The following is a 111,150-nucleotide window of genomic DNA, read 5'->3' on the forward strand; positions in this document are numbered from 1 at the left end:
TGGATAGGTCATGTTTTTTCTTTAAAAATTTGATTTTTTTTTTAACATTTTACCCTTGTTCTTACTGATCCATCAATACGGGATCGGCCAAGATACATTATCGGTCTCCACCAATACTGATATGAATCGGCCGGTTTGGCTGATGCGATACCGATTCCTCAAACCATGACCTGGCCAAGTTTGAGCTTCATAAGTCTGTGTGGTCATTTGTTTCTTGAAAGGGGACTATAATTTAATATGATACTTAAATTTGCTAATAAATAGAAATGGATCCAAATTCTCTAGGTTGCACATAGAACATTGTCGGCACAGAATGGTATATCAGAAAGGAGCTGAAATTTTGTAATTCCCTAGGTTCCTTATCAAAACATTGAAAAATTCAATGGAAAAGTCAAATTTATCGAAAAGAAATGATGGTTAAAAATACAAGGGAAAAATTTCAATACCTAGTTTACAATAGTGAGAATCGCTACATCACCCTACCATATAGCAGAACCAATTACACAACGGTGGGCAGTTAACATTGAAGAATGTTTCTTTGAAGATAGTTGCAGCTCCTCTCCAGTCTCCGAGAGGTCCAGTGAGAGAAAATGGTGAGGGGAGTTGGGAGCCTACAGTCCTTCAGTAGGCCCAACACCCCACAGACCCTTCTCCTTTGTTTTCTCACTGGATTACACCTAGTCATTGGAGGAGATCTTTTCTGGTATGTCACTAGGAGTACGCTGCTAGAAGAAGGGGGCAAAAACACTTTAAGCAAGTAGTGTCGCTGGTGGGAAAACAAATCCTCTCCGACCATCCATTCAATGGTTAGAAGGACTTGGACACCCATTCTCAAGTGTTGGCAGTTGTTGGGATGCATGTCTAAGCCCTCTCAGCCGTTGGATGAGTGGTTGGAGAAGAATTGAATGTCCAAGTAGTTGGAGAGGATCCGGATCCATCCATGGTGCTGCTAGAGTTTTATCACGATGCCTGAGAGCAGTTTCCCACCAATAGGCGTAGTGGAAAAAGGTTAATATATATAAGGGCATTTAATGTGAAGAAAGAATATAATATCCATGGCATGGAATGTGAAAGGGCCAAGGATGGAATCTGCACACTCGCATCCTTGTGGGTATCTCTTTTCCCATATGTGCATGTGATGTACTTGTCTTATCCTCTCTTTTATTTTTTCTCCATGCGAATTCTGATCTGAGTCTAACAACAACAATAACAGGCCCATGATCATCGAGGGAAAAAAAAAAAGCCCATAACGACTCAAAATTCCAAACTCTAGCCGCCCAATCAATGGTTCAATAAATGTGCCGTGCAAATAAATAAAAAAAAGTCTGAAATTTTTTTGTGGACAAGATCTCATTGCCAGTTTAGCATAATTCTCATGGTATTGACTGAGCGAGCAACTTAAAAGAGAAAACTAATAAGCATACATGGGAGAGTAGTGAGGTTATTTCATGAAGGGAAAAAGTTTTCATACACGGTCGTGTCAATCGTGTATGTGAGAGGATGTAAGTTTCAAGGCATTAATTAATGGGTGGGGATTTATGACTTTTCCAACTCTTTGTGAGAGACCCTCTCACATACACGGCTTACACAGCCGTGTATGGAAACTTTCCCCTTTCAAGAAAGAAGAAAAAGATAGAGATAAAGATTACACTAGTGGTTTTTTTTTTTGCAGAAACGCCAAATTTTTACTCCGCTCCTACTTATCTTGGTTTTTTTATTTTTTATTTTTTTATTTTTTTATTTTTTTATGATCTTTCTTTTGGGCTAATTTTTCTCACTAACACTACCCAGACTAATTCAAACTTCCTTACTCAAATTTTTTTTCCCTACTCCCCCAAAACAAACTTTTACCTCTCTTTTGCTTCTGTTAAGTTAAAATTCTTAAACTACCATTTGATACTCTCCTACAGACCCTTTGCAGTAAATAAACTGGTTAGAATGAATTCTTCTCAATGGCACTTATTAAGAAGTTGGAACAAGCGTACATAAGATAAGTATAACAGAGTTTTTTTAAAGAAAATTTCTATTTTTTTATTTATTTATTTATTTTTTTTTAAAGAAGACATCAAAGAGCATATTCCAACATGCACCCCTCACGGCCTCACATAATGAGATGTGGAACCCATACTAACTCTCTCCTATACTGACTCATGTGAGCGCCATGTAAATGATACCATCATTCTCTACATTATCATTGATGTGGTGTGCAGATTCCTCCCCACACTCTGCTTGTGAGAACCCTCTCCCCATTTTTTTATAATTATCTTTCTCGTCATTGAATTTTAGAAGCTTCTGCTGAGCTATGGTTTCACAATTCTACTTCTTTCCATAAGTAGAGAGAGAGAGAGAGAGAGAGAGAGAGAGAGAGGATTGGGTTTCAAGTTTTGGCTATATTTGTTTGGAAAGGAAAAGACAATTTTCCTTGGCCATGGTGAATGAGAATCCAGTCACCACATGGCTTCAGATGCATGTAGGAGGGTAGCAGGAGGATATTTTAGGAAAGACACTAAAACCCTACAAGTATCACCTTGTCCTTGAACCGATAACCCATATTTCGGCTATTCTAGCCTCCTCCGTCCATCGGGACCAACAAGGGGTAGTACAGGGATATTTTGATATTCACCTATTGTCCATCGACTGAGCCTTTCGGCCTGATCTTAAGCCTGACTCACCCTCCGTGGACAAACCTTGCGGAAGAACCCTTAGGTTTTTGAGGCATTGGATTCTCACCAATGTTTGCGTTACTCAAGCCAGCATTCTCACTTCCGTTTCGTCCACACCTCCTCGGATGGGTGCTTCCCTCTAAGGCGGAACGCTCCCCTACCGATGTAGTTTTGCATCCTACAGCTTCGGCAGATCACTTAGCCACGTTCATCTTCGGCACAAGAGTCCTTGATCAGTGAGCTATTATGCACTCTTTCAAGGGTAGCGCGGCCCGCACCGAAATAGTGCTTTACCCCTACATGTCCAGAGAACAAGCTAGCTCTGGGTTCGAGTGGCATTTCACCCCTAACCACAACTCCTCTGCAGATTCTTCAACATCAATCGATTCAGACCTCCAAGTAATTTCACCCAAGCTTCATCCTGGTCATGGATATATCACCCAGGTTCGGGTCCATAAACAGTGACAATTGCCCTATGAAGACTCGCTTTCGCTACGGCTCCGGTGGGTTCGCTTAACCAAGCCACTGACTATGAGTCGCAGACTCATTCTTCAACAGGCACACGGTCAGAGCCCTAGTCTCCTCCCACTACTTAGGAACTTACGGTTTCATGTTCTATTTCACTCCCCGACGGGTGTTCTTTTCACCCTTCCCTCACAGTTTGAAAGGATATTTTAGGGAAGACACTAAAACCCTATAGGGTTTGTGAACCCTGGGATGGTGTGGTGAAGGAAAACTTTCTCTGGAGAAAATGGAAAAAAGAAATATTTTGCGTGAAAAGTAAATTTCTTAGTGTTTGTTCAATAAGAGAAAAAAAAAATTCTCGTCTTCACTTATAAAATTGATTTGAAATTATAGTTAATAAATTCAAATTCTGGAATAATTTGTACAAAAAAAATTGGCTTAATTAAATTTGTGAATCTAAAAGAAAAGACTAAAACTTGGCTAGAAAAGCAAAATATGGTTGAAAATAAAAGAAATCCTATTAAATTTATATAAAAAGATTAAAAACGATTAGATTTCGAGGATTTAGGACAAAAAAAAATCACTCTTTTGTTAAAATATCGATTAGGTTTAGTTAGACTGCAATTCTTATTCATTTTCTAAAGTATAGGGTGGTGTTTTCCTTGAGTTTGATTTTTTTTTTTTTTAAATTGATTTAAATTCTTTCTGAATTCTTGGTAAAGTATTTCTCCAAATTTTTAACTATGGGACTATCAAAATATTTTCTTACAAATATCATTACTTATTTATTGCAATAAAATTTATATTTTTAAAATTTCTTTCAATAATATATACCAGGCAAATACTTATGAAAAAAAATAATTATATTTTTAGAAATTCTTCTTTCTTATACAACTTTTTTCAGGAATTATTTAAAAAAAGAAAAAAAAGAAATTAGAGTAGTCGAGTAGATAATTTTGTCTTAGGCATATTGACTATGGTTTAACCGTTTTAGTGCACAGTATTGGATCGGGTATCAATCACCTGCAAAACTGATACGATACAAATATCCGAATAGATCGATCATATTGAACAAATTTACTTTTGAATTTCCTTTAAAAATGGGTTTTTTTTAACCATTTTACCCCTTATCTATACCACGTCACAGATACAATATCGGCACAGTATCTGGATCGGCTATCGATACCGATACCTCAAACTAGGGGTGTCAATGGGCTGGTTCGGGCCGGTTTCGATTTGGGCTTTTCGGTTTCGGTGTGACTTTTATAGAAACCGAAACCAAACCATTAAGAAATGTTCGGTTTCGGTGCGGTTTGGTTTTGTGTCGGTTTCGATTTATGATAACGGGTTGATATCGGTTTGGATTCGGTTTGGTACCGGTTTTATACAACTAGTAAGGTCCGGTTAGTGCTAATTTTTCTTCTCTTTCTCTTTTAAGTACATAAAATATTTCAAATACCATTCATCTTTGTATCCTATGTCCTATGGCCTATGGATACAATTGGTTGGATAATCACTAACAAAGGATATGAGATAAAGTGAGAAACTATCACAACACATTTAGGGGGCAATGGGGCATTAGGCATTTACTGATTTACTCATTTATCGGGTTAGGTCGGTTCGGTTTGGGTTCGGGCTAACGGTGCACCGTCGGGCTAGCTCAAACCAAACCAAACCGTTTGTCTCTCTGGATCCACAAATCGAATCCGAACCATTAAGAGTTCGGTCCGATGGGGTCCGGGCTGGTTCGGGCTGGTTCGAGTCGGTTTCATCGATTCGGGTTGGGTATTGACACCCCTACCTCAAACCTTGATATTGACAAAGAAATGATGAGGATAAGTCCACATAAATCCAAAAAGTTTGGAGAGGAAACCATCTCTATTCTCTAGTTCCAGAGTTCAATTCTTCACATGAAATGAGAGTGTTGAAGACTTTTCAGAATGGACAGAGAACGAATGGATAAGAAGAGAGAAGAAGATAAAAAAAATACCCTAAGTCCTTCAAGAAAAGGAGAGGAGCATATGCAATCTTTCCAGAGGAGGAAGTGACCTTGGCTTTGGGTCATTTCATTTCTTGTCACAGGAAAATCTGGAGAGAGTGGCTATGAATTGCAGTAAAAGAAGCAATAAAAAGGTTAATGATGCTTCTTCTCCTTTCAATCCCCATTCTCGTGGACAATACTGTAATTCCAAAGCAAGTTCAACGTGAAGAGCTTATGAATTCGTTAAATCCAGACCAACCATTACTAGTTTACTATTACTACTGGGTGACCCTTCTATAGGAAAGTGAAAAGGAGAGCGACAGACAGAGAGAGAGAGAGAGAGAGAGAGAGAGATGAGACCTCTGTGGGTGGAATTGTGACAAGCAAGTGCTCCCAATTATAAATGACTTCTGGTATCGAAAGTTACATTTTTAGTAGATTATCATGAGATACACAAGAGACGGGGAGAGAAAGGGAGAGAATAAGAAAAACAAACTCAGGACCAATCCTCTCCAAAAGGAGGGCGAAAGTCCTCTGTAAAGCACCAGAGGAAAGCCAAAGCATCAAGAAGAAAGAAGGGAAAGCAAAGAAAGAAATAAAAGATAAAAATAGTCATGTTCTCTGATAGCTGATATCTGAACCAATTCCTTTTCATCGACCAAAAACATCCACAGATGGACAGAGAGAAAGAAAGATAGTCAAAGAAGGAAGGGTACCCATTTGCCCATTCATGAATCTCTTTTGCATCTGGGTTTCCATCATCTTTTTCTCAGTAATTTCTCACTAGAAACCTGAAGAAAATCAATTGGGTATTGTTGACTTTCTCTAATGGACACCCCTCCAGCTGAAGAGCTGTTGAAGAAGATCCAAGAACTCGAAGCCGGCCATGCCCACCTCAAACAAGAGATGTCGAAGCTATTGCTCAGCAGTGGTGGCACCGGTACCGGCCCTGATGGTAAATCGGTGCACCGGCACCAGCGCTCGCATTCGGTATCGCCGGAGAGATCGAGAATGGGCGCTCTGAGGAGGAAAAATGGTGGTGGGCTGGAAGGACCCGCCGCCTCCTTGAGGAAGAGGTCATCGTCTTTCAGACATTCGTCTCCGTTGCAAAGGGAGAGCAGCAGCCGTGATTCGCCCAGTCCCAGACCAGCTGATCCTGCAGCCGTTAACTTAACGGATAAGCAGTACCTTAATATTTTGCACTCTCTGGGTCAGTCAGTTCACATATTTGACCTCAATGGCCGCATAATTTACTGGTGAGCTTTCTTCTCTCCTAATTCCGGTCTCTTTTTAGTTGTTACACCTTCCGTTACCTTTTTTTTGTGCTCTGCCCATATGCAAATATGCAAAGCTCTCTGAAATCTATCGGTGAAATGGTGGGCTTGGATTTTATTTCCTCTCTCTGCATGTCTGTGTTTGCTTCGTTTTCTGGGTTGTTGGTGGTTTTTGTAACAATTATAGTGGAATTTTAGATTAATGAGTGTATTTGGATTGAGTTTGATAATCTCCTGCGAGTATATCAATAGAAAGGCACCTTTCAAATTTCAGGCATTTCTGCTTAAATCCGTGGACTGATGATGCTCTCACTTCTTAATCTAGTATGAAGGTTCTTTCATTTTTATCTTTGACCATTTGGTAATGTTCCATGAAGCAGGAATCGAACGGCTGAACATCTTTATGGTTATTCTGCTTCAGAAGCCCTTGGTCAGGATGCTATTGAGCTCCTTACGGATGCCCGAGACTCTGAAGTAGCCAGTAATATAGTACACCGTATAACCATGGGGGAGAGTTGGACTGGCCAGTTCCCTCTGAAAAATAAATTAGGAGAGCGTTTTCTAGCCATTGTGACCAACACTCCACTTTATGACGATGATGGTACTTTGGTAGGAGTTATTTGTGTGTCAAATGATTCACGGCCCTTTCAAGAAATGCGGCAACCGTCCTCTATTATGAAGCAATTGGAAGCTGATTCTGGGTTTTCTTGGTCAAGAAGTAGTCCTACAACTACAAAACAAACTCTAGATTACCAGCAACCTCTGCAAGTTGCAATTGCTTCAAAAATATCAAATCTAGTGAGTTCTCCCCCCACCCCCCACCCCCCACCCCCGCTCTCACATTTTCCTTTCTTCCTAAAGGACTTCTAAATCTACTCTCCTAAGGTGCTTAATGCACCAAGAGCAAGATAATGGTTGTTTGTCATGTGATTATTTTTAGTGTAGCTTCTCTTGATTGTTAGAACTACTAAAACAGGCTTCTAAAGTGACCAACAAAGTCAAGTCAAGAATTCGGACTGGTGAGAACAGTATGGAGCGTGAAAGTGGGAGTGGAGATAGCCAGTATTCCGATCATGGTTTATCAGATACAGTTCTCTCTGACCATAGAGAGGATGCTACTTCCAGTGGAGCTAGCACACCTAGAGGAGATATACTTCCATCTCCCTTTGGTGTGTTTTCACAGGTTGCTGTGGATGAAAAATCCCCTGGAAGATCCTCGAGAGATTCTGGTGAGGGTGCGGGGAAGTCTGGGATCCAGAATATCATAACTGCAAAGGCAGAAGCATGGATTGGTAAAAAGGGGATATCTTGGCCTTGGAAGGGGAATGAGCAGGATGGACCGGAGGCGAGGACTACACGTATTGTCTGGCCCTGGGTGAATTATGATCAAGAAAATGACTTGGGCCATCCAAAGAAAACTGATTCAGGTGCAAAGCCAGAAAGCCCAGTTGGTGAAAATCACCGGCCCAATAATGAGGCTTCCGGGTCCTGGTCCTCCGCATTTAATGTTAACAGCACAAGTAGCGTGAGTAGCTGTGGAAGTACCAGCAGTAGTGCTGTTCATAAATTGGATATGGATGCCGATTGCTTCGATTATGAAATCTTGTGGGAGGACTTAACAATTGGAGAACTGGTTGGGCAAGGTAATCATTTTTTTTTTTGGTTTTTGTGAATTATATTTTTCTTTAACTTTTGGCAAAGCCATTACAACTTTACATTCCACTCAGACTGAGCTAGTTATAGATTTATAAGCTTTCTTCTGTTCGTCTTGGAATTTAATTTTGTACCTCTATTTTCACTTAACAACAGAATCCATTATTATCTCATGTTTTTCTATTATGCTTTCATCCATATAAAATTTCAGATAATGTTAGTGTTCTAGATCCAAGACAGTAGTATTCAATCATGTATTAGATTTTCCACTCCACAATCCATACTAGCTTGGTAAATATAGTTGAGGTAAAAGAATTCAAGGGCCTGATGAGTTATGAAAAATTTTGCCATATGGAATAATTGCTTTGGGGAGGGTGGGGGGAGCCATATACAAGTCTTTCCGTTTAATTCTGTCACTGTGATAGTTCCTTTTTTCCACCTAATATATCTACTGGTCTTGTTCCTAATTTGGCAATCTTGTGATGCTTCTCCATGCTTAGATGTTCTTTTGACATGAAATTTTTTGGCTTTTTATATTCTCACAGGTTCTTGTGGAACTGTATACCATGGCCTTTGGTATGGCTCGGTATGTTTTCTCCCCCTTTCTTTTCCCTTTTTAACCTCATTAATAGGATAGAAGCAACATGCTCTCTCCTTTAGCCCAGACTTAGATTTTTTGGAGGAGGTGATATCCAGTTTTGCCTTACTAGATCTGGCATCTTTCATGTTAATTTATAGTGCATGACATGCCCAGAACATTTCCAAAGTGCTAGTTGTGATGAATTAAGAAATTTGGAATTGTCTTCTTATATTACATTGTTTTGTAGGTTGGGATAATTTTATGTTTAAATCAATATCATATTCTAAATTAATGGCCAAATTAAGTGCAAAAAATTGTGGCTGATCTCACCATCTTTTTTTTTTTTGGTTTCCACCTTTTTGTTCTCAGGATGTCGCAGTCAAGGTGTTCTCCAAGGAAGAATATTCAGATGAAGTAATATTTTCCTTCAGACAAGAGGTTGTTTTGCTAGTTAAACTTGCCATTAATCATTCATATATTTTCTTTCAATTTTTATTCTACTGAAGCTGGTTTAGACCTCCATGCACTTTTTAGATGAATGTCTGATGCACTTGGAACCTAAATCTCATTCAATAAGAAAGTTCTTTCTTTCTTTGATTTTTCGTTTGATTGTTGAAAATGTTATATTCTTAAAAATGAGCATCCTTTTTTCATTAGTGAAAAATAGAAGGCATTCAGAATATCAGATCATGTTTATAGATGAATATACTAATCTGTATATAAAAACTATAATATTGATAATGTAGTCCTAGATAGACAAGGGGTCTACTAGGAGCCATGTAAAACTGGATCTGCTAAGCTACTGGTTTGGAGAGGCTGATTTGGGGAAATTTGTCAAGACTAGGGTTAGGATTGGGGAATTTGGGGTTGATTTTTATGTAGTAAAGCAGAGCAGGTGTAGGGGAGGCTAATAAACCAGATTTGGAATGATTTGGATAAGAAATTAAAAATCAGAAAATTAGTGTTTCAGATTTTAGGTTTTGAGGAAGAACATGAAGATTTTAGGGCTTTTAATGGAGGGTTTGATGCAAGGTTTGGATCGAATTTCCCAAAGGCTGAGAACAGCACTCGGCCAAGGTTGGGTGATGTTTGGGTGGTTGGAAATGGCTGAGTGGAAATCTAGGGTTTTGGGGTTGGAGAAGGTGGTGATTTTGGGGAAGGAGAAGGTGGTGATTTTTGGGGAAGGAAATGGGACAGAACTTAGGATCGAGTGGAAGGGTTGATATGAAGGAGCTGTGGCTGAGAGATGAAATGATTCTGATGGCTGGAAGTGATGGACAGAAGTTAAATCTTAAGAAAAAAATTGCAGAAAAACTGTAAACACTTACTGATTTGCAAAGAGTGCAAGACAGCAGCTTGAAGATGAGCTTGAACAAGACCTCCCAATCTGAACAGATGCAAAGAGTCAATCGGAGTCCACCGATTCCTTCACCTTGAGATCCACAAGGCTTTCTTGAAGTAACTCTCAAGGAACACTCACAAAGGGAGCATGGCAGCAGCCACAACAGCAAAAGCTGATTCAGTTTTTTAACAAATCAAAAGTGGGCAGCCTCCCCTAATTCTCTTAGCTATTAATAAGATGGCCATAGGCCCAAACCCTAATACAAGCTAAGTAGATCCTTAAGGACCAATAGCAATACAAGATCTTCTAAGGACCAATAAAAATAGAAAACATAACTTAAACTAAACCAAAGGTTGAACCAGTTTGGTTCAACTTAAAACATAAAAAAAAACATTTAGCTAAAAAACTATGGAAAACAGAAAATAAACTAAGATTAAAAATAACTAAGGCCTAATCTTAGGGCTGTTTTATATTTGCGGATGCTTGGATCTGCATCAATTGATCATGGATCCTTCCATTTGTTCTCAATTATCCCTAACTTGGCAGACGGAATACTTACTCAGGTTCCCCATTCACCATAGAATCTGGCTCCCATCAATGACCAACTTTTAAATGGACCCTCTGCTGTAGGGTAACGTAGACCAAATTAAACCCAGATTCATATTTTTGTTTCTCTTTGCAAGGTTTCTGAATACCTCTTAAGTGGTAATTATGTATCAACCATCCCATTTAGATAATTAGATACAAATGAAGTTTTAGTTTTTGCTACCTTCGTCCATCTCTGTTTGACTTGAGCTTACTACCCCGATTACTGTAAATGCATAGGGATCTGGAGAGATAGAGTGGAAGTCATCTCGCCACAGACACTGTAAAGGCTCTGTCCACTGGCCATGGTATTTCTGCCATGTGGCTGTAAAGCTGGCACTGGAGCTTTGTGGTTCCATTGCTCACATCAGCCTCTATGTCATATACCAAGTTCAGCAAAGTGCATATAAATGTGCAGAGAAATAAAGCTTCAGTTGAAGGTTGAAAAGTCAATCTTTTCTTGGAAAACATTTGGAACATTGAAACTAAGTGAAAAATGCCAATACATGGGGGTTGAAATATTGGTTTGGCTCTGAAAATTGATATATAGGCTAAGCTAGACCATAAGCTATCTTATCCGACAGTCAGAGTGGCCAAATAGCAGCAGTCCACAAGGCAGGAAAACCATGGCCCGTGGATTTATCAAAAAAAAAAAAAAAAGAAGAGAAAAAACAAATTCCATGGAAAGAGACTGTATACGAGGGTCATGGAGTGATTTTTTTTCCTTGATTAAATGAGATGTAATTGCTAGAAGACCTAATTATTAATTTTCTGCAATTATATTAAAACCTGGCAAAAGATAATTTAAAACTGATCCATTTTTTTAAAAGTAAAATGCTACTAAATATTAAGAAAATATATTGCACTAAGATTCTTTAACGAAACCTTCATAAGGGTCTTTATTGAAGTTGAAAACATGAATTTATTTGTTCAATTTGTGCCACATTATCAATTTTGTTGTGATTGTTGGAATATCTTCTCCCATCTGGCAATATGAAATTCTTCATAAAATGCATTATGATTCTGTTAGGTGATGAGATCATAATGTTGGCATATTAAGGGCACTATGGTTTCTTGCATGCATTTGTTTGTTTTTCCTCCTTGTTTAATGGTGTCTGTGAATGAATAGTTTCTTGAGGATATTGAACTATATTTCCATTAAGGTTTACTGGCCCTGATTGAAATTATGTTATCTTCATTGAAAGTATTCATGTGGTCTTCTTTTCTTTTGATCTTATTATAAAATGTGGGCTTGAGAATTTGTTCTGAAGATTAATTTTCATCAATGAAGGTATCACTTATGAAGAGGCTCCGACATCCAAATGTACTACTCTTTATGGGTGCAGTTACTTCACCTCAACGTCTTTGCATAGTTACCGAGTTTCTCCCACGGTACATTCTCCTCTCCCTTCGAAAATTTAGATAGGGAGCAATCTGATCCATGATTCCTATGTTACGCTTGTGTTACATAACTCTTCTAAAATTATCATTTCAGTGTATTTTAGATCCTCTTTAACTTATTGTACATTATGGCTTACGTATTGTAATTTTAATGCAGTGGAAGTTTGTTTCGGTTGCTTCAGAGGAACACAACTAAACTGAACTGGAGACGGCGTGTTCACATGGCATTGGATATTGTGAGTATTATTGTCTACGATTTGCATAAATAATAATTTCACCGAGATGAAAGGGTAATAGTATGCATGTTTTAACAATACTTCAATTATGGTATGTTAGGACTGCACTTGTGAGATCTTATGCTAGTTGTATATGTTTTATTTATTCATTGTCTGTAATTCTTCTATCATCCATCTTTATTTATATAGGATAAAAGGTAGTACAATGTTCATGTGGCTAGGCTGGGGCAGTGGTAGCCTCGACAATGTGCCCAATATGACACAGGATAGCCCCTTGGATCAGCTGAATGTCAAATTTGTGGTCCAGTCAGTTGTTTAACTGCTTTTACCTTTACTTTTCAACCGTTTTTTGAAGCATTATTTGGCCACATGGAAAATTCTGTTGGGTCTGAAATTTGACTCATGGATCGAGAAGATTTAGACCTACCTGTGCTCAAAATTTTGGTGCTAGGCTTGCTTCCAAAAGGCAGTTCTAAGCTGCACAATGGTCAAGGCAGAACATTTTGGTGCTACATGCTAGGCATGTGTTTATGGCTTTATGTATCTATTTTTGTTTCCTACATTATTAATTTTTTTTTGGTAATGTCCTACATTTATTACTGATTCATCTTATATTAATGTTCTACAAATATGATTAAATCATACTGTACCATACCTGAAATTTTATGTCCAATGTACAAGTATTTGACTCTAATACACACCACACACAAGAAATGGTAGGAAACATTCTTCTCATCAGTTGCATTTACGCGATCATGTTTTTGTTCTTTTAGATTTCAGAATAACCTTCTGCAATTTTATGGTTATAATAAATAGGTCAGAAAATGGTCTCCCATAATGCATGATCCTCATCCATTAGATTTCTTTAGTACAAGAGTGGCACTTACAAGATTAATTATAGTTGCTGCTACCCCATAAATCTTTCTATGGTGCCATGAAGATTTGGTTGTAGATTGTTCTTGGTACTGATTAGTCTATAAAATTTTTTCAAGGGCCTTAATTCTCTTTTCACTTGAATTTCTGTCTTACACTCTTGATAATGCCTGATTTCTCGACTAATCTGTTTTACAGGCACGAGGCATGAATTATCTGCATCACTGCAACCCACCTATCGTCCATCGAGATTTGAAGTCGTCAAATCTTCTAGTTGATAGGAATTGGACAGTGAAGGTAATATTTTATTTCCATAATAATGTTGTCCATTAATGACTTTTTCTTCTCTTTAGCCTCTATTTTCTCTTTAAGATCGTCCAATCTCAACCATCCCACCCCCTCCCTTCTCTTTCCTGGCAATGGGAAATTTAATTTAGTCAAGAGATATAAATCAACATTTCTGTCCTCTTGCTATTAGGTTGGTGACTTTGGTCTCTCACGTCTTAAACGTGAAGCTTACCTGACAACTAAGACTGGGAAAGGAACGGTATATAACATCAAACTGTTGGCGCTCATCTTTCATAGTTCTTTCCTTTTCATGGTCAAAATATTCTGAAGTGGGGCTTTATAACCAGAAGTTCTTATCCAACTATCTATTTTTTTGTTTTTGTAGCCACAATGGATGGCCCCAGAGGTTCTTCGTAATGAGCCTTCAGATGAGAAGTAGGTCCAAATCTTTATGTAACTTTGTTACTGGTATTTGATTCTTTTGGTTTGGGATTTCATTCTCAGATTTCTAAACTCAAAGATAACTCATTTTTTCCACATGAAATCTTTAAGGTCTGACGTGTACAGCTTTGGGGTGATATTATGGGAGCTGGTCACTGAGAAGATCCCCTGGGATAATCTCAACTCAATGCAGGTATTCTTATTATGTATTCGTACCAGCATAACTTCATTTTTGTTGACATGTTTTTTACTATCCCATCTGAATACTTGTTTGGATGGAAAGCAAAGAAAAGAAATATCCTTTTAGACCATCGCATGCTTTAGCATAGAATATGTTCTCTAATATTTCTCGTCTTATTTCTGCAGGTAATTGGAGCTGTCGGGTTCATGAATCAACGGCTAGAGATCCCTAAAGACTTGGATCCACAGTGGACATCTATAATCGAGAACTGCTGGCATAGGTGCATGTCTTATCCTGCTTTTTAACAAGTCTTTTGTTCTAAATATTTTATTTATAGTATTTTCTCCATACCAACCAGGACTGAACTCAGGTTATGAATGCTCATCGGTCATCCCAGGCTTTATTGTCCTCTGTAAAGCAGATGTTTAACTTCCCCCAGTCACACACACAATGCAGGGTATCAAAATTTATGATGCCTTCCATACTTGAGGTTTAGGTAGTTATGACTTGTGAGGAATTAAATCGGGTTTGGGGACTGGATTGAACACCACTGATTCTGAATCTGGGCTCTGATCCTGAGACAGATCAGCCAATCTAGCGTGATCCTGGCCGATATTCCGCATAACTGATCCCGAGACATCTCGGCCAATATGCCTGAGATCTGGATATTTAAAACCGTGGGTAGTTCTGTGTCTACTCAGTAGTTGGGATGTTCAGATCTAAGTTGTGTGTGTAATGAGAAACCTACATTTAATTATTTACAGTAGTGGCAGCGTTATTGTTCTTTACTATGTATTTTGGTATGAAGTATGTATTACATTCACTAATATCCCAATTTCAAGCTAGGTCTATGCGTGTTGACTTTCAATTGTACAAAACAGTGATCCACAGTGTCGACCCACATTCCAGGAGCTGCTGGAAAGGCTTAAAGGTCTGCAGAGACAGTATTCCATTCAATCCCAGGTGAATCGTGCAACCCCTGGAGATGCCACCACATAAAAAGTGCTATAAATTTGAAAGCCCCAGCGATTGGAAGGCTGCATTATCACAAGTTAATGAGTTATGGTACATCATCCATGCTTTTGCTTTTGTTTTCGGCATCTCCAGCAGAAGCGTCGGTTGTAAGTATAAATCCATCATTGGTTATGGATTGCTTCCACAACTTCAAGAACAGTCAAGGTGTCTTGCAGGTAAGCCCCTGCGGCTGAAAGTGTATATTCTGTTTTTCAACCCCTAGGTGGTTGGTTTGAGCCTGGTTAACCATCAACCCTGGAAAAAGTAACGAAGGGAGGGGAGAATATGGTTGGAAGATGTGTGTAGATCATTGGATGAGCAGGCATAGCTTTGATGGCAGCGATTACTGTTGATTTGAAAAATCATGCCAACAGGCGGAGAGGCAAGTGTTCATAATCCAATTCATGTTGTTTTGTTTCTGATTGTTAACCATTTGTAATTCGTCTGGAAATTGTTGAACATACCATTTATAATGTTGCTTCCAGGTTCTCTCCAACTTTTTTTGGGTGTGTGTGGAAGTGGAATCATTTCTATGCATTGGCAAGTGTATAAATATGGTGAAGAATATAATCCATTGATCTAACTGGTCCTGAGGACCCCTCCAACCCCTTGGGTCGCCTAGATACCCTAATAACTATGAAATTATCCCAAGTATTTGAAATGGTTAGCCTTGCAGGCAGCCACTACATCTTGTGCCCTAGGATGTTTGTCCTGCCCGGCTGATTGGGATCTAACTTGACAAGAATCAGCCTGCATGAGTCGATAGGCAACTTGTGCAAAATCACAGGAAGCAGTCCAGGTTTCTAACCAGTGGATGAAATCCACACAAGAGCTTGAAATGTTAGCTAATTGTTTGAATGATAGAAAGACATACCAGTGTAACACTGTTCCATAATCACATAATGACATTAGAAGCTTTCAAACCTTTAATTTCCTCGAGATAGCCAACAAAACTATGTTACAGTTATTTGGGCCACAGTTAATTTTACGGTCTCTGATGTCTTGCTGGGTATTGTTCATCTTAAAAGTATGGGAGACGATGGAGCAAAAAAGTTAAAACTTACAATGTCAAATATGTGATTAAAATCTATCTTCTGGGTAAGGCAAATGTGAAAAACGGCCGCCCAACTTTGAAGGATCAAGCAGGGTTTCTTCAATGATTCTAATTAATTCAACTTAAACTGTCTGCAAAATTGCCGTCAGCCAACATCTACAGCCATTGTGAGCACAATTAACAGTAGCAAATGACCGACTATGTTGGCTACAATTCATAATCCATACCACTCAGCATTGGGGGGTTGGGGGGGGGGCACGCTGCTTCACAGGTATATCTGTCTGCTAGCTTCTTAGTGAAGAAGGTAACGGATGGCAGCAACAGCATCACCTTTGTGCTCTCGTAATGTTCTCTCAGCTACCTTCTTGTCCAACTATTCCAATGAAGGAAGAAGATGAGCATCTGATCACTAGTCAATAGGGATAATCACATGTTAGGATAAAGAGGAGGAAAGAGATCTAACCTCTAGCTCATTCGCAATAATGTCTACATCTGCAGCATTGATCTTAACAGCAGCCAATTCCTTCTCCCTGTGAGGAATCAGTAGAAGTATGGCTTTTTTGGTGAAAAGCAAAACTTCACTAAAACTACTGGAAAAGAAATTTAGCTGCATTGTCTGTGGTGCATGCATTCAACTTCTTATTCCTAGCTTTAATGGCTTAATTGCGGGCTATACTAATTACTGATCTATCCATTTTTTTAATACGCATAAAGTTAATATCTTTAAAAGTGGAATGCAAATCAAAGAGTGTGGCAAAAAGCTCCCATGGCCTAGGGTTGTCCTCTGGTTCTGTTAGCCATCTCACCATTTCTGCAGAATTGGTCCAAATCTCTAAGTTCTCAACCAAATGATAAGTTGTTAAAGGTATAGAAACAGTCCCAACCCCGACCTACAAGAAAGGGGGATTTTTTTTAAAATCTCTAAGTGGTTACTTGCACAACACTCGTCCTACAGTAGCTTGAGCAAAAAATAATTCATTCATCAAAGTCACTGAAGTTCACTTTTTGAGATTTGGCAAAATAAAGATTGTCTCTGATTATGTCAAACAAGAAGAATGTACAAAACATAAATCATTATCCAAAATTAAAATTAAAAAATGAAAAACCATTATCCCGCCCCCCCCCCCCCCAAAAAAAATGTAAGAAAAGGATTCTATTGATAAAACTATTGATGAATCAATGAACATACTAATCCATTCTTGATGACAAGTAAAGGTAAATTATATCCTTTTTTAGGTATCTAACACACTAAGAGCCCCTCCCTCCCTCCTGGGGGTTTCAGGCATTTACTGACCTCCCATGTCAAGCATATTTCGGTAAACGCTATGAAGAGCTAATACATTTATTAAAATACCATACAATAAACCACCATGTATTTCTGGTGACAGATACACTAAACAAATCTGTTAAATACACACTTAATTCAACAATACTTTGCAATATCAAATGTAATTCAAGAAATTGAAAGTTCATGTTACAGAGGGATAAATAGTTTTTTGAAGATCACATCTCCTCCACTATGGATAAGGTTGCTCATCTGACCTGGGGAAGGGTGGCACTAGCAATCATGTCCAGCAAGTCTTAGTCAACTGAATCATCCATTTCTAAGGGGCTTTGATTTGACTTTGGTGGTCATTTCCTCCTCTAAAATAAAGTTTTATCAATTTCAAATAATTTTGATCAAATGTATTTAGTCTATTGACTTTTGTCATAGAAATTAAAATTAGAAGGAACTCTGTAGAATTTTCTCATAAGAATCTATGAGTAGTGCCATCAACCACTCCTCTTATAAAAGTAAAGGGAAGTTTTTTCATTTAATTCGTTAGATTCTTTGTTTAGAAGAAGTCTTCCCATGTGCCTCCGACCATCGTTAGATACTAAGTATGTTCTTTGAAAAGCTTGAATGAAAAAGCATTTCTTGAGGGAATGTAATAAGTATTTTCTTCGAAAAGCTTGAATGAAAAAGCATTTCTTCAAGGGAATTAAAGCTGCATTCATGCATAACCTCTGCACCTTCTTCTTTGAATTCCTCTTCAATCTACCTCACCCACCACAATAATTGAAACTAAGACTAGGTATGGCCCACCCCATGAAGTAATTCAGGCCTGAATTTCACTACCCGTGAGATCAGGCCTTTGTCTGAAACCTATCCAACAAGTTAGCCAATCCTGCGGCTGCAGTGTAAGGAGATATTCCCAGGTGAGCACCAGAAATGCTTAAGCACACATGTAACTTCATAGAGACCCACCCTCTTTTGAAGGTCAAACAACAATTCGACAGTGATACATCAGCCTCAACTAAGAATAGGATACTAATAATCCTCTTCATAAATAGATGCCCTTGAAATTCCCTGGCTTAGGTAACCCATCGACTAAGGAATCTAATGAATAAACATCATTGGAATGCTATGTTCAAGAAGGATCTGATGTCACGAATATCTCTACTTCTACTTGGGAAAAAATGAGACAAATTTTGGATTTTGCCCTTAGCCCTAAAATAAAAGAACCAGGATTAAACAGTATCCTAAACTCAATGAATCAAACAATCCGAAGCGCACCACATGAGACATTGTATTCCACAAATGCAAGCAGATCCCATGGATAGGGAAACCCACATAAACCCTTCAAGAAGTCCAACAGATATACACGAAGGAAGTAGAGCTAAAATTTGGGGAAACAGAACCAGAAACCAGAATAGAGCTTGATAGGGAGAAACCTGAGATCTCTAAAACGAGGGTTCAGTAGGAGATGATATTCTGATTGAATGAAGGTTCAGGGGGATGAATCATAGGAAGTGATGGTTGAGCATCCAACCTTCTTGATCCCTGAAATTGGCACCTGAATTGGACCAAACCAAATATTTGTCAGGCTATTGTTCTCTTATTCTCTTGAATTCATAGAGTAAGACATCGATTTCTCAATAAGATAAAAAAGAAACCAACTCTGGACCGGTGCAATAGGCCTGGGATAGAAGATGGTAGATGGGGAACAAAATATTTAGATGAAACAGAGGTGGATTGAGGGAGATATGAGATGAAGTGGACTGAAACTGGATTGTAAAACAGGGAATCACACAAGAATAAATTATGTTCAGTCCTCATCGAGTTGGGCTGCCTCCTTTGCCAGCATCAACCACCCACTAAATCAATACCATGTGAAGATTCTTTACAACAACCTAAGTGAAAGAGATTAATAAATACTTAATCAATACACACAAAGGTAATGGAATACAACAGCCAAGAAAGCTGGCATACCACATGAAAACTGAATTCCATAGAAAAGCCTATACTCTAGAAGCACAAAATTGATCCTAACAAACCCAAACAGTGATCACTGGACAATAGCTTCCTAGTGGAACATTAATGCCATCCTAATGAGTTGTCTTGAACAAAACCCTATGAATTGAGAGATGTCCTCTGTAAAGATCAATTTTGTAATCCTATATATCCCTGGAGTTGGATATTCTGACTATCGCAGCTCAAATCATAAATTCTAAGAACTGCTAATCAACAACTCATCTATCTGTACAAATGTTAAGAATCATAACTCAAGGTAGCTTCTTTAAATCATAGAACATTCAAACATAAGAACTGCTAACCAATAATATAACAACTGGAAATACATTTTCAGTAGTCATTTAATATTAAATAAACATGTCGGCATCTTTCTAGTATGACCTAAGAATACAAACCTCATTCTCATTGCGTTCCAATCAGCTTCAGCAGATGCAGCAATCGATGCCATAGCCTGGACATTGCCATAAATAGAGAAAATTGCAATTCCAATTAGTATGGAGGTTAAAATGAATTCTTTAACAGTTACAGGACCACCACATGATTCATCCAAACTCATTAATAATCAAGCGTGGGAATCACAAAAATTTTCATGACAACCTTCACAAGAGAATAGAAAATTGGAAATTTTGTAGAACTTATAAGGTACTCACGGAATAATTCAGTAGCATGAAATAAAAAACCCGTTTCGAGTTTCAACAGGCATCACTAAAAGAGAATACCAAATATTGAAATAAAATTGATATTTAGGACTATAATCAGAAAGAGCCAGAGCTCATACCAACTAGAAAAAAGCCCGATAAGATTAATACTTTTTTATGATAAAACCCATCAAGAACATGGATACAGATGGAAACCTAGAACTCCAAAACCAATATTGGGAAAAATTACAAACAAAACGGAATACCATAGTTGTGGGCTCGGTTCAAAAACTATTGAACAAGATCTTCCACATGTACAGAATACCAGCATTTTATATATCTTTCTTTCATTGTACTCAGTCTTTATTTGTTAGATTCTTTCATTCCTGTAAATATTAATTTCCTTGTAATAAGATTCTGATTTGCTTTCTTTACAGAGAAAATCTCCTTCTTCTTTTGTATATAACACCTTCATTAGCAATGAAGTAATTATTCAACTCCGATCACAAAGCCGCATTTCTAACATGGTATCAGAGCAATAGAGATCCCCTTCCTTCTGATTTTCTCTCTTTACTGAGAAATCTTCTCATTCTCTTTTGTATATAACACCTTCATTAGCAATGAAATACTTATTCCGGTCACAAAGCAGCATTTCTTACCCCAAAAAAAAAAAAAAAAACAATGTTACCTTAGTAACCTACTCCGGTTATTATTATTATTATTATTTTGAATCAGTGAAAGAAATTGAGGCTATAGATATGAAGAAATTAACATGGGTTTTGCTTGGATTAAGGACCCGAGTTCTGTGATTGGAGTCTTGTGTTTGTTCTAGTCGTTCAACATGCAAAATTAACAATAGGGAAAGGGAAACGGGTTTGGAGATAGAACCTCTTGGACTCTAGTAGAGTCGAGTTGACGATCTTCAACACGGTCGGTGAGTTTGTCGAGGGTTTGCTCTGTTGCTGCATATCCTTTGAATCAACCACTCTCTCGATCCCTTCGTCCCCAGGCTCCATTTTTGTTGGTGGAACTAGTGACAACCCATCTCTTCTCAGTTCTTACTTCTTAGTCGTCAGGTCTCTCCACCGAGAAGTGTTGAAGAACAGAGGCCAAACTACCAGAGGGAGGGGTAACAGCGTATCGCACCCACAGTGAATTTAGTTCGTCTCCAGGGAGTCCTGCACGGGGGTTTTAGAAGTCGAAAGAGAGAATTTCTCTCGGTTCCTAAACTTTCTTGGAATGCATTCCAAGAAACGTAATCTTAGGCTGTGTTTGGTATGCATTCTTGGAATGCATTCTAGGTCGATTTCACGATCTAGGACAATAAAAACAACTATTATTATCGAGAATGCAAAATCGACCCAGAATATGTTCCAAGAATATATACCAAACACAACTTTAATTTCAAAAAGTTCATCGTACATTCCAAACGCTTTCATAGTATAATTGTATAGTTCATTCTCTTTAACAGTTAAACCACGATTTAGAGATAAGATCTTCAAGGAATGGGTTTTTGTTTTGGGTCCATGAACCCCGAATCCCCCCCACCCTCGGTGTGAGGGAGGAAGGGGAGAATTTATTTATACTTAACATGTTGTACTCATGGAAGGAGATAGACACATCCCTTGAATCCATGGATCAATAGTTGTACATGTTACCGACTGTGCCCACTTTGCCAAGGAGTCAACGAAGCTATAAATCTCCCCTTGGAATATAAGAAAACATACATGTATCAAACAAAGAAGCCAAATGTTGGATATCTTCCAAGATGCTTCGAAGCTTTCAATGGCGAAGATGTGATCTCATTTGTTAGATAAGTGATTACACCTTTATGATCCGATTCCACCATTATCTTCCTGTAATCTTCAGAGATTTCTTCCAAAAGTGCAGCCCAAATGTTGGTTGAGGAGATGAGATGACACATACATTATATAAATAGTAAGTCTAGATGATTAAGATTATGGGTGGAAGACTAAGGCTGTGTTTGGTATGATTTTTTGTAATGCATTATCGACCTATACTGCATTCTAAGAATGCATACCTAACTGTGTTTTCTGTGGTTCTTGTGATGAATCGATTTGGCATCTATTCCTATCATGTGATTGAACTAAGTGTATCTGGGCATTTGGCCCTCTCGGATTGAGAACCGAGCATCTATCTAGCCCTTCATTGGCACATATGTGTGCTTCTCTCCTTGCTCACAAAGCTTTGATAAATAATCTTTAACTTGGTTTTTTTTTTAGTTTTTATTATTACTTACTATTTCATTTGGTCCATAAGGAACAAAGTTGTTAAGGGATTGGCCAAGGCCAATCCCATGCTGGTTTTAAGAGATGTTACTCGATGGCTTGATGATTTACGTATTCAACCCCCATCCCTTTCTATACATACATCTTCACCCTGCTTCCTTCCTTTTTCTTTTGTGGCTTGTTTAAGCTTACTCATAGCTACCGCGTGTTAGTGAGTACTGCACGGACACCCAATTGAGTAGGTCCATAACAGTCGGAATCATTCAACATGCAAAATTAACAACACAGAAAGGGAAAAGGGGGTGGACATAGATTCTCTTGGACCCCAGTAGAGTCGAGTTGACAATCCTCAATACGGTCGATGAGTTTATTGAGAGCTTTGCTCTGTTGTCACATATCCTTTGAAACAACAGCTCTCTCGATCCTTTCATCCCCAAGCTCCATTGTTGTTGGTGGAACTATATTCTATCGACAGTTGACAGCCCCTCTCTTCTCAGTTCTTACTTTTTAGTCACCGAGAAATGTTGAACAAAGGCCAAAATGCAGAGGGAGGGGTAAAGGCATATCATACCCGCACGGGGTAAGGTTGCTCCATTGTGACTTAGTGGTCGCAGTTTATGAGTCGGAAAACAACCTCTTTGTAAGGGGGATTAAGACTGTCTATATTATGACCATCCTTAGACCTGCAGTGACGGGAGCCTCATGCACTAGGTATGCTCTTTTTTCACTATCCAAGAGTCCAATCATGTGATCACCTCACCTTGAACCATGGGTGGCAAAAAACTTTCTCCAATTATATATGTATATAGAAGTGAAAATGGAAAATGTTTTTTTATTTTTTGGTGGATGTTCCAAGCTTAATTTGAGCAATATGCATGGAGGGATAGATAGTGCCAAATAGTGGTCCCTCTTATATCATCACAATAAAACTATGTTACTTTAGTGAAACATGGAGAAAGGTAGATAATGTGGACTCTGGTTTTATGTCTGAAATTAACACAAGCAAGGCTGACTTTCAAATTCCATCTGTAGAAGCAACTTCTAAAGCCTATAAGCTATTACCAATTTATGCATGAATGTACTTATGCTGCTGATGTATATATACCAACATACATGTGATGTATATTACTTTAGTGATACATGGAGAAAGGTCCAAATCCCTCCATGGACAAGAAGTCAAAGGTGGTTGGTTACCAGTACTCTTCAGATTTGAATTTCATTGCTTCTTTCTTTTTTATTGAAACATACCTCTCTCTCCCTCTCTCTGTATGTGAAAGAAGATAAAATTAAATGTTAAAGAATCTTATGTTTTCTTCTTGTCAAATGTAAGTCAGAGCTTCATATATAGCAAAATTTGAGGGGAGAGAACATTAAATTTCAAACCCTAAGGGAGAAATAAATTTAATGCATAGTGTTATGGCAGTAGCAGGGTTCAGAAACCTGGAATTGGCTCCCTAGACTGTAAACATAGTTTGGTTTCTGTAATTTGTTTTTCCAGTTTAATTTAGCTATGATGGTGAAGCATTGAATGTTAATTACCTTACATATGTTGCCTATTGTAATTTTAGTTAAACTGGTTTTTGTTTTGCTTCTTTGATGAATCTGTTGGCATTTCGATCTTCAGCTATCTTAATGACTCTGTATCTTGTAGCACTGTTGCACCATATGGTGATTTCTTTCTATTTCTATTCTCTTTCCCTTTGACTCATTTATTTTTATTTCCAATAGGAGAAAAATGGAAAATAATGGCTCCTGCTCTTTCTGGTTCACAATAAATAAATAAGCCATACTTAATAAGCTTGTTTTGGGGGTTAAATCAGTGGCTTATTACAGAAGTGTTATGATAGTTGGGACTTCCTAGCTTGATAAATAGAAGCAGTTTGGAGTGGAAGAAGACTCAAAAATCCAAACTTCTGAGAAAATGGATATTAGAAACTCATTTGTGGTTTTCCTCTCCATTTTTAGCTTCCTGGGTATTAATGGGAGTGAACTCTCATATCACTTCTATGAAAAATCATGCCCACAAGTTGAGTCCATTGTGAGGACAGCACTTGCACCAATCTTTCTTACAGATCCAACTTCACCTGCTGCTTTGTTAAGGTTAATGTTCCATGACTGCCAAGTTCAGGTCTGTCTCTCTTTCTCTTCATCTAACTAAGCTGTTATATTCTCTCACTAATTCTTAATCTCTTCAGGGTTGTGATGCTTCCATCCTTCTTGATGAATCTAGTAATGGAGAAATGGTACCAGAGATGGCTTCTAGTAAGAATTTCGGAATTCGAAACAGAGAGTCGATTGGGGTAGTAAAATCAATGGTAGAAGCAGAATGTCCTGGGCAAGTTTCCTGTGCAGACATTCTTGTATTGGCAGCTCGAGAGGCTGTATCTGTTTCTGGAGGCCCACAAATAAGAGTTCCTTTGGGTAGAAGAGACTCCATTACTATGAGCTATAAACTTGCAGAAGCCTCTCTTCCCTCACCAAACACTAGAGTGGATGCCATGCTTCATCTTTTCACCATTAAAGGGATGAACCTCGAAGAATCTGTTGCCATTTTGGGTAATCATAGTACTCAATATGGACCTGGCTCTCCTATAGCCGTGGCGGGAGCTAGAGGATCCAACCCAGCAAAAACATGGGTGTTGGACCCTCCCCTGTTTTTGTTGGGCTGGATCATCCAGCTCCAGCCACGGCTAGAGGAAATATCTATAAGTCTCCACATTGGGTTATTCACATCTGATGTGAGATAATTGCTTTCCCGTGTACCTATAAGTACTTGCACTGCACATAACCTTGAGTTTCGATTTTGCAGGTGCACATACACTGGGGATTACTCATTGTTTGAGCATTCTTAACCGATTGAAGAGCCATGAAAGCAGCAACAAAGGAGAAATGTCATCTGACTTCGAAAAGCTCTTGAAATTAAGTTGCAAAAATGGACTTGGAGGATCTTTAAGCAATAACTCTACTTTTGTAGGAAACGATCTTACTGTCTTTGTCTTTGATAACCAGTATTACAGAGATGCAATAGCAGGCCGAGGTGTACTACAGATTGATGCTGATATGTCCATGGACCCTCAAACAGCTCCGATCATGGCTAGATTTGCCATTGATGAGGATGGTTTCTTCCAGACTTTTACATCTGCTTTTATGAAACTCTCCTCTTCAGGTGTTCTAACAGGAAACGAAGGTGTAATACGCAAGAGGTGCAATGAAGTTGTTTAAGATGAAGGCCTTTTAGAGTTATCATTTAGAAATCCTCTATTCAATGTAGTCTTACGGCTTCCATTTCGAGGGACATGACTGTTGGTCCTTTAGCTGTACATTGGCCTGATCAAGTTGGCTACTTGCAGCCTCAACCGGCTTAATTGGATTGGAAAAAATTTTCAAATGTTCCTGCCGTCCTCAATTCCAGGAACCCACTTGGAATAATCCCCTTCCTTTGGGTTCACAAGTAAGGGAAATTTTTTAGATCTACGATATAAAAAGAATTAATTATAAAACAAATAGGCTTGACTTTGTTATATTTATTTTGTCTTTTCGTGGTTTAAAAATGCCGAATCTCGTCTCAATCATCATTTGTCAGGACTCTTCGGAGTAAGTTCCTTGGCTTGGACAGGGCATTTAGTTAGGGGTGTAAATGAATAGCTGAAATCCGTTTCCGTATCCGTGTCCGTATCCGTTTAGTACTATCCAAATCCGTCCGAAAGCTAAACGGATGCGGATACGGATAGGCTATATCTATCTGAAAAGCTATATTTACATGTAAACAGATAAAATATCCGATCCGTATCCGTGTCCGTATCCGTTTAGCACTATCCGAATCCGTCCGATAGCTAATCGGATGCGGATACGGATATAGCACTATCCGAGCCGAATCCGATCCGTTTACAGCCCTACATTTAGTTCATGTCGTTATGCAAGTTCTTCCCTTCTGAATCAGATAGATTCATATCTGAAAGAGGTTGACAATTCTTTCAAAATTGACTATTTGCCCCTTTGTTAGGGGTGTTCCAGAAATGTCTACGATCGAGAGTTTAACCACCAGTTCGGGATGGATTAGTGTGGTTCCTCTACGCCTAGGACACCAGAATATTGAACCATGAACGAAGAAAGGCATGAGAAAAAAACATATTGGCTAGTGACTGTGAGGATCTTTGTTACTTTTGTTACTTTGTACAATAAAAATCTTATGCACTCTTTATCTTTCTACTTGCACAGGGTATTCTTCCTATAGTTTAGGAAAACTCTTCCAGTAAATTGGTTTATTCGAAAAAAGCTTTGTTCTTTGGAAGATCTATCTCGTATCTGGTACTGCATGGTTTCAGTATGCAAAAACTTTGAATCATTCTCTAAATTCACTTGTTGATAAATTTTTTTATTTTTTTTTTCTTATCACGTAGATTTAAGAAATTGTCCATCACAAATATCCCCTTATGTTTTAGTAATTTTCAAAATACTCTGGGGGATTTCAAATCAATGCATGCGATTGAGGTAACAAGAATATTCCTACAAGCATCAGCATTTTGTCTAGATTGGACTTCCACATCCTAGTCCACCAAACCCTGATACCTAGCTATCTAGCTAGCTGTATCAACTTTTCTTTGTTTTTTTCAATGAAAGCTAGGTGTATCAACTTAGCCCACAATGTGAATGTTAGATTTTGAAAATCTCCTCTCATTTTGAAGGCAAGGATTAGGTTTCCCATCACCTGTGGAGTGGAGTAGAGAAATCTCTTCCACACCGATGATGATGTAACCAAGTGTTTGGACGTACTCTTGGTTCATCACTACAGTCCTACCCTCTATTGATATCGAAAAGGACATACTTAGCACATTAAGCTCCCGTCACTATAGGGTTTGTAGAGGGTCATAATGTACGTAACCTTACTCCGATTGATATTGACAATCAAAATTATCCTTACCTAATTCAATTCAATGTAACAATTAGGCTCTATGTGGAGATTAGCTTGACCTACACCCACGAAATGGAGGAACTCGGTTTAACCTAAAGCTTGGAAAAGAAAGCATGGAAAAGTATCTAAAACATTTTGATCATAGTTTTAGTGCACAGTAACGAATCGGGTATTGGCAAGGATCAGCTCATGTAGGACAGTTTTGCCTTTGATTTTCCTTGAAAATTGGTTTTTTTTTTTTTAACAAGTTTAACCCTAGTCTGTACTGTATGACCGATACGGTATCAATGTCTATGTCCACCAATACCGATACCGATCGTCCGATACAAATGATACAAATACGGCCAATCCGTGTTCGATACCTAAAACCATGATTTTGATACTTTGAAACATCAAAAAGAATTTTCACACGGCCACCTAGGAAGGCCTCTCTATGTGACTTACTTTATTCATGCCACATGAAACAATGAGGTGGAAATTCTAACCATTGGATAGATGGGGCATGGTCTGAAGTGCCCATATGTCAATTTTCTAGGCCAAATCCAATGAACTCCATGTAATCGTCATTTTTCTCTATAAGTTTAACCATCCATTTGTTTTCATCTACTTCTCAATAGACTTATTTTCTTTAGGATTTTCAAAACTTTTATTGTTCAAACAAATCCGCCAAAGAATGGGAGTGAGTAGATGAGTTGAGTATTTCCTTGCTTGGCGTAGGAAGAATAGCATGAATAGTTAGAGATCTCTCGATTTGTTAATGCCTTGCTTGTTTGATTCTTATCCCATAACGTGGTTCGATTTTGTGACCTACGTCCACGGTGAGAATGATAATTTCACTAGTTTGTAAGGCTATGGTTCTCTTCCTTTAAAGGAGAGAGAGAGAGAGAGAGAGAGAGAGGGAATAATGGTTACAAAGGAGAGAAGGAAAATAATCTACAACTCATCTTATTCTTCTTTCCTAGCTAGCTCATCTTGTCCATTTGCTTGGTTGGACCATTTGAATTCTTTCTTTCTTCATATTGGCGATTTCCTTTTTGGCAGATTCGTTTGAATCATTTCCTCTTATATGAAGTAATAATTTCATGGTTACTTCTGATATAATTTCTTAGATCTTACCTTTAATGGAGATGGAACTTGAAAATAGAAAACAAAAATTTCCTATAATTAAATGTGACTATCTTCTACCATTTCATTCCAATCATTCATGTAAAGATGACCTTGTTTTATGTTTCCGCAAAAGTTTTCCTTCACCTATAGAGAAAGAAGACTCCTCCATTGGTGAATTGACTCCAATTGAACTCTTCGATCATCATTACACTCCCACACTCTATCGACAAAGTTGAGACTGCCCTTCTCCGCCCTTTGCAATCTAGAAAACTCGGTCCTTACGTTTCTACGATTTTTTTATTCTTCTCGTCTTCTTCTCTATGATCTACCTCTTTTCCTCTCCAAATTCCCAACCCCATAAGCATGTCATGGACAATAACACTTTAATTAATGAAGAGAAACATAGGTGTCTGGACTCTGGGGTGCTAGCACTTGGTATAATCATTCTCATGTCGATTATCTTGTAAATTTAGACTATGTCGATTATCCAATGGGAGATCTTCTGGATATGATAGATATCAAATTTGGTGGTTTATTTCAATCATATGATGTTATTGACAATTTTAATGATTGTAAAATTAAAGATTCAAAATATTATTTTATTTTACAAATAAAACTGGTTAGTCTTCCCAATCTGTTATGTATGTCCTTGAAATGATAGGTTTGAAACTTGTTACCTATATGTATTAATTCATACCATAAAAAAAAAAAAGAAAACCCAAACAAGTAGATTCATATCTTGTAGAATCTATTTTTTTGGTAAGTCATTTCTCCATATAAAAATGAAACTTTTTCTATCAAAAAATGATTTTTTACTAAAAACAACCCGGATACTAATGGTCTGGATAAAATTTGGCTGCTGCTCGAGTTGTAGCCATGTTCCTACTGCTCCAATCATATACACCAACTTGGAATCCCTTAAAGGGTATTTTGGAAAATACTAAAACTTAAGGGAGCATTTGTGAACCCAAGGTGGAAGAGAATTATTCCAAGTTGGAGTCTGCGACCAGGGGTAGCAGGGCCCTAGTTATATCGATATCTGTAGGATTTGGATCCTTTGCGGCCTGGGGTTGAGCGGCCATCGTGCTATGGTCAACTCATAGGTCATCACATGGAGTTGATGCAAATCCAATGGTTGATAGATAGCGACCTAGTATTTTTTTAATTTTGAGTGATAATTTTAAATTTTAAAACCAGCTCGTCTCCCAACCATTGGATTTACATCAAATCCACGTGCCGGCTTGTGCATAACACGATGGCCACTCAACCCCAGGCCGCAGAAGATCCAAATTCATTTCTGTATCTATATCAACGTTGGTTTCGTCATCGGGCCGGTATCGGTTGGACACGTGTCAAAATAATGCAATGTAACGCAAAGAAGTAACGTCTCTTTTGACCTAAAGCAGTCTGAAGTAACTGAACTCTAAAACCGAACTTCGCAGTCCCCGCGTAAGCTCCAGAGTTGGAAGTTACAACTGAGGAAGCAAAGGTGTCCTTTCTTCTTACCTCTTTTTGATGCTTCTGAGCTGTTCCATCCTCGCTCACTTCAACTTAGAAACTCTACTTTTCCGCTCTAGGGTTTCTCTGTTAGGGTTTGATTCCTTATCTGCTCTTATCATCATCTTGGTTCAGAACTCGGTCTCCGAAGCTTTATAGATACAGTAAGAGAACGATTTGGTAATAATCCAGATTTTCTCACCACCACATGGATTCGAGAGAGCCTTCCCAGTCGTCTGGTACTCGTCCAATGAATCCTCACAACACAAACCCTAGTTTCAGGGGTGGTTTCTCCGGTGGAGGCTACCCTCATCATCCCCACCAACCTAATTATCGTCCCCCGAATTATCCACCTGCCTGGTCCATGGGCTGGGGTGGTAGCGGCGGCGGTGGCTTTGGTTTGATGCCTCTCGCTGGGCAGAAACGTGGGTTTCGTTCTACTGGTACGCAAGAATTCTGAAGCTATATATGCTTTATTTGGTGTTTTGTATTAGCATTCTAGTTTATTTTTCTCTTTGGTGGTCTTCACAGTTGAAGTTTTGTTAATCTAGATTGAACTAACTTGTTATCTTTCAGTTCCAGCTAGTCTTCTTCTATTTCTGAGAAAATTTGATGACCAAATTCGATGCCCAAATAGATAATAGTTCTGTGTCAACCAAAGATACCAACATATAAATGAACAATGAGACATTAGTTCCTTGTTTAGATTTTTACCCTTTAAAAGAAAGTAACTCCATCCATCGATCTAATCATGAAGGTTGGTTTCAGATCCCTCTAATATAATGTGAACGATTGATTCTTTGACATTACTGCATTGAGAGCAGTGGAGATCAACCTCAATATATCGACAACAGAGATTCTCCGCTATGACAAGACCCGTCGCAGCACATTTACGTCATACAGTTTCAGCCCTAACTTACCATATTGTGGGCTATGCAAGCCAGGGGATCTTTGCCCAATAGAAAAATTGCTTCATTCAATTTGAGAAGGGAGAGGGCGGGAAGAAAAGAATAAACGGTAGAAAAAGATGAATAAAAAAGGCCGATTAGTGCACAAGGCTCCCACGTTTAGCAGGGCCTGGAGAAGGTCAAATGCATAAGAACAAATAGATGGATCAGATGGTAAAATGGACCTTGGTTGGTCCAAGAAGTCCTGGGTCTGAATCTTGTTACCAATGGGTATTGACTCATACCATTTAAAAGAAAAAAAGTTTCCAAACAAATAGATTCAAATCTCGTAGATTCAAGTAATTTTTCCATGCAAAAATGGAATTTTTTTTTCTCTCAAAAAAACAAAAAAAAAAAAGGATTTTTTACCAACCCGGATTCTGTTGGTCCCATATCGATATCTGTATCTGTATCTGTATCAGCATTGGTATCGGCATCGGCGTCGGTATCGAACACGTGTCAAAAATAACACAAAGTAACGCCTCTTTGGACCTAAGCAGTCTGAAGTAACTGAACTCTGGAAACGAACTTCGCAAACCCGCGTAAGCTCCACAGTTGAAGTTCCAACTGAGGAGCGAAGGTGTCCTTGGCTTCCTACCTCTTTTTGGTGCTTCTTCAATTTTCCTTCCTCGCGCCCTTCTACTGGGAAACTCTACTTTTCCGTTTCTAGGGTTTGTTTCCTTATCTGCTCTATCATCTTGGTTCGGAACTCAGTCTCCAAAGCTTTATAGACAGAGGAGAACGATTTGGTAATAACTAATAACCCAGTTTCTCACCATCACTGGCATTTGAGAATGCCTTCTCGGTCGTCTGGTAATCCTATGAATTCTCACCACAGAAACCCCAGTTACAGGGGTGGTTTCTCTGGGGGAGGCCACCCTCATCATCCCCACCAGTCTTACAACGGTCCCCCGAATTATCCACCTAGCGGTGGCGGATTCCGGTCCATTGGCGGCGGCGTGGGCGGCTTTGGTTCGATGTCTCACGCTGGGCAGAAACGTGGGTTTCATTCTACTGGTCGAGGAGGCTCTCCAGGTAGGTATTCGCGTTCTCTCTCTCTCTCTCTTTTAGGGGGGGGGGGGGGGTTGTTCTTATCTTGCTCTTTGTAGGGGTTAGTATGGAAAATTGAGTTCATTTTCTCTTTGATAGTCTTCACAGTGGAAGTTTTATTAATCTGGATTGAACTAACTTGTTATCTTCCAGTTCCAGATAGTCTTCTTACATTTCTGGTTGGATGGGTTTGTTGGGTTTGAGTAAATCTTTGTTACTGTTTTAATTGTATTATTAACGTCTCTAATCCCCACCCCTCTCTCTCTCTCTCTCTCAAACATTTGTTATGTTTGACTATTGTTTTACCTCCCCCCCACCGGTTTATTTGACGTCCTTTGGCAGTGGGCACCTCCAGGGCCTAAACTTCCAAGTGTGCTTGCTGGAATAAAATCAATAGATCAACTAACTGTAATTACATTTCTACATTGTCATAATTTCTTGGGTTTCTTGATGCTAGAGGACCATGCTGACCTGTAATAATTTCAGATACAATGCTTTTGTCTCGTTCTTCCCCCCCTCCCTCTTTTCCAATATTATTCTTTCAGCACAGGTGCACCCAAATTTTCAGTCTTCACAATTATGATTTAGTCGGGAGAAATGCTTGTTTCAATTTTATCGGTCGGAAGTTTTCTTGCTCTTTCATTAACTTGGCTACTTTTATACATTGAATTCTGGAAAGTTTCACAAGCGTTTCACCCCTTGCTTTCCACAAAGTATTATTGTTTCTTCCAGCAGTCTGTCACTGTTATCAAATCTGATGACTATACTGCATGACCTGGTTGCCGTAAATTAAATGTGATCAAACTTGGTATGTTGCATTGGGGTATAGAACATCTTGTACAAACTTCTTTACAAGCTAATAGCATAATATACTATTAGGTTCTAACTGCTCAGCTCCGTACTCTGGAATTAGAGTTAATTAAAGTTGCATTGCGCATTGCTCCCACAATCAAGATTATTATCATGATTTCACCTCTAAAATGTCCATAATACATCCCTCTTGTAGGGTTGTAGTAAAATAACTTTCTAACAGCATCCCTTCCCTTCAAGATTGTAAAAGGCTACAGAAAAACCATGAGGACCTTGGTCTTTATCTCTTAATGTCTTGGAACCTTCCTTCTTAGTTTCCTCCTCTTGAAAATCTCTCTAGCCAATCACTCATCTCTTTAAATTTCAGTCCTTCCGAACTGGCTTGACTGGGAAAGAAAGTGTTTTTTGTATAGCCTCTACCTAGCTCCTGATTGTATGAGCATTACTCCTCTGTATCTTCTAGTGTTGAGTCTTTTTTTTTTTTTTAAAGGAAGATATCTAATATGTACCAGAAAAAATGTATCCTATCTAATTGAGTCTTTTTAGCAGCTAGCCAGGTCACTCTAGATTTCTGCTTCCATCTAATTTCCTTTATAAATAACAACCATCTTCGACTCATGTTTGCCTGTTTCTCTGCATCTCTTTTTCTCCTGTTAAGGTCATCTAATTCATCTTTATGATCCCAATGAGCATTGCTGGTGGTGAGAGGATTAACCTTCATCGGATTCACATTCTAAGATTTGTTCATTGCAATCATTAGAAACAATTTTAAGTTAATTTGCTTCTCTGCTAGATGGGTAGATCTATTCTCTTTAGCCAAGAGTTCCATTAACCTGCAACTATATAACCAAAACATGAATGCAATTGCAACATATTTTCGCAACGAAAGAGGTTTGGACCTTTAGACATGCTTTTGCAGTAGAAACGTGCTCAGAACTTGTTTAGGAGTGCAGTCAATGTTTAATCTTTGAAAGTATAGAAACCAGAAAAATGACCAGTAACTGCAATGGAAGGATAATGTGATCCATACAGTGTTCGTCTCCTGGCATAGTTTTCTTGCATCTAAGATGGCCATCTGAAAAATTATTTACTTGGATCTGATCCTCTCTTGGCTGTAGTTCTTGAACATAATGCAAAATAAGGTTTACAGATTTTTATAGAACTCACATGAAGTGAGGATTGTATGGCCGGTCGCATATCTGCCACGTGGCAGATTGTTGCCTCTAAAATTCATGCTGTCCAGTAAGTTTCAGCCCTTATGCATTTTTCAATATGAAGGTTGAAAAAGTCATCACTTTACCCAATATTTTGCAACTGTTGAAAATACAAAATTTAAACCTTAAAACAGTGTGCCATCTCTTTGAGTTGGACCCCAAATATTGACGGCTAAGAAATCCATGGGGTCCACAAACTATCTAACAGTTGGGGTTAGCAAGTTAAGACCCCACATGGCTCAAAAAGAGGCGACTCAAGGCAAGCCTTCCTTGGTGATCGTGAAGGAAAACTGTCCACTATCGTTGTATCATCCTGAATCTGTTAACCACTTGTTCTTATGAAGCATTCTTCTTGGTTGTATTTGTTGCGTTCTCATGTTCCTTGCTTCCCTCCTCTTTTCTAGGATTGCTGATGTCAATGTTTTCGCAGATAATACTGATGCTGGTGGTTATGCTAAACTTTATGTTGGAGCTGTTCCAAGGACAGCTACTGAAGAAGATGTGAGTGCTTCCTTCATTAAGTCATCAGCATGCCTGAAGTTGTTAATTTTGTTCCAATCGTATACTTTTGCATAAATCTTCCATATTACCATCCCTTTGTTTAACCCTTAATAACAAGTTCATTGTAAATCTTTTTTTCCCTTAAAAATTTTAAAATTTATATTTTATTTTCTGTGTTTTTTGGTGACTGCTAGTCCTATAATCTGTGACATACTCCTTCAATTTGTTTCCATTTTAGTAACTCTGGAGTCTATTTTGCTGATCCTTGAACTGAGATTTTGAGCATCTCTTTTCATGCATGCCCTTTAAGATGGAAGTTCATCTTGAATCAACTTCTCATTAAAGACTTCAGTATTTGCCTTGCCCCTATTCCCCCCCCCCCCCCAAAAAAAAAAAAGAAAGAAAAGAAAGAAGAAGAAGGTATTTTAAGATTGAATTATTTTGCGATCTTCTCCAGCATTGTCTTCTCGATATAGATATGATATTATTTTTAGCTTCTGGAGTGAGAGGTCTTCCATACCATCCTTGATGTTAGATTGCTCTCAAATCTCACATTCAGTTTCTGAGGTTACTTTTTCTTGTGATTGCTCTCATCACTGTCAATGTTGTTGATATCATCTGTGCGTCAGTGTTATAAACTATCTCCTTTTTTCCAATTGATTGTTTATTTTACTCCAGATTCGCCCCCTATTTGAGAAGTATGGGAATGTCATTGAGGTTGCTTTGATCAAGGACAGGAGAACGGGACAACAACATGGTATGTGAAATCCTATTTTCTTCGATTTTGACTTTGATTTATATCTGTATCTCTTTTCAGGTCCTCTGAGGGGCTGACGGGAGAACCAGTGAGCTCAGTTCTTCTCAGTTAGTTTTTGTAACCATTTGCAGGGTGTTGTTTTGGTTGCCAACTTCTGTTTTTGTCCTTTCTGTGAATCCAGAAGAAGGCAAGCCTATGAAAACCTACTAAAAACTGGTTAGGTACAGCAGTTCGAAACTTGGAAGGCAAATAGATCCTGATCTTGTAGCTCACTGCAGTGGTTACACTCATCAGCATTGACCTGGCAAGTCAGTTGCAGTGGGGAGTCTATTGCCATAACTGTAGAATTTGATGCCAAGATGTTTGAGCCATGTGTAATTGTTGTACATTAAATGACATAGCACTAGATTGATGTTTACTTTTTAAGCAGCAAGTTAATGACCTTAGTGGAGAACTGTTGCAGTTTCTTGTTACCTTGGTAACTGGGGAGAATTTGTATAGAAGTCACATCCTTTCCCATACAAATCTCTAATTACAGAGTACATATACTGTTATTACAGTGTCTGCATAGTAGTAGTACTTATAGGAAAGAAAAACATGGTATAGTTAAATTAATTTACATGTTACATTTTTTTCTTCTGGTTATCCCCCCTCTCAGTTGCTGGTGGTTGTTATTACTTATTACCGTCCAATGTTTGTAGATTCAATTCGTTATCGCTAGTTTGATTGCGTATTGTGCTAGGCGCTCACAATTTTTTGGCTTCGCAGAGTGCGCATCTGCACTTCTGTTTTCTTCGCTTCAGCCAAATATTATGATTTGCTCAGTTTTCTATTTATATGACTTCTCTTCTTTCTGGATTATGAGAATATTATACATTCAAATTTGTCAGTCAAAATACATATTAAATTTAGCTAAAGGTGGAAGTTTGGTGCTCGAAGGAAAGATTGAAGTTGTGAAAACCAATTTGGATACACACTAATATGGAGATCTTGTGCTTCTTCGTTGGTTATATGGGTTACTGATATGCTTTCTTTTGACTGTATGGGGGTGATGAAAGATTTTCTTTTACTTTTGTGATGCAGATTCTGATGTTTTCGCATGCCTCCTAGGCTTGTTCACTTTTTTTTTCCATTTATTGTCTTGTTTTTGGTGGGCAAATGGGCATGAGCTGTTTTATTTAGTTTTCTCCTTAAGTTGCTGATTGTGGGGCCCGAGAAAGCTGGGCTTTATGACAGGCATATAAAATCTAGAAATGTGGGGGCAACTTGTGGTGGAATGAACTTTCTAATTTATCTGCTACTTATTTACGAATAAATAAATGCAGTGGTTGGTACTTTATGCTAACCAACCCATGGTTGTCTTGTTAAAGATCCTATCTAATTGGTGGTTTGTCCTAGATGAACTATAATCCTTTCAATTGACTCCTTCCAAATGGTAGTTGGTCCTAGAGGTGGTTCAATAATTGACATGTAATGCCCGCTCCCTTAATTTCATCTTTTTAATGTTTGGATGGTTGCATAATTCAAGTGCATGAGATGTGTCGGTCAGGGATCATTGGCTTCTTTAGTTAATTATTCATATAACTTAATAATAGATATATTGGTGCTTCAATATTACCTCTTTAGCACACCTTTGTTGGTAAAATCACTATACCAATGTTGGTGTTATCTCTCAAGTTAAATGGATATTTTTCCTGTATTTGAGGCCATCCATTGGCAATTGTGACCTGACACCCATGTGTTTGTGCAAAGGTTATGGTGAGTGTGGGCCTGGTCTTGATTTATGTACTCACATTACCTTTTTAAGAGCCATGAATGTGGTTGAGAATGGACAATTTTTTTTCTTTCTTTGTTCTATCATAGTTGTCACTGCGTCTAGACGATCCTAGGCGTTGGAAGGGAAAAAATCAAGGTGACACCAAGAAGGTGTCAAGGCGTTTCCTAGTGTCACCTAGGCGACGCCTTTACAACTATGCGTTCACATTTTTACTATTGAAGTCTCAACTTTGGTCCCTGTCTGCATTTGATTGTCACGGAGCATTACAAATGTGCTTTTCAATTCTATCCGTCATCTTCCTTGATAGCTACATGAGCATATTACTGGTTTATAGCTTATCAGTGTATTTGATTGGTAATGAAATGGAATGTGACCAATTCAGGTTACACTTTATCTTTATTATCAGTGGTAATTTTCTGTCTTTAATCTAGGCAGTCTGTTATAATTGAGCAGCCAAGAATTAACATGGTCCAACTTCCAAGTTCCAACTCAATTTCTTAGTCTATGTGGATGCGATGGAGGCTTTTTTTTTTATTTTTTTATTTTTTTTTTAAGGGGGGGGGTTTAATATGGATGCAATAAAGATTTTAAAATATGTTATTGGTTTTGTGGTTTTGTTAATGTATTAATTATCTTTCCTCATCTTTCTGATAATCTTTCATTTTCTTTTAAGCATGATCTTTGCTGCTCCAGTTAGGATCTTCTTCCTCTCTTTTCCTAATGCATTATGATTAGAGCAGTCCTGTTTATGAAAATGTATGGTTTCTCTGGCAGTTTCAAAGTTTAGAAGCCTTCATGTCTGGGAAATGTATAGTTGTGTTATCCCATTAAGATACAGTATGCTCTTTTCTTCATTTACTTTGCCTTCTCCCCCTTCTATCAAGCAACTCGTGTTTGGGTTTCTCCTCGCAAACATTTACTGTGTCTTGGTGTTGATTTTGAGTTGGAGGGTTTTCTTTTGTTTTATAAGAATCGGTCTCTTATACTTTAATTAGCTATAGTGATATGCTATACCTAATTAGTTATCCTTTGTGCCTTTAATGCCTTCTCTAATAGTATATTATTTATTTTCTTGGTGATCAATCTATATTCATTTGACGATTTCTGTTTTTTCTTTTGGCAATTTGTACATCCTTGCACCTAAAATTTACATACTGTATAGACTTGTATAAGTAGCTGACAATATGCATAGTTGATTGATAGTAACAGTAACCTAATGGAATCAGGTTTTGAAATCTTTTCTTCTACAGGATGTTGTTTCATAAAATATGCAACTTCAGAGGAAGCTGACAGGGCCATTAGAGCTTTGCACAATCAATATACTCTGCCTGGGGTATGTTATAGTGTTGCTATGGGTTCCTGTTAGTCACTAAACCGCCATGCTATTGTTTGACTAATTCATGTTTGTATGTTCTAGGGAATTGGTCCAATTCAAGTTAAATATGCTGATGGTGAACGGGAACGTCTTGGTAATTGTCCTGCACCTTCGAAAGTGTTTTAATATTACCTACAAATATGTGCTATACCTTACCGATTATCTCATTTAATGTGTTTCTTATCCAGCTTACTGCCATACTTATTGCATGTTTTTGCACGTCTGCATCATGAAATGCCCATAAAACTATGTTTTGAAATTTCTGGTTGTTCTGTTGTTTGAGTGTATGCAACCTACAGAAAATTTGGTGTGGTTGTCAATAATTTGCAGGGGCAGACACAGGACTTCTCTCTTGTGGGATCCACTTAAACTATTAACGCGTATGTACAATTTTAATGGATAAACTGGTGAATTATTTGGGGGGGGGGGGGGGGAGGTCATATATGTATATAATCCTAAATGGAATGTAATGATGTAAGGATCCATATGTAAACATAGTCTCTATTGACATACGCTCGAATGACCCCTTCTCATAATGAGAGTGTATATAACCCTATTCTGGTCTGGTTCGGTATGGAATAAACTTATAATCATGAAATCGACTTGATTATCAGATTATAAGTTCATAACCCCAGCCCATTCCCATTTTGGGCGGAACAAATCTACTAATTCTTTGATTCCAGTTAGTAAGAGGTATCTTGAACATAGTTATTAAGGCGGCAAGATGTTGGAGAGGGTCTAAAAGCAAGGCGGCCGAAGGTGCCCGTGGCGACCAAGGAGCCTGGACGCCTAGGCGACACCTTGATAACTATGATCTTGAACTAAGAATAGACCCTATAAGCTAAAAAAGGGTATCTTGAGCAATTGCTATAATTGGTTTCGTCGATATTCCTGATATAGTAGATGCTATCACACATACAATCATATTCAATTCGATGGAATTGCTTGATCTTAAAGGAGATTTCTATAATTTTGCACGTGAGGGGTTATTTCTTGGTTTCGTCCAGTCATTAATAACTTGATTATTTTTTGATAATAGAAAATAGAAAGAACGTCGTAAGGAGTTCTATTGAAACCAAGAAATATAGGCCTGCTTGCCATCCACACCAGAATAGATGGAGTTTTCCGAAAAAACCTGCTAGTGGAGGAAGACCTACTAGGGATAAGAGACATAGGACTGAAGAGAGAGCCAAAAAATGGATCTTTCATGTATAATCCTGCATAATCTCGAATCTTATCAGTTCCTATATGTAGACCAAATGATACAATGCGAGCAAAAGATCCTAGATTCATGGAGATATAGAACAACATATAAATTATCATGCTTGCATATCTATCATTTGAGTCTCCAACAATTATTCCAATAATTACATATCCAATTTGACCTATGGACGAATATGCAAGCATACGTTTCATGCTTGTTTGAGTAATAGCAATGAGATTCCCCAATATCATTCTAAGAATAGCTAGGATTTCCAGAAGAAGATGCCATTCGTTTGATGAGAAATAAAAAGTGTTGAAATAGGCTACTTACCCGATTGGGGTAATTAGTCCTAGTTATAGTATGTTTTGTCCTTCTTTTATTTTCTCTTTTTTTTTTCTGTTTATTCCCTCATCCGATCTCTATTTTTGGTATTCCTAGTTGGATTAGGAATTCCTAATAGGATTAGGCTGAGGTGGCATTCCTATTCCTACTTTGATTAGTTGTAATTCAGTTTATTATAAATAAAGGGCCTGGATGATCGATTTTGATCATTCAAGCATTCATTCTCAAGGCTGTTTACATGGTATCAGAGCCTCCTCTGATCTAAAGAGCAGCCCCTCGATTTTTTTAGGTTCTCTCTCTCTCTAAACTCTCTCGGCCTCTGGTTTTCTGCATCTCCACCACTCTTGGACTCTCTATCTCACTCAGGGCAGCAACTTTGAGGTGATCCAATGAAGGTTTAGCTGCTGCCCTTAATGACACCTCACTGAAGACTATACAACCTTGGGTGTGATCAGATCTGCCGCAGGTTTCCTCCAACAGATCGAGCTGCTTCTTCTCAAGCTGGATTTCTGTGTTTCTTTGGAGATTGATCCCCGTCTCTGTTGATCTACACCTCCTTTACTTTCAGATTGCAGCTTTGAATCCCACTACATCAGATTCAAACCTGCAATTGATTTGCATTCAGCTTTTCCTAAATTTTTCCAAATTTAGGGTTTCTTTTTCCATCATCAGAAGGTTCTGAATTTTTGAAGACATATTCCCTTCCACCTGTAGAGATTTCGATCCTAGTTTGAGCTATTTTTGACGGCTAAATTTGTGGGAGTCCTAAAACCCGTATCTTCTACACTTACATGATGTCTGACATCACTTCAGCTGACTCTGATGGATCTTCTCGAACATAGTATCTTCCTTTTGCTTCTCCCACCAAACTAGATGGGACAAATTATTTAATGCGGTCCAGATCCACTTACCTTACGATTGCTGGCCGTGGCTACACAGGACACCTTACAGGCACTACTCCTATCCCTACTGAAGAGGGAGCTGCCCAGACTAAATGGTTATCTATTGACTCCATGGTCATGTCATATCTTATTCATTCTATGCATCCTTCAATTGCACTGGGCTACCTTCTCCTAGACACTACTGCCCAGATATGGAAGGTTGCCAGAGACACCTATTCACAGGACTATCCAAGGATGAACTTCAGGCTTTCCGTCGTATGTTGCAGGCTTCCGCTGCTTCTACTACATCAACACCTGCCAGTTCTTCCACTCCTCACTGTTCACATTTAGCCCACTCAGGTATTTCTTTTGCTGGTCACTGTGCATCGGTAGTCTCCTCTCCCTGCCACTCTCAAGATATTGCGAAGTGACAATGGTAAAGAATACATGGATGGTCAGTTCCAACAATACCTTGCTACCCATGGTATACTCCATCAAACCAGTTGTGTTGATACCCCAGCCCAAAATGGTGTGGCTGAAAGGAAAAACTGCCACCTCCTTGAGGTGACTCGGGCCCTTATGTTTGTCCATTCTGTCCCTTCCCAATATTGGGGAGATGTTGTCCTGACTGCTGCCTACCTCATCAATAGGCTCCCTACCCGAGTCCTTGACTCTGCCACCCCTGCTTCTTTACTGCAGGGTTCTTCCTCCTTTGTCGTCCCACCTAAAGTTTTTGTTTGTGTCTGTTATGTTCGTGATACCCGATCTCCGGGTAAGCTCGAGCCCCGTGGGGTCCGTTGTATTTTTTTGGGACACTCTCCCTCCCAAAAAGGATATAAGTGTTACCATCCTCCTACACGTCGGATCTTCACCAGTATGGATGTTGTCTTTCATGAAACTCTCTCCTATTATCAATCCACACCTCTTCATGGGGAGACTTTCAGTGAAGATGTGATGGTTGACCTTCCCGTACAAACCCAAAAACCCGGGTCCAACCACCTGTTTATCCCACCCGTCAACCGACTTTTGCTTCCACCCCTCTTCCCTTTGATGGTCCCCCACAGGATTTTCCCCAGGGGGAGAACTTAGGAGATGCTGAAAATGCTGAAAATCCTATTGGTGACAATTCCCTTTTGGGGGAGATGACTCTAGTCCAACAAACCATTAGGGAATTTCAGCAGAAAATTAATGACTCTAATCTCAAAACCTATCACATGGGACATTCCAAATATAAGCAGTTCCCATCCACTGTAGCACCAGCACCACCACAGTTGTCGGCCCTGGAACCAGATCAATCTCCAGGTAACATATCTTCTCCTTCTTCTCCTGATTTACCTATTGCTCACCGTAAAGGTATTCGGACTTGTACCCGGCACCCCATTTCTCATGTTTATGACTCCCTTTCTCCATCATTTCGTACCTTTGTCTCTTCTCTTTCTTCTGTTCATATTCCCCAAAATTGGCAGGAAGCTTTTACAGATGGAAAGTGGAAAGCAACAATGATGGAAGAAATGTAAGCCTTAAAAAAGAATGATACATGGGAACTTGTGGTTCTTCCTCTAGGAAAGAAACTAGTTGGATGTAAGTGGGTGTTTGTGGTGAAATAGAAGGTAGATGACATTGTGGATCGATACAAAGCACGTTTGGTTGCAAAGGGATTTACTCAGACCTATGGGATCGATTATCAAGAAACTTTTGCACCAGTTGCGAAATTAAACACCGTCAGAGTGCTACTTTCTTGTGCAGTGAATCTAGGCTGGGAGTTACAACAATTAGATGTGAAGAATGCCTTCCTCCATGGAGAACTTGGCGAGGAAGTGTATATGGACATTCCACCTGGTTTCTCTCGTGATAAAACCAGCGGGAAAGTTTATAAATTGACACGTGCTTTATATGGGCTGAAACAGTCCCCCCGTGCTTGGTTCGGACGATTTCACAAGGCAATGGTCTCTGCGGGTTATAAGCAGAGCAATGCTGATCATACCTTATTTATCAAGAAAAATGGTGAAAAGGTAATCCTCTTAATAGTTTATGTGGATGATGTTGTGGTGACTGGGAATGACAATCATGAAATCAACCAGTTGAAGACTTACTTTGGGCAAGAATTTGAAATAAAGGATCTGGGAAAACTAAAGTACTTTCTAGGGATAGAAGTTGCTCGGTCTTCTAAAGGCATCTGTCTTTCTCAATGGAAGTACATCCTAGATTTATTGATAGAGACTGGGATGCTAGGGTGTCATCCTTCTGATACACCTATGGATGCTACTACCAGACTAAAAGAAAAGGAGGGAACTCCTGTCGACAGAGGGCGTTATCAAAGATTACTTGGTAAGCTCATTTATCTGTCTCATACAAGACCTGACATAGCAGTATCTGTGAGTATGGTCAGTCAGTTCATGCATGATCCGCATTCCTCTCACATGGATGCTGTTATCCGGATCCTTTGGTATCTAAAGTCCGCACCGGGAAAAGGTATTCTTTTGTCTCCGAATGGTCATCTTCGTGTTGAAACATATACTGATGCAGTTGGGCTGGTTCCTCTGACAGAAAGTCCATTTCTGGCTATTGCTCATTTGTTGGTGGCAACCTTGTTACGTGGCGTAGTAAAAAGCAGAAGGTAGTGTCAAGGTCTAGTGCTGAAGCTGAGTTTCGTGCTATGAAACATGGTATTTGTGAAATGTTATGGCTCAAAGGTTTATTGCAACATATTGGTACTCCTGTTCATCTTCCCATGATGTTATATTGCGACAACAAGGCTGCTATTAGCATTGCTCACAACCCTGTTCAGCATGATCGTACCAAGCATGTGGAGGTTGACAGGCATTTTATTAAAGAAAAGTTGGAAGGCAGGCTGGTGTGTGTTCCTTTTGTACAATCTGCTGACCAGCTTGCTGATGTGTTCACTAAAGGTTTAAGTGGAACGGTTTTTCATCCTATTCTGGTCAAGTTGGGCATGGTTGATATTTATGCTCCAACTTGAGGGGGAGTGTTGAAATAGGCTACTTACCCGATTGGGGTAATTAGTCCTAGTTATAGTATGTTTTGTCCTTCTTTTATTTTCTGTTTATTCCCTCAGCTGATCTCTATTTTTGGTATTCCTAGTTGGATTAGGAATTCCTAATAGGATTAGGCTGAGGTGGCATTCCTATTCCTACTTTGATTAGTTGTAATTCAGTTTATTATAAATAAAGGGCCTGGATGATCGATTTTGATCATTCAAGCATTCATTCTCAAGGCTGTTTACAAAAAGGAATATAAAAAATTCAAGTGAATGAAGTTGAAGCAGCTACTTTCGAAGTAACAGAAAGAAAAGCAACGACTAGAGTGGGAGAGTCAGAGTTGACAAGAGGATTCCTCACTTCTTTCTCTCATTCTAAACCTTGCGTGAGACTTTCATTTGACACGGCTCCTAAGTGATAAAAGAAAAAAGACGAGTTCTTCTTTCTTTTTTGATTATTTTCCTCGTGTATGTAAAAGACCAAATCCATTCAATTTCTAATACTAGTCCTTAACTTTTCGAGGAATCCTACATCAGTGGTTGTGAGTAACTGATTTTTTTCAATCTTTTCGACTTTGGTTCTGTAGAAGCAAGTCAGAAAGATTGAGAAATAGAACTATCTAATTTTATTCATTCTCAACAGCCATGAGATGATCTTCTCAGGGTGATCCTTTTGTTGATGGATGCTCCTATTACAGTTATAGTCTCTGAAGGATGAGAACCAACTGTGTAACATCTACATTGAAAATTCAAGTATTGTATATGTCATTAGTCCGATCCTTTGTAGGAACTACCTGTAATAACAAACTCACAAAATGGGCTTGTTTATCATAAAGAGATTTGTTGTTTCTGACCTTGCTTCACCGTAATTGTTATTTGAACAAAAAAATCAGAATATACTTGTGGTAAAAGTTATATCTTGGTCTGAGTGGGGATAACATTTCTATTCTACATGTCCATGAAGTTTTGAAAAATCCAAACATCTCAAAGATAGATATAGAGGTAGGAATTTCTCGAACGAACCGCACTCCTTCGTATACATCAGGAGTCCATTGATGAGAAGGGTCTGTGGAAAGCTTGGACCCAATTCTTACAGTGATGAATATAAGCACAATTGAAATTCCTGGGGAGTTATACAATTGTGTATTGATAAGACCATTTACTATTTTCTAAAGCTTGATCTCTCCTCCGGATGAACCATATAGCCAAGAGAAACCATAAACCAGAATAGAAGAGCTTGCCTCACCCATGAGTAAATATTTTGTAGTAGCCTCATTAGACCATACATCACTCTTGGTATATCCAGATAATAGGTAGGAACATAAACTGAAACATTATGGAGCTACAAAGATAGTTATTAAATTGTTAGCACCTCATAACAACATTCCTTCTTGAGTAGCTGTTAATACGAATAACAAAAACTTTGTTTTAGCCATTTCTGTACATTCAATGTACTCTATGAATAGAGGAATTGATAGAGTTGAACGTAGTAAAATAAGAAATTGAAATTGTTTGTTTGGAAATATCTTGAAAAGCCAATCATAGGTTCTTCTTTCCATCGGAACCATGGAACGAGGTCTCATGGAGATCTCCGAGATATTTTGCCGTGATCTCCAAGATATCTTGGTTTTTTGAAGGTCCGAGACGAGACATAGGACGAGTTAAGGAAACAACATCGACTCGAGATCTCGTTATCATCTCAGTATCTCAGTGAGATCTTGGTTTTATCTCGGTATTTTACATTAATTGTATGCTTTCTACTACTAAATTATGTGTAGAATAGGGCCTATTAGTATGTCGTAGCCGACCAACCTAGGGTCCGAAGTCAAACTCCTATTTGGAATTTGATATTTCAAAATTTGATAGTGCCATTGTGTTTAAATGGCCCAAAATAAGCTGTATACCAAGTTTAATGACCTAATTAGGTAAAAAACCCACTGAAACCTGGTTTCGAGTTTAAAAAACAAAAAAGCACCAACTCGCCGAGATCTTGGCCTAACCCAGTTTTCTTCCTAATCGAAACCAGGTCCGAAACCGAGACCTTGAACCATGATCAGAACAAGAGGGCCATGTTATACTCATTACTAAACTTGTTGGAGAGACGAAATATAACCAAGGTATATCTTTTTGATCAGAGGTGGAATAGATCATCTGAGGAAGAAGTATACCAAAAATTAGGATGCATTATGGGAAAATGAAACTTCCATGGAAGAGAAGCAAATGAAACATTTTCATAAAAATTCTCGTAGAATCGAGAATGAAGTTTTCACTCTGTACATGCTAGATCATGAATTAGTAAATACATCCAATCTCCAAAGAAGTCTCAATTGTTTCGAACTTTCTATTTTTGGAATGGGATATTTATGGAATCTCCATGAATAGGATCAAACCTTATTCCCTGATATTTACATGAGATTCCTCTTTCTTATTCTTAAGCAAGCCCCCAAGAGGGCTTAGTTGATCCTTGATTTATGTTTCATCTTTCATTTCCTTTCGTTTGTTTCGAGAAAGATATCGATCAATTCTGATTCTTTCTTTTTCTATTGATTCGTTTCCAATTGAGATGTATGGATCCATGGATCTATGTATCTATATAGATCCTGTTCATGGATTAACGAAAATGTGCAAAATCTCTATTTGCCTCTGCCATTCTATGAGTCTCTTTGTTTTTGCGTATGACAACGTCACTCTCTTTGGCAGCATCCACTAATTTGGAATTTAATTTGAAAGCCATATTTCGACCCGGACGTTTTTGGGATACCCCTAATAACCAACGAATGGCAAGTGCTTTTCCTTTTGTAGATCCTATTTCAATGGGAACTTGATGGGTCAATCAGCCTACACGTCTTGCTTTTACTGCTATATTGGGAGTTATGTCAAGCAATACCCCGGACAATTTGCTTTTGTGCTTTTGGATGTTTTGTTTTGTTCATTACTTAATCAACATCTCACTTCTCTAGACCCTGAAACCAATCATTGTCTACATGTGCTTCTGCTCAACAGTAAATGATGATACTTCAGTTAATATTAATACATGCAAGAAACTACTTCGTTTTAGCAATTTTTCTTAGAATCCCTTCTGATGGTAGCACTTTTGCTCCTATACACATAGACATACTTTAGCAATTGTGTTGGTATTTATGATTTGTTCTTTTGAGGGCGGCCCTTGGTGCAACAGCAAGGTTGCTAGATTGTGACCAAGTGGTCACGGGTTCAAGTCTGGAAACAGCTTCTTTGCGAAAGCAGGGTAAGGCTGCGTACATTATGTCCTTCCCCAGACCCCACAGTGGCGGGAGCCTCGTGCACTGGGTACACCCTTTTTTTTTTTTCTGATGACTGAGTTTGTGTTAAATATAAAAGCAGAAACTCCCTTTGCAGCTGTACAAAGGCCAGACAAAATCGTAGCCAAATTTTATACGAAGTGGAGGGTTTTCATGGAGATCAGATTATATGGCTCCCAGCTGAACCCAATTCGTTCCATAATGAATTTGCTCATCTTTTGAGATCCTTTGATGATCCACCGGTTCATTCTGATCCTTCCAATGAATTGGACAAGATCCATCGTGTAATATATTTGGATGTGTCCCAGCTCTCCCGATCCTTGAAATCATTTGGGAGACTTGCAAATGGAGAGTTAAATGGCAAGCTAGGAGCAAAATTATGTAAACCCACGGAAGTATGGAATGCTAGTAGGGAGAGGGTGTGCAGAACAAAGAAATGCAGATTTTTATAATTTAGAAAATAAAAGGGAGGAACCCGGGAATACATGCACTTGGAATTCTCTTCCTTTAAACAATTTCATAGCTATAGATTTTCCTTCCTCTCCTTTTTTCAGTTTTTTGGATTTGAAAGTGTTGCTGATGCCGATTTCCTGTGAGTATCTTATGGTTTCTTTTCCAGGAATTTATTTCCAGCTATAAGTTTCCTTTATTTTATAAAAACTGAAACTCCCATTTTATGTCCCACACATGGAGGAATTAGAGCTCCTTAAAATCAGCTCATGTGGGCCCAATACGAATGAGATATGGCTTACGATATGGAAGTTATGCAAATCCTATCTTTTAGGATCTGTCATAACCGTCGGAACTGTTTTGGGGAATTATCACATGAAGATTTAATGAGGCTTATCTTCAAGCCAATATGTTACCTTGCATGCAGAATCTCATTAAATTATAGGCGTGGTCTAATTTATAATTCTTTTATTTCAATCTTGTTGAAGTATATTGAGCACATAGAGAAGAGGATAATCTCAATAAGAATATTCCATTACTTTGATCGAGATTCCCTCCTCCTATGTGTCTCTTCTATCTGTGGAGCTTAGTTAGCATTGTCTAGTCCTAATTTCTGTTTATGACAGTTCCTATTGTAACTAGAAGTAGTTTCTACTTTAGTTTCTATTTTTCATAGTGTAACTAGGGTTCCTAAATTAGGAATCCCTTCTTTTGGCTATAATCTAAACTATATAAATAAAGGCGTTGTGAGGGAGACTGTCAAGTTCGATCCCTCTTGACAGCTCTCCTCTCTTCTTCTCTCGGTTCTGGTTCTCTTTTGTTTAATTCTGTTGCATGGTGTATCAAAGCACAACCAATAGCTGGTTGTTGAATCAAATTCTGGTTTCAAGGTTTTCTCAAGCTTCTCTTTAAGGGGTGCAGCATCCTATGCTGCATACTGCTACAGATTAAAGTCTAGATGTAGTTTTCAATTGAAAACTAGGGTTATTATTGCTTACCAAGATTGATTGGAGATCAGTACTACCTCACTGCTGAACCAGTCAGTGGATTTTCTTTGAAGATTGGTGGATTATTCAAAGTATTCTGGTTCTATCACATCTGCGGTAACCTGTTAAGGGTTTCTCATTGAAGATTGGTGGATTTTTCCCTGTTTTCTGGTTCTAGCATACCTGCGGTACCCTGTTACGGGTTGCTACATCAAATTTTTTCTTCTCCAATTGATTTTATACTGGTTAAAGGGCTTTGCAAGTTGATTACTTATCATCTGTAACCTTCGGTCAATCTTCTCTGCTGTTTTTTGACGTTGGTAAACCCTAAATCTTCTTCTCCTTGTTTTTTTTGGATTATCATCACCTGCTCTGCTGCTGCTACTATTTTTTGGGTTGTTTTGAACCCTAATTTGGTTCTATTTAAGAACTGATTGCTACTACTGCTGCTGCTGATCCTTGAAGACTCGATCTTTGTTGAGAGTTTGGGATCTCAAACCCTATTTTCGTACTTGCTGCTGTTTTTGGGTTGTTTAAACCCTAATCTGGTTCTAATAAAGAGCCGATTATTACCACTGTTGCAGCTAGTTCTTGTGGATTCAATTCCATTGATATTTGCGTTCGTTTAAAGCCTAAATTTATTACTACTGCTGCTGCTGCTATTTGCGATCAGTCACAGTCTTTATTATGGCTGATCCTAAACCACCTATGGACAATGTCCAAGTTCAGATTACTACCATTAAACTCTCCGGAGTTTCAAATTATCTACTATGGGCCCAGGCAGTACAAGCCTACATTCATGCCAAAGGAAAACTGAAGTACATTACTGATGATCCACCTAATCGTGATCCAAAGGATCCTGCTAAATTCACAACTTATGATGAATTGATGCGTGGAAATTCTGTTATCAAGATATGGTTATGAAACAGTGTTGAACCTGCTATTGCATCACATGTGATGTTTCATACACTTGCTAAGGATGTCTGGAATGATCTGAGAGAAAGTTTCTCTCAAGAAAGGAATATCTCCCGCATGTATGACCTCTATGAGAAATTCTTTACTTTCCAACAGGGAGATAAAACCTTGAACGAATATTTTGCCAGTTATAAAGGAATTGTTGAAGAACTCTAGAAACATCAGCCCATAACTATTGATCTGGATCAGTTGAAACAACAAAGAGCAGAATTCTATGTTGCAAAATTTCTAGCTGGACTCCATCCTGACTACCAATCTGTAAAGAGTCAGTTACTCATAGGGGAAAAAGTTCCTTCTCTCAATGAAGTCTTTTCTCGTATTAATCGTTTGGCTACTCCATCCAAAAAAGATAATACACCCAAGCATAATTCAGCCTTTGTTGCAAATCGTGGGCGAGGATGTGGTTGTGGCACTGGTGGACGTGGTACCGGTCCTCAAATTTGTGACAAGTTTTCTTGCCAATGCTCTTATTATGGTAAACCAAATCATAATGTGGATACTTGTTGGGTCAAGCATGGAAAACCTGAGTGGGCGAATGAACTAGCCAATGCTGCCATGACTGACACTACTACTAAGAAACCTACTGGTGATGTGAATCAGAGTTCAAGTACTTCATCTTCCGTCTCTCGAGATGATTACAATCAGCTAGTCAAACGCCTTCAACAACTTAAAGCTGCCACTGCCTCCACCTCTACCGCCACTTTAGCCTATAAGGGTAACTTTGCTTTCCTATGTGTCTCTTCTATCTGTGGAGTTTAGTTAGGATTGTCTAGTCCTAATTTAGGATTGTCTAGTCCTAATTTCTGTTTATGACAGTTCCTATTGTAACTAGGAGTAGTTTCTATTTTAGTTTCTATTTTTTATATTGTAACTAGGATTATTAACTTAATTAGGAATCCCCTCTTTTGGCTGTAATCTAAACTATTTAATTTAAGGCATGGTGAGGGAGACTGTCACATTCGATCCCTCTTGACAGCTCTCCTCTCTTCTTCTCTCGGTTCTGGTTCTCTTTTGTTTAATTCTATTACAAATCTTTTAAGTCTTTTACTGTAATTAGGTTACTATATACAAACTTTGTTAAATTAGAATGTTTTTATTTCTATGTTCTCTTAAATACTATAAGAAGAGGGAAAAGGGGTTTCAAAAACATAAATGATGAGATGAAAAAGAGCAGTTGTTAACCATGTAGCTGTGAGAGACTCAGAGACAGTATGAGGTGAGAGACCTCAAGGTGAGATGCCTGGGGAGGGGGGAGAGTGAGAGACTCAACCGCTATCCCATCCTTTTATTTTATTTTCTTTCATATGTAAAACAAAAGAGCAATAAATTTTGGTATTTAATTCTGTTTTCCGTATTTTATTAATCCTGTTGCAATTGATCTCCCACTGGTTCTTCCCTGGTACGAGGTCGATTCTGCATTATTTGGTATCAGGCTAAGGAGGGACGATAGACAAGATCAACAGTTGCTGCATTTTATTTCCGATTGAAGATTTACCGTGCAGATTGGAATACACATCGCTACAAAACTTGTAGACGAGTTTTTTTTTTTCAAGCTGAGGGGGAGTAGATGCAGATTTCTTGCATGTATCTTACAGTTTCTTTTCCAGGAATTTATTTCCAGCTATAAGTTTCCTTTATTTTAGGAAACTGAAACTGCCATTTTTTTGTCCCACGTATGGAGGAATTAGAGCTCCTTAAATCAGCTCATGTGAATACGGAGGAGATATGGCTTAAGATATGAAAGTTATACAAATCCTATCTTTTAGGATCTGTCATAACCGTGGAACTGTTTTGGGGAATTATGACATGAAGATTTAATGAGGCTTATCTTCAAGCCAATATGTTACTTGCGTGGAGGATCTCATTAAACTATAGGCGTGTGGTCTAATTTATAAGTCTTTTATTTCAATCTTTTAAGTCTTTTACTGTAATCAGGTTATTATATACAACCTGTGTTAGAATTAGGATGTTTTTATTCTTTGTTCTCTTGCATACTATAAGAAGAGGGAAAAGAGGTTTCAGAAACATAATGATGAGATGAAAAAAAGAGTGGTTGTTAACCATGTAGCTGTGAGAGACTCAGAGACTGTGTGAGGTGAGATGCCTGGGGGAGAGTGAGAGACTCAACCACTATCCCATCCTTTTATTTTCTTTTCTTTCATATGTGAAGAAAAAAGAGGAATAAAATTTTGTTATTAAATTCTGTTTACCGTATTTTATTGATCCTGTTGCAATTGATCTCCCACTGGTTCTTCCCTGGTTTGATGTCGATTCTGCATTAGTAGCAGTGTTTGAAAGTATAAAACATGTTATAGACTTATATTATGTATACCAGTGCTTCCATTTTTATAAAACATATGTTTGGATTTCAATAGTGTCTGCATGTTGCTGAGAGAGTTGTTTGACTCACACATGATCTCATGGTTTTAGTGTTAAGTGTCTACCAATTGACTACGGGCTTGAGCTCTTTGCCAGCTATATTGGCATTTACACATCGGCGTTATGCGATATATATTACTTAATGGTAAAACCTTAGTTGTTCTCTTTCCTGGCTGTCATTGAAACTGGAGTCTTCACTTGAGCTGATCTTCTCTCCTGCTCCTCCTATCCATGTTCTTTTTGTTATTTTTTTTTTTCTGATGTTGTTCATTGTTAGGTGCAGCTGAGTACAAGTTGTTTGTTGGTTCTCTGAACAGACAAGCTACAGAAAAGGAAATTGAGGAGGTATGTTTAACATGCATTAAGCGTTCATGCCTACCCACCCTTTCAGACACATGTTTCTTATCTTGGTGTCTTTCTTTCTATGTTGTTGATCTTGTTCTCATTATCTTATAATTACTTCTGATGTTTCTGCACATTTGCCTTACTAAAAAATCTTGTTTCTGTTTGAAGATAAATGTGTTCTCCAACTTGTTGGTTATATGTCTTTTGTTACATTGCTTTGTACAAACACTCCGTAGTTCTTTCTGCTTTTCTTGCTTTAGACACTGGCTGTTGGAATTACAGTTTTTTAATGCCTTACATTGAGAGGATTCTCAAAGTTATTACTTGTGTTTCCTGTGTCAGATCTTTTCACCGTATGGTTGTGTGGAAGATATCTACATTATGCGTGATGAAAAGAAACAAAGTCGAGGTGGGTTCTCTTGACATTTATAGTTTGATTCTTCTATATTTCTCTCTAATTTTTAAAAGACCTGCATTGGGGACCCTTGTGAACCTCAATTGGAACTTCTGACCTAAGATATAATTGAGAAACGTGGCATACCCGAAAGCCCTAAGAAATGCATGGGAAAGAGGGTCGGACTAACCCCAAAAAAAGTGATCCAAAAATGGATTTGACCGAAAGTTTCAGGGTATGTCTGACCAAAGATTTTACCCACCCAATAGTGAAATCCTGAAAATAAAGCAAAAATGGCTCCCATAGAAAGTACATAATGGAAATGTGCAACCACATAATATGTATCATGTAGAGCAATGTCTAGCCCAGAATTAGCCTGGACTATTCCAGTGAGTCCTCCTATGGTGAACAAAAAGATGAACCCTACAGCAAATAACATGGGCGTTTTTCTTAGTCAATTAGTAAAGCCCTTGAAAATATCCAATTTGTGAATTATGGAATATTTAATTCATCTTATAAATGTGTTGTTTTTGTCTATAAAGACCTCCATCTCCTTGGAGGTGTTATCTATCTGTTTGCAAGACGAGCTAACCCCATTTCCTGACCTAATTCAATTCATCACCAATCAGGTGATGGAGGATATCACCGGGGTAGCTTGCTAAGGAACATTGATATCCTCGAAAGTGGAATATTTTTTTAGGAGGTAGGAATTGACCCATTTGACCCAGATAGAGTTATTCTTAGAGGAGAATTTCAAAAGCAACTTGAGAATTCCTGCAATATTGGAATTGCAGATTCTACGAAGGCAAAGACCACCCTAGTTGGGTTTTAGGTTAGGGCTGCAAGTAAGAGAAGGAGAAGAGGTTGAAGAAGAAAGAGGAAGAGAGGAGAGGAAGGAGGAGACAAGGGAGAAGAAGAGAGAGTATTTCGGTGGTAAGTGTCTTGTGTGTTGAGAGACTTCTCAACACACCTATATTGCTTCATTGATAATTAGAAGAAATTACATCCACCTCCCCAGGTAGGTAAAAGGTAAAAAAGGGAAAAATTAGAAAATACATAATAAGACAACGAGACAAAAGGCTAGTTCCTAAACTACCCTTATTACATAACTTCCAATAACTCTAACACTCCCCCTCAAGCTGGAGAATAAATGTCGTGCATTCTCAGCTTGCATAAAAGGTTACCAAACTGAAGAGAGGCAAGTGCCTTGGTCAAGATGTCCGCCAGTTGATCACCAGTCTGCACAAAAGGAGTGTAAATGCAACCAGAGTCTATCTTCTCCTCGATGAAGTGTCGATCAACTTCAATGTGCTTGTAACTGTCATGTTGCACTAGATTGTGAGCAATACTAATGGCTGCCTTGTTATCACAGTAGTGTCTCATAGGAGTTTTAGTGTCAAACCCCAGTTCCTGAAGTAGTCTTTTCAACCATATGAGTTTACACACTCCATGAGCCATAGCCCTAAATTCAGCCTCTGCACTGGATCTGGCTACAACAGGCTGTTTTTTTGCTTCTCCATGTAACCAAATTACCTCCTACGAAGGTACAATAGCCGGAGGTAGATCTCTTGTCTGTGATGGACCCAACCCAATCAGCATCAGTGAAACCTTCCACTCTCAAGTGATCATGCTTAGCATACAACGGTCCTTTTCCTAGAGAGGACTTCAAATATCTGAGAATGCGGTACACAACATCCAAGTGACCAGTCTTGGGGCCATGCATAAATTGGCTCACCACTCCCACTGCATAAGAAATATCTGGGTGTGTCATAGAAAGATAGATAAGCTTCCCCATTAGCCTCTGGTACTTTCCCTCTCTCTGTCAACAAATCAAGAACAAACTTCCGTTGACATATGTTGATTCCTCTCTTGGACCTTGATACTTCAATTCCTAAGAAGTACTTCAAGGGACCCAGATCTTTGATTTCAAATTGTTGACCCAAGTAAATCTTCAGTTTATCTATCTCAGTGGTATCATTTCCAGTGACCACAATATTATCAACATAGACAATAAGGGCTGTGATGGTACCATTGCTCGCTTGGTAAAGAGAGTGTGATCAGCTTGGCTCTGGGAATATCCATTCTTTAGAATAGCCTGCTGGAAGCGCTCAAACCATGCCTTTGGTGACTATTTGAGACCATATAGTGCCTTCTTAAGAGGACACACTTTACCTTCAGCTGAAGGTATTTTGAAACTTGGTGGAGTTTGCATGTACACTTCCTCTTCCAAGTCACCATGAAGGAAGGCATTCTTGATATCTAACTGATATAATGGCCAATCATTGTTGGCTGCCAATGATAATAGAATTTGGATAGAGTTATGCTTGGCTACAGGAGCAAATGTTTCTTGACAGTCAATACCATAGACTTGGCTGTATCCCTTGGCCACCAATCTTGCCTTGTACCTTTCAACTATACAACCAGATTGATACTTGACTGTGTAGACCCATCTGCATCCAACTAGGACTCGTCCCTTGGGAAGATTGACCAATTGCCGAGTACCATTTTTCTCTAGTGCCATCATCTCCTCAACCATAGCTTGTTTTACTTTGGGTCAGACATATCCTCAGTAACAGTCTTGGGGAGCATCATAGGAAACAAACTGGGCTATAGGATTAGTACAAGTTCTTTTGCCTTTTCTAACAAAATAGGAAGGTCTAAATCAGAGGTAAGAGAAGGAATGTCACCTGACTGAGAAGGATGGATCTCAGGATGTGGTTCCAAGGAGGACTCTTGGCAGGTCTTCTTTCCTTTCAAGCATTCACCTCTTTTGTACACAACCACTACTTTTTCTTTTTCAACCAATTCTTTTTCATTGGTATCATCCACATCCACAGTTCTATGTTTTACAATGTCAAGCATAAAAGGAGAGAGAGGTAAAGAAGAATGAAATGGAGTATCAGCAGCTTGTTCACTTCCACAATACTCTCACTGAAGAGGATGCTGAGAAGGGGCAAAGAATGGGACAGATTCAAAGAAGGTGACATCTTTGGAGAGAAGACACTGATGAGAAGAAGGGTAGCCTTTGGTATTAGAAGAATACCCAAGAAAGAGACACTTGAGAGCTTTGGGATCAAGTTTAGTGCGATTGGGTTTGTTAATATGCACATAACAAACATAACCAAAGACTTTGGGAGGGAGAGAGAGAAAGTAGAAACCTGTGGAGATAAGGTTTCTAAGGGAGATTTGGAACCAAGGAGTTTGGTGGGCATGCGATTTATGAGAAAGGAAGCAATGAGAAGAGCTTTAGACCAGAAGGTCTTGGGAACATGCATGCCAAACAAGAGACTACGGGTGACCTCCAATAAATGACGATTTTTCCTCTCAACAATCCCATTTTGTTGGGATGTGTCAACACACGCTAGCTGATGGATAATGCCATTATTAGTAAAGAAGGTTTGGAGGCCACCAAACATGTATTCCCCCCCTTTATCAGACCGAACAATTTTGATTCGAGTTTAAATTGAGTAAGAATCATCTGATAAAAGTTATTAAATGCATCACAGACATCACTTTTACACTTCATAAGAACAGTCCAAGTAATATGAGAAAAATCAACAAATGAAACAAAGTAACAATAGCCGAATAAAGAGGTAGTAGGGGAAGGTCCCCAAACATCGGTATGCACAATATGGAAGGAGAAGTAGATCTATTACCATGATAAGGATAAGAGGAATGACAGTGTTTGGCAAGCATACATGATTCGCATTGAAAAACATGAGAAGAGACAATAGAAGAAAATAAGTGAGATAATTGTTTCCTCATTACAACAAAAGATGGATGGCCAAGACGATGATGCCATAACATAACAGAATCCACAGAACTACTATCATTACGTCCACACACATAGGACCAAGCTGTGGGCAAAAAAAAGTTCAAAAAGGTAAAGGCCTTGGTCCTCACGACCACAACCAATAATCCTCTTCGTCACCAAATCCTGAAACAGACAATGAGAAGGAAAAAATGTGACACAACAGTTCAGAGATTTAGTCAAATGACTCACAGATAGAAGATTAAGGGTAAGGTTAGGCACATGAAGGACAAAAGTAAGAGAAATGGATGATGTAACAGGGATATTGTCTTTATCAGAGATGGAGGAAAGGGAGCCATCAGCTACCCTAACCTTATGCTTACCAGAGCAAATGGTGTAGGAATCATAATAATGGGACGTACTAGTCATGTGGTCAATGGCACCCGAGTCAATGACCCAAGACTGAGGTGCAGTAGAAGCTAAGGCGGGGATCTGTAAAGCTGAGGATGAAGAGGAGTTGGCCATTGTAGGTGTAGGAGAGAGGCTCAGCTGTGACATGACCCTGCGAACCACTGCATCTACCAAAGTGGAGTCATCCTGTGTAGCATCTGCCTCAGTCATCACAGAATGTGCTCTAGCTCCCCCTCTACGGCCACTATGAGCACCACCTTGTGTACTAGGGGGACGGTCATGAAGAGTCCAACACCTATCCTTGGTATGTCCAGATCTCCCACAATGATCACATTTAAACCTGTCCCTACCACTTCCACCAGTACCACCTGTCTCTACTACTCTATCTTCCCCATGGTTAGGCCCTTAGCCTTTACCACCTCCATGAATGTCCCAGAAAGAACTAGAATTGAGAGCTGACCTCTCAAGAGATGATGCTGGTGTTGGCTCCATAGCAACCCGCCGAGTCTCGTCACTCTGTAAGTAGCTACAGACCTCATCAAGAGAAGGAAGAGGGGACCGGCCTAAAATCTGGAGCTTGATTGGTTCATACTCAAGGTTCAGGCCACCAAGTAAAATGAAGACATGTTCCTTCTCAAGAGTGCGATACACCTGTGCTTCATCCTTTGGGTTGGTCAATTGAAGATCCCTGTAGTGGTCATACTCCTCCAGAAGACCAATATAAGCATTATAGTACTCAGAAATGGTCCTGCCACCTTGCCTCATTGCAATAATTTTTTGGTGAAGCTGATAGACCTTGGCAGAGTCACCCACTCTGTCAAATGTCTGGGAGACACTATCCCAAATTGCCTTGGCAGTTTCTTTTCGCATAAACCTTCTCCCAATCTCTGGCTTCATGTAGAAGATTAACCATGTCATGACTGTGGTTTTTTCAGTCTCCCATTTCTCATAGGCAGAAGAACCAGACTCTGGAGCTTTAATAGCACCTGTAATATACCCAAGTTTCCCTTTGCTCCTAAGGGAAAGCTTCATTGAATGTGACCAGTCCAAGTAATTGGTGTTATCAAGTTTCACAATGGAGATCTGTGGGTGTGTGTTCTCATAAACAAACTGAGGGGCTGTTGGAGTGGGCTGTGAATCAGCTGAACCAAGCCCAGATGCGTCTGAATCAATCATTTTGTAGGGAAAAAGGTACTAGACCATAAACTAGAGTACCAAACCAAGTGAGGAGTACACATTCAACCCAAATATGGAACCCAATACAAGAATCAAATTTCAGCAAGGAAGAAAACAAGAACAACCTTGATAACACTTCACTCTAATACTCTCCAAGGAGTAACATCAACTTTAAACAAATTCAAAGACTTCACAAAAGCTGTCCATAAGCATTTCTCAACCAAGGAAGCAGCATATGGCAGTCCAAATGTAAGAAAAACAGGAACTAGGCATTCTCGGCTTTACCTTGGCAGCAAATGGGATCCCACGAAAATGAGTTATGCTCATACAGCTCCTTCAATCAGCAAGGAGGGACATAGAGGATATAATAGGTACCCTTGGACGATTCTAGTGGCCCAGTCCAAGACTCAAACACATGCCTAGAGAGGGAGAGAAAGAGCCTGCAACTTGAAGCTGGCGGTACTCCTGGCAGCAGCTGGGTGAGATCCAAATCTTCAAAAGAGCTTCAACACAGCTCAAGTAGTATCTTCAAACATCTAAATAGGCTATAAGGAACCTATTTCATACTCTTTCAACAAATCTTTACATAGGAATCTCCTCCTTGAAATCCTTTGTGCCCTAGGGTTCCAAAGAGAAGAAAAATAATAGGAACAAGGGACTAAACACGACTCTCAAACCTGGTGCTCTGATACCAAGTTGGGTTTTAGGTTAGAGCTGCAAGTAAGAGAAGGAGAAGAGGTTGAAGAAGAAAGAGGAAGAGAGGAGAGGAAGAAGGAGACAAGGGAGAAGAAGAGAGTATTTCGGTGGTAAGTGTCTTGTATGTTGAGAGACTTCTCAACACACCTATATTGCTTCATTGATAATTAGAAGGAAATTACATGATTACATCCACCTCCCCAGGGAGGTAAAAGGGAAAAATTAGAAAATACATAATAAGACAACTAGATAAAACGCTAGTTCCTAAACTACCCATATTACATAACTTCCAATAACTCTAACAACCCTCCCTTTTAGGGAGGCAAGTAGCAGCCTAACTTAGGGGGTGGAGAAATTTGGAACACTCTTTTCCTTTCCAGAGGAAGGCAGGGATTCCATGGCTTTGATGGTGGATTTAACCCATAAACGCCGTACCAATAGATGCAGATTGATATTGGGAAAGAAGAAAATTTGAAGCCTTGGTTACTACCATCCAATTGTTTTGACTTGACAAACAACTACTACCACAGGGATGTATAAAACTTTTTCATCTATAACAGGGATGTATGATTTTTTTTTTGTCATCCCAATTCCATGATGCCATGCATGTCTCCTATGTAACCTTGTAAAATAGACGATCGAGTCAGCCAATCGTCTTGCACTGTCACGAGTATTTCTTATCAATTTACTTTAAAACATTGTCTGAATTCATCATTAATTGAAGTCTGTATTTTCTTGGACTGATGTGATCGTTTATATAATTTGAAGGATGTGGATTCGTTAAATTTTCTCATAGAGACATGGCAGCAGCTGCTATGAATGGTCTCAATGGAATCTATGTCATGAGAGTAAGTTTCATTGTTTCTTCAGTATGTAGTGATTGTCTTTTAAATTTTGAAAGATCTCTTATTTTTTCTCTTTTACTTTCTGCTACTTAGGGTTGCAATCAGCCATTAATTGTTCGTTTTGCTGACCCAAAGAGGCCTAGGGCTGGAGAATCAAGGTCACTTCAAATGCTTAAGCCCCTTTATTTTTATATAATTCAAACTATTTTCTCTATCATAGATCTAACTTGAACAGAAGGATCACATGTTACTCAAGCAAATTATTTTTTCTTATTTTTTCATGTAATAGTGACTTTCTTAGATAAAGAGTGTCTGAATAACACCTCTATAGGTGTATTTAGAACTTGGCACATTCTTCTTATTACCCTTTATCTTATTCCTAAATTTTTTTTAAGATAAGGGTGTAAAAGGGTTTTCAAAAATAATTTGAAAGTCACATATCATAATGTCATTATCAGATGGCGTCAATTTCATGCATAATTTTCGAGTATACATGTGAAATGACACCATTACTCATTGAAAAAAATTGTGTATCATACTAAAAGGGCAAAAAAAGTAAGGTTACAAATTTTGTTAACATCTTGAGGGTTGTCAATAAGAAAATCCCTTAGATAAAGGATAGAATAGAGATAGTAATTGAATGCACAATGCAAAAGAAGTGGAACATGAGCAAAATCCATCACCAAAAGAGAGAAGTGAGAATTTGCATAACAGGATATGATCCTGAATAGACTGCCTTACTGCACTTTCCCTCTCTTAGCATACTGCCAATGGGGAGTTGCTAGATTTTGTCCTTCTGTGGGATGCGATGTTCCTACAAGAACAAAGAGATGTAGAAGACTAATCCTGATCAATTTGACGATGGCCATGTGATTCTCCTGTTAGAAGACATCTAGCTAGTAGCAGTAGCTGGGTTTCCTTAATCTGTGTATGGAGTTACTCAAGGGAGGAAGTTCTGCTGTATAGTGTATACAAGTATGTCTAGCTAATAGGTCCTGAAAAGACCGATAGTCTGACTTCCTTATGGTCTCTGAATGTTCCAACAATATTAGTTGAAACGGTGCCTTCTATCAAGCTCTCAACAAGGTTAAAGCTTATTGTATTAGTGGTGTTCCAAGGTTGGACTGTAGTGGTGGCATCTGGACAATTAACCAGATCTCAAATTCTTTCCCCTTTTTCTGAATGTAACTGAAAGGAATGGAATGACATCAAACCTGTCTATTAAAGAAGTCCATCTCAACCACCCCCCCCCCCTGGTTTTTTTCTTTTCTGTAATAGTTTCTTGTCTTGGTTGTTAACCTGCACTTAATCTCCCATAAGGCTCACTCTTAAAAAATAACTGGATAAATTTAGATATTTCCTTTGAACCTTCGCAAAAGAATACAAGCAAAACTTCTTGTGATATTCTTTCTTTATTTCTTTTTCCTGTTTTTGGGTGGGCAAATCATCAAATATTTTGTCCCGACCATAGCTACCAGTGAACTCTTTTAAACATGTATTGATGCTTCTTGGTAATTCACTTTGGGATTTGTTTACCTTTTTCATTTGTTCCCTCTGAACCAGCATAACTATATATTTTTTCTCATGTTGTCCCTGGACTTCCCTTTCTGGTAATTATGTTCTATTATAGTTTGCTTTATATCCTGGACTTGTTTCTGTCTATAGTACAAAGCTATGGAGTTGCTGCATTTCCAGTCTTGATCTTTTACTTTCCTTTCTCAGGAGTGGTCCAACATTTGGAGGTACTGGTTTTGGCCCCCGGTCTCAGGGACCCTTGGGAGTTAGGTCTGTCCTTATCTCTATTGATAAGTTTAAGGCTAACTTTTCCCCCTTATTCTTATTAGGTTTCCCTGGGAACTTTTATTTTGTTCTGACATTCATGCTGCAGGCCTGAACCCAATCATGTTGAACCAATGGGGGGCAATATTCCTCCCGATGCTTGGCAGCCAATGAGTCCACGGAACTTGGGACCATCTCAAAATAATCCTCAGGGTTTTGGGAGTCCAATGGTTGCTATGGGTAGAGTTATGGCAATGCCTTCATCCACGGTAAGATTTCATTTATGTTTCTGCTGAATTTTTTCAGTTGTAGATGTTTGATAGACCAACCTTCCACCCCTCCCCCCAAGTATTCAATCTTAAACGAGAGGCGACATTTCATGACATATTTCTGTGTTTAGCAGATAAAATATCTGTAAGTAGTTTATTTGTGCTATTCATTTTTCATTTATAGTTATAAATGGAATCTGTTAACTAATGATTGGTAAATGTTTCCTTCACAGCCATTAGTTAAGCTTGATTACATGGCCCTAAATATCTTGTATGTCAACTTAGTTGGAGCCTAAAATTTTTGAACGTGTTCTTATCACTCTTAACTCATCAGTGAAGTTTCAGCGTGAATGGATTGTGCCATGTGGTGTTATAAAAACTTTGAACCGTGTTTGAGAAACCAACTTTTAACTGTTCGATCGAACGGCTTGAAATACAGGGGAAAAAAATTCAGCACGTGGTTGCCATTTTGTTAACTAAGCTTAGGTTAACTGGTCAGTTCATTTGCATTTTATTTAAAGAAAAAAGAATCATGGGCCTGAAACAGTCGGATTGGAGAGATCAATCCTCCATGTAGCACAAATAGGTGGCCTGCGAAGGAATGCTTGCTTTCATGGTGTCATGTAAATGAAAATTTTCCTATAGTTATGTTTTTCTAGAGCTTGTTTATTTCAGTTGGTACTATCTATAGCACTCAAGTTATTATACTTTACTGGAGAAATGCTAACTTGTTTTGTTGCTCTTCTGATTCTGCTCCAATATCAGGCTGGACCTTTGGGAACCAGTGGTGGTCCTGCAAATGATTCTCTTCCAGGTCTCTCAGTTCGACCCCCTTCAACTTCCCAACAGGTAAAAACAGATGAACTGACCTTGTCCTGGGCTTGTCCTGGGATCTTACATGGTTTTTGGAATAGTTCATAACTTACAAGACATCTGGGCATCTATTTCAGAGTTTTAACCCACCTGTGTCACAAGTCCAATCTGTTGGTCAGCAAGTATCATCGTTACAGAAGCCACTTCAGTCACCCCATCATTTGCCGTCCTCACTTCCCCCTCAACAAATCCCTGCACACACTTCCTTTCAATCAATTCAACCACGTGGTCAGGTGCAACAGTGTACGAGTGGTCAGCTGCCTCAAGTTCAGGGCAACACCTCCTCTGCTGCACCACAGCAAATGCCTACAGTACAAACACAAGCTGTGTCTGCTGCTGCAAACCAACAATTTCCATCTGCCCCAACTGTACCGCAACAGATGATTCAACCTCAACAGCAGGCATCAACTCATTTAGGTCAGATGTTGTCTCAACAAACTCAAGTGCTATACACGAATTTTCAGTCATCACAGCCAGCATTCTCTCAGCTGCAACAGCCGTTGCATGTGATGCAACCTTCTAGTCAAAATTTGACTCAGCAGCAAGCTTCCCAGGCTACTAAACAACAGGTGAGGCAAGATCTACTAATAAATGTTCAGACTCATGCTTCTGATTGGGGATCAAATTATCTTTTGGGTGTCATGCCACTCATCATTTGATAGTCTGAGCTGGTGAATCTCTGGTGGCAAGCAGTAGACAAAGTTGTCTGTCATACTTTACTGCTCATATTTTTATAGCCATCTGTTAATGTAATTCAATATTTGGTAATCAGAAAAAGACATGTAAATAGATCCAGTGGAAGTTCTAACATTGGAGGTTATAATCATGCAATGGTGGTGAACCAGTCCTACTAGTACTAGGATAAGGGTAAATCAGTAAATTCACTATCCAAAATAGAAATCAAGTATAGGAATAATATGAACAATCGATTCTGAACAGTGAGCATAAAAACCAGCAAGAACAGCTGGTCTGAACCAGCAAATTGGCTTACTATCCAGGTGCACAGAACAGTAATTAAGATATAAGGGCATGGAAATCTGAAATAAAACCAAATCAACATGTCAGATCAGAGAAAACTTCTGGCCGGGTTCTTCCTTTAGGGTTTAGAACAACTCCTTGAAATCTGTGAAGATTCTAATGGCTGGATCTTAAAAAGAAAAGAGCAGTGCACGAGGCTCCTGCTATTGCAGGGTCTGGGAGGGGAAAATGTACGCAGCTTTACCCCCTGGATCTTCTTAATTCTGATCCGTGTAAAAAAAAACCATTGCATACTAACCCCAGATTCAGATCTTGAATTGCAGAACTAGAAGATGACTTGCAGAAAATTCAGAACTGTACTTACTTGAATGATGGAAAGGAAGAAGATGGAAGAACGATATAAAGATAAAATAAACACTCGGGCTTCACATTGCAAGATGGTTGGATGGATCAAACACCAACCAGCCTTGATCAAACACAAGGAACCTTGATCGAACACAAGAAATTCTTCACCATTGGAGAAGAGGAGCAGCAACAACAGCAAATCTCATTAATCAAAATTTATGTACAATGCAGGTCTCCCTTACAAACTTATATAAAAGACTCAAAAACTGACTCCTACACTAAAAAGGAAAGACCTAACCCAATCCTTAACTAATAAGATAACCTAAACTGACTAGGAAACTGAAATAACAAAGAAACAAAGACACTAACTGAACTATTCCCGTATGTCTAGCCTCTACCCATAGCCATAGGCCCCTTAAAGTAGCTCATTATATATATATATATAATCCATCCCAAGGCTTATTTCTTGTAAATTAAGCCTATTTAGGTGACTTAACTGCATCACTTCTATCTTAAGTATCTTGACCCTACAGGGGTAGATCTCAACTAGTTATGTTGTGGGACCCATTTATTCTAAACCATAAAACTTGTTCCCCCCATGACACACACACACAAAAAAAAAAAAAAGAGAGGAACCCAATCAAACATACGAAATGATATTTATATATTTTATTGATGTAAAATGTCTCTTTTTCCACCCATCAGTTCCCAATTGGTGTTAGAGTAGTAGTATAAACTCTAGTTAGCCTAGAGAACTATGTAGCGTGTTTGTCCTCATCTGACAGAAAACGATCTCTTTTTTTTCCATTGATTACAATTACATCTTACCACAATTTTTATGTAACAGAATACAATTGTTAATGGAAATTTAGAACTGTGATTTCTGTAGGCTTTGCTTCTCATGCCTGAACTTGTGTCTACTTAATCGTGGTCCTGCCATCTTGTTTATATTACTAGTTTCTTTTGCTTGCAAGTGATTTTGGAAGTTTAATTTTAGCATTTTTTCCGTGCAGCCTTTATGGACTGGAATCATGCCACAGATGGCTGCCGGTGCTCCTGCAACTGCATCAGATGCAGTTGTGCCATCAACTACATCTAGTTCTCCTTTGGTTCCTGCAAGTACGCAGGCAGCAGCTCTACTGACTTGTAACTGGACAGAGCATCCCTCACCTGAAGGATACATGTACTATTATAACAGTGTAACTGGTGAAAGCAGGGTAAGAGGCTTGTTTGTATTGTGTCCCTTTAAGCCATTTTGATTTTTAGAACCGATGGATGTGACCGTTATTGGGACTTGGGTAGAACTCACCCGGCCATTAAGGAGAGGGTTCCCAAGTCCTTATAAGCCTTGACATCGGGCTACTCACATCTAGTGTGAGATTGTTGCTGTCCCGTAGAATCCCAACAACCTCCCACTCCATGCAGTACACGTGGGGACTGAGATTTTTCCATCCTCGGAGGTACACCGGAGTTGTCACACCTCGGTTTTGATACCACTTGTTGGGACTCAGGTAGAACCCACCCTTAAAAACTAGTCATTAAGGAGAGGGTGCCCAAGTCCTTATAAGCCTTTCACATCGGGCTACTCACAACTGATGTGTGATCGTTGCTTTTGTGTGGAACCCCAACAAAAATGTCTAATAAAGTGTATTTGTAGTGGGAGAAGCCAGAAGAGTTCATCTCGTTCGAGCAACAACAGAAACTGAAACAGCAACATACGTCTTCTCTTCAAAAGCTTCATTCTCACCCACAAGTTCAGGCACATCCGCAGGTTCTTTCTGTACAAGTTGCACAAACACCGCAGATGCAACACCAAACACAGCTCCTGCATCAGCAGCAGTTACAGCAACCTTCTTTGTCTTCATCGGTTAGTAGCTTCTTGCTTGGTTTATTACAATGCAAGAAGTTTGGTTTTGTTTGCTGATACAGCATGCTCTGGTTTTCCAATGTCAGGCTCTTCATGGTATGACCGGTCAACAGAGTGTTCAGGTAAACCTACCTCTTAAACTTATAGGTGATGGGTCTTGGTGTTGCTTAATGGTAATGATTTACTGGAAACTGTCATGTGAGAATGCTAATTATAATTTGGTCAGAAATTTATGTTCAATGGTATTTTTTCTTTTGAAAGACTATAGGTGCATGTGACATGTGGCTGGCAGTGATTTGTCCTTGCTTTTAGCCAGTGATGAAGTCCGCCAAATCTCTCCCTGTCCAACTTGTGTTTGTGCATGCATGCAGATTCGCCCTTGTGTGTTGGAAATACCAGGATAATAACTAATTGGAGTAATCGTGTTTAACTATTCCAAAATGATCCAACTTTTATGTTTTGATTTGCCCGTTTTGGATTTATTTGAAGCATACATTCATGCACTTTCTACCATTCCAGGCAAGGAAGGCGGGACTAGTGCATGGCCCAATGGCTGGTTGGGAGAATAACCAAACAGCTTGGAAGCTAATAGTGATAGAACGGTGTATTGATGGCCATGCAGTAAAGTCCTAACCTACCCTCAAGCCTGATGGGAGAAAAAAAAGGGGGGGGGGGATGGGCTTGTTGCACCCTTAGATTCTGCATTCCCGTTGATCTTACTAGTCAAATCTGATTTTGTGGTATTAGTAGCCTTCTGATAATTTAGATTATTTTGTTTGATAGTGCTGTTCGTTGTTTGGTTTTTGATACCTGGGTTTGAACTCTAGTGGTGAATATTTTGGTATAAACTAATGTTGGCTTAGACCTTCTACTAGTTGCTTAGGTTATAAAACAAGGTTTTTCTTACAGAACTTCCTTTAGGAGTCCTAGACCACCTTGGAGTCAAATGAGGGGTCTAAGAAGAGTTAGACAACAAGCATTCTTAATTTAGTACAGAACTTGAGTAATCAAACAGTACCAAACAGGATCTTTCAACAGAAATAAATCCAGATTTAAGGAGAAATCAAATGGAGCAAAATCAGATGTTAGATAACCACCAAACTCAAGTTGAGTTTACCAAACAAGGGCTAGGACAACTGCTGGAAATCTGAAATCGATCCAATAGTTAGATGAGAAAATATGAGGACATCTTAGTACTACTAGGAAAAGGGCAAAACAGTAATTTCAGAGGTTAAACAGAGAACTGAATTTGCGGTTTTGATTCTGCATATGAATCTGACATCAGTATATAAAATAGAACAGAAAATCCGAATCGATATCAGTATGTCAGGATATAAAATAGTAGCTTAAGAAGAAACAGGGGCAGAATTGGAAAACAGGGATAATTCCAGATCACCATGTCAGAATCTTGCCAAAAAACTGAATTGAGTTTTTTTTTTTGAATTGTGGAACATTTGATCAAAATATGGGCAGATTCTAACGACTGGATTATTCTATTTAGAATTCGTGCAAAAAATACCTTGCGTATGAATTCTGATTAGAATAGGAGTTGCAGAACATTTCAGAACTCAACTTACTTGTTAATTAAAGACTAATAAGTAGAAGAATCAATCCAGCAATAGAACAATCCACCCAGGCTTCACACCACAAGGTGTTTGATTGGATCAGACACCAATATACCTTGATCACATGCAAGGGGTTTTGATCAAACACGAGATCTTCAATGGAGAAGAGAGCAGCAAAAGCTTTTCATTGATTACAATTCGTGTACAATGTCGGACCCGCTTACAAACTTATATAGAAAACAAAAAAATAAACTGACTCGAACACTGAAAAGGAAAGGCCAATCCAATCCTTAACTAATGAGGTTTCGTAAACTAACTAAAAAACTGAAATAACAAAGGATACTAATACAAAACAGGACTGGGATTATGAAATCCTAATCCAACCTAGCTAAAACACTTAATAACAATTGAAATTAAAAAATGAAGACAATTAACTAACTAATCCCGTATGCCTAGCCTCTACTCATATTACAGGCCCATTAAAGTGTCTCATTACAATGAAAACCCATGGGATTAAAGGTCCAATACATATATATAACCCAACCCAAGGCTTGCTTCTAATAAAATAAGCCTATTTAGGTCATTTAACTGGATCAACTCTTTTTGCACTTTAGTTTCTGTAAAGAAGATATATGTTAATTGTTCTGTGATTGAATCATGTATTTGAAATCCTTTTATAGATCTGCTCATTTCCTACCAAAGGTGGTATGTCTATCCCTTGGTGATGTGCTTTGGGTCTTAGTTTCGATTGTCCCAGAGTGAAGAACACCACAGCAACTAAAACTAACGGTTATTGGTAAATTCTACTTTTTGTTGAGCTTACTATCAAGGTTTCAAATTTCGATTTTAGTCCCCATAGAAATGAAAAAGTTTCAGGGAGATGTGTTAAGTTGGATGGAAGCTTTGTAAAATCATGGACATGATGGAAATTGTAAATGAAACTTCTGGATATGATATAATAAAATACACAGCTAAGAATAATCCCACAGGATATATGATCATTTAGAATGGTTGAAGAAGATTGCAGTCACTAAGGTTTGGCACAATAAAATCACTCCTCATGGTTTATGGCCATGATTGTTGAGTAATACAGTTCTATGAATCAAGACAATATGTAATAAATTGATACATAATCTATTGATTATGCTAGGGTTCCTGGTCCTATAAATTTGTTTTAAAATGGCACAACAAATCAGAGTATGGGATGTAGTGAGAAAATCAGAAAATATTTTTGAAGAAGTTTTATATTTCTTTATTTCATGGCTGTATATAGGCTGGTTGTCTCTGTGTGTGTGTGTGTTACTCCATTTTCTGTATTATATTGTCATAATTTTAGATTAATGTTTGGGGGGGAAATATTCAATTTTATGTTGGTGCTTTTTTTGTTGACTGTAATTAACTTTTGTCAAAATCTTCATTATATTCTAATGAGATTTTGTGCTGGTGTCTCTGGTTACTGAAATATGTTACTATATATATATGTTACTATATTTTGATTAATCTGTTAAAATCTAAGAACAAGTGGTTAGCACCTTCCGTTAAGCCACTTCATCATTGGTTGCTTCACATGTGTGTGCTTTTCGATTTACAGGGACCGGTTTATACCCAATTGCAGGCAGCACCCAGTTCAGTTATTGATCCTGCTCACTTCCAACAGGTATCCAAGGTTAATGCATTGATGTGCACAAATCTGTATTGATGCTTATGTTCTCAACTACACTCTCCAAATTTTCTAGGGGTTTCAGGTGGCTCAGGATTGGATGTGGAACAACAAGCCTGCAGGTACCAATCATCCTTTGGCTGTAATTTTTATTCTTGTTATGGAAAGGTGTAATGATTCGTGGTGTAGCTGCCAAATGATAGCTTTGATATTGAGACTGCTTGATGGCACCTTTGACTAAGGCTACAATTATCACATGTGCTTTAACCAGGATGGGATTGGAAGACCCACCGTCTTTCCTTTTTTTTTGGTAGAAGACCCACCGTCTTTCCACTATGCCATGGTTGCACATGAATTGATACTCAAACAGCAGTTGATCGAGCTGCCAATGAGCTTTTTGCAGGGTCAGCTGAGTGGGTCTGATGTCAGTATTTTTAGTAGAGTGAAGTTTGAAACATTGAATCTATGGAATATGGTTGTAACCCCTCTGCATGTGTGTAGTTTCTTATTTTTGTGCGGGGTATGTTTAGTGTTTGTGGGATCTGTTGTAGTGGTTTAATCAACAGAATTAACAGAGAATATTATATAACATATATATATATATATATATAAAATTTAAAAAAACCACCAAGAGGGATGGGAAGAAATTCTGGCACTTCTTTAGAAATGGTTGTATATACTTTACTTTCTGCTCACTATGTTGAAATATTTTTGCATTCTCCAGGAACATAAAAGTGGGAGGGTGAGAATGTGAGATTAAGGATACATACTGGCTGACAAGTACGGCCCAAATTGCCAATGGAGCAGCCCTGCAGTATCAGGCTCAGTTTGTGATTCGAAGCCTGAAAGGGTATATATCTTTGTGACATGAATGATATACTTTTCTCGAGTATTTGTGAGGAAAATATTATTTTTTGTTTACTGTAGTCTTTATACATAGGTTTTAGCATCTCGCACATTCATACTTTTAGACCCAAAAAGACAAAAAAAGAAGAAAAGAATGACCAACATGGGTGCTGAGAGAGGTTTTATGCTGGTTGTACAAATATCATCTCTCAATTCTCCTAACCCATCGACTGTGATTGCAACTTGTTAGAAAATGTTTTATTAATAGAGGTTTCAAAATACCTTTTTTTGCGGTTTTGTAATTTTTGTTGTGTGTTTTCCCTCTCACTTGTTTTTGATTTTCAGTGTTGCTTTTGAGAGAAGTTTGTCCTTGTGAGATGTTTAGTCCCACATTGAAAGTGGGAAAGGATGTCAAGTGGGTAATAAGTAAGCATGTGAATCCAAGGGTAGCGTTCTTAGGCGGGATCCAGATCTTCTACGGCGCGGGCTGCCTGTTGTGCCGTGTTGCGCAATACCAATGACTAAAACCTTGATTGATGCCCCTCTGGATAAATACTAATTGTTCAGGATCTCAGATCGCCCTGGAATAGCACGAGGACCATCATCATTCTTGTTTGCAGAGCAATTTGAAATGGTGTTGACTGATCGTGAAATTATTTGATATGAAATTAACAAACTTGGTAGGTACTAGGTAGTGAGTAAGGCTTAAGCAGGTCAAGTCATATGGTATTACGAAGTAGACAATATTCATAGCAGAGTCAAAGAGACTAGACTGGCTCTTCTACTACTACTAAATACTTACTACTACTACTTGAAATCAATTGATGGACCTGCAGTTCCTACGGATCTGGCCATTGTTTCCAGTGAGTGGTTTCAAGCTGCCCATCTTGAGCATGGATGTTTTGAAGTCCTGAAAGAAGATGAATGGGTCATTGGCGTATCCCTCGACGATCTCACGTGTAATAACACTTGCGGCATTGCCTCCAGCTACAAGGGCATTGTCTGATGGAAGCAATCCCTCCCCAGAGATTAGGTTTATGTAGTACTGGTTGTCGAAAGTAGCCGGTGTCATCAGGTCCAGTGATACCAGAGTTGCATTGCCAGACTCCAAGCAGAGATGCTGTAGAGATGAAAGGAAGTCGAGGTTGAGGGCTGGAGGAGCATCGGATCCAAAGGAGTCGCCACCACCATCACCGCCACTGCCAATGCCCTGGATGAGGCTTGAGCTGAAAGTGGAGCATTTGGCTTTTCCAATGGTGTGTGCGCCTGTGATGAATAGATTCCGAATGGAAAGTGAAGTGATCAGTAAAAGAAGACGAGAGAGAGGGGTCTTGGAGAGTTTTGCTTCACCATGCGGGGAGTTTCACCTCCCCACACCATCTTAGGTTTCACAAACCCCTAAGGTTTTAGTATGTTTTTCAAAATACCCTCTCTCATGCGTAATTGAAGCCCCACCGTGAAGAGATTCTCATTCACTGTGGCTCAAGGAAAACTCAGTCCATAATATTTCAGCTAGATGTATTTGGAGAAATTTATTGAAATATTTAACAAACCAGAAAGGGCAATCATGTCGTTGAGGGTGAGACCGACGTCCTGGAACTTGGTGACGAGGGTTGCCACGTCAGAATTGGGACCTGGGATGTTATTGTTCGCTGCTGCCTTGCTGGCTGTCAAGCTGTCTCTCCTCCCCAGCTGGACTTCCCACCCGGGCCCACCTGACTGCAAAATATTATTCTTCCCGCAGTTATCAATACTTAATTTTTTTTAAAATTTTATATAATAATAATAATAATAATAATAAATTAAGCTAGAAAGAATTTGCATTCATATGTAATTTTGTTTGACTAAGTTTTGATGATAGAAGGGATATATACAAGGGAGAAGGGAGCCAATCAATGAAATGTGATAAAACTACATAAGAGGACATTAAGGTCATTTCATGTGAAGAAGAAAGAGATATACATAGAAATGCTAGTGTCTACAAGTACTCCAGTGGTTCAGAGAACCCTTTTTCCATATCTAATATAGGTAAAAGTTCTCTGAGCCAATGCTGGGCAGTGTAAGCTAGCATCTCTGTGTTTGTCTCTCTATTCCTCAGATGAAATGACCTCGCTGCCTTCTCATGTACGATTTTATTTTATCACACCTCATTTGTGTGTGATTTCCTATGACGCTTGCTGGGAGAACCCACTCTCAATATTCAAAAAAAAATTTATATATATAGGGAGAGGGAGTGTTCTCTCCCAGATGGAGAGAAAACATTGTTTCATATTATGATATGCATATATGGTTAAAAAAAGGTTGTCTGGTTGTGTACCCACCAGAAGAACAGAATCTCTTGCGAGGATGGCAAGTATATCAGCACAGGAGACTGTCTGAGGGCAAACTGATTCAAGTTCAGATTTGATGGAGTCGATCACGTCGAACCCTCTCAGCGAATTCGCATTCGGTGCTGCCGTTTTCTCACCCACAAACATTTCTGTATCATCTAGCAACACTGATGCATCACATCCCTGCACTTCCATGTATTAATAATTAAGATCGAGTGTGAATAGTTTTACGTTAAAGAAGCAATCTAGCTTACGTAGTGGAAATGTATATATATATATATATATAGGAAGCAGTTTTCTGTATGGGAGTGTAGCCAATACCAGTACTCCCATGTGTCTATCTCCCTCGTCCTTAAAACAATTAGGCAGAGGTGTCTTTTCATATAGGGAGGAGAGAGATAGACTTATGGGAGTGCTGGCGGAAGCCACACTCTCGGACAGAGAACTTTTTCCCTATATATATATATGAATGAATGAATGAATGAATGGTTACGTTAACGAAGCAATCGTGGAAATGGAGACGGAGGAGAGATGCGGCCATGCGAGGGTCATCAGAAACAGCTCTGACCACCCATGAGAAAATTATAGCTTCAGCATCGGGACAGCTACTCTGGTATGCATCAACCCGGAGAGACCCACCACCGCTGTTACCTCCTCCACCAAAGCATGCTTCGATGGTGGTCGGCATTCTGATCACCAACCCCATCATCACTACAACCCTCACCAACATCATAAGTACTGATGAGAAAGCTACCTTGTAAGTTTCCATCTCTCTCTCTCTCTCTCTCTCGCTCAATTATATAGTAGAAGTAGGGAGGGGTGGGGGGTGCACTTTATATATACATAGAATTTTGTGAGATATGTAGAGTGTGATGTGAAGCGGAAGCTCCAAGGCTCTTAAGGGTTGAGGGGAGAAGTTTGTGTTTCTGATATCTCATTTTTTGGGATCACTCCAATTAAGCTGGGTGGGTGAGTGCAGTGCAGGAGAGTGTGTAACTAACTTTGTCATGTACTAATCTGATAGTAGAAAGGGTTGGTACGTAGTTGTTGGTTTAAAAGAAGACCAGTCAAGGCTTTTTGTTATTGAGGGTTTGAAGTGGTCACTCACTCACTAACAAGGTATCTCTCTCTCTCTCTCTCTCTCTCTCTCTCTCTCTCTCTCTCTCTCTCTATATATATATATATATATATATATATATCAGTATTTGTGCTTAATTATTCTCTCTTACACAATGTGGACCTACTACTACTAACCTCGGCCCATGTCACCACCTCCTAACTCCTTCATACTTTTCTCACCAAACCTAGGTGTACCTAAGGGTGTCAATTGGACATCATAACTGAAAACCGGATCGAAACCAACCCCAAAAATCAGAATCGACCCACCTGATAGTTTATTGGGCTAGTTCTGGATTAGCGATAAGTTATTGGTCTGAATCTGAATCTATTGATTAATAGTTACTGATCTCTAAATAGTTCTAGAACAGATAGGCCAACTAAGAACCTTTGGAACCAGAACATATCCACATCTTAACTCTATATATTATATAATTCTTAAGGCTTAAGATCATGAGAGCCAAAGTTTAAAGTATCAGTCGGGCAATTTTAAGAGACGTATCATATCGTATCGGAGATACATATCGATTGGTGCAGAAACACATGAAAATGATCATACACATGTAAATACACTTATGGATACAAAAACACAATATAAACAAGCAATATTTGTCATATGTCATACATATACACTAAGAATTGTGAATAATGTATAACCAAACAAGTGTGACACTTTAAAATTGTTATAAAAGATGAGATTTCTTACATATTGTAATGGTCTATGGCCATGAAGAGTATCGGATGATGCAAAGGATGATGTTGTAGCACTCCTTGATTCATTTTTTAGTCCAAAAATTTCTAAAACCAAGATTACATGCAAGATTTTAATTTTTTGGTTGAGAGTTTTCTTTCATTTGATCTTCTGTTAGAATAGGAGTTGTATCGAATCTATGAGTGAAAATAGCTTTTTTAATTCACAAAAAAATTGGCTTTTTTTATAAAATGTATCGGTATGTATCGAACCGTATTGGCCAATATGTATCGATATGTATCAATACGTATTAAACCACCCATAGAACCCTCTACTGGACGAATCGATATGTTACGGTCGTATCGTATCGTATCAGCCCGTATTGATCGATACAATCCTAGATACTTCATTTAAAAAAAAAAGAGATGTATCCGTATGTATCATATCGGTACTGGCTGATACCGGTACGTATCGATCGATACGATACATATCGATACTTTAAACCATGATGAAAGCAAAGGTCAAGCCCTTTATTATTTTTAGTAAAGATTGAATTTACTAATGATAAGCATGTGTACAACCAGTGGCTTCACTCGGACAAAGATCATGAAGCCATGGAATGGTAAGTCACCAATCTGTCTTATACATGATAGATAGGGCCTTTCGGGCTAGGGTACCTGCAACAGAGTTTAGATCCTTTGGAATACAAAGAAAAGAAATAGACTCAAAAGAGGTGGCAATACGCCTCAGATCTGCAATCGTGACTGCAGCTTCAGATGGAAGCACACGGTGAGGGTCTTGAATGAAGGCATGAATCTCCTTGCTATCAATTTCCACCTGCAAATGGAGATGTCCATCTTCAAGCGCCTGGCTAAGCCCTTTATTTTTTTAGTTTTACAAATTTGACTAGTACTTCATCTTATCTACTATTTTACCAAAGATTTGGCTGTTAATTTTAAGGTCCATTTGAGAATTCTAACTTAAGAATATGCCTTAAAAATAATCATAATTTATGAGAGTGGTGGTGTTCCTATTTATTTTTTTTAGTAGAAGTGGTGTTCCTATTTATTAATTGAATATAAAACAAGAGGTACTACAGACTCATCCCGTGATTTGAGAAAAAAAAATGATGGTAAATTGCATATTTCATGTGATTGAAAATTAGTGTCTTATTATAATATTATTGGCAATATGTAGCACACCTTAGGGATTTTTTTTTTTTTTTTTGTTTAATTTTGGACTGCTTGGAATCGATTAGGAATCCAAACCAGCCCATTCATTAGTTAATGGTCCTAGATCCGATTTTTGGAACTAATTAATTAGCTTTTTGATTTGGTTCTAGTCCTGACTCCTCAGGGTTGGAACTGTTAAAGAACCGGACCAATTGACACCCCTAGGTATAACAGAGGGAGAGAGAGAGAGAGAGAGAGAGAGAGAGAGAGAGAGAGAGAGAGAGAGCAATTCAGATCCTCTACGACGCAGACACAGCTGTGCGCGCAAAACCACCTTACCCCTGCCCTAGCACCTTGCCCAAGCGGGGGTAAGGCGGTCATTGCGCATGCGGCTGTGTTTGCGCCGCTCAAGCCGCTAGGACAGCTGTGCCATAAAAGATCTGGATCCGAGAGAGAGAGAGAGAGAGAGAGAGAGAGAGAGAGAGAGAGCAATTCAGATCCTCTACAACGCAGACACAGCTGTGCGCGCAATAACCACCTTACCCCTGCCCGAGCACCTTGCCCGAGCGGGGGTAAGGCGGTCATTGCGCATGCGGCTGTGTATGCGCCGCTCAAGCCGCTAGGACAGCTGTGCCGTAAAAGATCTGGATCCGAGAGAGAGAGAGAGAGAGAGAGAGAGAGAGAGAGAGAGAGAGAGAGAGATTTAAAAACTAAAATTTAGAAGTAAAATATTTATAAGACAATTCTAGGAATTGAAATATTCAAGGCAAATCGTGTTTGGTAGTCATATATGTGTTTTAATGATATTTTAAATACGTTTACCAAAAAAAATGATGTTTTAAATTTTACGTAAAGAAATAAAAAATACCTAAAAAACAAAGATATCTGCGCTGTTGACAATGGTCAGGCACCATATCCATGTGTATGTGGGGACCACTTTTTAATAAGAATATATGTTAACTATATTATTCCAATATTACGAGTAATTCAATGAATTACTTTATTATCTTTCATCCCTCTTCAAAAGGTTGTCATATCTAGCTTCAGCCTTTACATATATCATTGCTATTAATGTATTTTTCTTTTAAAAAAAAATTATTTTAAGATATTATCCAAATACATATATACCTATCAAAAAAAAAAAAAAAAAAAACAATTTGCTTTAAATATTTTAGATCATTGGTTGAAGGTATTTTTCTTTCATATGATAGAAAACGATCTTTCTCATTGTAAGAGACCCTCTACATAATACGATTTTCCTAATTTCTAAAAACTCTTACCAAAAAAAAAAAAATTTGAGTTTCTTGTCGGGCTGTGCAACCTATGCTAGTGCCTCTCTCTCTCTCATCCCATAATAGGGGCAGATATGTCATTTTATAGGAAGAAGGAGAAAGACAAAAGGAGATGCTAGCATACACTATGCAACCTGGCAACGTTCTTTGAATCTGAATTAACTCCCCACATAGGGAGAGGAGTTACCTTCCCCAACCCATCTCCCACCTTCTAAGCGGTATCCAGACCACGAGTCAAAGCATTTAATGCACCATTGACTTGTGGTCTGATACCCCATGGATGGTGGGGATGGGGTGGGGAGGTCACCACGTGGGGAGAGGATCCAGACTCACATTCTTTTCTCTTAAAATATATCTAGAAGACAAGCACTACCTTTTTTTTTTTTTTTGGTAGACAACAGGGCTATTCATTCACGCGCGCCCAACACCAACAGAAGACAAGTGCTACCACACTTATGAGTTGGTCATATATGCTTGAAAGGCATCATCATTCAACTCAACTAAACTAATTAACAAACTCATTGCCTTCTAACTAATTGTCAAATGATTATCAAATCTAAACGGAGCTAATCCTCCTTACTATTTTATTATTCCCTTAACATAATTTACATTGATGAGTTTATGCATTTAAAAATATTGATCAAATATAAAATTTTTTTTTTTTTTTGGTAGTTAGGGGGCAAAAAAAAATTTCTAACATCACGAGAAACCTTAACATAAAATTGTTACTAGTCCCAATCAAGTATTAAAAAAAATAATTTTTATTTCCCTTCTCCAATTTAATGGAAGTCAAGATGCTCCAAGATGCTTCTGTATTGGAATCATTCAAAACTCTTGTAACTATAAAATTATCAAAAGGGAAAATCTTGTTATTATCAAAGTTGAGAAAATGTTTTTCAACCCAAAAAAAAAAATTGAAAATATTTGCCTTAAATGTTTTAAATCATTGGTTGACAGTGTTTTCTCTCATATAAAAAAAAAAAAAAAACTAACTTTCTCTCTCACCGTAGGAGACCGTATACTTAATACGACTTTTTTAATTTCAAAATTCTCTTCTTCAAAAAAAAAAAAAAAAAAACATTTTTGTTGCATGCTCCAATCAGGTATCTGAAAAATAATTTTTATTTTCCTTTCTCAAGCTACTATTTAATGGAAGTCACAATGCCCTAAGATGCATTTTGTATTGTAATCATAAAATTAACTAATCAAGTTTCTCATAATCTTAAAAAAAAAATTATAATTATAATTATCAAAATTAGTGGAGCTTTGTGATGAACATGTAGCATTTGGAGTTACTAGTCTCTAAAGCTGCTTAAAGGACAACCAGTATCATTGTGATTCAATGGACCCCATTTCAGTACATGATGAAATGGGCTTTAAAGCACATGCAGGTGCAGAGAAGCTTTTGGGCTATGGGTTCAAACATACGTACATGGCCAGTGGTGGTCCCATGCAATCCATGCACAGCCATGGTGATGGTAATAGCTACAGAATTAATTCGGGTTGTAAATATTCTTTGATCAGCTTGGGATCAATTACTTACTTTTTCTGCTTTTCATGAAAAGAAGTTCCAAAAAAAAAAAAAAAAAAAAAAAGAGTTTTTGGACTGTAATATTTGTATGCATTCTATGAATCCAAAAGGAGTAGAGGACCAAATCCCATTGATCAGTTTCTAAATCATGTGGTTGCATGTGAAGAACACATCGATCCTACCCTTATTTTAGGTCTCTGGCTCTCTAACTAAGCAAAAGAAAAAGCTCTTTCTGATAGCTAGAGATCGATCAGAAGTTATTCCATATTTCTTAGCAAAATAGGGAGTGGATTAAAGTATGATTTGAGGTTTTTCTAGCTCTGTATTAAGCTTTCATCTTAAAACCAGTTGGTTCAAAGTGGAATGGTCTTTCGTGACTCTTATACTTGATAGTTGGAGCACCCACAGCCAATGTGGGATTATTACCTCAATACACTCCCCTTTACATGCAAGCCTCTTTTGAACTCTGTCTTTGTGGGTGGAGTAGGGCCCATTATCGACGGAGGCCTAATGTATCTGCTCTGATACCATATTAAGCTTCCATCTTAATTTCTTAATTATCTTTGGGAATCAACCCATTTATACAAGCGACCGAATATAAGACATTGTATATGAAGGCATTGATAGATGATACCTTGTGAGCTTGACCTTCCATATTCACCTCATGGTTCATGCAGTCCTTTTAAGATAGGAGAGCAAGTTGACTTAGATAATTGGAGAAGATATTGATCATACGCTTCTAGCTTAGGATTTGGCTTCTGGGTTTCGAGTCCACTTCAAAAAAAAAAAAAAAAAAAAAACCACCAAAATGGGAATGGCTCATAAATTTGTCTCATTCTCTCTCTCTCTCTCAAAAGATGTAGCATAAATTATTAATGGGAACATGGATGAGTTAGTCGCAGAATTTCTCAAGTTGTAAAGTCAGCTATTCCTGCTCTGCCCAAAAGAAGAATTAAAGAAAATATAGTTGAAAAATAAATAAAGGTAAAGCTTAGCTTAATTTAACTTATTTTAGGTTGACCACTAATCTTATCTTATTAATTAGGGTTAATTTTCTTCATTATTTATGATACAAAATCCAAGAACTGCTTAACTCTTCTCCTTGCGAGCTAGTCATCATTATTCTCGTCGTCTCATAACTCTCTATCTTCTCTTCCATTTTCATTCCCTATTTATTTATTTATTTATTTATTTAAAATTTTTTTGATAGGATAGAGGCAGTAGTAGTAGTAGTAGTAAACCTAACAAAGCACCTAAAATTATGTGAACAAATGCAGGTTTCTACTGGTCCCGCACCCATGAGAATTGAGAAGAGAAGAGAAGATAAAATCGAATCCCCCTGACTTGACCCTCCCAATTATTTTATTTATAAAACATGAAAACAGATTGACGTCAAAGATTCCAAAAATCATAATTAATAATTATCTACTACCTACCTACCCACCTGCAATTGCAATTTTGGCAACCATGAGTCCATGATTGATGGCTTAACTACTTAATTGGGCTTAATGGTCATTCTATCTATCTCTGAATTATAACTAAAACCATGCCTAGATATATGCATGGGTGTATAAATAAATGCATTAATTTTGATGAGTTACAAGCCATATTATATGTTCTTTTTAATTATTGTTTCAAAGAAAGGGGAAAATCCATTTTCTAATTAGCTACAACAAGATGTGAATCATAAGTAGTGCTTTTCATTATTTTCAATGGGGGAGGATTCCCTCGGACGCCCATGTGCAGTTTCGGGCAAAAGAGAGGGGTATGTACGTACGTACCCTTCAAATAGGGGGTATTTAGGAACAATATTATGGTTGGAGGCATGCAGTTTCATTTTTGTACTAGTATAGTGAGGGTCTGTTCTTCATTTTTAATAATTGAAGTTTCTTTTTTATGATAAGTAACTAAAGTTTACTATGAGAGAGAGAGTAAAGTTTTTTCTTCCCAATGCAAGCTTTTTGGTTTCTAAAGATTCATATAAGTTGGAGGATATTGATCTCAAAACTTTAAGACATTAGGTGGAAAGAGTTCCCCACATATTTAGAGGCACAAGAGCTAGCCTGAATGAAATAACTAATCATGGTATGCGAGACTATAACTCTCAACATTTCTCATGTGTAACTTCAGTATACTTCACCAACTTACAAAAGATAAGGAAAGAGGAATATATATCCTCTAATATCATGTTAGAAGGTCTAACCCAAAACCTTAAAACACTAGATACTCACAAAGATTCTCAAAGTATATGAACATAACAAAAACGATGTGAGAGACTATAACTCATAAATATGTTATGTACATACAAAAGTAAATTTATCAGAATGGAATACCTTCTAATGTCTTTAAGAACTACCTCTATATAGAGAGAGATCAAAATATGATAAGGAAGAGAGAAGCAAATTGGGGTATTGCAGTTTTGTTGATCGAAGACTGAAAATGAGGTCCACATGCAGCCACATTTGACATTCCACCGTCGCTTGAAAGAAAGTCACAGCACAAAACTAAAGCATTATTTAGCCACATTTGACATTCCTCCAGTCACTTAAATTTATTTCATTCACGTTTTGATTTCTTATATATGATCCCAAATTCGAATTGACAAGTCAAAATATCATCACTTCATGGTTAAGATCGGCCACTCAATTTCTTTTTCAGGTTCAACACATTTATACAGCCATATATATATATATATATATTTGGGAGAATGTTCTCTGTGCAGCAGCGCAGACTAGGCCCAAGCACATGGGTCTGCCACTCAGAAGGCAGGGTGGTCATTATGCCCACCCCATGTGTCTGGGGATGGGGATAGCTTGTGCTGCGGCACAGAGAACAAAGCCCCTAACATCATATATAGTATGTACCTTTACGTGTATTCTCAGTAATTTCAGATGAAGCTAATACTGTATTATTGTTAAACTTATACTACCTTCATCGTCTATGGATGTCTCTCTGCATTGATGAAAGTGAGAAAAATAAGGGTCAGAGTAAAGAAAGAGAGAGAGAGAGAGAGAGAAAAGCCAACATTCCCAACAAAGACAATTCTCGAAAAACAACATTAATTGCATTCCCCAATAGCTATAAATTAAAAAACCCATCAATTTCATCAACAACACAGCAAAAAGAGAGAGAAAAGAGTCCATATTTATATTTCTCCATCAATATTACCACCCCCATCCCTCCCTTCTTCTGAAATTTTGAGAAATATTTCATAACTCATAATCTCCACCATCACTTCTTCATTCAAATAATAACAGGAATCGAGGAAAAAGGTTATAAGCTATACTACACAATATTACACAAGAAAGGAAAGAAAAGCCATTAGTTGTTCTACTGAGATAAAAAAAAAAAACTTCTCCTCTTGTTCCCATTGCACCTCCCTGCATAGCTCAAGATTAGCTCATTTCTAGATTTCTCAGTTTCCCATTAATGAGTCCCAAGAAGTATGGATTTTTCCCATAATTTGATTCTAACCCTAATTTCTCTCTCTTGTTGGGGTTCCGAAGTAATAATCCCACATCGGATATAAATAATAGTTGGGAAACAAGAAATACATAAACCCTATTGTATACAAAGAATAATACAAAAGAAGAACCCAATCAGGGTAAAGCTAAGTGGTTTGGGGGTGGGGTTAAGTCAGTAAGTTTAGTAAGAGAGAGATGTCTACATACCAGTAGTAGTAGTAGTAGTAGTAGTAGTTGTAAGAAGAATAATAATAATATAAAACTACGTCTCCTTCTTCATATCAGAAGGAAAAATATCTTGAAGAAGCCCATGATCTCTCAACAAAGAAGCTGTTGTTGCTGTTGCTGGTGGTGTTGATGATGAAGTGCAAAAACGTCTCTCCTGTACTACAAGAGGAGGAGGAGCCGATGATGGAATGCCACCACCACTATTGCTGTTGTTGTTAAAAGTAAAAGAAAGTGGTAAGCTAGTATGGTAGTATTGTTGTGGTTGTTGTTGCTGGAAGTGAGTGATTTGCATAGGAAAAGCAAACGCAGGTGTAGAAGCAGCAGCAGCAGCAGAGGCAAAGCTTCTAGTGGTGGTGTCTGAACACATTCCAGCTACAGAGTAGCTTCCACGAGGCATGACTGGACATGGATGTGTGTGTTGACCTTCATACGTTGTTACAACAATTGAAGGATCTTCTGATGATCTCTCTACTCTCTTCTTTACACCACATGTTGCACTGGTGCAACGATAGTAACTCCTAATTAAACATTATTATTGTGAATATTGCAGCAAAACAAACAAACGAATTGAACAGAGAAAAGAAAGAAAGAAAAAAAGGGGGAAAATTAAATTAGTTAGTACCTCGGAAAAGGGCTATTTTTCACAGCTTTCTGTCCGTACTTTCTCCATCTGTACCCATCTTCCAGATGATCAACCTCGCTTTTCGTCATGAACGCAAATCTCGGTTCTCTCTGCCTTTTCTGATTCTTCTTTTTGGGTTTCGACCTAAAAAAACAACCAAGAATTAGAGAGACTGGAATTGGTTACACTCAATTTCTAAACACACAATGCGCAAGAAGAAGAAGAAGAAGAAGAAATTTACTGCTTCTTGGATTTCTCCTGTTCTTCTTGGTCTACTGGTTTGGTCTGGTCATCATTTGCGGCTTCAGTAGAAGAAGAAGAAATCGAAGAGGAGTTGGGGGAAGTGGGTAAATTCAACACCTCAGAGGATTCTGTGGGTGGATGGATGGTGGTGGTGGAGGTGGTGATGGTGAGTGGTGGTGCCGGTGGTGATGGTGAGAGTGGCATGAGTGGTTGTTGATAGTGATGAAGCAAATCGAATAAGGAAGGACTAAGATCTTGGATTCCAAGTAAGTCCATGAAACCCATGGAAACTCCTTTTTCGTTTTCACAGTACATGTCGAAGATTCCACCACCTGAGGAGGAGGAGGAGGATAAAGGGAAATTTGTGGTTGCAGGTGAAGAAGGTAAGTGATGATGATCAGGAAAGATTGAAGCTGTTTGGTTCAGATTCTCTGTCTCCTTCACTACTTCTCTCTTCGCCATCTCATCATCTATCTATCTATCTATCTTCTTCTACAAACGATTAATCGCTAATTCTCTTCCATTAGCTTTTTTTTTTTTTGTGTCGTTGCGTAGCTCTTACTCTTGTTGCTGCAAGAGAAAAGAGAAAAAAAAGAGAGAAGCAGAAGAAGAAGAAGGAAGAGTGATACTGTTTGGCTTTTAATGTGTGAAAACGAGGAGGGAGAAAGTAGGAAAAAAGCGGGTTTTTTTTTTTTTGTGGAAAACAGGTTGGATGGGTCGCCCACCGGTTTTTGACATTTTGACCGGTGTAACCAGTTAACTTGATGTACGGAACAACCCAAAGGGGACCAAGAGCCGGTGGCATTAAATGCAGGAAAAGGGCGAAACGAAGGGTTTTTTATTGGACAGGTTAACGGGACTCTATGTGAACGGGAGTACCTTACACGTGGGTTGATTACGGCGTAAAGCTGGGAAATCTCACCCATGTGCATGCGATTCCTCCAAAAGATTTTTTCCTTTCCTTTCCTATCTTTCTTTTGCCCGGGGTTTTTCATTTTCCCATTTACTTATTAGCTTCCTTATTGGATACAACTCTTATTGTAGAATGACAATAATAACCCCTCCGTTTGGGTGTCAACGGATCTTTGTCCCCTTCAGTTCCTTGCCCGCCCAGTTTTCCAGTGCCTCTAATAAAGAGGGGTGCAATGACCACCATACCCCTGCCTGAACACTCTACCCGGGTGAGGTTCACCCCCCTTATGACAGACTCTAGGGGAACTAGGCCAGGCAAGGAACTTGAGGAAATAATTTTTTGGTTGTCAATTGCTTGGTCCTTATCGGTTGTGGTTGGACCGGATTTAATCGGTCTCAATCAATTTAAAGTCATGCACCATTACCACCTCGTTTAGTTATTTGCATCTCATAGGCCAGGCATGGGCACATTTAAATTCAATCAATCATTTATTGGACTATAATCAAAGTCAAGTTTATCTAGCAAACTAGTCTTTAAACAAGCTAATTAGGCTAATATAAATAAATTATAAATGAGTCATAAACAAGTTGATCGAGCTATAAACCAGCTAATTAGGCTATAAATGGACAATTACCGGTGTCAGTTAGTCCTGATTCATTACCCAAGGGCTATAATCCAAGCATCGTAAACGCCTAGATAATAATTGATCGATTTCAATTAGACCTACGATGCAAGACAAGTTCTTTTAATGGAAAAAGTTTTCCTTCATCACATCATTCTAAGATTCACAAATTCCTATAAGGTTTTAATATGTTTCCTAAAATAATATCTCAATTCCTTCTCATGTGCATCTGAAGCCCGTAGTGAATGAAACCCTTTCACTGTGGTTTAAGGCAAACTTGATCCTTTTTAGGGACTGGATTCAAGTCTTGGACCTGATCCATGGTGCCCATATGGGGTGGCCTGACCCAACCCGTAAGCAAGGGGAGGGAGCCCCTCCCTCTCCTCCTTTCCTATTTAGAGTGAAAGACTGCAACGGGTGGTACTTTAGGGTTTTGACTATGTATAGATGTTGTAACCTGAAGGCCTCATATCCTCATATCATTAATACTAGAAACCAAATTTTCCCTCTCTTTACTCTCCAAGTACTTGTGCTATTTGTGAGACTTTATCTCTTCCCAAGGATTTTGTAGTGTGAAGTTCTCTATAGAGAAATCTAACAAGATACTCGAACAATCGCAAAGAAGATTGTTCGAGTTCGTAAAGCTTGTAATTAAATCTGTACGAGATCCTCTTCTGCTGCGTTCCCATCTCTGTTCAAATAACACCCTAACAGTTGATGATTTATTTACAAAAGAAAAAGAACGCTACCTTGGTGCGTACGATGCGCTGCTCATGCGTTCAAACACAAGGGCAGACAAAATAACCGCCACACCCCAAAAATTCCACCTCACCATAGAGGTGCTGGGATCTACACTCGCCCAAGTAGTGTTCTCTTTCAGCCCTTTTTTTTTTTTTTTTTTTCCACTTAAAAATAAGATTATATATTATAGATTACAATAAAATGATTTCAATCTTAAGTATTTCTTCCCCACAGCATCACTCACCACTACTTTCGGTCCATTTTACTTTTGTTGTCGATGATTCATACGTTAAGTTCGCGTGTACACGGTGAAGGGGATTTTAGTAATTTCAATAGATAATATCGACCTCCACAGAAATCAGAATAAGAAAAGTTAAAAGAAAAAGAGAAAACCGGTAGTACTGATTCTGATTGGCCTCCTCTGCTCCTCATCTCCTGCTGTGGTATATTATTTTGCTTTTTCCCTTCCCTTAACGCGTATTAAGGCTTTATTATTTCTTTATCGCACGTGTGACTCTTGCTGGCACAATTACCGCGTCACCAACTCACAGATCGTTCACTCCTTCCCCGACAAGCTAACAAGCCCTAGAAGGCTAAAGCTTAGAACACACCCAACACCGTCAAATTCTACTTAAGCACCTACAAGCCACAATCAATCCCTGTCTTCTCTCGTAATGGCAAACAAATCCTAGTTTCAAACTTTGAAAGTGTCATATTATTCATATTTGCTGGAAAAAAAAATTAGTTATCATATCTACATTCTAGAGTCTACACTATTAGGGGAGTGGAATCTAAGTGGAATCTAAGTTCCCTCCAATGACTTTTCCCACACTCCACATAGATGGTGGGAGATCGATTTTGATAGTTAAATGTTACTGGAGAGGATTCGGGTTCATGAGAGAGGAACAGACACTATTTGTGTGCGATAAATTAGCAAGTGGCACCAATAAAGGTGTGGGACATGGTATCATACAAGAAAGACATGGATCATTTCAAAGGAGGAGAGAGAGAGAGAGAGAGAGAGAGAGAGAGTATCATTAGTTAGTTTTCAATATCATATAAAACTTGGGAGAAACTTGTCTTAAAAATCGGCCTCTAAGATTTGAGAAGCCAAGATCATGTCAATTCACAAATCTTTTTATGAAATCGGTATGATTCTTTCTTCTTGTTTTTTTTGTTGGGTAGAAAATTGATTGGTTCCAACCATCATATGATTGATTTAGGATCATAAAAAAATCATCATACTCATATGACTGATATGGGATCGTAATAAACCATCATATTTTTTAACTAATATTCATGTAATCCAGATAGTTTTTTTCTAGTAGCTTCTTGATGCCAGTTGTTTTCTAATAGCTTTATTTTGACATTAGATCACCTTTTTTGTATGAGGGTTGGGATAAAAAATCAGCTCTTTGTTTTTTTGATCAAACGCACACACCAACTCGAAAGGGTTAACCAATCTTTCAAGTCAAATGCAAATAAATAAAAACACACACACTCCACCCACACCTGATGTGAGAATATAGTTGCTTTGATACAACTTATGCGAGGAGAGTGAACCCAAAACCATATCAATCCACATCAAATCTTTTTTATTGAATCATATTATGGTATGAATGATTAATCCATTCTCAATCACACGATTTAGATCTCTCTTCTCCAATAAACAACCAAGAGAATCGGAGATGGTAGGTAGTATATGATAGGTTATAGGAGCATGCCCTACCGTATCATTTACTTTCTCTCTTCTTTCACGTTATCATGACACACGCAGATACCATCATTACAATTATTAGGGTATCTCCTGGTCTTGTCTCTCTAGTCTCTACTGACTACAACTCTATCCCAAAGGAGCTTTTTGGTAATTTTGAAAAGGGAAAATAAAAAAGATTTGAGGGGTAGAATGGGAAAAGAAGCACCGAAATCGTCCAACAAATTAATAAATATATTTTTTTAAATCATTTTCGTGAAACTAAAAACTCTCCGCAATACACGGACCGGGTCGCCATCGTCCCGGTATTCGAAGCCCGACCGTTTGGCCCGTCCAAACCACACACGTGTAACAGATTAATTCCCTTTCTTGAAATTCCCGTAATCAAATTAATGACGTCCACGTGTCCTATCAGACGGTTGTCTCCTTGTCTCTAGGTTTTCGAAGCACGTGCCGTTTAACGCGGTTTTGGTATATTCTACGATTGCTTGTAATACACGCTCTCGAGATCTTGTGTAGGAATATTTTATATTTCTTTCAGTGAAAGTGGTGGGGTATTTTTAATTTTAAAATTTTTTAAAAATATATTAAAAAATTAAAATAATAATTTTTGGTCCAAATTTCGACTCGTGAGTTTGCTTCTAAGATAAGTTTAGGAGCTTGAAAAGAGACAAAAATAAATAAATAAATAAAATATAAAAATGGGGGTGGGAAGGGGCAAGAGGGGTTTGGTTCGGTTTTTAATTCCGTGGAAAAATTCAATTCAAAGGAGTCGCCATCTTCAGCTCTGCTCCGAGTCAAGTTTGGGACCAAAACCCAAGTTTTGACTACAGACATCAGTCTCCCCCTCCACCCTACCGGCCGTTCACCTTCCTGTGGGGTTTATCATGGATTTAAGTATCAGTATCATATCGTATTGTATCATACCGTATCGATAAAATCTAGAATCACTGGATTCTGATTTGTTAGTTGAAGCAGTCATTTCAAAAGCATCCATAGTGGAGCTAAGGAGATCTCATAGTTTCATATCCATCAGTTGCAATAAAATCCATCAAGAACATAGCCACATTAGCTCAGCCCATGGTGAGTTTTCTTGGTTTTTTCGAGTTCATTCTGTGATGTTAATCCTTCCAATCTCCTCAGACTTTTCCTTTTTCATGAATCTTTGATACGCGAACATAAAATAATAGCTCTTTTTTCATTGATCAATTTTAAATTATAATTTTTGACCAATAGTCAATACAGTGGCCAATCCCAAACTGTGACCCAAACCGACCAATATGTATCAATATCAGCCTTAGCCTGAGACCGATATTGTTATTGATACCGTGATGCAAAACCACGAGTTCTACTCAATACAGGTGATTTTTGTCATTTTACATTTTTCTCTAGATAATCTAAGTAGTTACAATATAGTTACAATATAGTTTCATCTTGAAACTACTATTTAGTTATAGAGGTCAATTTGTGTTCCTCTCTTCAATAGAAGAAAACCTATTTATGCTTTAATCATAGCATGTGCTTCAAATAAAAATGGTGATTGCATTTTACCTCTCTCTCTCTCTCTCTCCATTCCACAATTTGGTTTGGTTATGGGTTTAATTGACTTCTAAGGTCATAGCATGGTCCCCTTCCTATATTGAATGTTAAGAGCATGGCATATACCCAAAAACAAAATAAGGATTGAGTTTTTCCTCAAATCACGGTGAGGAAGGTTATCATTGGCCATGGATGGGTGTTTGGAAACCATGAATTAGGACCACCAATAACTAGAAAGAAACTAATAATGACCTTAGATTCATCAGTGTTTTTCTTCACCATGGGCGAAGAAAAATTCTCTATCAATCTAAATAGGCAAAAGTTTTCTTTCACTCATCTCCATTGATGATGTGACCTGATGAGAAAGCCTCGATCTCCTAAACGACCTTGGTGTCGAATGCTCACCCGGGCTAGCCAAAGGGTTGTAGAAGAACTCAAATGTTAGAATCGTTTGTGAGAAACTATAAAAAAAAAAAAAAAATGCTCTAATAAAGCGCAATAGAGCGAGAATACATATATAATAGTTTTTTGCTTCAGAGAGATTGAATTTTCGGTTCATCACTAATTTCCACACCCTATTTTTCATCGTCACCGATACTCTTCTTGGGTTCAATCAAAGGGTTTAATTGTCTATGATGAGGGTACCGATATCGATACCTAAGAACATATCTATTTGTGATAATAATGTTAAGAGAACCCAGATAACATATATAATATGTAAAGCTATGTTGAATTACATTTCATTTGGTAGATGTCTACTTAGTGATGAATGCTTTAACTCTATCTATCTTTTAATAAATAATGTCTTTAATTTCATTGTGGTTAGTTATAATTTTCTTTATAGATTAATGTCTTGTAGGGTGTTGACATCATTATCCACTAATGGAGGTAATTTAAACTAGTTTAGCCTACCTAGCTAGTTATATATATCCTTAGGAATTTAGATTAGGATATGGAAACTCTAAGTGAACAAAATATAATTATACCATCCAATCTTAGGGTAGTTTTAGTAGGAGTGTAGATTATATGATTAGAGTGTGATTAAAATATAAAGGAGGAGCTATCAGATCTAAATTATTGAGTCACCTAAGCATAGCTGCTGACTCAAACTTATCCTTTACCTCCCTCCCTGGTTATTAAGATTATATCTTTTTAAGTTGAGGGCTTTTGAGCAAGTGACATAAAGTAATGCACCAATGAGGTCTGACAAAATAGTTTCTTACATAAGAGGGCAGCAAGGTCATTCCATGTGTGGAGGAGAGAGATAGGGAGCGAGGATGCTAGTGGACCGTGGAAGATACACTAGCACCTTTTCTCTCTCTTTATTTTTCTTCTTTCGATTTGAAATTACTTCTCTGCCCATTATGTATGAATTGATGGGCTCCCAAATACTAGTTGCTCAAGAACTTCTAGAAGCAATTTGGTTCTCCTCCGGCTGTGGCGGGAGCCGGAGGCTCCAGCCCAGCAAAACAAGAGGTGTTTGGGTCATTTCACAGAGGTTTCACAGGTGGGCTCCTCTTGTGAAATGACCAACACCCCTCTATTTTTGCTGGGTTGGATCCTCCAGCTCCCGCCACGGTTGGAGGAAACCCAAGTCCTTCTAGAAGAGGGACCAGGTGAGAGACGTATGAAACTTGATGGGAAGGGAAAGAGAAGGACAGATAAATAATCATGGCCCATGCAAGTGAAGTTGTTATCCTGTGATTAAACTAATTAAGGGTAGTCAAATTTTATTTCTCATTCAAACTTCAAAAGGGAATATAAAACTTCAAAAGGGTAGAGAGAGAGAGAGAGAGAGAGAGAGAGAGAGAGAGTGAGGCTTTTAAGGAAGGAAAGGGTCCCTACAGCACATGTGGGGCTGAAGTCAACAGCACATGCTTGAGAGTTGAGACTTTCAAGTGGGTGGGTGCCTTCCTTTACAATATATAATTTGCAGAAGGGGTCTGACCGTCTCTGGGCTGGGGAGAAAGGAGAAAGGAAGGAAGGAAGGAAAGAAAAAACTAAGCTCCAGAAGAAGAAGAAGGTGGTGGTGGTGAGGACAGTGGAGGGCGGAGAAGGTCAAATTGAAATGAAGACAAGAACAGAATAATTATAAGGATTCAAAATAATTAATGATGATAAGGTGATGAGGGAGGGAGAGGATAAATACAGATATGCAGAGGGGGTGGGGTGGGGTGAGGACAAAATCATCAGAGCATCAATGACGTGCAAGTCTTTTGTTGTGACGTGTAGTTGGTATTGTTGTCTTTACACAGTGTACTACTATTACTACTACTCTATTCTTCTTTCTTTCCCTCTTTCCTCCTTCCTTCCTTCAGCCTCTCAATCAAGTGGTGACTGGGGATGGGATGTCATCAATAGTTAATTAGAGAAGGAATTTGAATGAATTTAATGGAAGATAGAAAAAGAGAAGGAGAATGAGAAAGGTCCAAACCTTTTTAATGTAATCCTAGTAAATAATAGTCTACCCTAGGGTGCAAGTTAGGCACTGACGGCCTGAGTTTACCCTGGCCCATCTTGAGTCCGAACAAGGTTTGGATTGAGATATTTTGGCCTTGAAGGTGCGTTATGGTTGAGAATTTCGAGTCTTGAGTCAGGGCTGGGCTGGATCAGGGTTGAGGCATCGGATTGATCCTGGCCCACTTGAACCCGACCTTGTCTTCTTCTTCTCCTTGTTCTTTCTTCTTATTCTTCTTTTTTCTTTTTTTTTGGTTCTTCTTCTATCTGTTCTTGCTTCTTCTTCTTACTAGCCTGGCCAGTCCACGCATCTCCCTCCCCCCCCCCCCCCCCGATGTTCAGGGTCAATCAGGGTCAACCTAACTTGAGGATGGGTCATGGTCGGATTTTTCTGGTCCTGAGTCAGAGCTCGGTCGGGCCTAGGCCCAGCAAAGGGAACTCAAGGTTGGACTAGGGTTTTAAAAGGCCCGGCCCAACCTGACTCTGTTGCAGCCCTAGTCTTCCCGACAAGGACTAGAGTTATGGATCCAAACGCCAAAGAGAACCCCCAAGTACTCCTTGTGCCGGGGTGTCAATCTGTCGGTTCGATTTTTTGTTTTTTTTGTTTTGTTTTTTGTCAAGATGGAATTGATTTCTGGGTGAGAATGGAAGAATGCAAGACCAAATCAATAGCCCAACTTGTTTAACTGGGAGGATGTGGTGGGAATATTGTGGAACTGGGTCCCAGTGTAGTGGGTTGGGGAATAGGGATGAGATTTTTACTTGTCCCATTAATAGTAATCAAAGTCCCTTGTTTATTATGAGACTATATATAGCATAAGGGTGGGATTTTCAAGTGCCACATCAAAAGACCAAGTATTTAATGTTGTTCCCCGAGCTTTTGTAAATTCACTACTCCAAGTTAAATAAACAAGATTGGGGTGGGATTTTGAAGTGCCACATTAGCACTTTCCCACCCCAATTCTCCCACCCCACCTAAGTCCATGTCAAACAAACAGGTCCTAAGAAAAAGTTTGGTTGATTTCGATTTTGGTCTAGATTGAGTTTGATTTATTTCGATTTTTTCTTATCGAATTTTTATTTTAATGAAAATATATTAAGGAAAAGGAACAGACTATGGAGCAAAACCAAAGCGGCTAAACACAGGGGGATCTCCCAAATGACCAAAACAAAATACATAACATGATACATCAAAACCCTGATGGTTGTCGGGTTGTTATCGGTTTGATATTAGATTTGGTCTGGTTTAGTTTCGATTTGCCAACTATATATAATTACATAAGGGAAAAAGCAGGCTGCTCAGTCGCGTGGTTCTTGCACCCAGACATAGGAGCACATGAAATGACCCTTTCAACTCCTAGTAAAATAAAAAATCCCGTTCATACAAATGCCCTTGCACGTGCTCTCATTGGCTCCTACATTGGTGCAAGGGTTGCACGACTAGGCAACGATCTCTTGCCCTATCGATTTGATCAAGTTTCAGCCCGATTTTCCTTGTTCAGTGTGATTTTGAGTCGATATACTTTTAGCCGGATCCATAATACCCCAAATCAAAGGTTGCTTTGGTTTGACTGATTCGATTTAGGGTTTGACACCCCTACCTTGTGCCTTTCCTTGTCCATATGGAGTGCACGATTTAGGGTTTGACACCCTACCTTGTGCCTTTCCTTGTTCATATGGAGTTCAGTTGCAAGGTCAGTCTTTAGCCTCGAGCTTACCTGATCTACCAAAAGGTAGGGTTTAAACACACAGAATCCAATCCGGATTGGTCCCAACCAATTTGATTATCACTAAAATCATGAAACCGTTTAATAAATGATTCAGTTTTGGTTTTAAATTGAGACCGCTTAGTTAACCAGTTAAAACCGAATCAAACCGTTTAAACCAATGGTAAACCAATTAATATATACATAGTAAGTTAAGTCATTCATGGTTAGAATAAACAATTATTGCAAGAATAAACAAATCCCACTAAAAAATTAATAGACATTCAAATATTTTGAATAGAAAATAAAAAAATATAAATAACTATAACTTTACAATTATTAAAAGAAAACATATAATAATAATTAAGTCAATTCAATATTAGGTTTACATTTATTTCAATAAAAAAAACTATTTGAATAAAAAAAAAATAATAAAAAAAACCTTAATTAAACCAACTAAAGCCATTTCAAATTGAGACTGAAATAAAACTATTGAAACCATTTACTAAACGGTTGGGTTTTAGTTTTACCTAAAAATAGCTTGCACCAAATCGAACCGAAACCGTTGAACACCCTTACCCCAACATTGGTGTTTCAATGCTCTTTAGAAATTTTCCGTGGAGATGTTAGATCAGACAAAATCAGGATCAACCAAAGCTTATAAACATGGAATTGGGTTCCGGATCAATCCCCATGCCATCCTAATTCCGATCCTGAGTAGATCCATAACCTTAATTTCATCACAAGGATCCTGATCGATTCATATCGATCAATATAATCACTTCTCAGCCTTATCCCAACAAAATGGTACATAGATCCTTACCCTCCAATCAGCGATTGGTCGATCTAATACCTATTCTTGGAACCCTGTTCGATGAAGGTTTAGTGGACTTACGGTCTTGACCCATACTGATACCTATATAAATCGGAAGTATCGAGTTGATCGGACCATTTTACCCCTAAAAAATAAAAATATACAGATACTACTTCTTGGACCATTTTAGCCTTCAATGATTCGAATACCAACTACCCGTGTCAATGTCGTATCTGATATCAAAAAAAAAAAACCTAAATCCATGGATCGGACGTTCGGACCAACCACGAGCGACCACGAGAAATAGGCAGAGCAGTGAAGGTACTCTCAGTACCCTGATAATGAGATGACCACTTTGATTGATACATATAATATTTACAGAATATGATTGATAATCGATAGTTTGACTTTCGGTGTGAATGGCAGATATCTTTAGTGGGACCCATCGAACGTTCTTTTACTTACTGGGGCAATCTTTGATGCGATTGCCTCCTGCTACTCCACTACTTATTTCTATTTCTATTTCTATTTTTGTTTTCTCCACTTGTTTCTCTCAGACAACATAAAAACTGTTATATAACAACCAAGCAAAAACGCTTTTCTTATCAGCCCAAAGAGGCAATGCAATTGCAAGGACTGGGCATCTCACTGATATTTCCTCCCCAAGATACCCCATCATAACACCAATGATGATGCTAACACTAACACATTATAGTTTCAGGTTTTCACAGATGAAACTTCTGCTGCTGATCCCATCATCAGTTTCTCCACTGAAAACAAGATCTCAAACCCCTTCCAGAAAAACAAGAGCTTCCCCTCCAATTGGGACTATGTGATTCCGTCCAATTTAGAAGCTAACAGAACTCAATTCAATCATCTGTTGAACCTAGATGATCAAGGAGACCTAACAGTTAATGGTCAATGGAATTCAGTTCAAGCACAACCTAATATTTCAATACCAGTTTTATGTCACAATAGATCTATTCTATCCAATTAAAAAGAACTTGGGACAAGAAAACCACAGAATCCCCAGAGCCCAATTATCTGATTCTTTTGCAACAGACCAATCCCCTCTCCCCCCCACCCCCCAAAAAAACGAAACAGACTTGAGACCCCATCTGATAAACATTTCGATCAACTTCATAAAAGGGGTAGATAGCAGAGAAAATGAGAACATAATGAAACTAACAAATTTTTGGCTTGGAAAATCCAAAAATGCCACCCGAAATGCATAGTTAGTAACAGTCTAGGTGAAGGAGAAGCTTCAGGACTCCTTTGGGGCAGCAGCTTGCTTACTTCTGCGCTGATGAACATCCCAATTATACACACGAGCAATTGTGACCTGATCAATTGCATTTACTTAGCCAGGAAATCTTACCAATATGTATATAACATCAAAGAGGCAAAAAACAAGGACATGCTTAACACTGAGCAATACCTGAGTTATTGTCACTTGATCTCTCACGAATTGTTGATCACCAACAAGGACTTCTAAACTAGCTCTAGCATTTTCTAAATTCTTTTGTAGAAGAGCAACAGCCTACACAAGTAAAGGAATTAGACTTGCTTCCTTAATGCTCAAAGGAGAGTCAAATAATATTTCAAGCTATGACTAACAACCTCTTCACATGAATACTCCAACATGACATTTGCTCCAAGCCATAGACAAACAGAATCAGTATCGTCGATACGTGCCCGAGAATATATGCCCTCTGATACTTCAAAATCGGTGATCAATGCCTGCATCAAAGGATGCAGAGCTCAGGGAAAACTTACAATGTGATAAAACATAAAGTAATGATGGGTTTAGCCAGTCTAAAATACACAATCTTGAACTTAACCATAAGCTCAAAGATCCTTGACAACAGATAAACAATAACCAAAATTGAACTCTTCTGTGATCTACTATTTACATCTGCCACCAAAAAAAATGCCCATACCAAATACGTGTTCAATAAAAGAACACCATAAAAAGGTTAGATTCTTCGATGTGCTAAATGAACAGGACCCTGCATACACACACACAAAGGTCTCGTTGTTGGGAAAACAATTCTACCTATCCTCCTTTTTCTTTAGAGGATGAGTTCTGTAAAGTGTAATCTCTTAAGCAGATGAGTTGCCTAGGAGGGTTGACGGTTAAGAAGGATTCGCTGAGGACTTCACTTTACTGTCTAGGCCCCCTACGAGTATTCTTGGTTTTGGCCTCTTGTTGTTGCATGTTACCTTGTACCCCGTATAAAATTTGGTGATGTTACATATTAAAAAAAGCATAAATGTACTATACAACGACAAAATAGCCTTATCCCAACTAAATGGGGTCAGCCACATGGATCCTCAGTCTCCAATCCATTCTATTCGACATCATACCTGGTACAAGGCCTAAGCTATGCATGTCTTTCCTCACCACTTCTCCAATGGTTAATTTAGGCCTGCCCCTGGCTTTTTTAGTACCTTCAATCTGAGTCAGATCACTCCTTCGAACTGGAGCATCCCTAGGCCTTCATTAAACATGAAGGATTATTACATAATTTATCATGAATCGGGGCTACTCCCAACTCAGCTCTAATATGGTCATTCCTTACTTTATCCTTCCTAGTCTTGCCACACACCCATCTCAACATCCTCATCTCCGCTACACTAGTTTATCTATATGTTGCTTTTTAAAGGGATACGCCGATCACACAACACTCTAGACGCACCTCTCCACTTCATCCATCCTATTTTAAACCTCCAAGCAACATCATCCTCTATATTCCCTTCTTTACTTACGATTGAGCCTAGGTATCTAATATAGTCAGTTGATGAAATCTCCCTCTCATCCAAATTCACCACTTCATTTACTGTCCTAGTGTGGCTAAAGTTACACACCATATATTCTGTCTTTGTTCTACTTAATTGAAGACCTTTTGATTCCAAAGTTGATCTCCATAACTCCAACTTGGCGTTAATCTCTGCTCTCCAACTTGGCGTTAATCTCTGCTTTTGTCTCATCCACCAAAACAATATCATCAACAAAAAGCATACACCAAAGGAACCTCATCTTGCATGCCTCTGGTTAACTCATCCATGATTAGCGCAAATAGATAAGGGCTTAAGGCTGATCCTTGATGTAACCCCATCATAATTGGAAATTCTCTACCTTGAACCCCCACAATACTTACGCTAGTCACCACACCATCATACATATCTTTAATTATGTCCACATATTTATATGACACCCTTCTCTTCTCTAGGATATTTCAGATTAACTCACTAGGGACTCTATCGTAGGCTTTTTATAGGTCAATAAAGACCATATGGAGATCCTTCTTGCTCTCTCTGTATCTTTCCATGAGTCTCCTAAGTAAGAAAGTAGCTTCCATCGTAGATTTTCCTGGCATAAAACCAAATTGGTTCTCCGAAATAGTAGTTTTCTTTCTCAAGTGGGTTTAAATAACCCTCTCCCATAACTTCATTAGATGGCTCATTAGTTTTATGACTCTATAGTTATTGCAGCACTTCATTGTACTATATGCTCTTCAATGTTTCACGTAGCACCGGGAGCATAGTAGATACAACCAAGAGTAGCAAATAATACAACCTAGAAGGCGTGATTTTAGAGACAAAGGGTTTTTTTTTTGGGGTGTAGATACTATAAAAAATAGGTAATATTGCTATGTTATATGATTTTTGTCCATGGCATCATAACGCGAAGTCGTGGAGGGTGTCCGTCGATTTCGACTGCCATTCGACCATGTTTTATTTTTACTATTTTTAATGTGTTAATAGATGTATACTCAAGCCTGTTTTATTTTTTCTTATTGTTTTTTTTAAGAAGGGGAAGAAATCGAAAGAAATCAAGAGGAAAGAAGATGAAGAGGAAAAAGAAATCGAAGAGGAAGAAGAAATCAAGCAGGAAGAAGAAATCGAAGAGGAATTTCCTTCAGAAGAAGAAATAGGGGCATTGCTTTGTTATATGCAGCCCTTTTTGTCCACGCCATGACAACTATGGTGGGCATACCAAAAAGACCATGATTAATTTGATACTATGACCTTTAGAGTTATAAGCATGCCCAAGCACAAGTGCACAACAGATTTAGTTGCTGGGTTTTAGCAATGATTCTCTAGATATAGGCTCATCATAAAGCCACTCTTTAAAAATACCCATTTGTTATAGATGTTAGAGCTTATGGCACATATGTTCCCTCTACAATCACAGATAGAAATTTAGTGAATACATGTCATACCTTGTGCCACCTAAGTTAATGGGAAATAGAAATTTGGTAATACATTATTATTAGATTCAATGGCAATCTTCCCTCTTCAAAACAACACCCATCCACCATGTACTGGAAAACAAAATTTGCATTACACTTTCTTTTGTGAGAAAAATAAAAAGTAGTGTTTTCCCAATGGATGAAGGAACCCTAGTTTTGAAAACAAAAGGTTGTCCAGGTTGTTTTTTTGGTACAAATTGATATAGGACAGATTTAAAACTCACATGGTAAGGGCCCAAAATATTTTTTTTATTTTGAGGGTACAGAAGGGTGATTACTTGTTGGACTTTTAGCAAGGTTCATTAGAGGGTGAGTGAATAGGGTTCCTAAGATCAGAAAATAAGGTTTTAATATAATTTGTTGCAAAGCATATCTCTGACAATGTTTTGGCACTGACTAAGGGTTTCAGGGATTCAAGGAGAAAAATGCCTAGGGAATAGTCTCATTTTCTGTTGGAAGTTAGGATCAAATGTCAGACAGATAAATTGGGTTTGGCTAAAGGGGAATGGAAAGTGCTTGTAGGTTTCATAGCCTGATAGCGATTGATGAAAGTTTGGATGGCCAAAGATGCATACTATATATATATATATATATTTTTTTTTTTTTTTTGGGGGGGGTGGAAGGGAGGAATGAGGGAAGCTCTTGCAATAAGAGAAAGAAGTACATAAGAGAGAACTAACAGAAGAAGAAAGGGAAAAGAAGAGAGGACTCTAGCTACAGCAAGTAGGGACAAACAAGGGAACCCAGTTAAGGTTTCAGGGTTGGATATATCTCCATCCAAAAATGTAAATTCATCCTACATCAATATTTTTTTTGGAGTACGGTGCTTGCATGGACTTTAGCCACAAGTAAATGAAAAATATCATTAAATGATTACTAGGACCACCACTAAATTCAAAAGGGAGGAAATAAAACATTAAATAATGTAACAAAAGTTATAGAAAGAACCTTCTCAGCGCAACTAGACTTAAATAACTAAGTTACACCTCTTCCTTGGCCTTTATAACAGCTGAAAAGAAGCCACACACAAAAAAACAAGATCCCATCTCCTGCCTTGTTACTTGTCCATGAATTGTTAGAAGCAGATAATATATGTGGCTTGTGCCCAAGCTTATATATTATGTTGGCCAGCCATACAACAAATATAATAACCAGCTAATGTTTCAAGTCCCATACTCCCATAATCATATTATCACATGGATAATTAACTTTTCAATAATATTGGTGGATGGCTATGTTCAAAAGGGCACTCCCCCTTATAGATTTATCATGTGTGCACAGATGTCATCTTGGACACTTGTATGGACATGACTACACACTTAGTTAGACACTGCTGTTCGTCTCTTGCATATATGCTACCTCAACTGGTCCTGCTTTGATGTTTCCTCCCTATCCTAAAATACTAGTTGATTGTTTCCTTTTGTTTCATAATGTAGATCTAGATTGGTAGGAGACCAACTAGAAACCAATAACCAGGATCTGCCATGAACAGGGTAGTTCGAATAGGTCAAAATAGGTGTTTTTGGTTAAATTAGGGTTAGGGTTTAATGGGACCTAGGGTTTGATGGTAGGGTTATGCTAAGTTAAGGTAGGGGAGTCTTCTAGTGAAGGTCTTGTTAAGTTTTAACAAGTCTAGGCCTTTTTAATTAGAATCGGCAGCAAGGTTAGGGTTAGGGTTAGGGTTAGGGTTTCAGGCTTTTGATAAGAGGAAAAAATGGATTTTTAGGGTTTATGATGGTCAGATGAGGGAGCAACTTAGATCGAGTTTCCCAATGGGTGAGGGGAGAATTTGATCCAAATATGGGAGGGTTTTGATGGCTGGTTAGGTCTGGGTAGAATTTAGGTCTTGGGAAAATTGAAAACAAAAAGGCAGAATTTAGGGCTTGGGCTGTGAGAGGATTAGAAGAAGAATTGTAGGGGATGGGGATGATTCAAACTCACCGTTGTTGCAGAATTTCCTTGACAGCAGCTTGTTTGATTGTAGATCTTGAATAAAAATCAAAACTTGAATTGAACTTGAAAGTAGGGCTTCAAAAGAACAAAGAGAGCTTGAACGAACCACCCGGGCTTCACACCACAAGGTGTCGATTGGCTCAAACACCAATCCCACCAGCCTTGATCAAACACAAGACAAAAATCTTCAATGGAGAAGAAGAACAGCAAAAAGCTTTTTCATTAATATCAAAATTCGCGTTCAATACTTATCCCCCCTTACAACCTTATATAAAAGACTCAAAAATAGACTCCTACACTAAAAATGAAAGGCCTAATCCAATCCTTAACCTATTAGGTAACCAAAACTGATTAGAAAACTGAAATAGACTCAAAACAGAGTCCTGATCCAGCCCAACTAAACACTTAAAAGAAAAACTACTTTTTTTTTTTTGGGTAGAATAAAAGAAAAACTACTAAAATCACTAAAATTGAATCACTGGATCAAACCAGTTTTGGACCGGTACAATTTAAATACTAAAACATGAAATATACTAAGTATAGAAGGTAATCCCGTATGCAACCCTATTACCCATACTTTAGGTCCATAAAAGTAACCTATTATATAGAAAACCCATGGGATCAAAGGCCCAACATGTATAGAACCCAACCCTAGACTTATTCCTAATAAAACAAGCCTATTTCGGTGATGAATCTGCATCACTTCACTAGTGTATTATAAAAAAAGAGCATCCCAGTACATGATGCTTCCACTACTGCAGGGTCTGGGAGGGGCAAATGTACGCAGCCTTACCCCCTGCTTCGCAAGAGAGGCTGTTTCCAAGTGAACCCGCAACCAAAAGGTTGCAATACTGACCATTGCGCCAAGGCACGCCCACTGATGTATTATATTAGACAAAATATAGAAGTGTACATTTACCTCTATAATATGTATCAATCTTATCTAATACCCATATGGGAAGAGAATGGAAAGTGTTCTTCCACAATCTAGGTAATAATCAATTCCAGCATTTTCCTTTCGTGGAAGAACTTCCCATGACCTATTTTGGAGATATATGTCAAGCAAGACTGATCAATTAAATTTACATAGTGTTGGAATATGTACTCCAAAATACCGTGGGGGTATTCTGGTCCTTTTAGGATAGTTTTTATGTTATTAAGTTTTAGTCGGCTATGTGGGTTTTAGTCCCACATCGCCTATTTTAGTCTCTTGTAACTTTCCCCTCTATTATAAATAGAGGGGCTTACCTATCAATGAAGCTAAGCAATTATTCTCTCATTCTCTCTTTTCTAGCCCATGATTCTGCCAACATGGTATCAGAGCTGGTCTGATCTAGGTTAGAAAAAGAGAAAGAAAACCCTAGTCCATCTCTTCAATCGACTTCTCCCTACTTCTCCCTTTCTCGGCTTCTCCTTCTTCTGTTTTTCTTCTTCTCAACCTTGTATAGGGGCAGCACTAATGAGGTAAATACAGCATACCAATGATTTAGTTGCTGCCCCCCTCCCTTTCTACCTTTTTTTTTATTAAAAAAAAAATTCTGTTCGAAATCTGTTGGAGCCATACCTGCGATATTGTAGCTGTCCAGAATTTTTGGAGATCTGATTTCTACCTAATGAAGACTGGTCCTCCATTGTTGGAACCTCATATGCAGCCTTTTCCAGCACTCTTCTACCCTATTCCCTAGTCTTCCTTCCCCTTTTTTCTTTCTCTCCATCTTTTATTAAATTTTCCAGCCTCCATACCCAAATCGATCTCAACTTGTCAGGGTTTTTTAAAACCCTGACTCCAATCGTTTTTGGTGTTTCCTTTTTCAGATGCAGTTGATCTTTTGGGAGTGACTCCCTATTACTACAAGCCCTACTCGGCCTAAGTTTGGACCCTTTCTAATGGCTGGATTTATTTCTACAACAAAAATTCCTTAACCTGCTAATTTGGTTACCTGCCAAAACCCTGACTTTCAGGCTTCAGCTTTTGCTAATTTTTGGAGGGCTGATTACTCCCACTTCAAGGATCAATCGACCTCAATATTGCACCTATCCAAGTTTTTTGAAGACCCCTACCCCAATCGATCTCTTCTTTTCAGGGTTTTCCAAAACCTTGATAAAAATTGATTTGGGCTAGGGATGTTTGCTGCTGTTCGAGTGCTTTGGAGGCGGTTCTAACATTAAAAGAGAACTCTCCTTCATCAGTTCAAGGCTTGAAGAAGGTCCTTCATGTTGGTGTAATGCTGTAATGCTGCCCTGCTCTACTTCTGCGATTTTTTGGAGTCTCTCCGCTTTGATGATTAGGTCTCACTCTTACTGGAGATTGATTGTTCACCTTGGAGGTTCCATTCTAGCAGCCTTGGTCAGCATCTATTACATGTCTACATCAGCAATTACAGCCCCCATTCCCTAAATCGATCTCAACTTCAGGGTTTTCTAAAACCCTGACAACAACCGATTTTAGGGTTAGGGTTTTCCTATCAAGCTCATATTTTGAGGAGAGTCTTATACATATCAGAGGAGTATTCAACCTATATTTCGGCATCATTCATCAGTTATTTTTGGGAAAAATTCAGGTTCATTCTTATGGCTCGATTTTTCCAATTATCAACCTATTTTCCTTGTTTTTATGTGGCTGGCTGCTTCAACTACCTATTGGATCTACTGAGTGATTATCTTATATTTGTTGGTTCTATTGAGCTTTACTACCTACCTTGCTGGTTCTATTGATGCTTCTGTAAGCATGACTGGTTGACATGTTACTGCTGCCTTTATGTGGACTACTGCTGCCCTATTATTGAGACTGAGTATCCTACTATTGGAGATCGAATTTCTTTCATTATTGAAGACCCGAATCTACTACCGTGGAGATCAGCTTATTTGGGATTACAACAGTGTGTTCCAAGGTTATTGATTGCAACTATGAACCTATTCAGTTATGTGAAGCTTTTTTGGTTCATATCCGGCTTACTTTGAGAGCTTGATCCTAGCCTTATTCACTAATTCAGATCTGATCCAAGTTTTTTGTTGAAGCTTCTTACATCCATTGCTGTCTAGATATCTTCGTCAATTCTATTTAGCATGTGGGAGTTTAAAGTTTGGAATTTTGCACACTGGTTCTCCCTTGTGTGAAAATCGATCAAGTTTTTGAAGAATGGTGCCTTCTCCTTCTAAAAATCAGACCTGTTTTTTTAATTCAAATCTGATCATTGGAGATTGGTGTTTTGGAATTAGTTTGATCGATTGAAAAAGGTTGAAGATTACTGTGTTGCATGGTTTTTGTCTAGGGTTCATTATCCCATTGCTCTTTTCACTTCAGCACCTCCTAAAACATAACTTTGGCATATACCCATAATCTCTTTGGAAGTTAATGGTATTCTCTAATTTTCCATTTCTTCCTTTTCCATTACCCTTAGCACCTCTTGGAAAATTCTGGAATATTATGTTTTTGCCCTATCTCTTACATCATCTCTGTTATGTCCACGTGTACTACAAGTGAGGGGGGGATTATGTACAGTACACCTGCAAACATTGTAGAAGCAGAACTTGCAGGAACACTTGGTTCAAAACATAGAAGATTAGAGTTTTCACCATTGCCAATGGGTATCTACTTTGTTATTGGGTTGAATTTGCCGTAAGGGGGAGATTGAAGTATTAAAGTATTGAAGATGTTTGGTTATTGCCTGCCTATATGAGGTTCTACAGTTGGGTTGATTTTTTCCGCTGCTTGATCTTTTCTGTTGCTTGATTCATCTGCTTTCTGCCCTAGTTGCTTATCTTCAAGATTATCAATCAGAGATTCATCACTGGACAGCTGTTAAAGATTGGTAAAAGTTTGCTGCTCAAGTCTGCCCAGGTTTTGAAGATCTATTTTTTCAAGCTCTTGAAGGTTCATTTGGGAGCTGCATTCGTCTTAAAGCTGGATTCTGCTACAACTTAATTTTTTCCCATTTTGTTTAAGTTGGGCATTAGTACCTTGTATGCGCCAACTTGAGGGGGAGTGTTAGCATTATTATGGAGTTCTTTTTTTCTTTAGTTCAAGCTGGATCTTCTTTCTTTAATTATTTGTATAATCCAGCTTGAGGGGGAGTGTTGGAATATGTACTCCAGAATACCATGGGGGTATTCTGGTCCTTTTGGGGTAGTTTTTATGTTATTAAGTTTTAGTCGGCTATGTGGGTTTTAGTCCCACATCGCCTATTTTAGTCTCTTGTAACTTTCCCATCTATTATAAATAGAGGGGCTTACCTATCAACGAAGCTAAGCAATTATTCTCTCATTCTCTCTTTTCTAGCCCACGATTCTGCCAACACATAGCCATGTTTCAGTTTCTGTATTTTAGGGTTTTCTATATTCGACACTCCTTATTTGTATGTACACAGGAGATTCACGTCCATTTCCTCAAAGTTTAGGTGCACGGTAACATTGAGGAATGCCTCAAGCACTTTTAAACTGACTAATGTCATTATAATTCCCTGCTGGGCACAGATGAAAGTAGATGGAAATTTGGCCCCAAGGGGCTTTCTTGATGAAATCCTTTTACAGAAGTCTGTAGGACGAAACAGAGAAGACAACTATGAAATTTTTGCATAGGTGCACATCATTGCCAACATTTCAAACTTGAATCACTTAAAGAGATGCATCTAGCTTACGAAAGGGTGTCTTATGCACAAAAAAAGAAAAAAGCATTCCTCATATCTTTTCCTTGGTTGTATGGTGATCTCATCCTACTTTTTGACACTGTTTGCAATGTCATTGGTAAGAGCTTTATCAACCACCCAACCATGGACTGACATTGCCAAGGGTACAAGAGGGGAGGTTCTGTGGAAGATGACCCCAATCCCATTAGCACCACATTGGGGTAATTTTAAGGAGGGAATATGGGAATCTTTAATGACTCCCCCAGCCAAATTCAAATTTGAGCAGATGTATCCAGACCTTATTGAGCTCATTCAAACAAAGTTCCTAGACACAGAGTGGTTTCCAGAATACCTTCCATCATTTGCAATACTGTGGATCATGTAGAGAAACTAATACAGTTGGTGCCTTTTTGTCTATGTATGTCATCATTTTACAGTGGGTGCCTTTTTGTCTATGTTTTTGGGGAATCTAAAACTACTAACTTAAAGTTTCTGATCCGTCAAAACTTTTATACGATTTTTTAGTATAAATCAACTATAAAAATAATTTAAAGACCCTTGCCCTCCTGCTTGCTGCAGAATAACAGAATCCTAGTACCCTACTTTCTACAAATAATTTCAACCAAAAGTAATCCAAAATTAGTATGTCCACAAACTTATATCCTATTTCTAAATTGGCCATGAATGAATACAAGAAACCAGTACCTACGATTGTGAAGAGAGAGAGCAACAGCAGAGAACCCAACCTGCCACGATAGGATTTGGTGTGTCTCCTATCGTGGTTTCCTCCTTTATTTATAAATCAGCAAAGCAGAGTCTTAGTAGGAAACTTACAAAGACTCCAGCACCTAATTACAACCTAATACAGGGAAACAATAAAGGAAAGTAAACACTAATATTAAGGCCAACACCTAAACAAACTCAGACTCAACTTAGACACAAACCAAAACACTACAACTCAACATAATTCATAATAGGGGAACTGCTATTTGTTTATTTGTGTGTGCTTGTGTGTTGTCAAAAAGACTCCATCTTGGAACAACAAGAATATATATTAACTGCAGAACCAGTCTTGAACATATATAGCAGTCATAGACGACCATGAGCACAGAGAATTTCATTTTGGTAGCAATAGCAACTCAATCACACCAATCATCAACAACAATAGTAGAGAAAATTTTCGTGTCGAATAAATCTAAACAACAGCGAACAAAATAAGCAGCAGAGAACAGCAACCCCAATCCAAAATATCATAGCAGCAACAACATCATCATAAGCCCTTCTCAAGGAAGACAGGTAGTAAGAAATGTTCTCCATAAAGAAGACAGATAAAATTGCAGCATAGGTCATTGTGAACCACTGGTAAAGTGCAGTATAGGTTACTGCAAACCAAGTAACAACATAAGGTTGTTGGGGACCAAGTAGCAGTATAAGGTTGTTGGTGACCAAGTAGCAGCACGAGCAGCTAAATACCACATATAACTATCTACATAAGATAAAATTGTTGGTGAGGACACGAGCAGCTGAATACCACAAATAACTATCTTCATAAGATAAAATTGTTGGTGAGGACACGAACAGATGGTAATAATCTTCAAATAAGTAGATGACACAAGTAGATAATAAGTCTGCAGATAATAATCTCCAATCTCCCCCTCACGTGTAGCAGTACATGTGGACAAATAATGCAGAGGATACAATATGATCCCATAATTAAGCGCAGCCACAAATAAGATCCCAGATAGGTCAAATGTAACCAAATTTGAGCAAATAATCTCCAATAATAGCAATAACAACCATCACTCAATGTAATTGCCAATCTTCAAAAAATTGCAACCCCAAACAGATGTAATCTAGGGCCCACCAAAACAATAAAATTGCAAATATACGACCAATAAAAATTCTATAAATTCTGACCACTTATGGGTTCACCCAAATAAGAGAATACTCAAAATATGTCAATAACAAGAGGTAGTTGCAGTTCTGTAAATATATCAAGTTCTCAATGGGCAGTGGCAGGGCTGTAATTAAACATAATCTTGAAGGGTACTTTGGAAGGCATAAAGGAGTTAGGACTCACAGGTATTTTTATTTAAAGAATAGGGACAGACTTGGAACAAAAATAATTAAAGGACATAATAGAGTTAATGCAAAAGATAGGGGCAAAAAAGGAAAATAGGCTTTAAAAGAGAAGAACGTGACTGTCTCTACCCCTTGACAGTCACACAACCAGCAGGTAACACCAAGGGGAGGCGATATAACCAAGGGGGAAGGAGGGGCGGTAACAAGGGGATAAACCTTGCTGTCGAGAACCAAGGGGATGGAAGGTATTTGAGGCGGAAGGCTCCAGCGGTAAAGCGATAGCAACTTCATGGCGGTAACCATGGGGGAAAGCTAAACAGCAAAACAGATACAAAATTAGAAACAACTTCGTGCCCCGAACAATGGGACCAGGACTCCAACTTCGTCAGGAATTCCAACAGATCCAACGATCGCAAGTCGGACATTAATGATTTTTACAAAGCAGGAGTCAGTTACAACAATTGCAAATTCATCATCCATATCATAATTATGAAACAGTCTGGTCAAAACAGCGATGCCAACAGCAAATTGAGAAGAAGAAAACCAGGGATGCCAGCAGCAAATCAATACCATCTTCACAAAATAGCACCAGGATAGCAATTGATACCATCTTCAAGTATGATCTTCATACACATACATCAATCTTCATCAGTAAAACTCTAGTTCTTCATCTTCTATCAACTAGGGCTTCACAAAGGGGAATGGACAGCATAGGTGGCTATACGCCACAAACCAAAGAACCTAGAACAACTCTCAAACCAGCTATCAAGGAGAAAGCAAGCACTGGTTACAGCTCTGATACCATGTAGCGAAACCAAGACCTGAACCAGTACTCTGCGATTGTGAAGAGAGAGAGCAACAGAATAGAATCCAACCTATCACGATAGGATTCGGTGTGCCTCCTATCATGGCTTCCTCCTTTAATTATAAAACACCAAAGTAGAGTCTTAGTAGGAAACCTACTAAGACAACAACACTTAATTACAATCTAATACAAGGAAACAATAAAGGAAAGTAAACAATAATACTAACGCTAACACCTAAACCAACTCAGACTCAACTTAGACACAAACCTAAACTCTACAACTCAACATAACTCATGATAGGGACACTCCCCTATCACGAGTAACCTTTAACAAAGTAGTTGGTTATTAACTAGTTCAATTACACCAAATCAAAAAATTGAGCAAGTTTTGAAGAGAGAACTAAAGCACAAGTTACAGAACTGTGACTCCTAGAACATGGATCTCGATTAAACAACATAGCCCATGACACATTATCAGTTTAAATGGTTATGCCTGCACCTTGGCACCTTCTGTCTAAATTTATTTGATAATATAGTTACAACTGAAGATAAAAATGCCATAAGAACTCCAAATTATTATTAGTTTGAAGCTTTTCATGTAAAACTTTTGAATACATATGTACAGGACAGCCTTCATGATAGCTTATCTTGAATTTGCTGATCTGATCTCATACCAGTTGCTATGACAAGTTAGTAAACAAACAGAGATGCTGTAGTATATAGCAGAATTTGCAACCGAATTTATACAAACATGCATAAATCAAATTTCATACAACAACAACATCACCATCATGGCTTTATCCCAACTTAATGGGGTCGGCTACATGGATCCTAGAAGAGACAGTGGAATAATAATAAAGAAGTAAGAAGGGGGGGGGGGGGAGGGGGCATAGAACATGTACACAAACTCTAAGGCACCGTCCCTTCTTAGCTATGTACCACTCCATAACTACCAAACATTCTGCTCTAGGCCTCATAATGGAGTGTCATACCAAAAAAAAACAGCAATACATCATAATAGTCCAACTAAATGGGGTCGACCACATGGAATCTTTGATCTCCAATCAGCTCTATTCTTCACCACTTCTCCTAAGGTTATCTTAGGCCTGCTCCTGGTTCTTTTGGTTCCCTCAATCAGGATCAGCATAAATTAAATTTCATATATAAATAAAATATCCTGGATCCTATTTCACCATAGACATACCTTTATAATCCCAAGACATGCATATTATTGGCTATAGGAAGATAGTGTATCAATAATAACCAGAGAATGCATATAATCATGAATACGAACCTCACCGGTACCCTTCTGAGCTTGTAATGTGGCAACTATGTCTAAGCATTTCTCAATGTCGGGTATCTTTGCCTGGTGTTCACCGAAGGATGAAAAAGAAAAGGGGAAAGGACTAAGTGTTAGAAAATTGTAGAAGGAAGCCCTCTTCCAAGAGCAAAAGGTCAAGTAAGCAACAGAGGGGGGAAAAACCTGAAGATCCCTCTGCTGAGCAAGAAGTTTCATCTCGACCAATTTGTACTGCTGAAGCCTGTAAATTATATTACAGAAACAAGTAAGTGTGGAAATAAATCCAGCAGTCCCTTTTACATGATTTTGGGGTGTAATAAATGGGCTAAAGACTCTCACAATATATTGCCATGTTCTAGGTCTCTCTAGGGTTATGCCAATGAACCCTGTGGAACATGGTTCCTTTTATGCCGGGTCCTATAGAAGGAGCAGAATAGGGGAGTAGTTGAACATACTAGTTATCCTTTGCCAACTGAACTTTTGTAGCTACATTTAATTCCAGAGAGCAACTCACCCACAAAAGGGAAATTCCAGGGAGGGGTGGAACTCCAGAAAAGGAAATTATTTTTTTGCCATGCAATATCCTTCTCCCCTCCCCCCCCCCCCCAAAAAAAAAAAAAAAAAACTCTTTTTTTGCAAGGTTGGCGTAAAGTAAGATAACTAGATCAAATCTAAACAGCGATGAGTACAGCTCTAAGTTCTAAAAATGAATGGTAACATAGTGAACCAACGGCATCAATGCCATTCTTGCATACCACAATACATCTTTATTAACAATTACATTGTTATCTAAAAATTTTGATATTTCAAAATAGCCGGGATGAAACTTTAGCAAGTAGTAAAATGAACTCAACAAATGACAATGTGTGAATTGAAAATTCATGGCTGTCCCTGAATTGTGATCGGGTATAGAGGTCAAAAGGTGGATGGTGTTCTTGACCAGAGAGTATTTTTTTATATGTACAGGATATTGGACTTGAGGGATGATCACAACGGGGTGGGTTATAGTTTCTCTATGGAATGGCATAACTGTAAGCCTCAACTTTTCAGCAATGCAGTACTGCAGCACTTGAGTCAAACATAATTCAAAAGAAGTAGCTTTTGGGTTCGGAACAATAATATTGGGTGTCTTAATAAATCTATCATGCACTGTTTCAACATGAAATCATTTGACTTGCAATTAATCAGCATAGATTACTAAGACGCCAATCGAACAGAGTTTCCACGGGATCCCAGGTTTGGAACTTGAGTCTCATTTAATAAACAGGGTAATGAAACTACACCATTAAAAGCAGCTTCAGAGAAACCTATCAGAAGTATCAGCATTAGTATTTAACAAGTTTCTATACAATCCATCGATCCACTATAAAGAGAAGATCAAATGAAGTAGAAATTTTCCAAAGCAACAAGTCCTCCAAAACCAACAGAAAAAAGGCCCATCACCAAAACACCACAAAAACCCTAATGGGAACTTCAAAACCAGATTAACTATGAGCTGGAATATTCAAATAACGATGACCCATATAACCACATAAACATAAGAAGATAGGCAGGGTTCTTACCTCTCTTGAAGAAACGAGAGGGCAGAGTTTGCATCCAAGCCTGATTGTGTGAGATAAGTCTGAACATCTTCTACGAATGAAGCTCCGGGAATACCCCTTCGTTCCGAAACCGCAGAAGAAGAAGCCATTGAGAGAGAAAGAGAGTAAGTTAAAAACTGTATCAGTCTATAATTCACTGCAAATCTGGAAAGGCTTAAAGAATGCAAGTAGTCTGCAAGAGAGGGGTACTCGTGTCTTTATACGCCAACGAGAGCACCGTGAGCCGAGGAGTTGGGTTGGGTTTCAAACAATTAACGGGCTCGAATCCCTTACAGTAAGGGGCGCAAGTTTGGCCCTGACGGCCCTGGCCCGCCAAGTTTTAGCTACGAGGTGCTCATCTTCATGATTCTGTATCAAGCCCACAACTCTGACATTTGGGCCAAGCCCAGATCCTTATCGGTGGACTTAGCTCAAACTTGGTAAAGTTTGTCCAACCCAGCTATGGTAAACTTTGGTCTGAAAAAACTTCAGAAGTCTAGTCCAACCCGACCCTCCTCAAGCACGAGGGATGTTATTGGTGCTTTCATTGACCCATCCTTTTGCGGTTGATTACTTGGGAGGGGCGACCTAGTGTCAGAGTGAGAGCTGCTAGGAAAGTACTACTTACCACCGGGCAGAATCCTGGAGCAAGGTGGAGCCGCCTAGAAAAGGCTACCTGATGTGTAGAAGAAATATACATGGACTAAGTTTTCCTTTACCCGTAGAGAATGAAGAATTCCTTCGCCTTTGGTGGTGTGATCCCATGATTGGAGTCTTGCGTTACCATTATACTCCCACCCCCTATCATAAAGTTGAAATTACCCCCTCCCTACTACCACCCGATGGTGATGGCCATGGTGAAGGGATTCTTCCTTCATTAAGGAATTAATTTATTTATAAAAAATAAAAGAACAAGCACGTACAAAATGGATATGGAAAAGGCTGTGCATGCTATTGATGTGTATAATTCTCACATCTCTTTCCTCTCCTTCCCCCTTGACACACTCTCTCCTTGTTCTTTTCTTAGCTAAGTCTTACAATTAAATCATGAACGGTCACGAAACCCAACTGACCTAATTAAAGGGTACAAATTTTTTTCCTCTTTGGGTTTTTTTTTTTTTTTTTTTTTTGGATAGATAGACCCAAAGGAACTCATAACCTCTTAATTATGAGGTGTTGGTCTTTGACAACCAAACTACCCTTGGGGTTAATGGTGAAATCCTCCTTGGGTACTCAAGACAAAACTTTTCAAGTTTCAAAATGTTGAATGCACTGTATGATACAATATGAAACATGTAATTGTATGCCATTGGCAAAGCCATATGCTTGTTTGATCCTCTGATTGGATTAGAAAAAAATATTTTTGACCTCATACAATAAAGGGTGTGAGTCAATGATGAATCCACAATCCATTCATAACCAATGGTGAAGAGATTTCTCTCTTCAGCATTAATGAAGGAAATCTTAATAATCCTTTTAATTTGTTATATTAGCACAAGTAAAAGCAAATCTTGGTTTACAAATTTAAATTAATGAGTACTACATGGTAGTACCATAGGAGTACCATCAATATATTGTACCCGTTTCACCCATTGGATAAAAATAAATTGCTAAAAATCAAATATTAATAGGACATACACCACCCAATTAAACCTAATTTCTCAGTATCGAGCACAGTGAAAAGTGAAAGGGAATGAGAATAGGAATTAATATAGGTGTTTATCAATGTTTACAACAAATGAATTAGATCAATCCATTACTCTTAATCAGAACCAGACAATGCCTTGACCATAACCTGCATAACCTTCACTCGCATTTGCAAAGATTCTATGTATTCAGCCGTTTCCCTGAAAAGCCCATCCAAACCCATGGAATTCCTTCCATTTGGGATGAGTTTC

At 38.5% G+C, this 111,150-nt stretch overlaps 6 protein-coding genes and 1 pseudogene across 9 annotated transcripts; 3 read left to right on the top strand and 4 right to left on the bottom strand.

Annotated features, from left to right (window-relative positions):
- Nucleotides 1–5,576: 5,576 nt before the first annotated feature.
- LOC122670664 (kinase suppressor of Ras A-like) lies at nucleotides 5,577–15,466 on the top strand. 3 transcript variants are annotated; one of them, XR_006334236.1, is made up of 14 exons: nucleotides 5,580–6,365; nucleotides 6,764–7,181; nucleotides 7,360–8,026; nucleotides 8,582–8,622; nucleotides 8,986–9,054; nucleotides 11,835–11,935; nucleotides 12,102–12,180; nucleotides 13,252–13,350; nucleotides 13,532–13,600; nucleotides 13,727–13,776; nucleotides 13,894–13,975; nucleotides 14,149–14,243; nucleotides 14,845–15,015; nucleotides 15,201–15,466. XR_006334236.1 is itself a non-coding variant. In XM_043867624.1 (13 exons), the coding sequence occupies exons 1-12, from the start codon at nucleotides 5,938–5,940 to the stop codon at nucleotides 14,193–14,195; spliced, it is 2,163 nt and encodes a 720-aa protein (XP_043723559.1). In that variant the 5' UTR covers nucleotides 5,577–5,937; the 3' UTR covers nucleotides 14,196–14,243; nucleotides 14,845–14,985. The 3 variants fall into 3 exon arrangements, 2 of the variants coding, with proteins under 2 accessions (XP_043723559.1, XP_043723558.1); XM_043867624.1 differs by lacking the exon at nucleotides 15,201–15,466 and having other exon boundaries at nucleotides 5,577–6,365; nucleotides 13,894–13,988; nucleotides 14,845–14,985; XM_043867623.1 differs by having other exon boundaries at nucleotides 14,845–15,466.
- A 619-nt stretch (nucleotides 15,467–16,085) lies between these two features.
- LOC122671492 lies at nucleotides 16,086–22,713 on the bottom strand (annotated as a pseudogene).
- Nucleotides 22,714–24,081: 1,368 nt separating this feature from the next.
- On the top strand, nucleotides 24,082–25,498 carry LOC122671491 (peroxidase 29). The gene is made up of 3 exons (XM_043868735.1): nucleotides 24,082–24,341; nucleotides 24,409–24,769; nucleotides 25,023–25,498. The coding sequence occupies exons 1-3, from the start codon at nucleotides 24,135–24,137 to the stop codon at nucleotides 25,433–25,435; spliced, it is 981 nt and encodes a 326-aa protein (XP_043724670.1). The 5' UTR covers nucleotides 24,082–24,134; the 3' UTR covers nucleotides 25,436–25,498.
- A 5,870-nt stretch (nucleotides 25,499–31,368) lies between these two features.
- LOC122671489 (flowering time control protein FCA-like) lies at nucleotides 31,369–69,581 on the top strand. 2 transcript variants are annotated; one of them, XM_043868733.1, is made up of 19 exons: nucleotides 31,369–31,711; nucleotides 34,181–34,251; nucleotides 34,930–35,008; nucleotides 38,036–38,118; nucleotides 38,203–38,254; nucleotides 51,934–52,001; nucleotides 52,344–52,410; nucleotides 59,198–59,277; nucleotides 59,368–59,432; nucleotides 60,997–61,059; nucleotides 61,163–61,322; nucleotides 62,088–62,171; nucleotides 62,273–62,764; nucleotides 64,532–64,735; nucleotides 65,176–65,385; nucleotides 65,472–65,507; nucleotides 68,542–68,607; nucleotides 68,687–68,732; nucleotides 69,335–69,581. In XM_043868733.1, exons 1-19 carry the CDS (start codon nucleotides 31,471–31,473, stop codon nucleotides 69,340–69,342), a joined length of 2,175 nt encoding a protein of 724 aa, XP_043724668.1. In that variant the 5' UTR covers nucleotides 31,369–31,470; the 3' UTR covers nucleotides 69,343–69,581. The 2 variants fall into 2 exon arrangements, with proteins under 2 accessions (XP_043724668.1, XP_043724669.1); XM_043868734.1 differs by lacking the exons at nucleotides 68,542–68,607; nucleotides 68,687–68,732.
- Nucleotides 69,582–70,181: 600 nt separating this feature from the next.
- Nucleotides 70,182–72,575, bottom strand: LOC122670800 (peroxidase 40-like). Its single transcript, XM_043867788.1, has 4 exons — nucleotides 72,280–72,575; nucleotides 71,778–71,969; nucleotides 71,010–71,175; nucleotides 70,182–70,722 (listed from the first exon to the last, which is right to left on the bottom strand). The coding sequence occupies exons 1-4, from the start codon at nucleotides 72,553–72,555 to the stop codon at nucleotides 70,274–70,276; spliced, it is 1,083 nt and encodes a 360-aa protein (XP_043723723.1). The 5' UTR covers nucleotides 72,556–72,575; the 3' UTR covers nucleotides 70,182–70,273.
- An 8,739-nt stretch (nucleotides 72,576–81,314) lies between these two features.
- LOC122672551 (probable WRKY transcription factor 48) lies at nucleotides 81,315–82,705 on the bottom strand. Its single transcript, XM_043870014.1, has 3 exons — nucleotides 82,144–82,705; nucleotides 81,903–82,046; nucleotides 81,315–81,798 (listed from the first exon to the last, which is right to left on the bottom strand). Exons 1-3 carry the CDS (start codon nucleotides 82,605–82,607, stop codon nucleotides 81,315–81,317), a joined length of 1,092 nt encoding a protein of 363 aa, XP_043725949.1. The 5' UTR covers nucleotides 82,608–82,705.
- Nucleotides 82,706–93,762: 11,057 nt separating this feature from the next.
- Nucleotides 93,763–109,401, bottom strand: LOC122670472 (probable prefoldin subunit 3). The gene is made up of 6 exons (XM_043867359.1): nucleotides 109,235–109,401; nucleotides 107,856–107,913; nucleotides 107,667–107,738; nucleotides 94,272–94,391; nucleotides 94,090–94,191; nucleotides 93,763–93,993 (listed from the first exon to the last, which is right to left on the bottom strand). Exons 1-6 carry the CDS (start codon nucleotides 109,360–109,362, stop codon nucleotides 93,916–93,918), a joined length of 558 nt encoding a protein of 185 aa, XP_043723294.1. The 5' UTR covers nucleotides 109,363–109,401; the 3' UTR covers nucleotides 93,763–93,915.
- Between the last annotated feature and the right edge of the window lie 1,749 nt (nucleotides 109,402–111,150).

The sequence above is a fragment of the Telopea speciosissima genome, chromosome 8 (genome assembly GCF_018873765.1).
Source record: "Telopea speciosissima isolate NSW1024214 ecotype Mountain lineage chromosome 8, Tspe_v1, whole genome shotgun sequence".
Taxonomy (NCBI): Eukaryota; Viridiplantae; Streptophyta; class Magnoliopsida; order Proteales; family Proteaceae; genus Telopea; species Telopea speciosissima.

Excerpts from the sequence above, each read along its gene's own strand:
- LOC122670664 (XM_043867623.1), top strand. The coding sequence starts at position 5,938 with ATGGACACCCCTCCAGCTGAAGAGCTGTTGAAGAAGATCCAAGAACTC. Across the intron at positions 12,181-13,251 it reads TTCACATGGCATTGGATATT|GCACGAGGCATGAATTATCT; the intron begins GTGAGTATTATT and ends TCTGTTTTACAG. Across the intron at positions 13,351-13,531 it reads ATAGGAATTGGACAGTGAAG|GTTGGTGACTTTGGTCTCTC; the intron begins GTAATATTTTAT and ends TCTTGCTATTAG.
- LOC122671491 (XM_043868735.1), top strand. The coding sequence starts at position 24,135 with ATGGATATTAGAAACTCATTTGTGGTTTTCCTCTCCATTTTTAGCTTC. Across the intron at positions 24,342-24,408 it reads TCCATGACTGCCAAGTTCAG|GGTTGTGATGCTTCCATCCT; the intron begins GTCTGTCTCTCT and ends TAATCTCTTCAG. Across the intron at positions 24,770-25,022 it reads AGAATCTGTTGCCATTTTGG|GTGCACATACACTGGGGATT; the intron begins GTAATCATAGTA and ends TCGATTTTGCAG.
- LOC122671489 (XM_043868733.1), top strand. The coding sequence starts at position 31,471 with ATGCCTTCTCGGTCGTCTGGTAATCCTATGAATTCTCACCACAGAAAC. Across the intron at positions 35,009-38,035 it reads GAGAACGGGACAACAACATG|GATGTTGTTTCATAAAATAT; the intron begins GTATGTGAAATC and ends TTTCTTCTACAG. Across the intron at positions 62,765-64,531 it reads CCCAGGCTACTAAACAACAG|CCTTTATGGACTGGAATCAT; the intron begins GTGAGGCAAGAT and ends TTTTCCGTGCAG.
- LOC122670800 (XM_043867788.1), bottom strand. The coding sequence starts at position 72,555 with ATGGAAACTTACAAGGTAGCTTTCTCATCAGTACTTATGATGTTGGTG. Across the intron at positions 71,970-72,279 it reads TCCACGATTGCTTCGTTAAC|GGATGTGATGCATCAGTGTT; the intron begins GTAACCATTCAT and ends ATGGAAGTGCAG. Across the intron at positions 70,723-71,009 it reads CGACATGATTGCCCTTTCTG|GCGCACACACCATTGGAAAA; the intron begins GTTTGTTAAATA and ends TATTCATCACAG.
- LOC122672551 (XM_043870014.1), bottom strand. The coding sequence starts at position 82,607 with ATGGCGAAGAGAGAAGTAGTGAAGGAGACAGAGAATCTGAACCAAACA. Across the intron at positions 82,047-82,143 it reads CAGGAGAAATCCAAGAAGCA|GTCGAAACCCAAAAAGAAGA; the intron begins GTAAATTTCTTC and ends TTGTTTTTTTAG. Across the intron at positions 81,799-81,902 it reads AAAAATAGCCCTTTTCCGAG|GAGTTACTATCGTTGCACCA; the intron begins GTACTAACTAAT and ends ATGTTTAATTAG.
- LOC122670472 (XM_043867359.1), bottom strand. The coding sequence starts at position 109,362 with ATGGCTTCTTCTTCTGCGGTTTCGGAACGAAGGGGTATTCCCGGAGCT. Across the intron at positions 94,392-107,666 it reads CTCAGAAGGGTACCGGTGAG|GCATTGATCACCGATTTTGA; the intron begins GTTCGTATTCAT and ends CCTTTGATGCAG. Across the intron at positions 93,994-94,089 it reads ATCAAGTGACAATAACTCAG|GTCACAATTGCTCGTGTGTA; the intron begins GTATTGCTCAGT and ends GCAATTGATCAG.